Below are 144179 nucleotides of genomic sequence, written 5' to 3'. Positions count from 1 at the left end.
ATTACACAGTAAAATTTTACTGTAATTGATTACAATTATGATTACAAGTAATCGAAATAGCCTTCGATTACTGTCGATTACTTGAGAAAGTGTAATTAATTACAATCGATTACGATTACACGATTACGATTACCCCATGCCTGACTGATGACACGTTTTGTTTAAAGAGAAAATTTCTCAAATGTCATCATGCTGATAATGAGAATTAAAACAAGGCTAATTAGTTAGGGCCACTACGTATTTAAACAAAAAAAATTTTTCAAATAGAAATAAAACAATAACACGATTTTTATGGATTACTTATTGTTTGGATATTACACAAAATAATTACAAGATTCCCTGAGTAATCAATTCTGTATTTGCATATTACAGAGTAGGGGGTATATACTTTTCGGAGAATTGATATTTGCACCCAAAAAAGACGACATCGCTATGGATACAAGTACCTTTCAACAAGGGAGTGAACTCTGTAATATGCAAAGACTGAATATGTCAACAGTGATAGACAATTAATATGCTGTAATTAGGGAAACATAAGACAACCTGCGTTATGAATATTAACATTTAATTTATTTTAATCAAATTGTTCAGAGGTGATAATAAGTGTAGTATTAACTATATTAAGCTAATAAGTTTTATAACCCTACAAAATTATGATATAACGGGGCCCCGGTGGCCGAGTGGTTAAGATGTCCCGACATATTACCACAAGCCCTCCACCTCTGGGATGCGGGTTCGAATCCCATGTGGGGCAGTTGCCAGGTACTGACTGCTGACCGGTGGTTTTTCTCCGGATACTCTGGCTTTCCTCCACCAACAAACCTGGCACGTCCTTACATGACCCTGGCTGTTAATAGGACGTAAAACTAAACAAACAAACAAACAAAAATTATGATATCAATCTCGTTTTACATTCCCATTTTGAAGATAAAAAGTTAAAATGTTTTTCTTCAGGTTTCTACATTAAGGATAAATCATTTCATAGAATAAATTCATAAATCTCTAAAAAAAAAAATTAATATTAAAACCTTGAACTTATTGATATAACAGCTTGTCATTTACATGTAAAATGTATGTTCGCCATTTTATGGAATTCTGAATTTGTATATAACAGAGTTATCTGCCCTCGTTGGTAGGTGTTGATTGTGACACCTTATGTGTTTCCGAGGGTAACATCATACTTTTCAGAGAAAATGACGTGAGTTGGGCTCACAAAATAATGACATCACAATGGATACCTACCCAGAAGGGAGTTGAGTCTTTGGATGATTAGGAATGGGGCAGAGGCAGAAATTTGGTCCCAAATCTTAAAAAATCCAGATTATTGTAACAGTTACAAGAAAGGGGAAAATATAGCGTTCAGATCGTTGTTGGACCCTGGCAGACCTAAGAACGCTAGCCTTATCCTCTGCTGAATAAGTTTCCTGTTCACAAGTGATCAACAGGCGTCCTATTCTGCTACCAATGTATCCTTGTTAGACAAAGTTTCAAGAAAAATTCTTTCGCCAATGTAGTTGTTAAATCGCCAAATGCATTTTTAAATCTGTCATTGGTGCCTATGGTATCCGACAGCGCAAGTAGTATTTGGTCAACTTCTTTTGAAACTTTTTCCTCTCTAATTGACAGAGCCGAGTTTGCCCTGGAGAAAGGCAAGAAGAAGAAGAAGAGGGAGTTAGCAGAGGAACAAAAACAGGAGATAAGGGAAGCTTTCGATCTGTTTGATACGGACAAAGACCGAGCTATTGACTACCATGAACTCAAGGTAAGAGTCAAAGTCGGGTTTGTGTTTAAGCTGTATCCTTTTTAAGCATTAGCAAATAAAAAGGACCCCACTTTGTTTTTCTGGAATTCATGTGAAAAGATATATTGCGTAAACTTCTCTGATTGTTTTATAAACATATTCCATAGAAATCTTAGATTGTAAGATATAATAAGATACGTTAGAGAAATTAGAGAGGAAAAAGTTTCAAAAGTAGTTGACCAAATACCAAAAATAAGGAAGGGTGACATGATGGTCTTGGTTCTTGTAACACATAAAGTAGAATCACCCAATGATGCTAAATGTTGGGCCGGCTAATGATACCCAATTGGACTAATTCACGTACCATATTATACCTGATAACGTTTGTGCGGGACTAGTATCTCCAGTGGTTATGGAATGTAACTCGTTATCTTCCATCTGAAAGGACGTTTATTGTGATATCATCTTATGACGTCATTCCATCACTATGAGAATTCAACAGTTCTGCACAAATGTTATATAGGTATCACTTGGTATATGAACTAGCTCCATAGACATTTTAAATTTCAAAGGTAAAAGATAAAAAGTATTATCTGTGCGATAATTTTGAAAATGTTTCACCTTATTATGTAGTTTTGAATGTCGTTGTTTACTAAAATCATCTAATTAATAATGATGTGATATACTATTAATGCACTTTGATTTTGGTTAGAAAATTATATGTATGTTGTCCTTTCAAGGTACTATCATGTATTTTTCAACATCAGGCGGTACTTGTTTTTTTTTGTAAGTTAAACCTCAGGGTGTGGTACCGCCTGATTTATAGGATAAATTACATTACATAGCACACATAGAGGATCTTACATGAGTGACTAAGTGATATGAAATTTATCAAACAAGTTCAAAAGTTTGATTTGACACGAGCCTTTAGGCATATCATATTATTAAACGAGTTTCATAAATTTCCTATCACATAGTCACAAATGTAAGAATCTATTAATCCCATAACTTTAAATAATATAGATATAAATCAGTAAAACTTCAGCTTTTGTCACTAAATAAAACAGCAGAAATCCGGTTCCGATGAGACAATCATGTGACGCCATATGTATATTATAATATATGTACAGTGGAACCTCCCAAAACCGAACCTTCTCAAAACCGATCACCTCTAAAAACCGAACATGGATGTCATGTACGGAATGAATCCCTCCCAATTCCGAATACCGGACTGATTTTGAGATTGGAATAGTCAAATGTAACTAAAATACACTTCTGAAAACCGGCCTTACCTGAGCGACACCGATAGATTGCATTGAGGTTTGATCAACCGACCGTGAAATACACACGTACCTGTACCATAGTTGTCGCATGCCATGTCCTGGGGCATGTATACAGATGTGAAGGCTATAGGTACATGGTAATTATACCCGAGATGGTGGTGTAATTATTTAATCATGTCTCTTGTTTAGATATCTAACGAAGATCTACGAAAACAAGCAGAGCTAGTAATAAAGGGAAAGTTTCGTATTCAAATCAAACAGGTTTTTTTATTTACATATGTAGTTGTCGGAAAACGAAAATTTTCTGTATGAAGAAGCCGAAGCCATGTATTGTTTTAGAAAATGACTATGTCATATAATGACCGGCATCGACTGATCATCGTGTAATTAGACCATATAATTTGATTCTTGACGTAACCGGAAGCGATCGGTCGTATGTAGGTTGCAGACGAGAACATCCCCAAGAACATTCACGCAACTAACTAGCTAAACTACGTTTATAAGCGGTAACAAAGTCAAGTTTGCTGTAATCCATTCCTATTAAATCCATTCCTATTAAACGTATGATTCTCTCTTTTGTGATAACATTCACATTAACAATCAATATCGGTCGGTTTTAACGAACACTAGGCATACATGCGGTGCACTAGTGTAAAAAACGACTTCCGATCGATTAAATCCGGATCGTGATGATCGGTATTCGATTCACTTCTCCAAACCGAACCCTCTCTAAACCGGCCGAAATTATATGCACCGACCATGATCGGTTTCGGGAGGTTCCACTGTATATTATAATAATGACGTCAAAATTACCTATGACATCATAATAGTGTTATTTACACATGTGTATTACAATATTTAATGACATGGCTCGACAGGGTAGTTATGCGATGAATATATATAGTACAGAAAAGTACTATCTGAAATTACAATTGTACCACCTCTCCTGGAAGAAAATGACACACTCTCATACTTTTTAGATTTAAAAGAAGCCATATAACATGTTTAAAATAAACTCATTGATGCAAAATCATCTTTTATAAGAAGCCATATAACATGTTTAAAATAAACTCATTGATGCAAAATCATCTTTTATAAATTTAATTAGGTCTACAAATTAAAATTACATAACTCTATACAACCACATGGATTTATTAATTGATGATTCATATAGGGATTGAATGTATTTTTCTAATTTTCATAGCAGCTATGAAAAATTAGAAAATATATTCAATCCATATATTTACATTAGAATACTTTATGAAAATAAAAAAATTTGAAAGGTTTCTATATTATTTTTTAAATTATGACACCCATATACTACGAGAAACGAGATTAATGGAACAGCTGGATGACGACGTCATTCCACAACGTTGTGTTTTCAAGCTTCCGCCTTCCGGTCGACCTTTAATTGCAAATGACAAACGATAAACAAGAAATATTGTTAAAATAAGATTTGATTGACATATTACAGTAAAGCTTAGTTGATTCTATATGAAGAAACAACACATTAGATATAACACATTAAAATATTGTGGGGGGTTATTTTTTTTATTGATATGAAATGACGCATTGTTTGAAATCAGCTGATCGATGCACGAGAATCGTTGTATTCATAGTGTATTCATAGTGTTTTCATAGGCAAATGTTTGTTTTCTTCAGTTGGTTGATTCATATAGTGACGAAACACTCAGAATGTATTAGTTGATGATTCCTATAAATATTGATTGTGTTTTACTTGATTTTACAAGGTTGCTATGAGAGCACTGGGATTTGATGTGAAGAAAGCCGACGTCCTGAAAATCCTACGTGATTATGATAGAGAGGGTACAGGCAAGATCTCCTTCGAGGATTTCAACGAAGTCAGTAAGTGTACAATTCATTTAAAACTCACAGAAAGATGAAAATCCTTAATGATTCCAATAGAATATGTCATAACTAATTTTTGTAAAAAAAACAACCCAAAATGTCCTTAAGATTTTTAAATCAATCCGAACCACTGATTGCCATTTTGTAAACTGGAGCATTCCTTCAAATTGATTCTGTCACTGTACCTTTCAGTTAATTACTGTCTATTAAGCCCTTACTAATATTCTATCATAATGACAGACTTGATGTTAGAGTGTTATGATAACTACAAAGAGATGCACCTCATCTTTAATCAATGGTGATTATGGTATACCTTTATTAAGACTATTTTGGTATCTCGATTGATGCCACAGTACTTTTCACTAAACCTTGACTACTGTTACAGTGACAGATATGATGTTGGAGCGAGACCCACAAGAAGAGGTACTGAAAGCCTTTAAACTGTTTGATGACGACTCCTCAGGAAAGATCAGTCTCCGTAACCTGCGAAGGGTGGCCAGGTATTTAAAAAATATCCATATGTACTTTATATATGTATAGGAGAAACACTGAAAACTGTAGATAAGTCAAGACAGTGGACAATTCGAGGCACAATTCGAAGCTATTTACTTGGCAAATTTGCTGTACATTAGTTTACCAAAACATGTAGATTAGTGTTAATAAATCTACAGGCCCAGATCAATCAATGCATAGTGAAAGGTGTATTAATCTACAGACAGAACAAGTATTTGGACAATTGTGAGATGACATCATAGCCATGTTTTAACAGGTGAAGAAACGGAAAAAAATATATGGTTAACCTTCGGTTAATTCGAACTGGCGGATAGTTCGAACACACAAGAGACATTCATTTGAACATATGAGTCACATAACTGACTTAGTAATAAACTTAAAAAAGTTAAGGGTCCCAAGTTCGAATCCCATTTGGGGCAATTTCCAGGTACTGACCGCTGGTCAGTGGTTTTTCTCCGGTTTTCTTCACCTTTCTCTGACTTCTTCGGTTTTCCTCCACCGTCAAACCTGGCACGTCTTAATTACATGACCCTGGCTATTAATAGGGCGTAAAACTAAACATAGCATACAAGTTCACAAAAGAATGACAGATTGACCTTTATAACTGTATTCCATGATTTTACAGGGAACTTGGAGAAAACATGACAGATGAAGAATTACGAGCGATGATCGATGAATTTGATAGAGACGCTGATGGTGAAAGTAAGTAGTTAAATACACTCAGATTAAGGAGTTTGTGGTTGATGTCTATGACGTGGTAAGGTGGTTAAGGTGTCTCGAAACTCTAGCACTATAGCTTTACATCTGTAGGTCATGACCCTTGCATGTTGATTTGAAACAGAATTATGGGTAAACTAATCTTTAGAAATGCAAAATTTAACAAACTACATTTGATAACGAAACTGCATGGAAAAATGCAAATGAATCTGAAACGCGTTTGATTGAATAATGTTAGATGCTTCAGGGTCTGTGCTATGTTGAGCCTAGTAAGAACACAACATAGCTACATGGTTGTGATGAAATGTCTTTTCAGTCATTGTACATTTTATGTAGCCATGTTCAAGTTGCAGGGGTTACAATCACTTACGATCTTTACAACCTTGAATATGTCATAGCAAAAATGAAGGCCCTGTATGAAACATCAGATGAACAGGTAGTATATATAGTCCTTTGGACACATCAAAAGAATCAGATATCGATACATTGCTTTGAAGTTGAGCTTCACTCTCTGTAAATTTTCAAACTTAAAGGAAGTCTCTACAGGCCTGTGATTGGTCAGGTTTTTTTCTCCTTAATTGCCTTCAGTTTTACAGATATATAACATCCTTGCCTTCAGTTTTACAGATATATAACATCCTGTCAACCTGATTAAAATACAGATCCTTACTATCACTACGTTGGATAAGAGGATCTGAGAAAATCCCATAATGGGTCATGTCCATGTGACCTTTGGAAATGGAACAATCAAATTGCTGGTGGCAAAATTTTGACAGTGAATTTCAGGAGACGAAATAGTTTGAAAATCTGTCAGAACTATTTCCTTGTATGTAGTCATCTTGCCCAAAGAGCACAAAAAGGCTAATTATGTATGTATATTGGGGCGAAATGGCGTTTTCAATTGATATAGCAACATGTAAAAAATGCATTTGATCTGAATTACATGTGGTATAAAGGTCATCCGAACATGACCCTTAATGGGATGTTGTCAGATCCTCTATTGAACGGAGTGGTTATAAGGATCTGTATTTCAATCAGATTGAACATCCTGTGTATAGTGTCATATCCTTTATCTTGCTTTGATATAGAGACATCTTCAACTCATATTACACCCCTGAAACTTTACAATGAACTGTTCCAGCAGAAGTAGAGCTTATATGCCTTTTGGGGGTGAATATGTTAATTTAATTATCAAAACTGTAATGAATTTGATTGAAATGAAAATTTATCTATCAATTTTTTTATTTTTCTTATTTTTCAGTTAATGAAGACGAGTTCATTGCCATAATGACTGGGGATACGTGAGCTGTCCACAAGTGTAACCTTGTATCCATATGTATTTTGTTGTGTGATGAATCCGACCAAGATGTATTCAATATATACAAATTAATGAATATATTTTTGAAAAACTTTCTAGATCACTTTAAAACATCTCATCAATTCAGCTGTACACCCATAAACTAGACCACTGAGTTTAATTGGTGTTCTCCATCGTTTCATATTCCGACATTGCATATTACAGAGTTGCCTCCCTTGCAGATAGGTATCCATCGTGACGTCATTATTTTGTGGGTGAAATTCATATTGTTGTCACAATCAATACCTACCCACAAGGGCAGATAACTCTGTAATATGCAAATACAGAATAATGCTTCATTGTGATTTAAATTTGTTCATGTTAATGAATCATCAATATATTGATACAAAAAACTTATAATTTTGAAATAAATGTAACAGATAGAATGCTGACCCAAATCTATCCTATTTTGAAAACTATTGCCAATCAAATAAATTGTTGATTTTCAAGTAATATAGCCTTATGCACTATTGGTTTGATAATGGAGAGGTGACAGGAAGGACCATATACTGTTTACAGGTAGTTCGTTTTTTTCATGGGTCAAAATATTCACACAATTTGATCTAAAAATGATAAATTTAAATTTAAGCAATTTTAAACATTGGCATTGTGGCTTTAAGTTTAAATTGTAATTCAACCAGTTCTCACTATTCTCACGATCATTCATGTAGTAACATCCATGTGGAAAAAAACCAGCTGTTCAGTATAGTAAATGTTCGGACACTAGATGTGTCTGGCCAAATTTAAAATTTTGCCAACATTTTTAATGCCTATTTTCATTGGAATCATTTACATTTGTTACTGAATGTTTGTATGTAAGTTCATATATGTATATGTATATATATTATAATGTAGGAGTGCTAGTGCAATGTATGTGTGATATACAGGTGAGTGACACATTTAAAAAAAATGAAATATTGTAACCTTAAATACAAGTACCATATTCACCGTAATTAGCGCCCAGGAAGTTTGAAAGTGTAGCAAAAGATGTGCTTATTTAGGAACCAAAATGTAAGTTGTAGACAAAATATATACCATATTTGAACTCTTTCCATAGTCATGGCACATTAATCCGTCACAATAAACATGCATGTCTTTTTTTTCCCTTTGAAACAAATTATTACGTCGTGATTCACATGTAAAAGATCTGTAAGCATCACACATTGTAAAACATTGTAAAATCCATGTCATGGGGGTGGGGTGGGGGGAGGGCGTTTATGTAACTTAAACTCCTTCTCCAGAAGAGAGGAAGTGCACGTATGGAGATGGGGTGTTAATTACGGTGAATGTGGTGTTAGGTTTTAGGACTTTTACTGTTACACAGTTTTATAAGTCATTACCTGTTGATTATGAACGAGTATTTGTGTAAGGGAGCAAGTGAAATTATTAAGATGATAGTTAGATTAAACTCATTTTCCCCTGAAAATACATAATGAACTGTTCCAGCCTTTGAATCAGGAGATCTGAATGTGTCTTCAAGGGTAAGTGAGTTGACTGTATTTGAATTGTTTGTATAGTATTAGATGAAAAGAATATCTGTATGTATTTATGTACAGATGGACACTTTTAGTGTGTGAAGTTGATATAGACATATGTGAAAATAGTACAAAATTGTTCTTATTTCACAAATAAATCCTTGACAAAAACATACTTAAGTTTTCTCTTGTTAAGTCGTCCGATCCAAAGGATCAGGATGACCTATTGTCATCATACATCATCCGTCCGGCGTCCGTTGTGCATAAACTTTTCCTTCAAAAAACATCTCAATATATTAGGCCTGCAGCATGCTGGCATGAATGACGAAATCACTGAAGGGTTACCAAGTTTGTTCAAACAAAAGACCTTGACCCTCATTCAGGTCACATGTCAAAATGGTTAACATCTTCTTTTGAGTAACTAACAGGCTTAGAGACCTGCTATTAGATCCATATTGTCCTGGGATGAATGGTTTCAACATATTGTCCTGGGATGAATGGTTTCAACATATTTTCAAACGAATGACATTGGCCTTCATTCAAGTTCACAACTGTCAAATAAAGCAGAAATATACAACTACTGGGTAATTTCTAGTATACAATCCTATAATTGTAAGTTGAAGAAAAGTTGAATATTTTCAGTCTATTTCATTCATCTGTATCGATGCAAAGTTGTTTGCCCTACTATATACTTTGACTGTGTTATATCATTGTGTCAAAGACATAGCCCGTGGGCCTCTTGTTTTTCAACTCTGGCTACGTACCTGCACTTACTGATACATGTAAGTCAAATGTACACTCCGCCATCAATTGGCTTAATATCAACGTATATTTACATTTAATAGTCACTTCTACGATATAAACTAACCAAGGCAAAGTGAAGTATATGACGGTATAACTAACATCCAAAATGTGACCATTATATATATATGACGTCACAAATGTTGGCGTGGTGACGTAAACTGATCACTGTCAAAATGGCTGTCATCTGGATTAAATAGTCGTTGATAATAGGTTTTCCTGGTGTAGCTTAAACAATGTTAATGTAGAAAACCTAAAATGTGTTGATAATGTAAATATAAGCATTAAACTATCTGCCTATATCATCTATGGTCTATATAGAAGTAAGAGCTTTGCAGACAATCTCCATAATGCGCGCTAGCGTCATATTCACGTTCAGAGCGAGGTATTCCTATTGTCATTGCCCATCCACCTGAACGGAGCTTGTTTCGGAAAAAATGACAATGGGATCCGATTGTGCCTGGAAATATACCCCTTGTACTAGAATTTGACTGTTTAAATCAATTAATGTCATATTAAAAGTGATGATGATTTAAGGACTTGCTCCCCTGAATGAGATGTGGTGATTGTTTTCGGAGACTCTGGATTATTCATGATGTAACCTAGAGAGCTCTCACTTTTATAGTGCTATTTCACTGGAAGCAGGAACAAAAACTACCACTTTTCATATTTACCAATTTCGTATTACATAGGAATCTTTTTTTTCTTGTGTTGTTCAGAAGGTTACGCGCTGTTGCGATCTTTTTCTGATTGGTACGGACCGTATCTTCGATGTAGGTCACGTGGTGTGACTCGGGTTTCCGATATTACCTGAACATATTAAACATGACGTTTATCTGTTACTGTTTTCAAAATGTATGATATTTTGTCAAACATTTCCCTCTATATGTGTGTATACATTTTATGGATCTAAAGAATCATATATATACATACATGAATTCATATTCACACATTGTGTGTTTGTTAGAGTGAAATTAACATGAAATTAATTACATGTAACACTTGCAAAATATATACTGTAGTATGGCTTTATTGCAATTTTTCGATGACTTCCATAAATCCCCTGAAATTCGTGTCATGTTTCAAACATTATAAAAAAGACCATTATTTTCTTTTTTTATTTATTCATTTATTTATTCGAAAGTAAAAACCATACCATATACAGACTCTATCTAAATGTGATATATAATATTTCCGAAAGAGAAGTAGTTAAAAAGTATGGCTTCAAAATAAAATTTCAAACTCGTTCAGAAAGATTAAAAAAAGAAACAAAAAGGAAAAAAAAGATCACAAAATGATTTTATTTTCGATAATAATATTTATTTGAAAATATATTGCCACACTTAAGGACCACTTGGACCATGTTCCAGAATATCCACGTATCGCGTATCTTCACCCTCTGAGTTTTTGGCCTTACAAGCGTAATGGCCGTAGTTGTTATCGTTCACGCTGTCGATGTAAATTTCTGATCCATTGTTTCCTACCCGAACATTTGTTGGCTTTATATTACCAAGCGCCTGTGTAAATAATACCAAAATTACCAAACGCCTGTGAAAAGTAATTAGTATTGAATACTGAGACGAGTAAGACACATATGCATTTATTATGAACAAAAACACACACACAAAATCGACACAGATATCAGATCATTAATGCTTTCCATTGCTACATTTTTTTGCGTTATAATGACTTTTTAATTGTTTATTTACTTTTTTTTCGAAATTTTTAAAACTACTGAGATTGAATTTCCCTGTTTTTAGTATATAAAAACAACTCAAAATTACTGGTTGTATTAGGAAGAATTGCCAAAAAGTTTATTGGTTTGCATATATGCTATTCACGGGTACAATTTATACATAGACATCGGAAATGCTTAACTTCACACAGAAGGAAATTATGTTCAAAGCAATTAGCAAAAAACAACAACAACAAGCTAAAAAAAAAGAAAAAACGCAAAACAAACAAAAAAGCAACAACATAAATAACAAAAAAACCCAAACAAACCGAAAACAAAACAATATGAATAACAAAAATAAACCAACAAAAAAAAACCAACAAAAAAAAACCCAATGAAACTAAAAAGTTACAGCCGAAGTGTCGAAATACACATCATTCAATACATGTAATGCGGAGGGAGACAGAAAGTCTCAACCATTGGTGGTTGGGTGAGTAACAGATGACGTCATTTTAAGGACTGACTCCCATGTCTTCAATATGCTGTGTGTGTGGATGTCGGAATGTTTTGGGAGACTTCGGTATTCGTGTTGTCTCTTTGGGTATAACATAATGGATCTTTTGCCCTTGGTTTCAGTTAATGAAATGTAACTTAGAGTGAAACTAGTAACATATGATGTTGTTTAAAGGACTGACTCCCCTGTCAATGTGTGGGGATATTTTTGGAGGCTGCGGTATGTTCGTGTTGTCTCTTTGCTTTAATATGTAATTATGGGTCTTTTGCTCTTTATAGCGTTTTAGTTAATGAAGTGTCAATGTGCATGAAGCTGTGTTTCTCCGACAGTCAGCTCTAGTGCGATAACACTGGAATGTAAGATATACGTCTGTTAAGTTGTTCTACCATATCGAAGCACAAAAATGTGCTTTGCAGTTCTGCTTTTACAGAATACATTCAGGGGAGCTGCGATGACGAGTAGATTAAAAATAGCAAATGACAAGAGATAAAATGACACATGAAAAAATGAAAAAATGACGAAATGACAATGATAAATAAAAACAAAGACAAATGACAAAAGACATTATGAAAAATGACAAAAGATAAAATTACAAATGACAAAATGACAATGATGAGATGACAAAAATCAGAATGAGAAATGACAAATAGGCAAAATGGCAAAAAAGACAAAGTGACATATGATAAAAAGACAAATGACAAAAAATTACAAATAACAGATATTCATCTTACGTAAAAATTCCAGGTAATAGTCGGTTTTGGGTTACCATTAGCCCTACAGATGAGATGTTGGTAACTCCCTTTCTTTACGTCGTGTGGTCTGGTCACAAACGTTATAACTGGCTTTGACACTACGACAAGAAGTAAGAATAAAGGTAGCATTAGAGACAGTCTGTGTCTGAGATAGTCCAGGGATGTAGAGTTCGTAAGTGATTGGAACCCCTGGAGTATCGAGGATTGTGCAACGCATCCTTGTCCTCACAATGTTTCATCTAACAACACCCCATTGTGAGTCACGTACTGATGCCGCTGAAGCTGCATGGTACCGGATAAAAGTACTTGGACATGTCATATTTTAATTATACAATGTGTCTTCCATGTATTTTGACAAATGTTCAATTAATTATCCCAAGTTCGTTCCTTTCTAATGGCTTTGATTAAACTACGCGTGAACGTTGAAAACATTGCTTATTTCGTAAAAAATAATTGTAGAACAGGAGAAATATACACATATTTCATGCAAGTCATACAAGTTACAAACCATAAACTTCTGCCATTAAATGACAATAAATTGAAAAATTGTCAAATTATTAGAAAATGAATACATGTAGCAAAAAATATGAAGTGTCCAAGCACTACAAGTCGGTGTCTGTTCATGTACCTTTTCCGTCCAACGTCATCGGCTAAAAATGGCATATCATCGCAGCATGTATACTGTATTCCGTATTTGCATATTACAGAGTTATCTGCCCTTTGTATCGAGTATTACGTCATTATTTTGTGAACGCAATTCACGTCATTCATTAAGTATGACGTTATGCACGCAAACACATGACGTCTCCTACCAACAAAGGAGCTAACTTTGTAAAATGCAAAGACGAAATATAAGACTGAAATGACCTACAAACGATGGGTGAATTAGAAGAATTTGTATATCAGATCAGACTGCACTTTAAATTACAGTTATTGAATTTTTTCATTTAAAGATGCTCCATCGATAGAACGATATTCATCATTTGAACAATAATTGAAGTTTAATCATGTAAATATGTCTTACTAACACAAAAATATACAAAAATTATTTTATTTTGCTTTTGTTGCATGCACAATCAGTAACTCATTTCATAGAGGACATAGTGCCATGGAACATTTGTGAGATGCTTAAGTAAAATTAGAAGCTCAAACTTTTAATGATGATAATGGCGTAAAGAAAGTAACCGAAGAAATATACTTATTAGTCTGCTCTTGGTTTTGATAAAGAAAAATACCATTTGTCAACGGTGGAGTATCCTTAATACAATACTTTGAATAAGTGTTGTTGAATGATATTCTTATCTTTATGAAAAAAAAATTCCATTGAAATATATAATATTTGTATTAATCAAAGAATGGTTATTCATGACATTAATCAAAATAGAAAAGTGTAAGAGAAATAAATACAATACATGGAGCATGCGTGACAGGGCTGTGCGTGTGATGTGCTGGCGTCTGCGTGACAGGGCTGTGCGTGTGATGTGCTGGCGCATGCGTGACAGGGTTGTGCGTCTGATGTGCTGGCGCATGCGTGACAGGGTTGTGCGTGTGATGTGCTGGCGTCTGCGTGACAGGGCTGTGCGTGTGATGTGCTGGCGCATGCGTGACAGGGTTGTGCGTCTGATGTGCTGGCGCATGCGTGACAGGGTTGTGCGTCTGATGTGCTGGCGCATGCGTGACAGGGTTTTGCGTATGATGTGCTGGGGCATGCGACTGTGGCGATTGTGTTTGAGTCGGTGGATTTGTATGCGACGTGGCGATTGTGTTTGAGTCGGTGGATTTGTAGGAGCCGGCGTTTGTAGGATTGGGCCAATGGTTGGTGCTGCACACTCGGAGTTGCACAGTCGATCGTGGTTACAGCATGATGAACAAAGGTTACCCAACTGTCGCTTTCCTATTGCCGCTGCCAGAGCAGCGTTCGTCATCGCTAAAGATTTACACTCCTAATAAAATAAAATAATAAAATGCTTTCATATTCTTCAACAAATTTTTCAGAGCTTTTTCTCAATTAATTGTTTCAACTCGATCGCATGCAGTATTTAAAATCTGGGTCTAAAATTTCGTTCGCTTTTGACAGTTTGAATTCCAAAATTTTCGTTGACATTTTGAAAACGCGGATTTTTTTTATTTAGCGAAAATACTCCCCCATGAAATTTATCCACTATACTAACTACTGTAAACCAATTTTCTTTCGCGTGAAATTTTTTTCGCAAATTTCGCTATCCAAGTATTTTCGCGAATGTTTATCTCATCCAATTAATATTTACACCATTTTTATTGATGCGGATTTCAATTCAATTTTAAATCCGCGGATGTTAATATAATATTCGCGAACTTGTTCTGGAATAACTTGTTCTGGAATGGAAATCGCGAAATTTAGTAGCCGCGAAAGTAATTTAGTTTACAGTATTCGTAAGAGGTTCACTTACGGTAGAGTTCTCGCCACATCTACTTTCCCAGAGCAGCATACCTGACAGGTCATTCTGCTTCCTTCCAATGTAGCATTGCTGCAATTATAAACGTATCAATATACGTTTGTTTGCATTGTGTTACACTCCAATATCATTTAAGTATGTACTATGTTATGCCGGTAGAAGAAACCCGGAGTATTCGGAGAAAAAAACAACGACTTCGGTCAGTCCACGATAGAAACATAGAGGTGGAGCGCTATTAGTAAGATGTCGGGACATATTTAAAGATGTTCCACCGTTGACAATTGGTATTTTTTCACTATCAAAAACAGGAGCAGACGATTTAATATTTTAATTCAGTTACAAACGTTACTTACTTACATCTTTACCACCATTGAAAAGTTTGAGATTCTAATTTTTTTCGAGTTTAAAATATAAAGAATAATTAATTGCATCCCGAAAAAAATCCTTTATTGAATGAAGTGCTGATTGCGCATGCACCAATGGCAAAATAAATTATTTTATCTTTTTTGTTAATTAGACAAATATATACATGATTAAACAACAATTATTGTTCAAATGATGAATGTCATTTATGCTCTGTTGGCGGTGGATCATCTTTAACACTTTGGCTGTGCGGCCTCTCAAAGCCCCCTAAAAGTGTAGCATTGTTGAAATTGTAAATACATACACTACCGTGTATTCGTCATTACCTTTTATGTCGCTGTTCAAGCAACAGGTTAGTAATCCTATAAGAGGTCGGGGAAAATGTTCAAAACATTCTGAATAAAATTCAATTCGATAATTATTACGTATATTGTGATCATATTGAAATCATTCCTCATTCTTAGTAGTATCCCAATGAAGTGATAGGAATAATTTAACGTCCTATAAATAGCCTTGGTGATTAAAGGGTTGTAGGTGGAAGAAAGCCAGACGTACACGGTCCGTACATTACAACTGCCCAACATGAGATTCTAGCTCGCGATCAAGAGGCTTGTGGTAACAAGGTAAGACATCTTAACCACTCCTCCATCCCCCACTATACAGACAAAATTATTCACATGAACTTCACGCGAAAATTTCACATTAATTTTACGTGAACCGAGGCAAAGAAGTGAATTACACGTGAAAATGTTTACAAGAAAATCACGTGAATTTCAAAAAACTTTTACGTGAAGATAAAAATCACGTGAATTTAACGTGAAAGGGCCTTTACGTGAAATACTAACCATGAATACAGCACATTCCCCAACAGCAGACAAACCAGCCGTCCAATGAAAGACTACCATGATTTACATCTTACTATAAGAGGCAAGGTAATTAAAGAACACACCCGGATAAGAAAACTGGATTGGTCGTATATACACCAACCTACCTACGGCCAGTGCTTAACATTTGTTGTTGTTTTTTTCAAACAATGCGTCAATTTTACATTCATCACAGAATCATAGGATATGAATATATATAAAGTTATCTCCCCTGCACATCCTTTACTCTACCATTCTTTCATTCATCAGTATAATTACATTGTTTGTTTACTCAGTACATTACTTCATCGATCAAGGTGATCGATTTGGATGGTTAGTGGCATTGTTTCCGAATAAGGTGATCTCATGTTACTATATTTAGGTGAGATGTTCTCATGTTACTATATTTAGGTAAGATGTTCTCATGTTACTATATTTAGGTAAGATGTTCTCTTGTTACTATATTTAAGTAACGTGTTCTCTCGTTACTATATTTAGGTAAGATGTTCTCTCGTTACTATATTTAAGTAACGTGTTCTCTTGTTACTATATTTAAGTAACGTGTTCTCTTGTTACTATATTTAGGTAAGATGTTCTCTCGTTACTATATTTAGGTAAGATGTTCTCATGTTACTATATTTAGGTAAGATGTTCTCATGTTACTATATTTAGGTAAGATGTTCTCTCGTTACTATATTTAGGTAAGATGTTCTCTCGTTACTATATTTAGGTAAGATGTTCTCATGTTACTATATTTAGGTAAGATGATCTCATGTTACTATATTTAGGTAAGATGTTCTCTCGTTACTATATTTAGGTAAGATGTTCTCATGTTACTATATTTAAGTAAGATGTTCTCTCGTTACTATATTTAAGTAAGATGTTCTCTCGTTACTATATTTAAGTAACGTGTTCTCTTGTTACTATATTTAGGTAAGATGTTCTCTCGTTACTATATTTAGGTAAGATGTTCTCATGTTACTATATTTAGGTAAGATGTTCTCTCGTTACTATATTTAAGCAACGTGTTCTCTCGTTACTATATTTAAGTAAGATGTTCTCTCGTTACTATATTTAAGTAACGTGTTCTCTTGTTACTATATTTAGGTAAGATGTTCTCATGTTACTATATTTAGGTAAGATGTTCTCTCGTTACTATATTTAGGTAAGATGTTCTCTTGTTACTATATTTAAGTAAGATGTTCTCATGTTACTATATTTAGGTAAGATGTTCTCTCGTTACTATATTTAAGTAACGTGTTCTCTCGTTACTATATTTAAGTAAGATGTTCTCTCGTTACTATATTTAAGTAACGTGTTCTCTCGTTACTATATTTAGGTAAGATGTTCTCATGTTACTATATTTAAGTAAGATGTTCTCTCGTTACTATATTTAAGTAACGTGTTCTCTTGTTACTATATTTAGGTAAGATGTTCTCTCGTTACTATATTTAAGTAAGATGTTCTCTCGTTACTATATTTAAGTAACGTGTTCTCTTGTTACTATATTTAGGTAAGATGTTCTCTCGTTACTATATTTAGGTAAGATGTTCTCATGTTACTATATTTAGGTAAGATGTTCTCTCGTTACTATATTTAAGCAACGTGTTCTCTCGTTACTATATTTAAGTAAGATGTTCTCTCGTTACTATATTTAAGTAACGTGTTCTCTTGTTACTATATTTAGGTAAGATGTTCTCATGTTACTATATTTAGGTAAGATGTTCTCTCGTTACTATATTTAGGTAAGATGTTCTCTTGTTACTATATTTAAGTAAGATGTTCTCATGTTACTATATTTAGGTAAGATGTTCTCATGTTACTATATTTAGGTAAGATGTTCTCTCGTTACTATATTTAAGTAACGTGTTCTCTTGTTACTATATTTAAGTAAGATGTTCTCTCGTTACTATATTTAAGTAAGATGTTCTCTCGTTACTATATTTAAGTAACGTGTTCTCTCGTTACTATATTTAAGTAAGATGTTCTCTCGTTACTATATTTAAGTAAGATGTTCTCTCGTTACTATATTTAAGTAACGTGTTCTCTTGTTACTATATTTAAGTAAGATGTTCTCTCGTTACTATATTTAGGTAAGATGTTCTCTCGTTACTTATATTGAAGTTTCTCTGTACTATATTTAGTAAGATGTTCTCTCGTTACTATATTTAAGTAACGTGTTCTCTTGTTACTATATTTAGGTAAGATGTTCTCTCGTTACTATATTTAGGTAAGATGTTCTCATGTTACTATATTTAGGTAAGATGTTCTCTCGTTACTATATTTAAGTAACGTGTTCTCTTGTTACTATATTTAGGTAAGATGTTCTCTCGTTACTATATTTAGGTAAGATGTTCTCTCGTTACTATATTTAGGTAAGATGTTCTCTTGTTACTATATTTAAGTAAGATGTTCTCATGTTACTATATTGTTTAGGTAAGATGTTCTCTCGTTACTATATTTAAGGTAAGTGTTCTCTCGTTACTATATTTAAGTAAGATGTTCTCTCGTTACTATATTTAAGTAACGTGTTCCCTTGTTACTATATTTAGGTAAGATGTTCTCATGTTACTATATTTAGGTAAGATGTTCTCATGTTACTATATTTAAGTTAGATGTTCTCTCGTTACTATATTTAAGTAACGTGTTCTCTCGTTACTATATTTAGGTAAGATGTTCTCATGTTACTATATTTAGGTAAGATGTTCTCTCGTTACTATATTTAAGTAACGTGTTCTCTTGTTACTATATTTAGGTAAGATGTTCTCTCGTTACTATATTTAGGTAAGATGTTCTCTCGTTACTATATTTAAGTAAGATGTTCTCTCGTTACTATATTTAAGTAAGATGTTCTCTCGTTACTATATTTAAGTAACGTGTTCTCTCGTTACTATATTTAAGTAAGATGTTCTCTCGTTACTATATTTAAGTAAGATGTTCTCTCGTTACTATATTTAAGTAACGTGTTCTCTCGTTACTATATTTAAGTAAGATGTTCTCATGTTACTATATTTAGGTAAGATGTTCTCTCGTTACTATATTTAAGTAACGTGTTCTCTCGTTACTATATTTAAGTAAGATGTTCTCTCGTTACTATATTTAAGTAAGATGTTCTCTCGTTACTATATTTAAGTAACGTGTTCTCTCGTTACTATATTTAAGTAACGTGTTCTCTCGTTACTATATTTAGGTAAGATGTTCTCTCGTTACTATATTTAAGTAACGTGTTCTCTCGTTACTATATTTAAGTAACGTGTTCTCTCGTTACTATATTTAAGTAAGATGTTCTCATGTTACTTTATTTAGGTACTTACGTTATCTACACCACACAGTTTTATCCGGTCACATTTATCTGGTTGTTCCATCTGTTCACAGTTATAACAGATCAAAGCTCCGTAGGTGTTGAGTGCTAACAACCAAAATATAAATGGCATGTATCAATGGAATTACTTTGGAAATTTAGTGAAATAGTGAACCAGAGAGGCGGTTATTTCCAGGAGGAGTTGTTTGTTTATATACAACTACAGTGTACATTGTTTGACCCGCGAAATATACGAAAGGACGTAATTTATATATACAATATCCCGATCACCAAATAAAATGAAATACGCTTTAACTTGCTATAATGGACACCTGTTTTTTGAAAAGATATTTTTCGTTGTCCTTTTTGTGTTTTTTGTGTGTGGATAATTTTGACTATGTTTTTCTTTTTATTAAAATCGGGAAAAGTTGTACCCGCAAAAATAACAAAACCTTTACCCGTAAAATAGTAATCTAAACAGTATTTCTAGTATAAGATTATGACCGCACTTACTGTTTCATCTGATATCGCACAAATTTGCCATGAAATAATTAAGGTGTGGATATAACGAAAGTGAAAGAAACTCCTGGAATATCGAGGGTGGCTGTACGAATGCTCAATGACTATTAATGCAAGAGGCATATACAGTAAAATAACATCTACAAACTATACTGACGACGAACACAAGCCAAAGGCCTGACCGTGTCTATAGAACACGGCAAGTAAGATTGCAAATAACTTCATCAAAGGATGTATAGTTGGAAGTTATATATGCAATATTTTCGCGATTTCTATTAATTCGCAAAATTTCATCAGGGGTTTTAATTAGTTTAACGTCCTAATGACAGCCAGGGTTAGTGAGGTTTGTTGACGGAAGGAAACCGGAGTAAACGGAAAAAAACCAACGGTCAGCGGTCAGCACCTTGAAACTGCCAAACATAGGATTCGAAATCGCGACACAGTGGTTGAGGATTTGTGGTTAGATATCGTGACATCTTAACCACTCCGCTACCTCCGCTTCGAAAAGTTTAATCATAAAAATTAGCAGATGTACACTAAGGAGAAATAAAAATAGTTGATTTGTACTTACTTTTAGAGTTACAGTGACCGTCAATTGTATTGCACATCTTTGTACTATTACAACACGATTTACATAATGTAATCCTGTTGTCCAGACTCTTTGTTTCTTTCGTCAGGTTCAGAGTGGATTCCTGGGATCGTTTACCAATTCCATGGCATCGCTGCAACATCATATATTATTAATATTCAAAGATGCTTAACCGTCGACGAATGGTATTTTTTTCTATCAAAAACAGTTATAGCAGATGAAACAGTTCTTTTCTTCAGGTACAAAAGCTATTTACAACATTATCACTATTGAAAAGTTTGAGCTTTTTATTTTTATTCAAGATGAAAAGTATAAAATAATTAATTGCGTCCCGACACAAATCAACGATATTATGCCATAAAGAAAAATAAGCACTGATTTCGCATACACCACTAGCAAAATATTTCTTTTTTGTTAATTAGACACATGTATACACGATTAAACATCAGATATTGTGGAAATAATGGGTATCGTTAAGCTCTGTCGGTAGCGGATCATCTTTAAAGGGACAATTCGATCTAAGAGTACATTAAAACTTGCACATATTTCGGAAACAAACCAGTTCTAATAGAAATTAGATCTGTTGATTTTACTGTGATATGCCAGAAAAGTCCACTGTAGTCAATTGTATGTGAAATGTTCAATCGCCATTACACATAGCCTTGTATGCCGAACCCTGACCCTTGCCTGTGTAATAAAGAATTTTTTGTCTAGAACTACTCAAAATGCTCTTACAACTGTGTTAACATTATTAGATGCATGTTCTTGTCTAAAAATAATTTCATCAACTCCTCAGTAGTTATGTATTGCATTTGTTAAACGTGCGTGACTTTGACTCGGGTAAGGATACAGCGTACATGTTGTACCTGCTTAATCGATTGATCAACGATTTGGAATTTCAATGTTATTGATCAAAATACTTAGCAATGTTGTGGAATTTGTCACTATTTCTTGTCATATGTTTCATAAGGAATGTAGAACAATACATTTATGTCATATTTTGCTTCGTGGTTATGTAACGAAATAGCCTCACTGAATTGTCCCTTTAATATACTGTAGATCAACGTTTTAGCGTCGACTCCACTTCGCATTCTCAATATTTACTTTTGTTTGCTAGCAACCATTTCGTAGCAACTTTATTTCGGGATTAAGAGTCATTTGCTTCTACTTTACCTCGGATTTGCGGTATATCATAGCTTGCGAAATATGGAAAATTTCATCGCACGCAAAAATGTGTTGCTTTGAAATAATATTGAACGTATGAGCATACTCACAAAAGACGATTCACACCCGATGTCGTACCGCTTGAGGCCAGCTGGAGTTAGGTACTCGTGTATCAGACATTCCTGTAACAAAATGACGAAAATCAAATCATAAGCATCAAATGCTCTCAACGTGCCTTAAAGACCACCTCTGTATAAAGATCGCCTCTTTAATAAGAAAACTTTCTCAGGTCCAAAGCAACCATCTCTACATGAAGACCACCTCTGTATGAAGACCACCTCTGTATAAAGACCACCTTTGTATAAAGATCACCTGTTTGATGAGACCACTTTCTCAGGGTCCTAAGCGATCATCCTTGCATAAAGATCGTTTGCGTAATAAGACAATTTTCTCAGGATCCTAAGCGACCACCTCTGTAATATGATCAAAAGATCACATGTTTGATTAGGTCTCTTTCTTAGGTCACCTCTGTATAAAGATGATCACCTATTTGATGAGACCACTTTCTCAGGATCATTACCGACCACCTTTGTATAAATATCATTATGTGTATAACGACCACGTACTATACAGACATTCTTGTCTTTGTCGTTTGGGTGGTCTTCAGAGATTTCATAATCACATGATTAGGGAAATTTTCGTTTCTCAATTACTGCAATTGTAATTTGTAATTGGATCTTCACTAAACATAGCAAGTAAGCATAGAATGGAGTTCTTAAGATTCTTATAAAAGTTTGTAAAATTTGTATTACTAGAAATTATCTTATCTTGATTTGAAAATTGTCGTTAAACTGTGATTAAGCTAATCAGTCTTTGAACAACCAGACCCAAAATACTGTAATAAAGATCTACGATTATCGAATGTTTTGAACATTACACATTGCCCTGATGGTTTTTTTCATTTCTCTGATTAACAAAATGTTCAATGTGTGTGTATATGTTATAATTATTTTTTTGTTCATATTAGGTAAGAATTTAATAATTTGTTTTAGTAATTGGTCTGTAAAATTAACTAATTTACATAGTTACTGATTGTGTTAACCTAAAGGGTTGCTGAGGTGTAATATGGTCATTTTTCTTATTATCAAAATCAACAAACTATTTGTATGGTATGTTGGTTAAAATCAATTGCCCTATCATATAAGTATACAAAGAACTAACAGTTATGTATGAACAATTACAACTGAATATCTCATCTAACAATTGTTTGTATTAACCATTTTACGCAGTTTTACACATTTGTATACAAATTTATATGACATGTAATGAAAGACATAGGATCCGTCACGACAATGTGAGTGAAAGGAATTAACTGTGTTCTATGGTTGGTCAGGAACATTTAAGGTTGTATGGGTGAGATGCGTGTGTATGTTTGGAAGACTGCAGTATGTTCCTAATGTGCCTCTTTGGAATAGTGGAACGTTTATCCTTTCATGGTTCTATTTCACTAACGCATACTGCAAATGAGACAAATTCAGCCCAACTTGCCTCATGATCGCCACACTCGGTTACTACATTACAATCGCTTGGCTCCACAATTAGACTGCATGACCCACATATTTGTCCGGCATCTGTAAAGATATTTTGTTGTCAAATTAACGACACACATGTTCTCGAATCGTACGTATGGTCGCAGTTGAAATATTTTGCTTAATCACTTTTCTAACTTTTAACTTTCAAACTATTTGTGATATGATAATTTTACTGCTAAACAATTACAATCTTCTCATTTAGAAAAAAAAAATGTGAATATGTTCCCATACAAAATGTATAGATTTCATGAATGCGATAAATGATTAATTTGATTACACCACGAATTTGTCTTTCCACTTCCACTGTGATTTTCTTCTATAATAAATCATCAACATTATGATATCATATTGTTATATTATAAGAGCATAGTTAACTCTAACGGTCAAGCTTTATATATAACCAAACACATAGTGCTGTAAATGTTGAAAGTAAAAGCGAAAGAATAGGTGATAAAACTTACCGGAAAGGCCAACAACAACGGCCAGGCAACACAGGACGAGTCTGAAATACAAAAAAGAACGAGGAAAATAATTTGATTTCGTTTAATATCATTTTTTCGTATAAAAGTTTCACGTATGTCATATAGAAAGCATCTTAAATGAAGTTCGGTCTGTACAAAATGGACTTTCTTTGGTTGTTCAGAACTTTATATAATAATTATGTGGGTTAAAATATTGGTGGTTAGCTTGTGATGAAATGCTTTGAATAAAGTATAAAACAATTGTTGTTTTAATATTTGCTGTTCATAAGCAACCACGTAAAAAAAATCTACACAACGAAAAAATTACGTTTCTACAGTATATGGTGTAAATAAAGAAAGTTTGGTATCGAAATATTTTACAAAGGAATCCTACCTGAGACTAGACGGAGACTCCATTGTCGATAGCAATCTTTAAGCAGTGGCCAAGGCATGATAACGGGACACGGACGATACTATGATCATTTGCACCGTGTTGAACCAGATAGATAAGGAATAGCACTCAGTAGTTTTGGCACTGAATACAGCTATAACCTTTACATAATCATTTTACATATCATTTTCTCTTTAAAAAATGTTGTTTGCTCTCCAACATTCATCACATAATTATTCGTTTACAAAGCTTTTCCATGTGTTCATTTTACAATGTAATAAAATGTTTCTTTGCTTTCCAGTTATGACCCTCACGTTTACGTAATTATTTGTAAAGTTTTATTCATTTTATGAAACATTTCTTATATATGATTCCCTCCGAGTGTTCACTTTATAATGAAACAAAATGTTGTTTGCTCTCCTTCATTCTAAATTTGAAGTCATTTTTTCAATAAATGACAGACTAATACATTGTATAACGTATTTCCAATACAAAGCGTTCACTTTACATTTTGGAAATTAGTTTGGATCTTTTATTCTTGCTCGCGAAGATTCACAAAAAAGTTTCTTGGACTCGTTTCCAAAATTCGGATAGAAAGTTAACAGTTTAAGATACTTTTAACACATAAAATCAAATACTTTTAATTAACAAATTCTAATGTCAAGATGGGGCAAATATTCAACGAAATGAATTTCAACAAGAACAAACTATTGTGACCATATCATTCCACTGATAATATATGCAAATATATGTGAGAAATCATCAGATACTGAGCAAGTTATTAGATATTATAAGATATTTTCACGGTACTACAGCTAATAATATAATGGTGTCATGGAAACATCTTAAGTATTCCGTATTGTAGTACCATATGCCGAAATTCTTCCTTTCTATCCATGATGTACGTAAATGTTAAATTTAGTCTATATAAGAAACAAACGGATTATAGTTGCGCTCAGGGATAGGTTACAATTTTAATTCGTTTTGAGGAAATTAATAAAAAAAAACCGCTGGGATCATCAAATTTAAAGTAGGTCAGTAAACTCTCGGTGCAAATTATGCGTTCTATGTTCAGAGATAACACTTTGTTAACTCAACAGGCAAGTGCAAGTTACGACTTCTGGATAATGACAAGACGTAGTTTTGAAAAGGACATGGGCACTTAAATATACTTACTGTTAGTGATACCACAATACTATAGTACATTACTTAACGTACTAGCATTAGGTCGGCTATTTATTCTCTTTGTACTCCGAATTTATTCAGCAATCAAATCCTTAACATATCCTTAAATATCTTCTCTTGTGAGGTTTTAGTCTCGCTGAAGTCTCGTTTCAACCTTGATCAAAGAGGTTTATTATTTTTAAGCGATAGTTAATTTATTTATAGTAAGTTGTCATATGAAAAGGATGGCAAACTTCTGCTGTAGGTAGAATTTTAAGGATGAGAGTGAAGAAAAAATATCCAGATGAACCCCACTTTTAAAATGCCTATTTCTTTTGCTTTGGATATTGGTAAAAACATCCCCTTTTAAATAAAAATGTTATATCGCAATAACGACAAAATTATTAGCCAAATACCTCCTGCTGGATTTCTTCTGGGGTTCACTGAGATGTTAATATTAAGCATTTAAAAAGGAAATTATAACTGTTTTTAAGTGTTTAAAATTATTGTTCACATGAATCGACGAAATGTATCAAGCATGTTGATTCCAAACTGTTAAGTCTGTATTAGAAACAAAAAACAATTTTTTTCGTTTAAGTTATTATAAAAATTTGGTTATAAGAACTTGCAGTGTTAAATCTGTCCGAAACGGTTACAAACGGGATTTTTGTTTAGTTTAGGGGTTAGGAATTACATATGCCGATATTAGGAACAAATTAATTGACTGCATGTTGCTATTACTTTAAAAAAAAAAAAAAAAAAAAAAAAAAAAAAAACAAAACCACCAGTTTGCTATTATGCAAACAGTCATAATGATCAGAAAACTAATTTGGAAGATAATGCTTTAGTTTGTTGTGTGTACTGTCAAAATATTGTTCCACTTAAATCTCTCATAATGTCAAATGGATATTTTTGATTTGTAGTAGTCCAAAATTAATTGTTTGATATCTGTTATATCTATACGTATTGAGGTCACTATTTTCTAATTTTAATTGGTCATGATTTTTTTTTGTAAACTGTTTGACATCATTCAATTTTTAGATGAAATATAAAATTTACGATTTTCAATTGACTTTTCAAGTATTTCTTTATTGTGACGTCACGATAACGTTTTCTCGGATTTGTTTTTCATAGTGGTATACAAAAAAGGGGTTGACCAATAGAAATGTCGAATGATGAAAGTTGTATGATGAAATTATTACACGTGACGTCTAATTACTAACCATTTCAGTACGGCCGTCCATGTATGCGAGGTGATGACGATATCTATATTTTGTATCAAGTGCTTTGTGAGAACGTGGTATGTTTGCATGACCATTGTAATAGAGTAAATTATATTGAATCTTATGACTTTATTGTTTATTCAATTTCTTTTTCAAAATAAACACATAGATCTGCATACAGTTTAAATAAATGTATAACATAATACACAATATCATCATTATCACATATATATAACCATGTTGTAAAGATGTATAATGTTTATATCAACCGTAACGTTATAAGTATTTATCATATCTTTGTACATAGAAAATGTATATATGGTATTAAAAAGACCAGATGACAATGTTCTTGTTTAAATAGGCACATGTTTGCTAAAGATCCAATTTCTCTTATTGTTTGTTTGTTTTGTAATTGAAATATGTTTACTGAGCACCGATGAAAACGCAACACTTTTTAATTGAATATTTTTCAATCAAATTTTTTGTTCATATAAAACAAATTAATAATATTAAACTCTGAGCACCTTACCTATGTATACAATAATGATTCGCATGAATGAACTTGCTCTCGGGCCGTGATGCGGTCGATTGTTGAAAAAAGTACCTATCTGCACGTGCACTCGGTATCAATGCGCGCTTGGTCTACCCATTACACGTGTACAGTCCTTGTGGATAGGAAGACTGTTTTCCACATTCAGATTTTGAAAATGCCGTTTAGTTTGGAAAACGATGCCACGACTTGAGGATACCCAGCGTCACAAAGTTAGGGGTGTGTTGGCAGGCGGACTTCCGCGGCGTGAAATTGCTTGTAGAATGGGATGTTCGCCTTCTACAATTGTGAAACTTCATCAGGGGTACGTTAAAGCGGGTTCTCTGAATGATAGACCGCGCCCTGGGAGGCAACAAGTGACGGGATATCCTTCGACCGCAGGACACCCTTGTAGTGGAGCGGCTAAGCATGAAAATCGTTCAAAGTTTGAAGAAAGCATGATACTTTGCATATGGCGTCTTTAGGACATGAGGTTTCAGGAAAAAAATGGACCCCAAATAACCACGGCCTCTATTGGCTGCCATTTTGGTTTTCAAAATGGCTGCCAGAAACCACCTCCGGCGACCTATATATCACGTTCTATAACAGCAAGACCCATACTTTAAACGTCTACACCCATATTATTGATAACTTGGAACATTCTGGAAGTGTTAAACGTCAAGTAGAAGGACGCCATTTTGTATTTCAAGATGACCGCCAACTTTGCAAGCTATATCTGTATATAATACATCTTAATGACTAATCTGATTTTAAGCAAATAACCACCTGCAAATAAAATGAGAATATTTATATTTTTGTAGTGTTTGTTACATTAATAGTTTGATTATTGTTTTGATTTCAAAATGACCGCCATTTTGATATCCTAAATGGCAGTTTAAATCAAAGTTGTTTCCGAATTTCACTCTGTACATATTTATTATGTACGTGATCGAGCAAAAAATCAAATTAACATTCTTAAGCGTCTACACCTAAATCATTGATATTGAAAATTTGCATATGGCTTCTTTGGAACATAAGATTACAGGAATAAAATGGACCCCTAAAAATGGCCGCCAAAAACACCTTAACGACGAATAACTCAAGTTCTATACCAGCTAGACCCAAACTTTAAACGTCTAGACCGATACTATTGATATTTAGGAACATTCTGGTTGTGTTAAACTTCATGTAGAAAGACCAACATTTTGCATTCCAAGATGGCTGTTAAATTTACTACATGTACCTATATCTATATATAATAATGATAATAATAAAGTGATTGGCTAAACTGACTTTAAGCAAATAAAATACCTGCAAATACAGTGAGTTTGTCTATTTTTTAGCGTTTAATACAAAATAATAAAATTTTCATTTAAAATATTCAACATGGCTGCCAATCTGAAATTCAAGATGTCCGGCAGGATTAGATTAAAGGTACATAAACTAACCGAAACGGCTGATAGTTTCTGAAACATTATTTAAAAACTTGAGTCCTAAATGGTTTTAACTTCTGTAAATATTACACTTAGCACTATTCTCTGAACCAATCTGAATATATTAATCAAATGCAAACGTTAATTGCATTAAAGCGGGTCGTTTATGATCCCAGACGTCGTTCTTATAAACATGCCGTGGGTGACTTTCACTTCGGCTATTAGTAAACTTAGACGTGAACTCGAAATTCAGCCAGTTAGAATTCAGCGTTTGGGTCGGTCCATGCCACGTAGGTGTCGCGCTCGTGTGGAGGCAAATGGTGGCCACATAAGATATTGAAAGTGTGAAACATTTGTCTCATCCCCATTCACGTCTAATATTTGACTAACTCACTGGTAGGAAACGACTCTCAAAATGTATACCTTTGTAATGAAATGAAGATTTTTTTCTGTAAAATCATCGTTACCATTGAATTTTGCACATTATAACAGTGTTGCTTTTTCATCGGCGCTCAGTATATATATTCCCATATTCTCTATTTTACTATTATGGTCAATATATTTTTCCCCATCAGGAATAGTCGGGATTGTGTTTTTTAATTTAAAATAACAAATGTAAAATCTCATTAGCAAAAATGAAATAAAAACATTACATAATGATGTTTTATATCTGTCACACCATATACAACTTAATTTTAATATATATCTTGTATGTAGAGTACTCGAATAAATCAAATAAAATATTGCGGTAGTATTTAAAGATGCTCCACCGCTGACAAATGGTATTTTTTCACTATCAAAAACAGAAGCAGACGATTTGGTATTTTTCCTCAGTTACAAAAGTTACTTACTTTACACCATTTTCACCATTGAAAAGTTTGAGCTTCTAATTTTACTTAAAGTTTAAAAGATAAAAAATAATTAATTGCATCCCGAAAAAATTCCCTGACACTATATCCTATATGGAATGAAGTACCGATTGCGCATGCACCAAAATCAAAACAAATTATTTTATATGATTTTTTGTGTTAATTAGACATACATATACATGATTAAGCCCCAATTATTGTTCAAATGATGAGTATCATTTATGCTCTGTCGGCGATTGAGCATCTTTAAGCATGTAAAATCATTTATTTTCGTTGAGCTTAATTTTCATGGACTATGAAGTTTTACAATTTCATTGGTAATTTAATTCGTGAAATAGAACTTTCAGTTGAAAAACTTGGAAAATACAAAATGGAATTTATACTAAAATTATACTCGAGTGGAACCTATACCACATAACACAGCTACAATCAAACCTAGATTTATGAATGTGTGCACATGAAACAATACCTAACAACAAAACTTCAATCAAGCTACAATCAAAGCGAGATGTTTGAATGTGTGCACATGAAACAATACCTCACAACACAGCTACAATCAAGCCTAGATTTTTGGAATGTGTGCACATGAAATAATACAACACATCACAGCTACAATCAAACCAAGATGTTTGAATGTGTGCACATGAAACATTACTACACAACACAGCTACAATCAAACCGAGATGTTTGAATGTGTGCACATGAAACATTACTACACAACACAGCTACAATCAAACCGAGATGTTTGAATGTGTGCACATGAAACATTACTACACAACACAGCTACAATCCAATCGAAAATTTTGAATGTGTGTACATGAAACAATACCAAACAACACAGGTACGATCAAACTGATATTTCTGAATGTGTGCACATGAAACAATACTACACAACACAGCTACAATCAAACCGAGATGTTTGAATGTGTGCACATGAAACAATACTACACAACACAGCTACAATCCAATCGAAAATTTTGAATGTGTGCACATGAAACAATACCACACAACACAGGTACGATCAAACTGATATTTCTGAATGTGTGCACATGAAACAATACTACACAACACAGCTACAATCAAACTGATATTTCTGAATGTGTGCACATGAAACAATACCACACAACAGAGCTACAATCAAACTGATATTTCTGAATGTGTGCACATGAAACAATACTACACAACAGAGCTACAATCAAACTGATATTTCTGAATGTGTGCACATGAAACAATACTACACAACACAACTACAATCAAACTGATATTTCTGAATGTGTGCACATGAAACAATACTACACAACACAGCTACAATCAAACTGATATTTCTGAATGTGTGCACATGAAACAATACCACACAACACAGCTACAATCAAACTGATATTTCTGAATGTGTGCACATGAAACAATACTACACAACACAGCTACAATCAAACTGATATTTCTGAATGTGTGCACATGAAACAATACTACACAACACAGCTACAATCAAACTGATATTTCTGAATGTGTGCACATGAAGCAATACTACACAACACAGCTACAATCAAACTGATATTTCTGAATGTGTGCACATGAAACAATACTACACAACACAGCTACAATCAAACTGACATTTCTGAATGTGTGCACATGAAACAATACTACACAACACAGCTACAATAAAACTGAGATTTCTGAATTTGTCACAAGGTCACAAGGTCATCTGTTATCTCTGAAACTATACTTACTCTTACCTTTGATATCAAAATCTGTAAAACCAAACGATATGGAAATGTGTTACACCATATTTACTCAATAACCTTTGACACGAAATCGATGTTACACAACGAGTGGTTGTTTGATATGGTATTTATTCCACACTGGTTATTAAAGTTATTTTTTTCGAAAAGTTCGAAAAGACACGAGCTCTAATAAATTTCTTTTGCAACTGTTGAAATAACCACAATAACTCGATAACCTTTGATATGAAATAAAAAAGACTAAGGTACGAAAACTAGCGTTAGATAACTAACGAAACGTTAATACGAGTTGAGTAATAAGGAAATTTTTAATGATATTTAACAATTAATTAAACCCTAGCATGATCTTTCGACTGAAAGTTTAGAGGACTGGGCAAAAATTCATTTGAGGAGAGAAATTTAGGGTCAAACGGGCGAAAATCGACATATTCATCAATAGTTTCTGTGTAATGCATGATAAGATGTCCCGACATATTTTCACAAACCCTTCACCTCTAAGATGCGGGCTCGAATCCTATGTGGGGCAGTTGCCAGATACTGACCACTGGTAGGTGGAATTTCTACGGGTACTCCGGCTTTCCTTCACCAACAAATCTGGCACATCCTTACATGTCCCTGGCTGTTAATAGGACGTTTAACTATCAAAAACCAAAACGTGTTATTTATCTAGCGAACAAATGCTTATAGTTGACAAACTGAGATTGTACACATTAATAATTGAACTAGATCTGAACAAAACAGAAGTTTTGGTGTTTGAAAACATTATTTAGAACGACCACAAGAAAATTGGTAGTATTTCATAGGTTCTCTGTATTTCCAGGGCAGACGAGATATTTCGGGAACCCGGCCGCCATCCTTCAAATCAATTCTGACCGATTTACCCGACGAAAGATCCATTCACAAATAAGTCTTAATGACTGTTCACTGTTACACATTACGCAGTAAATATTGCATATGATTGGTGTTGGTGTAACCTGATCTTAGACCATCGATACGTATTTTCTGATGTTATTAATTTTTTTCAAGAAATATGTATGTTTTGCTCCGGAAATTTGGTGGGCCTTTAAGTAAGAAGTAATATTCCGTATTTGCATATTACAGAGTTATCTGTCCTTGGTAGGTATTGATTTTTACGTCATGTGTTTGCGAGCGTAACTTTATACTTTTCGAAGAAAACGGCGTAAATTGCGATCACAAAATAATGACATAACAATCGATACCTACCCGCAAGGGAGCTAACTCTGTAATATGCAAAGACGGAATACAAGATACAAGATTTTTTATTTAACGTCGCATATTGAGAAATAAAACAACATTAATTCTGTAGAGCTATTATTGCGACAAACAAAGTAAGAAAACAAATAAATAACAAAATAAATTATATACAATGCAGAAAAGTAAAGCAAGCATCATGTATAACAATAATGTCAATGTTTAAAGACAAACAAGCGGCCCAAGAGGCCTTGACGGTCACCTGAGTGCTTATACAGAAAAGGCATTGCATACTTGGTTCAAATCTGTAAAAAGTATGTACGAATTAGAATAAACTTTTTTTTCTCATTTTGATAGTTAGTGTAGTATGTTACCAAACCATATGCTTAATATTCCAATTTCCTTTGCCAATGTTAAACAACAAAACCAAACTAAAAGTCAGTCAGTGGCAGTGATTTCATAAATTTCAGTTTTGAATTTATGAAAATTATTTGGTTCCATCAAACCTGTGAATTCAGTAGTAGATTTTTGAAAATTTTAGCCATTTTGACCAATTTTGGCCTCGCCCCTCTGGTTCCTGGGGGTCAGCCAGGACCAATATGGATATGGTGTTAAAATGCTATTCCAGGCTAATAATTCTAACCCAGTTTGACTCATTTCCTATGAAAACGTAGCAAATAATGTTCTAAAATGTGTTTTCCTATATGAACTATAGTCAATTTGACTCCTTCCCCAGGAGAAAATCCGAGATCCCAGGGCCATGAAATTCACACCTTTTGTAAAAGGCCTTAAGACCTTTCAATCTATGAAGATTAATGAAGATTATTTGGTTCCATCGAATTTGTGAATTCAGAAGAAATATTTTTAAAAATCTAGCCAATTTGACCCATTTTGGCCCTGGCCCTCTGGCCCCTGGGGATCGGTCAGGTCCAGTATGGATATGACGTTAAAATGCGATCTCAGGCTAATAATTCTAACCGAGATTAGCTAATTTCCTATGAAAACTAAGCAAATAATGTTCGAAAATGTGTTTTTTTTTTCTATATAAAATACAGTAAATTTGACCCCCTCCCCAGGAGAAAATCTGAGATCCCAGGGCCATGAAAATTACAATTTTTGTAAAGGGCCTCTTCATAGCTTCCAATCTATGAAGAGTATTTGATTCTACCAGTTCCAGAATTTCAGAAGAAGATTTTGAAGTTTTAGCCTTTTTGACCCGTTTTGGTACCGCCCCTAAGGCCCCCCGGGTTAGTCATGGAAAATTTGTTAAGACGATTCAATGACCATCTCATATGCTTCTTACAACATTCGACTAATTTCCTATTATAAATGGCCAAATGATGCTCAAAAATGTGTTTTCCCGATATCAACTATAGTAAACTTAACCCCCTCCCCAGGTCATATAATTCACAATTTTTGTAGAGGGCCTTGAGACCTTTCTATGTATGAAGAGTATTTGATTCTACTACATCTGTAAGTGGAGAAGACTTTTGAAATTTTAGTCAATTTTACCCCTTTTGGCACCTCCCACAGCCCCCTGGGGGTCATATATAGAAGGGTTGTACAAAATTGCATTGAAATTGCTTCAGCGGTTTTTGAGAAGTCGAAAATGTAAATTGCTTACGAACTTACGACGGACGACTCACGACAGACGACGACGGACAAAAGGCGATTAGAAAAGGTCACTTGAGACTTCGTCTCAGGTAACCTAAAAATTGAAACGAAAATACAGCCGCAGACTATAAGTATCACAGAAAAGTAAATTTTAGGTTAATAATGAATAAAGTATATCACACATGTAGTGTTCATTAAACAAAAGATATCAAACTCTCAGAGAGTCTATTGTACATATCTGCTAATATAGCAAAGCGTAAAATTTGACAGGATATACACTTATACAGTGTGAGCTAAAAGGGTATGTAGTCAGCTTTATGTAAATATTAAATAAAGTATGCTGCATAATATTAGAACTGTTAGTTTCAAATATATATCATACATTGTTATGATATTATAAAATTACATCTGTGCAAAGGTGGAATCAAGGCTAAACACATTCAACATCATTAATGAAGAACACATTTGGAACATAAAAGGTGGTTTGGCTTTTCCATCTTACTGCGTTTTAGGTGATGTTAGCACAAATGCTCAATCATCCGTTTCTAATTAGGTTTCAGTAGGTACTCGATAAGGATAAATGCTTAACGCATACGTAGAACTGCAATACATAATATATAAAATAGAAATACAAAATGTGTGTGTCATGGACCATTTGAGTAGGTCCTCGACAAGGATAAATGATTGAACTACAGTACATGTACATAATATATAAAATAGAAATACAAAAATGTGTGTGTCATGGACCATTTGAGTAGGTCCTCGACAAGGATAAATGATTGAACTACAGTACATGTACATAATATATAAAATAGAAATTACAAAATGTGTGTGTCATGGACCATTTGAGTAGGTCCTCGACAAGGATAAATGATTGAACTACAGTACATGTACATAATATATAAAATAGAAATACAAAATGTGTGTGTCATGGACCATTTGAGTAGGTCCTCGACAAGGATAAATGATTGAACTACAGTACATGTACATAATATATAAAAATAGAAATACAAAATGTGTGTGTCATGGACCATTTGAGTAGGTCCTCGACAAGGATAAATGATTGAACTACAGTACATGTACATAATATATAAAATAGAAATACAAAATGTACATGTACATAATATATAAAATAGTGTGTGTGTGTCATGGACATGGACCATTTGAGTAGGTCCTCGACAAGGATAAATGATTGAACTACAGTACGTAGAACTGCAATACATAATATATAAAATAGAAATACAAAATGTGTGTGTCATGGACCATTTGAGTAGGTCCTCGACAAGGATAAATGATTGAACTACAGTACATGTACATAATATATAAAATAGAAATACAAAATGTGTGTGTCATGGACCATTTGAGTAGGTCCTCGACAAGGATAAATGATTGAACTACAGTACATGTACATAATATATAAATTAGAAATGCAATCTCCCTTCGGAAGAGGGCTAATATAGACATTGTCTGTTGCCCAATCCCAATTGTGATATTACAATAAAAATACTCTGAAAAAAAAGAAATACAAAATGCATGTGTAATTTCCACCTTCTACCAGATCGAAGACATGGTTTGGATATTACTGTTTTCGCACCTTCTTACTGCATGTAAGTCTAATCATCATATTATGAACATGTAGATGGAATTTCCTTTAATCAATTATATTTGGCTTTGGGTAAGGATAAAGGAAACTTGAGTGCCTTTTTATATCGCGTTCTATGTAATGGGATTCATCAACATTGATGGTACACGTAAACAAACAAGGCTGTTTCGGCTTGTCACAGAAGCGCTTCTTTAAACTAGTTAAACAATTGAAGACCACTTGATTGGAAAGGGGACACATAAAACCACGCCATTTAAATCATTACAGTTATGAAGCATTGGCATTTTAGGGAAAAGGAGTCAAGGTATTCAAGCATTAAATATATGAATAGATGTTCCACAAATTACGATATATGAAATAACAGTTGGGCAGACGAGATGGAAAATTCATAAAATCTAACCTCCCGATAATTGAATCCAAATATGACAAATAGGGATTATTTAAAAAAACGCATTTTACAGGTACTGGAGAATCGAGACAGACGAAGTTTTACGAGGACACTAGAAGAACCGACACTGTATATCGCGATCCCTTATATAGGATGTCCACGTCCAGTTTGTCTGTGTGTACAGCCAGATGTAGTGATATACCCAGGTGTTATGGAGTCAGTCTACATGTCGTTAATAAAGACTGTCAGGGTTACTCGCGGTTTTCTGACCCTACAACTGTCACAGGCACCAGAGTCTGGAAGAAAGGTAAAACCTTCATTATTGGACATTTCAGTAAATCATAATTCATACACTTTGTTATCACTTATAAAATCAAATATTTTTATTGAAATTGTTACACCCCTTTCTTCTACAACGTAGTTAGGGGCTATAATCTGCTGAAAATGTCTGTCTGTCTGTTCGTTAGTCAGTCGGTCTATCTGTAGAAAACAGAGGTCCGGATAAATTCTATTAAACCTCTTTTATTTAACAAAATTCAGTAGTAATTTTTGGGACCATGTGTTATTCTGCATGCATTGTTTGGTTGCTATGGTAACTAGATTACTATACACAATGTTTGGTTTGTAGAAAACTCCTCCAAAACTACTATAATAGACCTACAATAGTATTGTGAAGTGGCCAATAACGCAATGTGATTAAAATCAGATCCTTATAACCACTCCGTTCAATAGAGGATCTAATAACATTCCATAAGTGGTCATGTTCGGATGACCCTGTGAGGAAGGCTCTGGGTTCTGGTCGAGACACACCAAAGTCTATAAAAGTGGAAGTTTCTTTACCTGCTTAGCGCTCAGCATACAGGGAGTGGGACGACTGGTTCGCCCGTTGTCAGTATAATGTGACCGGGTGGGGTTTGTTGCTTGGTGTCTTCGGCGGCATGCTTCAGTGATATAGCACTATAAAAAGGGCAATAGTTCCACTATACCAGAAGACACACCATGAATATACCGCAGTCTCCCAAAACACGCACCTCGTACAACATACACGCAACACACCGCTTACATGGGAGGCCGTCCTTACATGACCATAGCTGTTAATAGGACGTTAATTAATCAAACAAACAAACAAACAAAAGTATACCAAGTGTACTTCAGATCACATGCATTTCTACACATTGCTACATATATTGGAAACGTCATTTCGTTCGTTCCATTATGCATAAACATTTAGCTTTGTTGTGCTATTTTGGCGAGATGACTACATACACGAAAATAATTCTGACAGCGTTTTCAAATATTTGGTCCCCTGAAATTCACATTCAAGATTCTGATGGTAGCAATTTGACGAGCCATTTCCGAAGGTCACCTTGACATAACCTCCTAATGGGATGTTGTCAGATCCTCAATAACGCATTAGCTTTTGAATAATTGATATAATTAAATGTCTATAACGCTGACCAGAAGTAGCTAACTGCGTATTAGACCAGTGCGTACTGACAGGTTGAGGATTGTTGACGAATCATTTTATAAATATTGTATACTACGTTACTTTAAAAGCCAATCTGATTGAAATACAGATCCTTATTACCACTACCTTTGATAAGAGGATCTGACAATATCCCATTAGGGGTCATGTCCAGGTGACCTTTGGAAATGGCCAATCAAATTGCAACTTGCAAAATTTTGACAGTGAATTTCAGGGACGAAATAATTTGAAAAAAACTGTCAGAATTATTTTGGTTTACGTAGTCATGTCGCCCAAAAAGCACAACAAAGCTAATTATTTATGCATACTGGGACGAAATATCGTTTTCAATGGATGTGACAGGTGTAGAAAATGTATCTGATACCACGTGGTATAAAGGTCATCTGGACGTGACCTCCTATGGGATATTGTCAGATCCTTTATATAACAAGGATCTGTATTTTAATCAGATTGTTTAAAAGCCCACTACCTTTGCGAAACAGAAATTAAAAGTTTCCTAAAAACAATTATAATATACGAAAATGTATATCAATGGCATAAGAGGATGTTATAACACTGACAAAATGCATGATTCCCTCCGTAAACTATGTTAAAGATGCTCCACCACTGACAAATGGCATTTTTCTCTATAAAAAAACTAGAGCAAGCGGATTAGCACTTTTTTCGGTTACAAAAGTTACCTACTTATATTAAGCTTATTATTTTACATCAAGATAAATATATTTAAAATAATTAATTGCATCCCGAAAAAAATCCATGACACTATACCTTATATGGAATTGAAGTACTGATTGCGCATACGAAAATCAAAATAGATTATTGTTTATGTAATTTTGTGTTCATTAGACACATATACGCGATTAAACATCGGTTATTGTTCAAATGATGAGTATTGTTTATGTTCTGTCGGTGATGGAGCATTTTTAAAAGTGAAGATTCATTTCGCTGTTTTGCCGTCCGGCGCCGTGATAATCAAACGCCATGCGGTAATTAGGACGTTCAATTGTTGGCATGTTCTTTCCTGTTTGGCCTATTTGACCTTTAAAGTTTAACTGGAATCTAACCTTCAATATTGACGTTAACAATTATTGACCTTGATCCTGAAACGGTAATGAGCATTAACCTTACAAAGCAAATATGTAATATGAACTGTTACCGAATAGTGATATAAACACTATATAATTTGCTCAGAGCTCAGGAATTTATATGAGTTTTCTTTTTTTATTTACATAGACTAAAACGATCAGTTATCCGCACACTGTGACATCAGTACCACCATCCTAGAGTACGTAGCAAAACAATTAACGCTATCTACAATTTCTATATAATGCATATATGGCCCAGGCTGCGGTGTGGCATGAACACTTATTTACTAGATGGTGTTATATTTCCCGAGGGCTTGCCTGGAGCAAATATAACATTTGAGCGATATCACAGTCACTCGGGACATAAATTGTATATTGTACCAAAAATAATAGGCGATTTGTTATATTTTTAGGCCATCTGACCCGTCGTGCGCCGTGCGCCGTGCGCCGTGCGTAAACTTTTCATTCAAACGACTTCTTCTCAATAACCGAAAGGCCCAAGGTTCTGATATTTGGCAGTAGCATGCTGGGATGAAGGGCTACCAAGTTTATTCAAATGAATGACCTTGACTTTCATTCAAGGTCACAGTGGCAAAGACGGCTAAAATCTTCAAACGACTTCTTCTCAAGAACCAGGAAGCCCAGGGTACTGATATTGGGCCTGTAGCATGCTGGGATGAAGGGCTACCAAATTTGTTCAAATGAATGACCTTGACCTTCATTCAAGGTCACAGGGGTCAAATAGGCTAAAATCATTTAAACAACTTCTTGTGAATAACTAAGAAGCTTAGAGACCTGATATTGGTTCCCTGACTTCTTGGGATGAAGGGCTATAACGTTTGTTTAAATGAATGGACTTGACCTTCATTCAAGGTCACAGGGGTCAAAAAAGCTAAATTCTTAAAACGTCTTCTTCTCAAGAACCAGAAGGACAGGATACTGATATTAGGCTTGCTGAGATGAACGGCTACCAGGTTTGTTCAAATGAATGACCTTGATATTCATTCAAGGTCACAGGGGTCAAATAGGTTCAAATCTTTAATTGACTTCTTCTCAAGAACCAAAAGGCCCATGACACTCATATTGGGCCTGTAGCATGCTGAGATGAAGAGCTACCAAGTTATTCAAGGTCACAGGGGTCAAATAGGTTAAACTCTTTAAATGACTTCTTTTCAAGAATCAAAAGGTCCAGGATACTCATATTGGGCCTGCAACATGCTTCGATGAACGGCTACCAAGTTTGTTCAAATTAATGACCTTGACCTTCACTCACAGGGTCAAATAGGCTAAAATCTTGAAATAACTTTTTGTGAATAACTAAGAGGCGTAGAGACCTGATATTGGGCCTATGACATACTGGGATAAAGGGCTACCATATTTGTTTTTTTTAAATACCTTGATCTTTAATTCAAGTACAAAGGGGTCAAAATGGCTGAAATCTTTAAATGACTATATTGTATTGTGCCAATAGTCAGATGACCGTTAAGGCCCATGGGCCTCTTGTTTAAAAATATTTTTTGTGATGAGTAAACGTTCCGATTTACGTTTCGTCCGTAATTGTTGTACAATCGGAGAGGGATATACTTCCCTGTGAAAGATTTGTGGTCACCATTGGGCACACGCCCCCAGGTAAATACGTTATTTATATCCTTCGAGGAAAATACGATGTTTTATTTCCCGGCATTGTGATGTGTTTCAACCACATATACTGTTATAAACACGGAGAAAATCACATTTGTTGAGATTTACATATCATTTAAATTTATTAATAATTTCTATTTTAAGCCAAATAATTAGTACATTGTCCTTATGTTGTATGTTTTTATTGTTCATGTAGAGGGATACGATACTGTCACTATTAAATGTGTATTTTTGCAATTGCCAAAAATGAAATTGAATAGTAATAGCAATATAATGTCAATGTTGCACTTCTTCAGATATACGGTGTCATCCACACTATACCTACATCCAGGCCTCGGACACATGTTTTAAATGGTACGGAGGGAGCTGGGACGATGGTAACACTCGTTGTGAAGAGGAGGATGGTGGACTCATTGTCCTCAATACAGCCACTAAGCTGAACTCTGTTCGACAGAGTCTACTTGATGCTGGTGGTGGGTTTCGCCATGTAATGTATTAAACAAAAGAAAGGCACATGAACCAGTCATCTAAGAGTTGCTCGTTCAGACAAATATTCATGCTGGGGGTGGGGTTCGTCATGTAATGTGAAGTAGCCACCAAAAAAGGCGCACCAAGCAGTCATCTAAGAGTTAATGCTCGTTCAGACAAATATTCATGCTGGGGTTGGGGTTCGCCATGTAATGTGAAGTAACCACCAAAAAAGGTGCACCAAGCAGTCATCTAAGATTAAATGCTCGTTCAGACAAATATTCACGCTGGGGGTGGGGTTCGCTATGTAATGTGAAGTAACCACCAAAAAAGGTGCACCAAGCAGTCATCTAAGATTAAATGCTCGTTCAGACAAATATTCACGCTGGGGGTGGGGTTCGCTATGTAATGTGAAGTAACCATCAAAAAAGGTGCACCAAGCAGTCATCTAAGATTAAATGCTCGTTCAGACAAATATTCACGCTGGGGGTGGGGTTCGCTATGTAATGTGAAGTAACCACCAAAAAAGGTGCACCAAGCAGTCATCTAAGATTAAATGCTCGTTCAGACAAATATTCACGCTGGGGGTGGGGTTCGCTATGTAATGTGAAGTAACCATCAAAAAAGGTGCACCAAGCAGTCATCTAAGATTAAATGCTAGTTCAGACAAATATTCACGCTGGGGGTGGGGTTCGCCATGTAATGTATTGTAAACAAAAGAAAGGCGCATGAACCAGTCATCTAAGAGTTAATGCTCGTTCAGACAAATATTCATGCTGGGGGTGGGGTTCGCCATGTAATGTATTGTAAACAAAAGAAAAGCGCATGAACCAGTCATCTAAGAGTTAATGCTCGTTCAGACAAATATTCATGCTGGGGGTGGGGTTCGCCATGTAATGTATTGTAAACAAAAGAAAGGCGCATGAACCAGTCATCTAAGAGTTAATGCTCGTTCAGACAAATATTCATGCTGGGGGTGGGGTTCGCCATGTAATGTATTGTGAACAAAAGAAAGGCGCATGAACCAGTCATCTAAGAGTTAATGCTCGTTCAGACAAATATTCATGCTGGGGGTGGGGTTCGCCATGTAATGTATTGTGAACAAAAGAAAGGCACATAAACCAGTCATCTAAGAGTTAATGCTCGTTCTGACAAATATTCACGCTGGGGGTGGGGTTCGCCATGTAATGTGAAGTAAACCACCAAAAAGGTGCACCAAGCAGTCATCTAAGATTAAATGCTCGTTCAGACAAATATTCATTATTAGTTATCTTGAAAATTGTTATAGGATCGGTCCATCAACGTGTGCTTCTGTCAACTGATCTTATATTTTAGAAATCATGACAATGCCCAAAACACGCACCTAGACACGCACTTTATACACGCTACACTCCACATACATGGGAGGCCGTCCTTACATGACCTTGTCTGTTAATATGAGGTTAGTTAAAAAACAAACAAAATGCTTTAAAACGGCAATCTGATTAAAATACAGATCCTTATCATCACTACGTTTGATAAGAGGATCTGAGAAAATCCCATTAGGGGTCATGTCCAGGTGACCTTTGGAAATGGCCAATCAAATTGCTACTTGCAAAATTTTGACAGTGAATTTCAGGGACGAAATAGTTTGAAAAACTGTCAGAATTATTTTGGTTTATGTAGTCATCTCGCCCAAAGAGCACAATAAAGGTAATTGTTTATGTATACAGGGACGAAATATCGTTTTCAATGGACGTGACAGGTGTAGAAAATGTATCCTATATGAAGACCACGTGGTATAAAGGTCATCTGGACGTGACCTCCTATGGGATATTGTCAGATCCTTTATATAACGGAGTGGTTATAAGGATCTGTATTTTAATCAGATTGTTTAAAACGGCGTCATAAAACTATACCCCGTTAGGATTTTATTTTATAGATATTCATGTTTGTGTTGCTATTTAACATCTGTTACAAAACGCATAGTAAGGTGTGAAGGTGTTAACAAGCCCTTTGAATCAACGAGTAAATGTTTATTGTTCAAATATTTTTCTCATTATATAGGCTTTCAATTGATCCTATAAAGCAAGTGTTTGTTTTATTTGTTTAACTTTCCAAAAGTTGTTTTCATGTACATGTATTCACTTACACAAAAACTCCTCAGATAATAATTAACAATTACAATTCTAATGGATCTAGATGGGATAAAAGAATATAAGCCAACGTTATCGAGCCCTTTATGTAGTGTTACGTATATTACATATTCATAAGTATTTTCCTTTAGAAATGCATGCTATTTTTTTTTATTTCTTTTGAATTATATCTTCTTATAGATATTGAGTCGATACATTTGACTGTTTTGAGGCGATTACTATTGTGAGATTACATTTTATATTTTATAGATAGTCATTACTGTTGTGAGGTGATACATTTGAATTATATTTTATAGATAGTCATTACTGTTGTGAGGTGATACATTTGAATTATATTTTATAGATAGTCATTACTGTTGTGAGGCGATACATTTGAATTATATTTTATAGATAGTCATTACTGTTGTGAGGTGATACATTTGAATTATATTTTATAGATAGTCATTACTGTTGTGAGGTGTTACATTTGAATTATATTTTATAGATAGTCATTACTGTTGTGAGGCGATACATTTGAATTATATTTTATAGATAGTCATTACTGTTGTGAGATGATACATTTGAATTATATTTTATAGATAGTCATTACTGTTGTGAGGCGATACATTTGAATTGTATTTTATAGATAGTCATTACTTTTGTGAGGTGATACATTTGAATTATATTTTATAGATAGTCATTACTGTTGTGAGGTTTACATTTGAATTATATTTTATAGATAGTCATTACTGTTGTGAGGTGATACATTTGAATTATATTTTATAGATAGTCATTACTGTTGTGAGGTGATACATTTGAATTATATTTTATAGATAGTCATTACTGTTGTGAGGTGATACATTTGAATTATATTTTATAGATAGTCATTACTGTTGTGAGGTGATACATTTGAATTATATTTTATAGATAGTCATTACTGGTTTGGGGGCGATACATTTGAATTATATTTTATAGATAGTCATTACTGGTTAGGGGCGATACATTATAATTATATTTTATAGATAGTTATTACTGATTGGGGGCGATACATTTGAATTATATTTTATAGATAGTCATTATTGTTGTGAGGTGATACATTTGAATTATATTTTATAGATAGTCATTACTGCTGTGAGGCGATACATTTGAATTATATTTTATAGATAGTCATTACTGTTGTGAGGTGATACATTTGAATTATATTTTATAGATAGTCATTACTGCTGTGAGGTGATAATTTGAATTATATTTTATAGATAGTCATTACTGTTGTGAGGTGATACATTTGAATTTTATCTTTTAGATCAAGGCTATTACTTGATAGGAGGACGTTATACGCTCGGGACGTGGGCGTGGCTAGACGAAACACCAGTGGATATGTCACTGTGGGGTCCAGGGGAACCCAGTGGAACCGGGTGGTGCATGGCATGGCAGCTGTCTAAACTTGACGACACCTCGTGTTCGAATCGTCAGAGATACATTTGTGAAAAACCTTAAAGAATGTTCAGTATAGGTCCATGTACTGTATATAATAGTACACTTTAAATATGTCTCAAAATATAGCCCTTAGTCAATAGAGATCATTTATGTCAGATCATCTGGCATCGATTAGTAATATATGTAATGTACATTTATGTAATGAGCATTTTCACTGGCTAACTTAATTATGATATCATGTCATATCGTAAAAATAAAATCCCTGTATATAACCTCGTATCTGATTGACAGGTACGTACAACTGCGTAATGACATCTCATAGAAAAGGGTTTCATCAAGAAATTGGGAAAATCACCACAGGATTAAGATCAATTGGAATGTTGAAATTTTATTGTTTATGTCATAGAGCTATAGCACAAGTAATCTACCCGTAGTTTCGCTTAATAAGCTTTGGCGGTGTTAGGAGATATCGCAATCAATCGTCTACAGACTTTACACTTGTTAGTTATTCGTACGTTGATAAGCAAACGGAGTTTTCTACATCGCAAATAATTCCTACTTTTCATTCACTGAAATGTAATACAAATGTTCGATAACATTTAGGCTGACAATGCAAGTTAAAAAATATTCAACTAAAATATAAAAAAAGAAGTCAACTTTTATTCAAGAATCGTTATGAGACATCCCCTGTCGAGGTCAGCCATTTTTGTTTTTCTCTCTACCTGTATTCCGGCACGCTCACCGACCCCTATATAAAGCGCGTGAATCGACACACGTGCTTTCAGTTTATACGTGTACATATACAACTAGCAGCCTTCCACTGATTATCATTTACTAATACGTAAACGAAGCCCTTACCTTTAAAGAGACAATTCACTCAGGCAAATTCTTTTACATAACCAATAAGCAAAATATAGCATAAATGTATTGTTCTACATTTCTTATGAAACATATAACGTAAAACATTGACAAATTCCACGACATTGTTAAGTATTTTAATTAATATCGTGATATCAAATCGTTGATCAATACGATTAAGCAGGTAGAATATGAACTCTGTACCCATACCCGAGCCAAAGTCACGCACGTTAAACAAATGAACTACATAACCACTGAGAAGGTGATAAAATGATTTTTAGGCAAGGTTGCATTACTTTACGAGCAAGGGACAGGGTTCGGCATACAAGAAGTTCGACCACAGTGTGTAATGGCGGACAGCGAGCAAGTTTGAATATTTCACACACATGTCACCACCATAGGCGTTTCAGGCATATCACAGTAAAACTGACTGATCTAATTTCCATTAGAACTTGTTTTATCTGATATTTATACAAATTTTAATGTTCTCTTAGACGAATTGTCCCTTTAAAGATGTGAATGGCCTATTTTTGTTTACGTTATAATCAAAATAGATCTTGCAAGTAGAATGAAGGTATGTATTAATTCATAACTTTTTGTTCAACTGTATAGATATATGGTCCTTGGAAACTGTATTTGAGAATACCTTGAACGTACTTACAATCTTATTCTGATGGCATAGCCACAGGTTACACGTAAATAAGTCTTGGGTATATTGTACAGTGGATCTAGAACCGGTTAAAGTGAGCGTCCAACTGACTGCACGTGTGTGTGGATCACGCGATTTTTAAAGGGGTCGACAGGAGTGGCGTTTCTAAGCAGAGTTAAATCAAAAGGACAGACACACTTCATTAGAAAACGCAAAGGGCTGATTCAGAAACGAATTTTGAAAAAAAAAACCTTTATTATTTGTTTTTAATTTCAAATGCATACTTTTCAACTTGCATTGTCAGCGTTAAGTAATGATTTCTCTTTTACTCACATTTTGATTAAAACTACTGTATAATTCGCATGTTATATGCTGGTGAGCTATACAAGCTGAGTATAAAACTTATACAATAAGGTCACATCCCTTCACCTTTATATACCTTCATTATACATTAATAATTATAGTCTCCATCAGTCGGCGAGCACATTCAACTGTACATTATGATTTGTACATATTCAATAATGTAGTGTTACCTGATCACGCGCAAATATCTTATCATTTATAAATTCACACTGACAAAATATAAAATCAGATATTTCATATTTCATGAGCTACACTTTGATGTATGATGAATTCTGAAACATATCCATCGAGCTTGAAATGACAGCTACCTCTATACGTAGATGAAGGACATCTAAAGGTAATGTGTAAATAATTAATTTGACCGAGTCATTGTTTGTGACGCTATACTAACAAGGAAAATAGATTGAATATCCAATTACAAGGACGACCAACAAGGAGGAGACCAAACGAGAATGAATAAACTATTACAAGGAAGAACACAAAGGAGGGGTTTCAGATTTAAAAATTCTAAACAATTAACAATCAAATTGTACAGTTACATTTTAGAAAAGCCGTTTTGGTTAAGGCACATCCTGTAATAAATACTATTTGGAAACTATATATTTCGAATAGTGAGTTTTATTAGTTTGACGCCCTACATTTATGTATAATAGTCAGGGCCATGAAAGGACGTGTCAGATTGTTGGTAGAGGAAAGCCGGAGTACCTGAAATAAAACACCGACAGCGATCAGTACCTGGCGACTTGGGATTAGAACTCAGAACCCAGAGGTGAAACGCTTGTGGTAATATGTCGAGACAACTTAATAACCATTCAGCCACCACGGCCCCTATTTTTTTAATTCTTATAGTAAGCTTCATCGATATGAAATATATTACTTTAAATCTATTCATATCAATACTTGATTAAACAAAAGAAAAGTATCAAAAGTATAGTTCAATTTGCTTCTTATATACAAAATTTATAACTATATTCTAAGAATTCAGTTAATTGATTTTCATTTCCTACCACAGATTAGGTGTATCTTGAAAATGAGAGCATTTCAAATCGCTTACTGTTGGTTAGTGGTTTTTCTGTAGGATCTCTCTTCTACATTTGAATTCCAAACACACTTATATTATTATATTTTAATTATTATTAATCCTAGGATTTCATGCTCATGATGAAAGTTCAATTAACATTAAAATACATTTCCAAGGCATGTTTTGTTTTGGTTAATAAATTATGCTGTCATTATCCGCTGTTATCTGATGCATGTATACCATTTCGGGGTTGACAACCGACCTTTGACTTATTATTTTATATTCTTTTTTACATGTTGACATGAAGTCACTAGGATTTGGTCGGTGTTTCTCATCCGGATATTCCGATTTCGTCCAACATTGAAACCAGCCATGTCCTTACATGATTGGCTGTTAATAAAATGTAAAACTCATCAAATCAGGCGAAACTAATTTTTTCTGTTCAATTACACTAGTATGCATTTACAAATCATAACAACATAAAGTCATTGCCTCAGATATCGAATTGTTTTATCCGATTTGGACTTTCAAAGTGTTCATGTTGAAGAAATGAATAAAAAACTATCTGATGACTATAATGAAAACTACAAATTTCTTTTTCCAGACTTTTGTATTTTTCGGCTATTGTTATACGAGTTTTTCATTACAAGGTGCAAATCCGGTGTAAAAAAAGAAACGGCGGTCAGACAGGTATGTAGCACCAACTACAACCATTGGGTCAAATGACGTCACTCGAGTATAAACACTGGGCGTTTGATTGTTACTCAGCTTACTCTTACCGGAGAGCTCCTGCCAAGGGAAACAACCCTCATGATCGTTATCACATCATCACCCAGTTTTTGGGGGATATCAAATATGGAATGATATAGGGATTTGGTCCATGTAAGTGCAAAACATCACAAAATAGATACACAGTATTAATGGCATGACCTGAGGTCGGGTATAGAGGCTATGGTTCAAAGTGAAAGAATAATCCGAGACTTTCTCCGTCCTTTCAGATAGTGTTAGTTCTATAAGGAATCTCGATCTCCTTGGACTACCGTGATATTCTATATTAAAATCGTGTCCATAGAAAGACGGTGATATATCGCTGGTGTTGGGTTCACAACTTCTATCAACTCCGTCCACAAACAGGTAACCATGGGAACATGACGTGGAAAAGTCGAATTCGTTAAAATTCAAAGCTATGAAAGTCAATTTGATTTCCGCTGTTGTTAAGACGTGGTATGAACAATATATATCGCCGTTGTCCATATAAGGATACCTCGGTGAGGATATGTATTTGGTTGTGTTGTCGAATTCTATTATACCACCACAATCTGAAAAGTAAAAAAAAATCCTTTTTTGAAAAATATTTTTTTGTTATTTCACAATGGGACTTCAAAAATGTAATTATCGTACCTCGTTATTGCTGATAGCGTCCGTGTGGGACTATTGTTTCTATGATGGAACCACGTCAAAAGATGATATCCCGCGTTAACGTCATTCCAGAGGGAAGATTATAAAGGGTTACGTTACATTACAACTGGAGGTATTAGTCCCGCGCAGACGATATCAGATATCACGTGGTATATGAATAGGACCTTTAGTTGTTACCGACACACAATAGAAACGAATTTAACGTAAACTGATTTGAGAATGTAATATTTATAAAATTGAATAATGTCATGTTTAAACCTCTTAAAATATTGCTTCAGCAAATAAATAAATGAATTTCGTAATACATGTTTATGTAATTGTTTTATTCATACTTAAGAATCACAAATATTCTCAAATGTTAAAATAATTGCAATAGCTAAGGTTACATACATGAACACTGTATACGTTTTTGTTATAGTAGAAGACCTCCATGGTATTGTACACCGTGAAATCTTTGTGGTCGTTTTTCGGTCAACCCCACTTAGTCTAGCATTTGGCTTTCCGTGTAGGTGGTGTCTTGCGTGTGTGAAATGCGAGGTGTTCGGTTTGGAGTGACAATGTTTCAATATCTTTTCTTGATATGTGCAGAAGGGCATAAACGTTACTTACGTGCACGTGCGGTGATGACCTCTGTTGAAGGACTGTCGACTGCTTCGCCCATGCTTTCCATCCAAACCTCAAACATTACTCCGGGACGGTCACGTGTGTTTATGACGTAAACAAAAGTATCACTATTTGCCGTAATGCTAAACCAGCCTCCTTCTTTTGTTGACAAACTTTCACTTGAATTTACTAACACGATACCTTGAAGAGTACTGTAGTTTTGATACCGGAAGTTAATTCTATATCCGGTAACGTATGCTGAGTTCCGGTTTGGTTCCGACCACTTTACTGTTAGTCCATATAAAGATGAAATGACCCGAAGATTTTCAGGGATTTCCGGAGCAGGGGCTTCAACATAGATATATTCCAGTAGTTAATGTGAGAAAGACATTATTTGAAAGTTTATATATCTATATTCCTATGGTTTGTTCATTGGTGAAGGACTAATACGTTGTAAACCTTGATATTCTTTTCTAATATCATTCTTAAGTGGCCATATGAAGAATGCTGTCATTGAATATTCAATCATAATTTTATTATTTACATGAACGTAAAACATAAAACATAAAAAAAAATCCATTTATTATGTTTTACTTAAATTAGGAATTGAAAAATCTTCGAAATATAACATAGTGCAAACGGATTTTATATAGTTGCATTGCTACCATTCTAGTGATGATATTCCGTATTTGCATATTACAGAGTTATCTGCCCTTGCGGGTAGGTATTGATTGTTGCGTCATGTGTTTTCGAGCGTAACGTCATACTTTTCGGAGAAAATGAATTGCGCTCACAAAATAATGACGTAACAATTGAGCAAGGGAGCTAACTGTGTAACATGCAAAGACGGAATACTAGTACATCTGCAAAGTTTTGGTTTTTGTACTTACCAACAGCTTTTAATGAGAATATGAATCCTGTATCTTGTAAGTCTCCGTTGGTTGTGAACATGATTTCAATGGATGCTTTCTTATATACCAAGGTATTTTCAATCTTTGATCCACAGAAACGAAATCCGTCGATCTCTAATGAGTCAGACTCGCATCCAGGTGAAATTTCTAAATAAAAATGTTGAAATACAATTTTCAGCCAATGGAGCTCTGTAGATACTGACCATTTACATACGACATCTGGTGGGTAAATATTATGTTGATTTCGAGGGGAGATAACAAGCATGGTATCCCCATGCTGTAATGTTCTTTTTCCTCCACAATCTGAAAAGGAACAAATTAGTATGTAAAAAACGCCAAAACATAAATATTTAGTATAATAATATATTCAAATATTTTTGCTTGGATTTTTTTCCTTTAAATTTATTTCTTCTGGCATCCTATCCATTAGAACTTAATCTTTAATGTTTTTATAGATTTAAAAAAAAAATTTTTGTATAAACATATCAGTTACACCCAATCTGATTAAAAAATACATATCCTTATTATCACTACTATTAAACGGTTATAAGGATCTGTATTACAATCAGATTGAGTTACGCCTAGATCGTTTGACTTTGATCATAACACAAGCCGCTTGGAATTACAAGGAGTGGGACGACTGGTTCGCCCGTTGTCAGTATAATGTGACCGGGTGGGGTGTGTTGCTTGGTGTCTTCGGCGGCATGTTTCAGTGATATAGCACTATAAAAAGGGCAAAAGTTCCACTATACAAGAAGACACAACATGAATATACCTCAGTCTCCCAAAAACACTCACCTCGCACAACATACACGCAACACACCGCATACATGGGAGACCGTCCTTTTATGACCATAGCTGTTGATAGGACGTTAATTAAGCAAACAAACAAACAAAACCTTTGGAGCTGGTTTTGGGTTTCTGGGCCAAATGCTATTATTATTGCAAATTTATTATCCATAGGTATTTTTACACTCATGACTCACGTGTACGGATGTAAACCGGTTTGGAAGCAGCACTCCTTCCTCCTCCAGTTACAGACATGACGCTGATTCTGAACAATCGTCCCTGGTAGTCTCGCACATTGATCGAATGCTGATTGGTTGTTCCATTCACTCTGACCTCTTCATCTTCAATATCCGGAACGACGTCATACTGTATGACGTATTCGGTGACATCATAAGCGCGATGTAACGGTGCCTGCCAATTTATTTGCAAGATGGTTCCTATTAAGTTGACATGCACATTTCGTGGTGGTAAAGTTGGAGGCGCTGTAAGTTCAAATAAAAACAAATATATCTATTATAACAACATACTCTCTCAAAACATTTTTACTTTAACTATCTTACCTAATCAATATTTATGCATCTAATGACCTTGAAATTATGAAAATAACAACAAGTTTATTATGGCGGTCAATCTTGTCTCTATTGAAACATGTTTCGAAGAAAGTTTTTATGACATAAAATTACCCACTATAATATAATTATAAACTATTCAAGAAGATATTGTCCTGTATGCGAATGTGTATATACACGTATTCGAATATATATGTTTTCCAATATACTAATTTTGGTCCCAATTTTCATGACTAGACTGTCATATATCCATTGTGCATTGTTCATATTCAAATATGAGTATTTTCAATTCGATACTATAAATATTAATATATGTAAATTGAAGTTATGTGTGCGGTTACTGGGCGAAAACTTTGACATGTTATTTTTACTTTAGTACTCTAATGAAAACCATTGAAAAACGTTTGATGAATTAATCTGTGAAAAACATTGAAATGGACAGATTAACATGTATTAGGCTGTATAAACACGTAATTTACATAATGTATAATTCTTGTTTTTTATGCCTCATTTATGTTTAGATGGGAACATATTGGCAGAAATCACTTCTCAATTGCTAATAATAATGCCAAAATGTGAAATATTGTTGTAGATCACAACTTAGCTAATCTGACTGTAGATGTAAATATAATGAGATTATCACTATTAATTATCACACGGGTGATCGGGTGGTGTAGTGGTGTAAGCCACTCGCCTTTCACCTAGCCGGCCGGGGTTCGATCCCCGGCACGGACATGAAAAGGTTAGGGGTCACCTGCCCGATCACGTGGGTTTTCTTCGGGCACTCCGGTTTTCTCCCACACTAAGATCCCTCGCGCGCTTACATCCGGGCCATCGAGAGTGATTTACATAAATTGTATAACTTGTTTCGTTATCGATGTAAAATAAATAAAGTTTATATTATATTATATTTTCAGCTCTAATTTTTAATTGTAAAAATAAAACATACGCATTGTCATTCTTGATAAATATTCTCAAAATATTGGTTTCCTTAGGAGATGAATAACAGAGTAAAAGATTTCTTTAATTCGTAGTTATGTAAGGATGGAACATATAGACTTTAATAGGGAGACTTCATATTTCGACAGTGTAAAACTATTTTACAATCTGATTCAAATTGTTATCTCTTTATTATCATTTAGGGGATCATATGAAACAAATATCTATGTGCATGTATGTACATGTACAAGAGTGTTTTAATCTCCATTGAAAAGTTTTAAACTTACCGACAGAGTTGACAACCATCCTAAACCCAGTATACCGGAGTTTGTCTGTACGTAGTTGTAACTCTACAGAACTGCTGTTTATGATCAGTGATTTTACATCATCAAGAATATGAATTAAGGTCTCTTTGTCATCAACCACAGATACAATTTTCCACGGAATTGTCAGATTATATGATCCTACTGGATCTAAAAATGATATCCTCAGGAAGAACCGCGGGTTGGCAGTGACACTCCAGGAGCATAGAACGTAGGGTGATACATCCTCGGGAAAATCTGGAGAGCTCAAAATTATGGATTTGCCATCCTCCAGGAAATATGACTCTTTGCAATCTGAAATACCAGAAATGGCTGGTGAACAACTAGAATAAGAACGTTTATTAATTGGTTGTTAATAGGACTACCTTCACTGTATGCAATGTGTTTTAACTTATGAATGTCTGTATATGTCGGAAGGCTGCGGTATATTAGCCTCTTTGCAAAAGTGGCACGTTTTCTCCAAAGATGTCATACCGTTATAGTCACGTGTCTAAAGACATTACCTGCCCGAGTGATCACAGCCTCCGTTCTGTTGCTTTCCCAGTGTGGCATCCTTAGGGCTAGAGAAACATTAAAAAGTTGACCTCTATGACTCGTCACATTGATGGAATACATGGAAGCATTTGAAGCCACGAGATGTTCTGTCTCCGTTAGAGATGGAATTATATTATACGTTACTACGTATTGTAAGTCTGGCACGCTTTGTTTTAAAGGTGTCCATGAAACGTTAATCATGTCATCAATAGCGTCTGTTGTGAAATTTACAGGAAAACTCATCGATGGTATAACTGAAACAAAACAAAATATTGGATAGAGTTTACGATATAATAATTTCATAACCTTAAATGAACTGCAAAATGATCTTGCATAATCAAAATGTTTTAAGCCACTCCCAACAATTACACATACTACATGCAAGGGCAGTGCGTTGGTTACGAAACAGAGCGGGGTCAGATTGATTAAGAAATTGAGAATTAGAACTACATACCAAACACTGTCTTTGAATTGACTTCCCTACATTGTTTCGAATCTCGTCTAAACAACTTACCACCCATGTTTTACATTAGTTTGTTTGTTGGATTGATTAATTACCGTCCTTTTAACAGCCATGGTCATGTAAGGACGGCCTCTCATATATGCAGTATGTTGAATGTATGCAATGTGCGGTGCGGTGATTTTGAAGAATGTGGTATATTCGGGATGTGCCTTCTTTTTGTGCCCTTTGTGTTTTACCTTGGTTTTTATGACGCCGCGCAACCCCAAGTTGCAAATGAAAATAGTATAAATGCTCTGAAATTAGTGAATAGCTAACCATCGTGTCAAGACAAAGGTAACACAAGTAAAAGTAAATAGTTGTTTACCTTTAACAGTGAATTTGAAAACTGCGCCCGCTGATTTGCCGACGAATTTCAACGTGGTCACATTAGTCGTGACGTAGAACACATCTTCAATTTTTGATGACGTATTACACATCACTGAGTGTCCAGAGATGTTGATATACGTTTGACATGAATCGTTTGGTAATACCAGTTCATTCATTGTCATTTTAAACCACGTGCCAGCAGGTTTTTTAAAAGTCCATTTGCATAAAGTCATTGATTTGGAGTTTTCGGGATAAGATGGAGAACTGATAAATACAGTCTCGCCGGTGTTCATTGTCATCGTAGTACCACATGCTGCAATGAAACATGTACAGAAGAAATATTATTTCTGAACTCTTAAATTTAAACAATGGCGGATCCAGTGGGTCATTTATGTGAAACTTTCCCTATCGAAAAAATCTGTTTCTGAAATTTATGTATGCTTTTCATGTCCCTCGATTTTGAAATTCACGGAACCCTGATTTGTAACACGCGCACTTATTATTGATCTGTAACTCTACATTCATTTCATTATCATATTGGTGGTATTGACTATTGGAAACGTATATATATGATAGAGAAAAGCGAGCAAACATCTTAATCTGTGTTTATATCTAAAATGACATTTAGTATTACAGCCACTGATTTTTAAATGTTAGATATTAGATCAATACATCTGTAAATTGAATACTTTGTTGACATTGACAGTCATAGTCCTTTATGTACAGTCTTTGAAGTATCCATTGTTTTGCTGTTTTATAGTTTGGATTAAGTAGAAAATCGATAGACGATAGTTTAAATATTATAACAGTCTGATTAAAACACGCAAAATTTTGACAGTGAATTTCAGGGGACGAAATCGTTTTGAAATCTGTCAGAGAAATATTTCTGCGTAAGTAGTCATCTCGCCCCAAGAGCACAGCAAAGCTTATCATATGTTTATGATGGGGCGAAATGCGTTGTCAATTGATATACATTTAGCAACGTGCAAAATATGACCCCTTAAGGGATGTTTATATATCCTCTATTAAACGGAGTGTTTATAAGGATCTGTATTTCAATCAGATTGAATATAATAATTACCTGAGCGGACAAATCTAGTTGCAAGGCTCAAATGGTCTTTTTTATATAACCGAATGAGGAAGAGCATGCCGGGATAGGATGACGTTGAAATATTTGTTTGAGTTGTTTCCCTTTCTATTTCGATGGTGTAATGTGACTCTGTACCCATGATCTGATAATCCACGAGGTATTCCGCAGTACTTCCGTTTACATCCGCTTCCGCCAAGGGAGACCACTCAAGTTGAATATAATTAGGATGTACTCGAGTTTGCAAATGCGTGACACTGCTCTTAAGATCTAATGCATGTCCTTTAACAAACATTAAAACCTTTATTCATAAAAGTAGTTACTGATACAATGCTATCCATAAAATAGATAAAAGAACATAAAAAATAAAATTGTAAACAGGTACTGAACCCAATCATCACATCTTAACAATATGTTATAATATAAATTATATTGTATAGTTACCGTTGTTTAAAGATGTTCTACCGCTGACAAATGACATTTTTCTCTATAAAAAGGGGAGTAGACGAGTTAGTATGTTTCTTTAGTTACAAAAGATACTCACGTTAAACCATTAATCAAAAATAATCAATTTCATCCCGTAAACATTCCGTGGCACTATATCAAATATAAAATGAAGTACCTATTGCGCATCAGCTTAGAGCAATATAAATTAGCTTATATTATTTTTTGTGTTAATTAGACACATATATACACAATTAAATTTCAAAACTCGCTTATGCTAAGTCGGCGGTGGAGCATCTTTAAATACATCTGTATAGTATTGAATGAAAAAGTATTAAATTTGTTATAAAAAATTAACTTAATAAATATTTACAAAACAATTATGTTATCTTGTAAATATGTGTATAGCTATCCTTGCATTTAAATACATCTTTATGTCATTGTACATACAAAATAGCTTAACACCAAAGTATGAGATTTGATACAAAAATATTTCCACTTCACAAATATTAAAAAAAACCCAAGGTATTCGTCAAACAAACAGATTCAGTCTATTAAAAAGTAACGGAAAATGTAGAACGATAATTGATAATTTAAATGACTATAATTTACCTTTGTAGAATAAAACAGTCATGCAGGTAAGAACCTCAATTAAGATATTGCAGGTGAACACGCTCAGATGGGTCATGGTTAAGGAATTAGCAGCTATAATTATACGGTACGTGGATCGAATGGCAGGTTTTATTTGTCAACACTTATTCAGGTATTAAGCGATAAACCTGTTATCACGGTTTGTATCGATACTGTTGAAGACAAAGAGTCATATAGTGATGCACCTGGCATCTTAACTGGAGGGCGTAAAGATAACGGTATCTTATCCCTACATAGGGTTATGTGTGGCCGCTTAGGTATGGAAAGCTCTGGGTCATGTACAATGTACCTAGTGCGGGGTCAATGCCAATAGCTGGACATACATTATACATATACAGTGAACCCTCAGTAATCCGGACAACTTCGATCTCAGCCGAAACCGCCTGGATTACGAATTTTCCGAACTGTCGAAATTTGTGTTTTAAGTCAGTAACACATTATGTTTTCAAACTAAATTATCATGTCAAAGGAAAATTGCTGAGTAAATTTGCGACCCGAATTATGGTCCTCTTCTTGCTGTTTGTTTTGCTGAATATCTTTCATTATGCATAATGAGAAACTAAAGAGAATATTTCTCTTGTTTCTCGATAAAAAACATTTATATTTCATCGCGTGAGGTGAAAACTTTGATACTTTTCACAAGTGTCCACAAGAGAAATATTACTGGTATTCATTAAGAAACAAGAAATAGTGTATTTGATACATTTGTTTTCTTGCTTCCGCCATTGTATTTTACAAGAGTTATTTGCCCTTGCGATTATCACGTCGTATTTTTATGAGCATAACGTCATATTTCTACACAATTATATCAAGTCATTTCTGTGCACAAACTTATGTCGTAACAATAAAATGATATTTTCACTGTCAATGCTGCATTCTGATAGGTCAAAAGCGAGTGAAAAAATTAAAACTTTACATTACTTATATTTTTACCTTAAAATCTTATATTTTACTGCGAAAAAAATGTAATAAATTCAGTACAATTTGCAGTAAGAATAACTTCACTTTGACAGGATAATTTACATTGAAAAATTAATGTGGTTCAATTTATAACGTTACAATAATCCGTTTAAATCATTTCCGTCCGAAATGAGAGTTTTCCGGATCATCGACGTCTGGATTATCGGCGGCCCATTATGTATTATACGGAAATTTTTCTCTTCAATAAAGTAAAGTATACGTCACACACACACCAGTTTAATACAACAATCTATAAAATCCCGAACATAAAGTGGTACAGTGTACCCTCGATAGTCCGGCAACCTCACACTCCAGACGGAGATATCGGGGAACAAATTTGATTACTAGGTAATTAAATTCCGTCAAGGGACATTCGCAATCCGGACAATTTGGCCTCGGGACGCAAATGTCAGGATTATCGAAGATTCACTATATTTGTATGGATTATCCTTGTTCGAGTATATACCAGTATAATATATGATGAATGCAGTGGTGAAAAACAATCTGATTAAAGTCCAGATCAATATTATCACTGCGTTGGACAAGAGGATCTGACGAAACACAAAAGGGTCATTTCAAGGTGAACTTTGGAAATGGCCAATGGAATTGCTGCTGCTAGAATCTTGAATTTGACTTTTAAGAAATTGTTTTAAAAAGATGTCAGATTTATTTTTATGTGCGAAGTCATCTCGCCAAAACAGCACAACAAAACTTATTTTACTTGTATACTGGGACGAAATGGTGTTGTAAATTTATATTTAATGTGTAGAAAATGCATTGTATCTGAAGTACACGTGGTACAACGGTCATCCAAACATGGCCCCTTACGGGATGTTGTCAGATCCTCTATTGAACGGAGTGGTTATAACGATCTGTATTTTAATCAGATTGATGAAAAAAGGTAATGCCGGACGATCTAAGACTATACTCCATCATATTTCCATTTTAACAAGCTTGCAACAAAATGCTTTTTTATACCTCGAGTCGTAGAATTGGTTTTTTTCGAGTATTTCCGAATCCCTTGAAAAGTATATTACGCATGGTTAAGTCAGTTATCAATATTTATTACAAAGAATTGACATTAAAGGGAGGATTGTTTTTGTGATAGATTTTAAAATCATACGAAAAATGTATTATTTTACTGGTGAAAATAAACCCCCTGTTGGCGGTATTTAGTTTATTCAAATTGACATATAATGGGTTTTTGACATAGATGTAGCCTGCTACAGGGTGTAATATTTTACACTTGGTTATTGGATTTTTTCATCAAATTGTTTATCAATATAGTAAACCATTTCTATTGTTGAAACTCAACGTTGCAAAGTTTCAAAATAAATTTTCAAATTGCTGAACAAATTGTTTTATTTTCATTAGTCTTTGTCACGAAATAAAAAAACCCACACGTAAACAGTCAGTTATCAATATTTATTACAAAGAATTGACATTAAAGGGAGGATTGTTTTTGTGATAGATTTTAAAATCATACGAAAAAGGTATTATTTTACTGGGGAAAAGAAACCCCCTGTTGGCGGTATTTAGTTTATTCAAATTGACATATAATGGGTTTTTGACATAGATGTAGCCTGCTACAGGGTGTAATATTTTACACTTGGTTATTGGATTTTTTCATCAAATTGTTTATCAATATAGTAAACCATTTCTATTGTTGAAACTCAACGTTGCAAAGTTTCAAAATAAATTTTCAAATTGCTGAACAATTTGTTTTATTTTCATTAGTCTTTGTCACGAAATAAAAAACCCACACGTAAACAGTCAGTTATCAATGTTTATTACAAAGAATTGACATTAAAGGGAGGATTGTTTTTGTGATAGATTTTAAAATCATACGAAAAATGTATTATTTTACTGGTGAAAATAAACCCCCTGTTGGCGGTATTTAGTTTATTCAAATTGACATATAATGGGTTTTTTGACATAAATGTAGCCTGCTACAGGGTGTAATATTTTACACTTGGTTATTGGATTTTTTCATCAAATTGTTTATCAATATAGTAAACCATTTCTATTGTTGAAACTCAACGTTGCAAAGTTTCAAAATAAATTTTCAAATTGCTGAACAATTTGTTTTATTTTCATTAGTCTTTGTCACGAAATAAAAAAAAAACCCACACGTAAAAAGTCAGAAGACTTTTATTGATAGCCAACGCTCTATGCTGTTTTTAACATGCACGATTACGGAAATGGTGAAATGGTAAAGAACCTCTCGGTGGTTCCATGTATATTCATAGCCTGGCATCTGTAGGTCCCGTAGTTGATCTGTTTAAACCCAGTGATGATCAGTTCTGTTCCGAATAAACTCAGATTATCCGGCATACCTGACTACAATACAAAAATACACAAGACATAAATCCTAATAGGAATGTACCAGTCTACCACACAAAAATGCACATAAATCCTAATTAAGACAGCGATTGGATGTAACAGTCTACAATAACAGGGATTAATCTAGGTTTTGGGAGAAACTACCCTTTTTCAAAATAGGGGGAAAGTTTGGTGAAATATAGGGGATTTTGAATCTTCCTTTGGTCCAAAATTATGCTCCTTTTGATGAAAAAGTACTGTAAAAAATAATTTTATTTTTAGATTTAGTAAAGCAAGATTTTAAGCTCAATAATGAAATGGGAAATTTTTAATCTTCCAAGGGAATATAAGGCCGGAGGGGAATTCATTCCTTGAGGGGAAATTTAACCATAAACGGTAATAAATAAAAGCTAGATTGATACGAATAATACCCAAATATACTAGACATAAAATCCTATTTAGGACAGCGATTGAATATACCAGTATACAATACAAAAATACACAAGACATAAAAACCTAATTAGGACAGCGATTGAATATACCAGTATACAAAACAAAAATACACAAGACATAAAAACCTAATTAGGACAGCGATTGAATATACCAGTATACAAAACAAAAATACACAAGACATAAAATCCTAATTAGGACAGCGATTGAATATACCAGTATATAAAACAAAAATACACAAGACATAAAAACCTAATTAGGACAGCGATTGAATATACCAGTATACAAAACAAAAATATACTAGACATAAAACATCCTAAGACAACGATTGAACGTACCATCATACAATACAAAAATACACAAGACATAAAAAACCTAATTAGGACAGCGATTGAATATACCAGTATATAAAACATTAATACACAAGACATAAAAACCTAATTAGGACAGCGATTGAATATACCAGTATACAAAACAAAAATATACTAGACATAAAATCCTAATTAGGACAGCGATTGAATATACCAGTATAACAAAACAAAAATACACAAGACATAAAATCCTAATTAGGACAGCGATTGAATATACCAGTATACAAAACAAAAATACACAAGACATAAAATCCTAATTAGGACAGCGATTGAATATACCAGTATATAAAACATAAATACACAAGACATAAAAACCTAATTAGGACAGCGATTGATTATTTAATTGTTTCTTTGTTTGTTTAACAGCACTCACCCTCTGTATTCAATGAGTTGCTTGTTAAATTAATGCAGTTTTGGGAGGCTGTGTGTTCAAGTTGTGCAATTTCGTGATATTAAAACTATTGTCCTTTGTTTAGCGCTATAACAGCCTGTTAGGGTATCAGTCAAGGAAATGGCTTTATCAAAAGGGCAAGATTTCCGACCATTACATAGCGATACAATGTATATACCGCAACCTTAAAAAAGTCATTCAACCAATGCTATATAAAACAGTTCTAAGAAACATCATGTGGGGAGTCATTCTAACTATATTACATAGCATGTCATCGAAACAGTTAAAGTTTGTTGTTGTTCATACACATGCTGAATTTTTTTGAAATTTTAAATCATATTTGTAATCAATTGGTGTTATTAAGAACATGCTCTATATACAGAGGTGCACTGTATTTTTTATATGAAAAAGTGTCCTTACTGATGTTGAGAAGGACCAAGATATAGCGGGAGTCGGCTGTCCCGTTGCCACGCACATCAGGCGTAAATTGGCCCCAATGTGTGCGTGGTGGATGTCTGTTCCATAGATGATGTGAGGTTTTAATGCTGAAAACAAAAGGCGACATTTTAGATAAATGGTTGATATTGGTTGGATATACGAAATCAAATGAGTTTTTTTACATAGTGTGATGAGATGTAGATTTCTGTACTGAAACTGAAGTACAGTAGTACAACGGTCGCTAGAAGGTCACTACTAATGAAGTGTTACCATACTCTGTATGAAATGAAATGATAATGTATAGAATATATTTTCAGACGTGTTTTAATGTGATAAGACTATTCCTATCTCAAAATCGGTCCGGTAAAAACATTGATACAGTGAACCCGTGCTACTCCGGACATTTGCATCCGCCGTCCAAACCGTCCGGATCGCGAGTTTTCTGGACCGACAGAATTTGATTACTTTATTAATAAGCAATCTGTTCCCCTACATATCCATCTAGAGTGTGAGGTGTCCGGACTATCGACGACCGGATTATCACGGGTCCACTGTATACTACAATGATACTGTATACTACAATGATACTGACTTTATTGACTTTTTTAGTTTCTTCAGGCCTTTTTATTGATATTTCACAGTACAAACACAAACTCACAGGACTGGTTGGTTGTGGTAGGAACCGCTGTAGTAGTTGATGTGGTCGGATGAGCTAAAAGTAAATAAAAATATACAAACACATTTACAAAGCAATTCAAACAAAAGGTTTATTACACATAAATAATCTTACACTGGTGGAAATGCAATATAGAATTATTTGGATAAATCGTTTGATATGCCGCGACCGTTTAGGCGAATGAAACATCAAATGATTTTACGAACAATTTAAAACAGCGTAGCCACGACGACATCGACTATATTCAATCCGTTGCGTATAAAAATGTTCTGAAAGGCTGCAATATATTTGGTTTAAGCTCTCCTTGTAATAATGGAATTATTGCCGTTTTATAATACTATAGCACTGAAGGTTCCTGCTAAAGACACCAAGCAACACACCCCACCCGGACACATTATTAAGACAACGGGTAAACCAACATAGCCCTAGTGCTTCATCTTGGATTTGCCTTTGTCTAGTTGGCATTCATATTGGCTATGAATGCCAACTGAAGGACGTTCAATGCTTATATTTTCATTTGGTTACAATTTCATGTTGAAATAACAAGGGATTTTGCATCTATAATGAATTAATAATTCGTTATCGTCAATGATGAAACAGCCATATAAACAGCCGTTTTTCGTGATCGCTGGCACGACAATTGTGACGTCACAATGATAGTGACGTAATAATAAGCGATTGAAGTTAATAGTTAATACGACTGCAAACTGCGCTTGGTTAGGTTACTGAGTGGGACTGCAGTAAAAATATAAATATAAAGTAATGGACATTATAAGATAATTGCTATATAAAATCTTAGTTTTTGTACTGAGAAACATACTATTTTTCTAAATTCAAAACCATTACAATAGAAAAAATCATGAAAGACAAATAATATTAAATAAATAAAAGAAGACAATGGAAAAAGGAAATGCATACAAACCTGTTAGTTGTTGCCAATTGGCCGGTTGAACAGCAATAACCTTACTGTCTGTCCCCTGGCTATTGGTAGCGTAACAAAGATACAACCCCGCATTGGCGGCTGTGAAATGGTGAATATACATAGTTTGTTGATGATCCATAATCTGTGTGTTGTTGGGCTTGGGTGCGTTCGGATCGAAATGCTTCAGAAGGAAAAATAATATAAATTAGCGCAATATCCGATATAAAATATTTAGATGTGAAGAGAAAATACAGGTTATTTAGACATATTAGAATGATGTTGTTTACATGTTTTTTTTACATGTTGGATATTCATTGCACCGGAGTATAGACCAAATATTAGCAATACAAAATTGCGTAAGAAGAATTTTTATCCTTGTCCTAAAGTTATTCTTTCCATCAATATATCTAAGAACACACGTCTTACCGTAACTCCCCACGCGATGGTGGGTGTCGGGTTGCCTGTGACGGTACAGCGGATGGCTAAAGAAGACCCCAGTGTGACCTCGCCGTATGTTGCTAAGCTGTGAACTGTGGGCTTACTGACTAAAACAGACAGACAAAAATACCTGTAATTTTAGCAAATGAAAAGAAAATAATTTATGTTTTAATTAGAAACAATAAAGGTTCCGCCGTTGTTTCAATTCATTTTTTTTTCTTTTTGTACAATGATATTATCGTGAATATCGTAATTGATTTTCGCCGGCGATGCCATCTAGCGTCAATAATAAAAATGACCAAGACGGACAGTAGCTATCGAAAACTCTCGGTAAGCTAGATTAATGACCCCTAGAAACCAACAAAATCACTTCGTGATAAACATAGTTCGCCATGCACACATAGCAGATATCTTTTAAAAAACTTGACGGAGAATGAAAATCACCACGTTATATCCAAGAAACCCGTTTTAATCGTGTTCGTTATAAACAGTTTTACTGTACATATGATAACCTGTTTATTTCAATCCGGAATGATACTATGCCTAAGACAAAAATGTACCTTCGTATATCATAAGTGGTGGGACGAGACGGCACAAGGCGTTAACTAATACTACCCCATTTCATGGCAGGCACAACACACATATACCACGCAACAATGATTAAACTTCTATGCGTACGGTTTGTGTTATGTGTAGATGGCGTTGTAGATTTTGTTGTTGGAGTCGTTGTTGGAAGTGGCGTTGTTGTTGAAGTCGTTGGTGTTGGCGTTGTTGATGGTGTTGTTGATGGTGGAATTGTTGGAAATGTATGTGCTACCATGGAATTATTGCATTCATTGTTACAGAAATTCTTCTCGTTACAACATTTCGCACAAAAAGGGGACTGTCTTTTGCCTACCAAAACACCCGGGTTCGTCATAAGGGATGGAGATTCCATGCATTCCTGAAATAATAGTAGCGTAAAACCTGTCTTAGCGACTACCTCTCTATTAATGATAGTACAGTAAAACATGCCTTAGCAAAAACCTCTATAAATGAAAGTCCAGCAAAACCTGTCTTAGCGACCACCTATCTATAAATGATAAAACAGTAAAACCTGTCTTAGCGACCACCTCTCTATACATGAAAGTCCAATAAAAGCTGTCTTAGCGACCACCTCTCTATAAAAATAGTACAATAAAACCTATCTTAGCGACCACCTCTCTAAAAATGATAGTAACAGTAAAACCTGTCTTAGCGACCACCTCTATACTTGAAAGTCCAGTAAAACTTTTTTTCGCGACCACCTCTATAAATGACAGTACAGTAAGACCTGTCTTAGCGACCAACTCTCTATAAATGAAAGTCGAGTAAAACCTGTCTTAGCGACCACCTCTCTATAAAAATAGTACAATAAAACCTATCTTAGCGACCACCTCTCTAAAAATGATAGTACAGTAAAACCTGTCTTAGCGACCACCTCTATACTTGAAAGTCCAGTAAAACTTATTTTTGCGACCACCTCTATAAATGACAGTACAGTAAAACCTGTCTTAGCGACCAACTCTCTATAAATGAAAGTCGAGTAAAACCTGTCTTAGCGACCACCTCTCTATAAAAGTAGTACAGTAAAACCTGTTTTAGAGACCACCTCTCTATAAATGATAGTTCAGTAAAATCTGCCGAAGCGACCACCTCTCTATACATGATAGTATATTAAAACCTGCCTTAGCGACCACCTCTGTATACATGATAGTACATTAAAACCTGTCTTAGCGACCACCTCTCTATAAATGATAGTCCAGTAAAACTTGCCTTAGCAAACACCTCTGTATAAATGATAGTACAGCAAAACCTGTCTTAGCGACCACATCTCTATAAATGATAGCACAGTAAAACATGCCTTAGCGGTCACACTTCTGTAAAGACCGCGTGTTTATTAAGATCACATGTATATAGAGATCACTTTTCTCTGGTTTCGTGGGTGCTCGTTAAAGACATGTACTCATGAAGGATATGAATAGCCTACCAGTTTGACTACAGGGGAGTAATCCGTAATTCAAATCCAAATAAAAGGTATTACAGTGTTGCCCTGTCACGATTTATATATGTAAATACAACAGGTTTATATTGTAATTTTCTTGCCATTCAGCAAACTGTCAACACCTTGTTTCTTTTTCTTGAATAAATATATGTCTGACATGGAATGGTGCATACCGTCATGGAAATTGTAATGTATGGACGCTGACAACAGGCATATCAAAACAAATCTAGGTGTTTCACAAGGCACCATGTCCACAACCCATATCATTACAGATATAATAAAATGTAGAAATAACTAGAACTTTCGCCACTAATACGTACCCTGGCTACACAAAAGAAATGAACCTTGTATAGTTTACTCAACTCTTTATGACAGGGTTCCGTGTACCAAATATGATCAAAATATGTCAAGTAGGGGAGTTGTGTCTACAGACAGACAGATAGACAGACAGACAGACAGACAGACGGACAATCCGATTCCAGTTTACCCCCTTAACCTCGTTTCGGGAGGTATACATATGATTTTGAATTATATAAGATCTCACCAGGGCACCCCGTCCATATGGACTCTCCAATTTCATTACAGACATAATAAAATGTAGAAATAGATATAATTTGGAATGAAATGAGATCTCACCAGGGCACCCTGTCCACATCGGCTCTCCCATGTCATCGTTCCGCTCAAAGGGTTCACCTTTTGTTCAACGTAGCATTGCTGAAGCGGATCAAACAAGAAGAGATTTCAAGTAATAGAACATCTTGGTTGGTTGGTCAATAAGACTCAATGATCTGTATAACTTTCACACGTGAATTCCATGTGAATTTCCCGTTAATATTTCATTTACATGAAATTCTAAAATTATTCTGATATATCTGCAAATTATTTAATCCCCTTCAAGAAATTTGGAAGTAGCACTTTGATTGGCCAATCCAAGAGGTCACCAGAACGCGACCCTTAATGAAAATTTGTCAAAAGGAGTGAGAGTAAATATATGTATTTAAATCAGATTGGTAGAAAGTATATAATGAATTCTTCAGTTTTTGGTATTATAATTTTTTTTCCATGTCCAATATACTACTTATTAGCTCAATACTGTCATTCTTATTTACATACAATATCACTATCACACTCATTGTCAAACATCTTACTCATATCATCATCAATCATCACCATCATCACAACCAACATCATTCCATGATTTTTAACATCATTTTCATCACCACCATAATCTATATTACCATCATCATCTTCATCATTAACATTATCATCACCACCATCATCTTTATCATTATCAATTTCATAATCAATATCAGCAGCAGCATCACCACCACCAATATCAGTATTATCATCATTTTCATCTTCATTATCATCATTCATCATCACATCATCTTTATTATATCATGATACTATCACTTATTACACTTCATACTCAATATTACACTATTCTGTGTAGACATTCTTCAGTTTAACTTTGCATGATTCTTTTGCAATGATTATGACTCAAATTTCTTCAGTTTAATGTTGCCTAGCAACTTACCCTATGGCTTGGACATCGTGTTATCTTATCACATTGGTTAGGTGAAAGCATTTGGTCACATTTGTAGCATAATACGTATCCGTTAGTATCTAATGCTGGAAAGGGAACATGAAATACATAATATGTATCCGTTGGTATCTACCGCTGTAAAGGGAACATGAAATACATAATATGTATTGGTTGGTATCTAATGCTGGAAAGAAAACAAGAAATACACAATACGTAGATATTGGTATCTAATGCTGGAAAGGGAACCTGAAATACATAATACGTATATATTAGTGTTTAATGCTGGAAAGGGAACCTGAAATACATAATACGTATATATTGGTGTTTAATGCTGGAAAGGGAACCTGAAATACATAATACGTATATATTGGTATCTAATGCTGGAAAGAGAACATGAAATGCATAATACGTATATATTAGTATCTTATACTGGAAAGAGAACATGAAATACAGAAAACGTAAATATTGGTACATAATGCTTGAAAGAGAACATGAAATATATAATACGTATCCATTGATATCTAGGGCTTAAAACAAGTACAAAATACACAAAAGGGATCTATTTGTATCTAGTGCTGGAGCAAGAATATGGCACACAACATACGGCTATCGACATAATATACAAATACATGTTATACGACGATATTGATATCGAGAACTGGCAATAAAATAGATTGTAGTAGTCAGTATTCATTGCCGAATATTACAGATGCCACACAATTCATAAAAATATTACACATTTTCTTATTCAAGAAATCAAATAACTGTATCCCTCTGGCTTCAGAGTACGTGGATTTTTGTATGGTTTGGATTGTTTACAATGTTTTGCGGTATATTAATATCTGTATGTTTCGGGAGGTTGTGGTGTGTTCGTGCTGTGTGTCTACTTGCAATAGTGAAAGTTTTGCTATCTTATATAGTGCTATCTCACTGAAGCGTACCGTTGAAGACACCGAACACACAAACCCCACCCAGTAACATTATACTACCTTACCTTACTTACGCTGTGTGTTAGATACAAATAGTAGAAGTCATGTCCCTTTTTATATAGTGCAATCTTACTGAAGTATACTGCCGAAGACACCAAACACAACCCCACCCGGTACTGACGACGGGTATTTGTCTCACACTACTGTGTGTACTTACGCTGTGTGTTACATAGTCCTTTAACTGTATTACATATACTTGTGTCGTTGCAGCAAACTTGACAAACGAGTACACCGTCCAGCCTCCGGTCACTCAATCTCACTTCATCCTCAATTGCCCGCTTTCCTACAGGATGTGAAGAGCACCGCTTCAAAAAGAAAATATTTAAGCTGAAATATTTAATTATATGGTTTATTAGTTTAATATTCTCTTTTGAGGTTGTGACATGTTTGTTGGTGAAGAGAAGCCGGAAAACCCGGAGAAAAAACCCCAAACCTTTTCACTAAAGGGACTGCGGTGTTTTTTGCACTGTGTTCACTGTTTTAATGCGAAATTTAAACTGTCATCACCATGATGACAAAGGCAGCAAATCAGCACCAAATGAACAATGAATGACGTATACAAGACATTATATACAACCATGTGCAGAATTTAAAGTCATGGAATGTTCGTGAAACGGTGTCCAATGTCTTACAAAGTTTATCATTGAGATACAAAAAGAATATGCAAGCGTACAAAAGTGACTTTATATATAACAAAGACATTACTTTAACTTCACTCATTGTTGCGTAAGTTTTTATTTTAGCGCAATCTGATTAAAATACAGATCCTTATAACCACTCCGTTCAATAGAGGATCTGACAGCATCCCGTAAGAAGTCATGTTTGGATGACCTTTGTACCCTTAATGGGGAGTTGTCAGATCCTCTTATCCAATGCAGTGATAATAAGGATCTGTATTTTAATCAGATTGATTTAAGCGCTATTCGCGCTGTTTTTGAAGCGTTAATATTGTTAATTTCGTAAAAGGGCATTTCCAGTAATGAACCACTTAATAGAGGTAATTCTTATCCGCGCTTATAAACCATAGTTTCCATTTGTTTGTAACATTTCCCTACAATTTGTGACATTTACGGTAAATGTGTGAGAAAGGCAGGTATAACGCCAGAACAAATGGCTATATGTATACTAAAATGACTCACAAATGAAGAAATACATCCCGTGTCGAACATCACGTGACCACCAGACGTCAGGTATTGTGTAACGACACATTCCTGAAAAAGAATAGAAGATATTAAGTCTTCGCATATAACAGATTTGCCTCCCTTGAGGGTAGGTATCAATTGTGGCGCCAATTATTTTGTGAGCTAAATTCACGGTTATTTTTTTCGCAAACACATGGAGTGACAATAAGTACCTCATGAGAAGGGGAGATAATTTCGTAAACAAATGCAAACACAGAATATAATATTATACTCAGTCAAAGTCATTCCAAAGCTGAACATTGAAATAATCTCAAGGACAGTCATAATTTTTCACTCAAATACAAACAATAGGTGTATCTAAAATGTGGGACAAAGAAGAAATTCCAACCGTGTGGAAAAAAAATCTAAAATGTGATATAATACATCAAAAGAAGTATTTGTTTTAATTAACACAGCTATTTCTTATAATTCTTAATTATCACAAGTCAACATAAGAAGCATCTTCAATTTCTTGGATGATTTGAATCTGGTTAATTTACCTCGTGGTCCCCACATCTGGTCACGTGATCACAGTTGCTAGGGTCAGATACGTGGGAACATGAACCACATAATTGGCCCGCCTCTAAAGAAAAATAATAAATAGATTGATGTCAGATAGACCAACGTCCCATAAACGGAGTAAATAAGTTCTTGTGTAGATTTTGGAAGACTACGGCATGTTCTAACTGAGGAAATAATTTTGTGTCAATATCTTACCTGAAAAGTTCAATGTTCCAAGGAAACAAATTGAAAACAGCAGTCTGCAAAATAAAAATAAGTCTTAATACTTATTCAAGTGATAACATTAGTATTCCATTTTTGCATATTACAGAGTTATCTGTCCTTTCGGGTAAGTTTTTATTGTAATGCCTGTTTGTTAGCTTAATGTCATACGTTTCAGAGACAACGACCCGAGTTTCACCAAATAAAACATGACGTAACAATGAGATACCTACCAGGAAGGGAGGTAACTATTATATACAAAGACGGAATAAAGTAAAACATCAAACCATGCGGTTTGTTTTTGATTATCACAATAACGTGCTATCCATAGCCAGGGTTAGTTAAGCACTGCCTCCGTTCGTACAACGTGTTTGTGGATGACTGTATATTTTGGGAGGCTGCGGTATATTCGCGGTGTGTCTCCTTGTAATAGTGATATTCCTGTCCTTTAATCGAAATGAGATTCATAATTGATTTCAGTTTATGCAAAATCCTTTTACAATTCTCTTTCATATATTAACATTTGAAGAGATGGATAATTAAAGATTAACTTGAATACATTTTTATGTTATGGAAATATAACACAAAAATCTTAGTGTACTCTATATAAACCGCGAAGCGGTTTATGATGAGAGTACACTCAGATTTTTGTGTTATATCTCCATAACATAAAATTTGTATTCAAATTAATCCTTATAATTCAATTCACTAAAGATAAGCTCTTCAATATTCAAAATTCATTTTGGGACTCTTTTGTCTATGAAATCATTACGCCGTCATTTCAGCCAATCAGAGGCAACGTTACAAACGGCGACGCCATTTTATTTCCTTTGTGGGCTGATAAAGTCAATGTTGAAGCCAATGAAAATGCTCGTAACAAGCAAAATTGAATTATATAGAAAAAACATTAAACATAGAAATTTGTTAATACAACGTCATGTTACTGGTTTTTTAATTCCTCCCCATTTGAAGATAAATCCAATAGAAATGTAACATAAACAAACAAATTAGATATTAACATAACTGTTCAATAATTATTTACATTTATACATCATAGGAATTAACAGTTAGAAACAATAACATGCTCGTCTAATAACGCATGTCATTATTCCAGATTAATTGGTTATAACGTTAATAGCCGAAAAAAATATAGATACGTATAAAAGCACAATGACAATGTGAAAAAACTAAGAACTATAATTAGACATGGAATATAAGTGATATATTATCAATTAAACAACTGTGTTTTAGTGTAACATTAAGTAAGACAAACAATCACCAGATATAATATGTTTACAAAAGGCTACATACTTGTGGATAGAATACGCATTACTTTACCTTGTTAAGAAACTAGATGCCATGTCGGACAGTAGTTTACGCCTAGGCAGAGCGACATGTAAATGCGGTAGATAACAGACAACGGATCAAGGCAAAACAGCTGATACTTACTAGTCTACACAAAAAGGTATGCATCAATACATTTTTTATATTCATTGATAAATCATATTACTGTTTATTTGTTTATGAACTTTATCATTTGTGATTTTTTATTAATATACCAAGCGTTTAGTGAATTTTTAAAAAATGATTTTAACCAATATCTATGATAATGAAATAGGAAAGGACAAATTATAACAAAGTCTTCGTTATACTTTAAATGGAAGTATTTGACTATGTGCGAATAGCAATAGTGAGAAATTTGTGTAGGTAGAATGAATTCAGAAAGGTCGGCTAGATCACCAACCTATGTTTAACTAAATAGAAATAGCGTAAAGACTCGGTTGACAAAGATAACACCTTGGGAATTAACATGTGTTCTGAAATTTTAATCACCTCAATATTTGTCCAAGGTTGTCAAGGTGAACGAAATTTCAGACGGATATATGTCCTTAGATTTATGGCGGTATTTTTTGGCCGTCAGTTGAATTGTTAAGCCTAGCCTCGAAACAACATGTGACTATGTCGTCTGGGTAATGAAGTCTAGTAATAGTTTTATTGTCCGCGCTCTTCCCTATATATCTTTATGATACAGTACATCACAGTTATAACGAATAACAAATTCATGATTAAAACATTGAGAATTTCATTCCCCGTTAATGTTTCTGTAACATGTCTGTAATACATGTCTGTAATAAGTTTATAACGAGCTATGCTTATAACAAAGTGATTTAGTTGGTCCTGAGAGGTTCGTTAAAACCGTCTTGTACTGTTCTTTGAAATATTCTTGTAAGTATTTAACGTTTAAATATACGCCGATGACCTCAACTAAACAGAGCGATTTGGTAATTTTACTCCACACAAATATAACGGCAATTTTGAAAATTTGAAAATATGTGTCACAACGGACAACTTCATAAGAAGATAATCTTGTTTAATCGAATCATGAAACTAAATAGAATAGCATCGATTGTGGTATTCTTAATGGATAAAGCATTGTTATACGAAAGAATTACATGTACACATGCCATTATGCAGGGACACAATGGGGAGACGGTTTGCCAAAATAATATGGTTTGAAACGCCATACAGGTCATTGAAAATTCCCTATCACAGATAATGTCGAACAGCTGACAGTAGATTTGTGTAACGATGTCACTTGGGACTAGGTACGTATCTACATTACATATATATTTATTGTAATGTTATGAAAATTGTACATTCTACTCTATGACGAAGTTAATGTTATGTGGATTTTAGAAGAAAAACCATACTCCATTTCTCCTCAATTAAGACTTCCGTTATCTTTTACCTTAATTAACTGAATTGTTTTGAATTGACATATCATCTAATTTATCTTCATTTATAATGTTGATTAACATAAATTTATGCTTTTCATTGGGTCATTTAATTTAATACAAAAAAATATTCATTTGAAAGTTTGTATTATATGGTCGATTGAACCACAATTATTTTAATGCTTATATCTTGAACCTACAACCTTATGAAAAACAAAAATTAGGCTTTTCTTAAATAAAGACTTAACCTGCCTATTATGAAATTTCAGGGGTGAGTGAGTTCAAGATCTTGGGACATACCTCATAATTCATGTCCTACATGAAAATCACGAGTTGTCTACCTTAACATGGAATTACAATATCACAATTGTTTTTACGTTGCAGATTCCTTGTCATTGCCCTCACATCCTTGCTTCATATGACAAGTAAGAGGGAATATAATTCTTTCAGGTTTGCCTTGGTTTATTAGGCTCAAGGTCGTATAATGTAAAGTTTTTAAATTTTGTGGGTGTACAATGTCGCGATTTATTGTTTGAAACTTATTCACGAGGGTTTATTTTGGCGAATTATCGTCAATATTATAAGACTATAATAGGATAAATCATGATTTTGATGATTTCATGAGGTATTAAATTTCGCGAATTAGGATGTATCAGAGAATTTAGCGAAACTATTTATAATTAAAACACTGCGAATATAAGCAACTATACAGTATTGCAATTGACAGCTATGGTCACTAATGGGCGGACGTCCCAGTGTACAATGTATATTGCTTGTGTTGAAAGGCTTGAAACACCTTGAAACCCTCCCATTTTGTCACAGTATACTGACCGTAGGCAAAGCAGTCCTTAGACTTGATAGGATTAAAAATAAACCTGCTGAACTGATTCACTTTGTTATCATCAGACTTGACACAGGGGGCACGACTCTTACCTAATGTCAGACCTGCTTCTAACGGTCAGTAGCATATCTAGACGAGACGGAAATATCTAGTTAATTCTAGACCATAAATACATGTAATGTTTAATCCATAAATATATGGCTCATTCATTAAATAATCAGTCGTAACTATTAATTTGCTAGTTATTGTCATCACTGACGATTGAAAAATGTATACGATTATAACAATGGGTATTGTACGCATCCATTACAGATTATTTTCAATCTTTTCTCAGATGGGGGTCAGTTATGTGGAATTTGTTCACAAGTAGCCGACCCTCGTGATTGCGACTCGGTCGGTGAATGTGCTGACGACCAGGTATTGATATACCATATTCAACATGTTTACAACATCACGGACGGGAAAACGAGAATAGAATAGAACACGTATACCGTAAACATATCTATTTAACGCAGTCAATTTTGACGCAAATCCGAAAAAAACTCTAAGTTATGATCCAATAGCGCGGTTATGAATTAGCGTTATTCGGTTGTTCAATATCATAAAAACCATTATACAAAATTTGACGCTGTACAAAAATTAGCGCTTCAAAGACAGTGCGAAAAGCGCCAAAATGAAACTACTGCTAACATATTAAGTATATTTACATTATTCGGTATTTATACCTCCTTCGTCATATCTGAAATATCTTTTAATTCATTTATTATTAATATTTGCCTTTTTAATGGTTTTACATATTGCATTTCATTTCCATTATACACAATGAATACCTCGACAGACTAAACTTTGCTTTGTTTCCTCCAGGTTTGCTACGTCAGGCAATACGCCACTCTGACCGGCCACACATATTACGATATTGGATGTCATTCTGTTCACGTAAGTAATTTTACCTGGCATTTGTATACTGCTGCGAAATATTTTCATCTCAAATATATATATACGAATATACCACAGTCTCCACAAGACACGCATCGCACACTACATGCACTCTACACACAATATATGGGAGGCCTTTCTTACATGTCCCTGTGAATAGGACGTTAATTATTCAAACAAACAATTTTTTTATACACATTTATATGACCCTGTGTGATTAGGTTAAGCTTATGAATGACGTTTTATTAACAATCAGTGTAATTCAAGAAAGGCCTACCATCTGTGAAATATAAAGCGGTGTGTGGATGTCCTTTGGGAAGACCGGTTTGTTCCTACTGTGTCTCCTTGTGATAGTGAACTATTACATTGCATGTCTTAGAACCAATTCTCTCCACTAGGCCGCGTTCATAATTTCTAGCAGTATTTTCGGAAGGACCCCCTGCCATGAAAAGAAAAAAAATTACAGCAGGCAATGAAGACTATGGATTTTGTTTGTTTTAGGGTTGCTATGGTTATACCGGAAAGAGAAGTTCCGACAATGACGTCCCGAGACTAAGGGCTGGAAATGTCCAATTATGTTCTTCCTGCTGTAATGACACTGCGCTGTGTAACGTTGTGAATGGGTTCTGTAATAGCACAGGTGAGATGTCGTCATAATAATTTTAATTTGTCAAATTGAAAAATTTACGTCTTTGGTTGTTACCGAGTTAAACTTCCCTTGCGGGTAGGTATTCATTGTGATATCAGTATTTTTTTAGCGAAATTCACGTCGTTTTTCTCTAAATAGTATGACAATACGCTCGTAAAAGCATGTCGTTACAATCAAAACTTTCCCACAAGGGCAGATAATTCTGTAATATGCCAATACGGAAATATGTTATTATATTATTATCAATGGATATGAAAAGATCCCATTAGGGGACACGCTCTGATTGATTTTCACATTTTAGGATTGACTAATGAAATTGCTTACTTCATACTTTTGACGACGAAGAAAATCAGAATCATTTAGGGCATGGAGACATATCAACCATAGTCACAACTAAATACGAGTTGCTGGGATGAAATGTCGTTTTCAGTTGTCGTATATAGGACGAAGTACCGGGAACTCGAAAGTTTACAGTTATCGGAACATGACCTGCTATGTAATGTTTTCAGATTCTGCATGAAATGGAGTGATAATAAGGATATGTATTCTATTTACAATAACATTTAACAAAACAATAAGCTTTATTAATAAATATTTTTAAAACATAAAAATATGATTAACAAATTACTTCCCTGCGCGGAGTATCATTGCCTTGACGACGATTTGACCTATAACACTTTAATGAGGATACATTTTATATTGAATATTGCCCTCTAGAGTATATATCTGTTTTATATGTAAGAATATATGTTATATCCAAACCTGGAGCATTTCATAGATTTTAAAGAGAGCGACACCCAACAAAGCGAAATTGTCACTCACATTGTACCGTGATGCTAAGTCTGTTGATATATGTACCAAAGGATCAAACTACCTTCTCACCGGCGATCGCCCACAGAGCCTTCAGTTGGCCTATGATCCAGGGGTAGGTATAAGGACAGTGATAGTAACCACTGTACTATCGAAGACAGACAAAACTATAATCCATTGATACATTCAAAGTCAACTTTCAAAGTAATGAAAAATAAATGTCATCGATTAAGAACTTTTTAAGATTTTTTTTTTTTTTTTTTTTAATATTCAAAACAGTTTTAGACATGACGGGACAGGTTCTCTGCTACAGCTGTGACTACATGCATGCACCTGACCAGTGTGACAGAGTGATGGCTTGCCCCAAAAACCAGGTACACTACTGTTTACTGGTATTTATTTGCGAAAAATTAAATTTCGCGATCATGTGTAGTTATACTATAAGTGGAGAATCAATTTATTCAATCAGTTGTAGTTGTAATACTTTTGCGGGGAATCAAATTTCTTGTTCATATTAATTCATTTCTCTGCCAGGTGTAATACTATTGCATTTATTTGCAGAAGAATATATTTCTCGACCAGGTACAGTTGCCTATATTTCTGGGTCATGTAAAGTTTTTATGCTGAAAATAAAACTGCTCGGTCAGGTGTAGTTGCATTTATTTAGTGTTTAAGCTATATTTGTTTTACAACATGACCTTGTGTTCCATAACCGGTTTTTGTTGTTTTAGCATTAAAAATCATAAACATATTTATTGAACCAGCAATGCTACGTTGGACAAAGGCAGAGTGGTTTGTCGGGATCGCTCCTGTGGACAAGTCGATGTGGTCATGGAAATGCGGTAATATACCACAGTATAACGTAATATATTACAGTATAACGTAATATGTTACAGTATAACGTAATACACCACAGTATATAACGTAATATACCACATTATAACGTATATACCACAGTATAACGTAATATACCACAGTATAACGTAATATGTTACAGTATAACGAAATATACCACAGTATAACGTAATATACATTAAGTAAACACAGTATAACGTAATATACATATAACAATATAACGTAATATACCACAGTATAACGTAATATACACAGTATAACGTAATATTTACAGTATAACGTAATATACCACAATATAACGTAATATACCACAGTATAACGTAATATAACACAGTATAACGTAATACAGTATAACGTAATATGTTACAGTATAACGTAATATGTTACAGTGTAACGATAGTACAGTATAACGTAATATGGTACAGTATAACGTAATATGTTACAGTATAACGTAATATACCACAGTATAACGTAATATGTTAGAGTATAACGTAATATTTAGTAATATACCACAGTATAACGTAATATGTTACAGTATAACGTAATATGTTACAGTATAACGTAATATACCACAGTATAACGTAATATGTTACAGTATAACGTAATATACCACAGTATAACGTAATATACCACAGTATAACGTAATATAACACAGTATAAACGTAATATACCACAGTATAACGTAATATGTTACAGTATGACGTAATATACCACAGTATAACGTAATATACCACAGTATAACGTAATATGTTACAGTATAACGTAATATGTTACAGTATAACGTAATATACCACAGTATAACGTAATATACCACAGTATAACGTAATATACCACAGTATAACGTAATATGTTACAGTATAACGTAATATACCACAGTATAACGTAATATACCACAGTATAACGTAATATGTTACAGTATAACGTAATATACCACAGTATAACGTAATATGTTACAGTATAACGTAATATACCACAGTATAACGTAATATGTTACAGTATGACGTAATATACCACAGTATAACGTAATATGTTACAGTATAACGTAATATACCACAGTATAACGTAATATACCACAATATAACGTAATATACCACAGTATAACGTAATTTATACGTATATAACGTAATATACCACAGTATTACGTAATATGCTACAGTATAACCTTACTTGTATTCAAATGCATAACAACTTGATAGCAGCATTGTTCGATCATTTTTGAAGAAAACGTATAACGATTAATGTAAACTTTCCTGATATTATCACTGGTAATATGACTGATGTTTGTTTTGTTTATACGCCGTAATAATACAAATTAACAACAAAAACAGAGCATTAAACTAACTGAGTCACACTAGTGGTTCCAAAGGGACATAAGAGAATTGATTCAAACGAAGAGAAGCAGTGCTATTTAAAAATATTTATAATGTGTTATAATGTAAACAAATTACATAAGGAAAAAAATATTTGAAAAGCGTAAATAGATTTTAGAAATATAGTGTAAACTTATATAAAAAAATATTTGAAAACGTAAATAAATTTGAGAAATATAATTAACTAATCACAAAAAGAAAAAAATATATATATATATTTCAAGAACGTAAATAGATTTGAGAAATGTAATGTAAACAAATTACAAAAAGACCAAAATATATTTGAACGTTAAGACTTGTCATGTTAGGTTAAAGTTAGAACCATGACTAATTTTGAGATTTTATTTGTGTAAGTGAAGCAAATGTAGAAATACAAGGAACATACTTATCAATGACTAATTAACGGCTGGTTAGCCTATTGTTAGTACCATTTGAACCGATGGGGTGTGCGTATGTAATGTCTTCTGTAGAATGCTTCGGTGTGATAGCACTATAAATAGGGCAAGAACTACTATATCACAAGGAGACATAACACGAATGTACCGCAGCCTCCCAAACCATACACACGCAACACATTACATCCTTAAATGGTCCGAGATGTCAATAAAACATTAGGCCTAATAAATTGAATGAAACCAGCTGATATTACCTGAGATGTGATTTGTGGACGTTTCGTAATATGTAAATAGATAGATTTTCATTACCCCCTCTATTTACATCAATCATACTTTTTGTTTACTCCGAATCAAACAACAGAGTATTCACACAATCAAAGACGATTTTATATCTCTATTATCATTGCAGGCACAAGACCAGCAACATCCATCATCATCAAAGCCCACTTTGCGTGGTCCAAGTATATGTCCTTTGAACTTGTAAGAATTAAGTTACATTGCCTTTCGTCTTTTCAATAGGACTGCCAGAGTTTAAGTATTCCTATCAACGGTGTGGTGGGGAAGAAAAGGTCCTCACAGTACTGCTCCAGGTGTTGCTCAGGTAACTTCTGCAATGACCAATGTTCTCTTACTGGAAACGTACAAACTACAGCCATTCCAACAACGACTGGAGCGACCAGTGAGTATATTCCTTAGCTTTGTTTTCTCTAACGGAGCCGGACGACTGTTTTGGTTTGGTTTTTAAAACGGTCTCCCATAGATGTGGCGTCTTGTGTGTGGTGTGAAGTGAGTGTTTTGGGAGACTGTTGTATATTCGTGCTTTGTCTTCTTGTTTAGTGGAACTCTTGTCCTTATTTTAGTGCTTTATCACTGAAGCGTGTCGTCGACGACACCAATCAACTCACACCAACCAGTCACATTGTACTGAAAACAAATGTACACAAAAATCTGCCATTTTCAGCAATGTTTCCATGGTTACAGAAAAAAGTACAAAAAGTGAAAACCTTAAAATAGCAAAAGGCACTACTAGACCAAAAGACTAATGTGCCTATGGAGTTCCGTGCATATATCTCAACCAGTTTTCCAGTTATGCTGCGGAAACGAACCTGGTACAAAAATATGATATTTTCAGCAATGTTTCCATGGTTACGGAAAATGTGCAAAAAATGAAAAAAAAAAAAAATAGCAAAAGGTACTACTAGACCATAAGAACAATGTGTCTATGAAGTTTCATGGAAATATCTCTGCTGGTTTTAGAGTTGTGCTCTGGAAACCATTCTTACACAAAAATCTGCCATTTTCAGCAATGTTTTCATGGTTACAGAAAAAAGTACAAAAAGTGAAAACCTTAAAATAGTAAAAGGCACTACTAGACCATAAGACCAATGTGTCTATGAAGTTTCGTGGAAATATCTCTTCTGGTTTTAGAGTTATGCTCCGGAAACGAACTTGTTACAAAAAAATAATATTTTCAGCAATGTTTCCATGGTTACGGAAAAAATGCAAAAAATGAAAACCTAAAAATACCAAAAGGCACTACTAGACCATAAGAACAATGTGTGTATGAAGTTTCGTGGAAATATCTCTACTGGTTTTTGAGTTATGCTCCGGAAACAATTCGTACGGACGGACAGACGGACGGAACCCATTTGTATACCCCCCGCCCAACGAATACCCCCCGCCAACTTCGTTGGGCGGGGGATAATAATATACTCTAAAGACGACCTCTATTTAAACATTATACACACAAATACGACATTGGCGGTTTCCGACAGTTTAAATCGGTCGTGTATGGGCCATTATCTTCGCCAGTTTTACTACGCTACATACAAATGTAGTTTGTGATCTAAAACGCCATCCTCTTTAGTACGTCATGTTGAATACACACCTGTCTTATATGAATATTTATATAAAAGATCTCATTAAAATACAGATCTTTATAAACACTCCTTTCAATAGAGGATCTGACATCCATAAGGGGTCATGTTCGGATGACCTTTATACCACCTGTACTTCAGATCACATGCATTTTCTTCACAATACTACATTAATTGAAAGTCATTTCGTCCCATTTTACATAAAAAATTAACTTTGTTGTGCTATTTAGGCGAGATGACTACGAAAATAATTCTGACAAATCCGAACATGACCCCTTACGGGAAGTTGTCCGATCTTCTATTGAACGGAGAAGTTAGAGAGATCGGTATTTTAATCAATTTTTTACATGTATTTTGATTTAGTGTAAAAAAATAAATAAATTTCGTAATACAACTCGTAATGCAGGAAATCAAGTCTAACGGATTAAAGGTTTGTTCTTACTTTCAATTTTCGTTCTTCCCATTTATTCTATTTAGTTTCCCTTTGCATACATTATGGCCAAAATTCAATAACCTCTCATTTAAATTGATTTATTTACACATATTTCTCTCAATGTAATTATTTTTTAAACAATTATAAGCTACTTTATAGACATAGTAATTTACTTCAGCTGTGTTAATAACAAAAAATAACGCAAATAAGCCGGAACCTATCTTTATACAAATATTTGTATATTTCAGTCTCAAAGCCGGTGATAACGTTCGTCAGTATACCTCAGGCAGTAACAATTGGATCATACATGCATCTCAAATGTAGGTCAACTGGATACCCGACTCCCACTATAAGCTGGAGATTCCTGGTAAGTATATTGTATTATTTAGACAAAAAATAATTCGACATTAAAGTAGCTCGGCCGCCGACAGAGCATAAACTATATTCATCATTGAATAATAATTGGCATTTAATCGTGTAAATATATGACTTATTAACACAAAAATGCATATATAATTATTTATTTTGCTTTTGACGCATGCACAATCATTACTAAATTCCATGTAGGGCATAATGCTCTAGTATTTTTTTCGGGACGCAATTAATTATTTTTTTTAACTTTTTGTCTGAAATTAAAATAAGAAGATAGTGAAAAAATACCATTCGTCAAGGCGGTGGAGCATCTTTAATAAAACAATTATATATCTAATACAAAATTAAGGAGCTGTTGATTCGGTCTATATGGTTTTATGACGTCCGTTAAATCAGAGTAATAAATCTTATAATTACAAGCTAACTGATAATATATGATTCATTTTTAAATTAAGTGGACAAACCTGCGTGCCCCTGTGCATGGACGGAGGTGACCAATATTACATTGTACGGTCCCGGAATATCTGTTGAGATGGGTTGTTTTTATCGTGTGTATGTGTTCCTTCCACATATTCATAAACATATAACTGCCTCTGTCGAAGACAGATATATCTAGATCAAATAATCGATGAAAAGTTAATTAATATAAGACCACGATCGAGTGCATCGTGGGTAGCGATATAGATCCCGTTGCATGCAGTGTATGGAATTTGCAAATTATTATTTGTCTAGATGAAATAAATGATTTGTTTTAATGACTGGTTTATGTAAATAATGAATATACAAATCCATATTTCCTACGTTAGACATTTTTATTTTGATGTAATCAATATCGATGTCAATCTGATTAAAATACAGATCCTTATAGCCACTCCGTTATATAAAGGATCTGACAATATCCCATAGGAGGTCACGTCCAGATGACCTTTATACCACGTGGTCTTCATATAGGATACATTTTCTACACCTGTCATATCCATTGAAAACGAAATTTCTTCCCAGTATACATAAATAATTAGCTTTATTGTGCTCGTTGGGCGAGATAACTTCGTAAACCAAAATAATTCTGACAGTTTTTTCAAACTATTTCGCCCCTGAAATTCACTGTCAAAATTTAGTAGCAATTTGATTGGCCATTTCCAAAGGTCACCTGGACATGACCCCAAATGGGATTTTCTCAGATCCTCATATCAAACGAAGTGATAATAAGGATCTGTATGTAAATCAGATTGTATCGATGCTAATATAGTTTGTGCGATGAGAGGACATGACGATGTTTTGCCGAGTCATCTCGTCTTTTCGTGTCAACACCAAAAGAAAACTAGTATTTTAAGACACTGAGCGTGTGTCCGATGTAAATCCAAAGATACAGCATAATACATGTAGTTCTCACAAGTTTTGTGAATTAAAAAAAATAAAAAAGAGAAAATATTGACGCCGGCAGTGCGTATCGAACCTCGGCCGCTTGTTTTCTGGTTCTTTTTTTTGTCAAAGGGAAGTTTTGGTTATATAATGTTTCAAGATTAACTCACATGATTATTTTAAAATATGTTCTGTTGCATATGGTATCGAGTTCTATGCCTGACTAATCTCGATATAGTGCTGAAAGTGCCTTGTTTATTAATATTGTTTTGCTACATTTGTTGAGTTTAAATTCGCAAATACTACGGGCGTCAGAACGCTTGTTTCCTACCGAAATAAACACCGTAGTGATATGGCAACAGTGATTATTTGTATTGGGGAAATGGGACACAACAAGTTGATTTTCTCCAAAAGTAACTAAGTTACAATATATTAATTTTGCTGGAACACTAAAAAAACCATTCTGATTTCGGAACACTTGGAACTATGAAAATACCTCTTACAGTATTTTTGTTATTATTAGCATATATTATGTATAGTAATACGTAATACGCTATCGGTCATTACTAGTTCACATAACATCATATTAATCTCACTAAGTCTATATATGATAATGGTATTGATTTTATTTAAATACATGTAGGCTACACCATCCGCAATTTGAAAACAAAACATGAATTTGACAGTGATTTTGCAGTAGGCAAATTCGGTAATCTGGCTATAAACAGACACAGGGAAATCCCCGTCTCTTCTACGTTTTTGACAAATCAAATAGAGCATGTCGATCATCGCGCAATAGTCAAATAAAACATGGCAAAGTAGGAATAAGAAAGCTATTTTACACACGTCCAATATAGGCTCGATGTATATTCGAAGATTATATTGTGAAAAAGTATCCCAGAAGTACTAATCGTACCTACTGAGGAAACGAGAATATATATATTTCTTGACCTTTTTTGTTTAGTCATTGCGCTGTCCTTTCTTCAAAATTATTTGAAATAGCAAAACTTGTATCATTTCATATACAAAACAAATATTGACTTTTTCGTAGGTTAATGCCAGAAATTGTTAAACCATTGAAAGGTGATATTTCCCTCAGCCTTCGGCCCCGGGGAAAATCACCTTTCTCAGGTTTATTAATCCTCGTATTAACCTACCAAAAAGTCAATATGTGTATAATATTGTTATTTGAGCTCAAAGCAAACTCCGATATATTTGGGGTATTTTTCCGTATTTGTTAAAACCATGGTAAAAAAAAAAAAAAAAAAAAATGCCATCAACTTAAAAGTTAAAAATGAAAAAGGGTAATTTCAAAAATTGTCAAACAAAATTATTACACTAAGTATAAATTATTTTATTATACAGTCTCCAACCGGCGATCAGCCTACAAATGTGTTTGTCCGTAATGAAGGTGCTGATCTGTACATTAATGGGGTCACTCAAGCGAACTTCGGACATTACGCATGCAGAGCGTCTAATACCGCAGGTGACGATACTCGCTACGTTGATATTTTGGAGAATGGAAATAGTCAAATAACAGAAGGATAAAGACAAAATATACTTGATAAGATTTGTATAAAAATGAAATAAAATTTGTTATTGGCGGTTCAGTTTTCATTTGTTTATACTTTTGACAAATTTTGTTCACTACTGAATTGTCTCCATCGCGACATCACGTTTAAAGAGGACAGAAATGTGGTGTTATGGCTAATCCAGAAGTAAATAAATGTTCCACTATTACATTAGCTGACATCAGTCGAGAATTTTGACTAAAAGGGCAAGATTTTCGTTACTACAAGGAGAAACAAAACGGATGGTATGCTTCAGTTGCCCGAAAACCAGACATTTACACACCGCAACACTTTGCACACATGGGAGGCCGTTCTTAAATGATCCTGACTGTTAATAAAACGTTAAGATAATAAATCACACCAAATTAGGTCTGTGGGTAAAAATGACATATGACACTGATCTGGTTTGCGTATATTGTACATCTCTGTTAATATGGCATTGAACCTCATAAAAAACCCAAACAATACTACAATTAGAAATCAACTACAAAATGACCAAAATTGCATACAATTTATATTTTGCAACAGTTATTGCAATATTGTCCTGTATCTCCGGACAGCACATCAAAGATAACGTAAACACGTCTAGCAAAATCGTGCGTCCATATTTTATTCCGGGGTTCAGTACAACAGAGCAGATCCAGGAAACGTAACTATAATATAAAACATAAATTACATTAGCTATCACAAATTTTCACACATACCAATGTTTGTTTGTTTGTTCGTTTGATTGATTCCTGTCCTATTACCAGTCAGGGTCATGTAAGGACGGCCTCCCACGTATGTGTGTAGTGTGTATGCAGTGCTAAGCGCGTGCTTTGGTAAAATGTGGTACATGTATATTCGTGTGGTGCCTTCTTGTTTGGTACAGAACTGATTACATAACAAATAAATAATCGGGTAACCAATGCAGTTTATTGTGGTCAATATGCTTGGACGTGATTACGGACTATTTGGTCAATGTTCCCGAATATTCACAGTCTCGATAGCTTCTCCCTGCGAGTTTCTGGCAGTACAACGGTAGTGTCCATAATTCTGCTCTGTCACGCTGTCGATGAATAAATCGGCGCCGTTATTTCCCGAATATATATTCGTCGGCAATGTATTAGAAGTCGTCTGTGTAAAAAGATATGGTATTATTAGACATTTGTACATTGCTATTTCTTTACAACTGGTCCATGATACAATAAATAAAACCAAAATTAATAAAGTATTGAATAATTAATGTTCTCTATACTGTGAAAGTCTTTGCTATTGATATTAGTTAACCAGCAATTTAGAGAATTATTACGGAAGAAAATTAGGTCTAAAAGTATCGGGCAATGTTAATCTGATTAAAATACAGATCCTTATAACCACTCCGTTCAATATAGGTTCTGACAACATCCCATAAGGGGTCACGTTCGGATGAACTTTTACCACGTGTACTTCAGATCAAATACATTTTCTACACATTCCTACGTCAATTGACAACGCCATTTCGTCCCAGTATACATAAACATTTAGCTTTGTTGTGCACTCTCGGCGAGATGAATAAGCGAACGAAAATAATTCGGGCAGCTTTTTTCAAACTAGTTCGTCCCCAGTCAAGATTCTGGCAGTGCCAATTTGATTGGCCATTTTCAAAGGTAATCTTGTCGTGACCCCTAATGGGTTAAACCAAGCCTATTACATGTTTATTTTACACTCTATGTCAAGTTGTCTTCCTATAGCATCTTTACTTTACAGACAATCTTCATGATGGGCGCTAGAAATGATTGCAAAGCTTTGACATCTATAAATATGCCATAGGAAGATAGCTTAATACTTCTATTTACATTTTTGTCTCATTTTGGGGTTTCTGCATTATCATGGTTAAGTTAGACCTGGTAAACCGTTTATTAACAACGAGTTTGTTCACGAGATAGAACATCAATTTTGACGGGGATCAGTCAACATTAGTGACGTCATAATGGTCACGTTTGGGTGTCAGTTTTACCCTCATAAATTCGGTAAGGTTATATAGTAGAAGTGGCAAATATTCGTCACTAACTAACTGTTTAACAAGAGGGCTCTTTGCAGCGCCGTGTATATAAATGAAAAATCAATAAGAAAATTAGCACTAACAAAATGACTAAGATCGTAGGCACTATTTTCCTCATCGAATAATTATAATTTGTTGTTATGCTCCGTTTTTGTTAAACATTCACAACAAAATATAGTTGATTGTCCTTGCTTTTGATTGTGTCATCCGCGTTAAACTTTCTCTGCCGTCTGCCCAAAACATATCTGTGCCGCCATCTTGTTGCTAACGACGTTACGGTGACGTTAGGGGCAACGACCTACACCTCAATTTTCAAACTCAAATATGATATCTACTAACCTTATAGTATATATTGCTATGTCTTTGATATCAAGTGACGTTATTTTAACCAATAGGAATACCAGATGTTATTTATTCATCCCGGATATTTTTCCGGTTTATTTAATTTACAAATCGGTGCAATATAAAAGATACGAAACGATACAACATATCATAGGAAAATAATACTGACCCTTAAATATGTATCAGCTGCATGTAACCATAGCCATTATACAATGTTGGATTTAATATTCTTTTAACAATCAGTGTTATTAAAGGAAAAGAAAGGTCGGAGTAACCGACAAACGCCATCGACCTACGAAATTACATAGTATTTAGGGATTTGTATTTACAACCGGAAGGCAGAGAGCTAACGATAATTGATTATAAAGTTATCAAAAAAAAAATATTACAGATGAATCAGCGATGTACTAACAACGTATTTCCTGAACGCCCAATGATGGATTAGGGGGCAAAAAGGGCCCTGACCATACATACCCCTTTCTACTAAAACATAAATGAACAACACGTGAAAGTCATGAATTCTTACTTGAAAAGTCCAGGCAATCGATGGTGTCGGATTGCCATTGGCTCTGCATGTTATGTGTACATATGATCCCGTTTGTATGCCGTGTACATTAGTGACAAAGACTATGATTGGTTTTGTTACTGTATGGTAGACAAAAAAAAAGATATGAAAAGAAATTTACGGTTAAGTCTCGGAAGAGCGCAGCTAAATGTAAAAACAAGATTGAAATCACAATGCTTTACACATTTACATGATAGCTATGATCATGTACATTGTATATAGTATTTTCAAAATACCTAAAACACGATTGGATTTAAAACTTCGTTCAAATAAAACATGCAAACCAAAAACCACTTCATTAAAAATTCAGGCAGTATATATACATTGGCATGTACAGCATCAGACAAAGGCCTACAACATCATTGGATTTAAAACGTCGTTCAAATAAAATATAAAAAAACCATGTTACGTCTACAGATTCCATACAAATCACTCTATCATAAAAGACTCGCATGTCATGTGTAGTACGCACTTGCAAGTTGACGGCATGTATGTAATTTATTAAAATCCCTTACGAGGAGCAGCAGTTGTTGTAGGTATTGGAGTGGTTGGAGGAGGCGGAATTGGACATTGGTTGTTGCAAAGGTTGTACGAGCAACACTCAGAACAGGTCGCAGAGGAACGTTTTTTCCCGACCGTTGGAAGAGAGATATTCGGAGATTGACAGGTCTGTGGTGACAAAAACTACGTACAATATCAAACAACAATGGCTATTCAAGCTACACATGAGACCGACAAAATAATTCGTCAAAACTACAACCAAAAACTACACAATAAATATCATTGAATCTACTGCAATCACGGGAAATATATTACAGGTATTTATTTTCCAGTACACCGGGTGCGTGTTTGTTAAACACCGGTAGATCTCGATCTCATCTTATCGGTCATTTATCATATTGACATTGTAATCATTGTTTAAACTACTCCTTTTCATAAAAAGGATATAATGTCAAAGGGTACGGTGTGCTATAAGGTGTCTCTGAGATAGCACTTTAACATGTTTCCTCTATTTGAAAGAAACACAACACACCACAGCCTCCCAAAGCACGCACAGAAGCAACGCACTTCATACAGGAGTGGCCATCCTCAAATGGGCCTGTCTAACCAACCATGCAATCATTGTTTGTTTGTTTGATTATTTTAACGTCATATTAACAGCCAGGGTCATGAAAGGACGGCCGCCCGTCTATGCAGTGTGTGAAGTGAGAGGTGCGTGTTTAAGGAGACTGCGGTATGTTCCTGCTGTTTCTTGTATAGTGGAACTGTTGCCCTTTGTATAGTGCTATATCACTGAAGCTTGCCGACGAAGAGACCAAGCAACACACCGCTCACATAATGCTGACAACGGGCGAACCAGTCGTCCCACTCCCTGTTTACTGAGCGTTAAGCAGGAGCAGAAACTACCAAACAACGAAGCTCAGTGTTTTAGGAGTGTGAAGAGGGAAATTACCGAAGGTCCATTTCCACATCGACTTGTCCACAGTAAGGTTCCTGACAAACCGTTTTTTCTTTCCTCGATGTAACATTGCTGTAAAATATTTAAAATATCTAAGAATAAATAAAAGCAAACAAGAAAGCATGTAAATCACACTCTCCCTAAGAATACATACTTTAAAGAGGTTCGTCAGGGATATTTAATGTAAATGTTGGCGAGCATTGAAAATATATTAATCATTGCAATCCAATGTCATCAAAATGAATTGGAAACAACCAAGGTTTTCATAAATTGACAACATAATAATTTTCTTTCTTACTCTTTAACTATATATCAATTCTTTTCAATTTTCGCTTTAACGGAACGCTCTTTTACAATGTACATCATCTGTCTGATACCCAGTGATTCACCCCGTGTTATATAAACATTGACATGGAGTGATTTTCATTGACTGTGCCATGAAGAAAATTCATAGTGACGTAATGCCAGACACAAGGACTTCTTGATTTTATGGACGGCTGGACAAAAATGGCGGTATTCCGCCTGGATTCTGCAGCGCATTTTGGCATTCAAATTAAATATAGGCTGTTGAAGCTCAGTGATAAAGGCAATTTAAATTTGTGTTGATTTCTTATAAGATTTTACGAAACACATCATACTAAAGCTCGCAAAACTAAAATCTTCAAAGACTCCTTAAGATCTTAGATACAAGCTCAATAGAGCATAAATATATCATAATATCTCTTTAATCATGTATATTCTCGTTCACATCGCTTGTTGTTATGAGATCGATCAATATTGATCAATATTTGAACATTATATGCATGGAAATGATGTTAAGCAGTTATACAGTTAGGTTGTGACATAATACTTATGAATATTGAGTCTAAATATAATATGTACCCGCGAGGCGAAGCACAAAGTAATAACATCACAATCGTTACCTCTCCGCAAGGGAAACAACTCTGTAATATGCAGAGATGCAATAGAGCAATATAGACCCTCGTGTATAGATACCTCATCTGAAGAACAGCTCGTGACTTTGTCACACTGGCCAGGACTGGTCATATAATCACAACTGTAGCAGATTATCCTGCCGGTCAAGTCCAACGCTGTGGAAACATCAGAATCAAAAATACGACATTCTTAGTTTAATTAGTCTTCGAGTTACTGTATACCATGAATTTGTGTGTACTTTGTTTCGTGGTTAGGGGCTTGGATATCATTTCGTATATATATTCTTGGTGACAAAACAGTCAACCAGGTCAAATGGATAAAGTAAAACTGTTCCTTATAGACAAGCGTGATTTATTCATACCGTATTAGACACAATAAGCGCCCAGGACGTTTAAAAATTGAAAAAAAGAAAAGGTGCTAAATAAGACGAAATTAATGCAAAGCAAAGTGCAAACCTATAGAGTTTTCATAGTTTTGGTCTTTATTTATGCCCAAGCAATTGAAATTGAGGCTCCAAAAATGGAAGGGGCGTTTATACATGTAGGGACATTGGCGCTTATTGGGTCGAATACGGTAGGTCAATTGTAACGGCGACTGACAAAATGGGCCCAGATGCGTCGATTATGACGTCGGAATAAATGGTGTTATAAAGTTACGCACATTTTTTGCCGACGTCACCACGTGTATTTGCGGAAACTTTCAATAAACAACGGTTCATTAAGCCCGCATTTTATGTATAAATTTAAGTACCTGTATAATATCAATACATAATATGAAGTGTAGAAATACAATCTTGAGATTGTTTTTCTCTTCGTTTGTAGAGATGACAATTAATAAATTCATCAATCTGATTGAAATACAGATCCTTATAACCACTCCGTTCAATAGAGGATCTGAGAAAATCCGATTAAGGCTCATGTTCGGATGACCTTTACACCACGTGTAATTCAGACCAATGCATGTTCTGCACGTTGCTCTGTCAATTGACAACGCCATTTCGACCCAAAATATCAATACAATTAGCTTTAGTGTGCTCTTTGGGCGAGATGACTACGTACACGAAAATAATTCGGACAGATTTCCAAACTTTTTCATCCTCTGAAATTCACAGTCAAAATTTTGCCAGCAGCAATTTGATTGGTCATTTACAAAGGTCACCTGGACATGACCCCTAATGGGATTTTCTCAGATCCTCTTATCTAACGTAGTGATAATAAGGATCTGTATTTTAATCAGATTGTAAATTCATGGAAATCAACCAAAGATCAGAGGGAAAAAATCTTGATTTATCTCAATCAGTTAACGCAGTTATTCGACTCAAATTCCAATATGCCACATGTCATGGGATCCATACAAAAATATAATAAATTTAATACAGTTCAACATTTTTTTTATCTTATATACACTTGTAGCAATATTGTTTCTCCATAGATATTATGGAAATTCCGAAGGCTTTATTCTTTCGTAAGTTAATAATATTTTGCAATATGTCGTAACATAGTTGAAATAAAATATTGAAAATCAAAGCCGTAAAAAGTCACTGAAATTATACTGAATACATTGATATACATGTACATATAACTTAAAATGCAAACAATGGAATGTTGTGAAAAGAAAAATGTGTTAGAATTATTTCTTCAGAAATCTTAGAGGACAAGGATGCAGATACATGTGTATCATCAGCCGATAATTGAATTCTGTAGATGAACCACAGGCGTTTGGCTCTATAAATATTTTTTTCTCTTTACATGTATAGATATGCAATTCTAGTAGAGAGAGAGGGGAGATATGATCTATAGAACACCTGTGGATAATCTTTAATCTTGTACGAGAATAAGTTTTCTTGTCGGACTATGCGACGATGATAATAACAAGGAATACGTCATCCGGTTAACATTTAGAAACGAATCATGTGACTGTAATACGGTTTTTATAGTGGACGTCCGTATAGTTCAGTACTTATGCTTTGGTAACAACCCCTTCCGGTTAGGCTAAGATGTACGTACAATGTATATACTCCCGGCATAAATTTTAGTCATTTTTGCTTGGTCTCCGGCCGGACACTGGTCAGACATGGCCGCCGGTGCCCGAAGAGTTTCAATTCGAAGTTAAAATATCTCCGGTGTCCCGTTGAATTTCATAATCGACCACATATCCTTCACTTATCGTTTAAGCATCTTCCGATACCCGGCTGGGAATCAAGCGGCAATCAAATCGCCCGACATGGTACAATTCCAACTATCCTTCGAAATTCGTTGTCCATTAGATACTCGGGCGATATTCATACGATGTCCGGTGAATAGGCCGGTTATCGCCCGTCATCATATGATAATCGGCCGATTAGGTCGATAGTCACTGCCTCGTCGGCCCCCTCCTCTCACCCCCCAAAAAAACTATGGAAACAGACGTCGTACGATTACCGCATCGTCCTTTTTATGTAAAATATGTCGGACAAAAACTGTCTAAGGAACTCAGGGGTCTGAGAATTATATCAATTTGTATCTTGTCCATATTTTGGTTTAAACTGCGAAACTTGACGTAGACCATTAGACCTCTCTAGTGATCTTTTGGCACTGTGATATAAACTGTAACTTGTTCTCAGAACCCTCTGTTTGAAACATGCTTTGCGTCTTTTTCTTTTCAATCGCGTTGATTGCAATATCTAAAGACCCTGTCTACAGCACATTTCTTTACGTTCTCCAAATATATTTAATAAAGTAGAACTCTAACAATTAGGTTTATTTCTTGAGTTATCTAGCTGATATATTGAAAGGAAACGGTCTGAAATGTAAATGCGATTACTCGTTTCTTAAATTCGATCACTTCATCAACAAGTTTTTGATTTATGTGCCATATTGGGTCAGTATTACTAAATTCAGCAGTATGTATGCATGTACAATAGAGGCGTCTGTCTATCTACATGATATACAAAATGTAAAATTTTAAAAAAATGTGGCTAGGTCACTGGGAGATTGAACTACGAACACTTCCTGATTCATAGTTTAAGATATGTTAATATTCGACTCAAAACACACATTTAACAGGAAAAAACAGTAAAAGACATACATCGTTTTAGTGTATTAAGTGTTGATCTGGTAAAGATACACAACAATAATTGAACTGAATTACCGTTGCTTACCATAACCACCCCTTTCCCACCACCATTTTCTGAGTGCTATAAAAATGTATATATATATATATGTATTATGACAAGTCTTTGCTCGATCCCGATTGCTTGCATGCATGGGCTACTGAAGTAGTTAACAAACCAGCACACTACAATCAGCTTACGAAACACTGATATAAAACCAAGATGGATCTATTGTATATATTATATGCCGTATTGCGGATGAGATAGAACGACATTATTCCGGTTATACGGAAAGAAACATAGGGACTGTTTACCAATGTAATCAGCCTACGCTACGGGTGTTTAGACATGTACACTCTGGTTTCCGAGTGTGATCGCAAAGAGAGCGGAGGGTTCGGGCTCGATTCACTAGTACATGGTCAGCTCTCCTCTATATAATCATACATATGAAGTGTATGCTTTGAAAACCTTATCTGACCTGAATATGATATTCCATGCATATGTCTTTTTTATTTGATCATTTGATCTACATTCAATTTAATTTTTGACGGTTTTGTTTACAATTACTTCGTCAATTCTTAGCACATGAGCGCATACGCATGTGTGTGCAGGTAGCTAAATCTGTTCATGCATAAATGTAATATTATTTGATTTATTTGTTACATAATATATCTCGTCGGTCGCCCCATTAATGCTATTTGTATACCAACATTCTAGTTAAAAGAATCTGAAAGCATATACACATTAATCAAATGCACTGATCTTCGGTTTTCGTGAAATTTTGAATACGGACATACAAATTAATATCATTGCATGAAATTTTCCTCGTGAAGTTGTTCTTTTGGCGGTTGCTGTGGACCATGAATATAAACAAGAGGCCCATGGGCCTTAACGGTCACCTGAGTTAGAATATATAATGAAACAAATAATGAAAAAAATAAAAGACATATAAACACTATATGCTGGGCCTTGAAGTTGGTCAGTGATTTATAAATTTGACTTTTTAGACAATGAAGAGTATTTGCTTCCATCAAACCTGTGAACTTAGAGGTATTTTTTAAAATTTTAATTGCCCCTCTGGTCCCCCAGGGGGTCATCAAGGACGAATATGGATGTTAAAATGCTATATCTTAGGCTAATAATTCTAATCAAGTTTGACTAATTTCCTGCGAAAATTGGGCAAATAATGTTCACAAATATGTTTTTCCTATATAAACTAAAGTAAACTTGACCCCTCCCCAGGGGGTAACGTGAGACCCCAAGGTCATATAATTCACAATTTTTATAAAACCCCTTAATACCTTTCTATCTATAATTATTTGATTGTACTATATCCAGAATTTTAGAAGATTTTTGAAGTTTTAGCCTATTTGACCCTTTTTTAGCCCCGCCCCTCTGCCCCCAGGGGGTCGGCCAGGACCAATGTGGATATGATGTTAAAATGCTGTCTCAGGCTAATAATTCTAACCAAGTTTGACTCATTTCCTATGAAAATTGAGCAACAAATGCTCATAAATGTGTTTTCTCTATATAAACTATAGTAAACTTGACCCCCTCCCCAGGGGGAAACGTGAGACCCCAGGGTCATATAATTCACAATTTTTGTAAGGGACCTTAAGACCTTTCTATTTATGAAAAGTATTTGATTCTACCATTTCCAGAATTTAAGAAGAAGATTTTTGAAGTTTTAGCCTATTTGACCCTGCCCCTAAGGCCCCTGGGGGTCAGTCAATTTGTTAATAGGATTAAATGGCCATCTCATACTGATAATTCTGACAACATTTCACTCATTTCCTATTACAAATGACCAAATAATGCGCAAAAATGTGTTTTCCCAATATAAACTATAGTAAACTTAACCCCCTCCCCAGGGGGAAACTAGAGACCCCAGGGTCATATAATTCACAATTTTTGTAAAGGACCTTAAGACCTTTCTATCTAAGAAGAGTATTTGATTCTACGACATCTGTGAGTGGAGAAGAAGATTTTTTAAATTTTAGTCAATTTAACCCCTTTTGGCCCCTCCCACAGCCCCCTGGGGGGTGGGGGCCATATAATTCACAATTTTGATTGGCCTTATGCCTAAGAAGGTTTGTATAAAATTTTATTGAATTTGCTTCAGCAGTTTTGGAGAAGAAGTCGAAAATGCAAATTGTTTACGGACATACAACGCACGACGCACGACGCACGACGACGGACAAAAGGCGATTAGAATAGGTCACTTGAGACTTCGTCTCAGGTGACCTAAAAAAACCAAATTTGATGTATTGATGGTATCATTGGCGAACTTTATCTACACACGAAAACATTTGAAAGTTTTAAACCACGAAACTAAAGTACACACGAATATTTTGCGTGTCACCCCGTCAAATAGTAGAATTAGATTGATAAATTTACGTGTCACAGATCAATTAATGTAGTTACATGTAACACTGATAGAGCTAAAGCTAAACTTTGTTAATAAATTACAAGAATTAAAGACCAGTCCAAAGCATATGTCCTATGCACATACATTTGTATGTTATTATATAACATCATTGGCAGCCTTGTGGCATGACGTCAATGATCATGGCGTGATGATTTGACGTTGCTAATTTTGTCAATAACGAATGTATATGTTGCCTCATTTAAAGTCGCATATTTCTGAAATGCTTCATCCTACGACTTTAATATTTTGTAAACGTGATCTACACACCTTAAAGAAAATAAAAATGTGAAAAAATGAAAATGTGACTTTTCCTCATCTGGGCCCATTTTGTCAGTCGCCGTCACAATTATGTAGTAAGTCGCATGGTAAGGATACACAGTGACAATGTAAATATATTACCTTGACTGTTACAGTGGCCGTTGATGACGTTGCAGAGTTTTGTGTCATTACAACACGAGGAACAAAGATGGATATCGCTGGATCGTAGTGACGGGGAATGTGCAAGTAAATCTTCCCTTTTTCCTTTCAAGGTCTGACAAGACTGAAAGGTATCATAATGTTTTAAGGCGAGTAATGACTATAATGTATTGTTAGTTTGTTAAGAGGATCTATATATAGTCTACAATATGAAAATGTATATATGCATTATTTGTTTCAAATAAATTCTAAACATTCTAAATTTTCATAACATTTTTAAAAGATACTCCACCGCCGGCAGAGCATAAGCGATACTCATTAATTGAACAATAGTTGGTTTTTAATCATGAATAAATATGTACTATTAACACAAAAATAATATGAAATAATTTATTTTGCTGTTGGTGCATGCGCAATCAATATTTTATTTCATATAGGACAGCGCGCAATGGAATATTTTCGGAATGCAATTAATTATTCATATTTTTGTTTTGGAGTGAAATAGGAAGCTCAAACTTTCCAATGGTGCTAATGGTGTAAAGTAAGTAACTTTTGTAACTGAATAAAAATACTAATTCGTCTGTATCTATTTTGATAGCGAAAAATGTCATTTGTCAGAGGTGGAGCATCTTTAAAGACCAGATAACAAATCTCCTTGACACTCCTTCTGTTTTAAAAACGGATAGGATAACGTCCCATTAGGTATTTACTGTTGACTTGCCTAATTAAAACATTATCAATGACATATTATCATCTGAGTATCTTGGTCATATCGTCCTAATTGCAAAACTAGATAATTTATGAATGAATGATAGGACGAACGAAAGAAGCATATGAACGGAATTAATAATAAAATTACCAGATCATGATTCTTAATGAAATGTTGTCGGAACCATCATTAAATGGAGAGATAACAACAATCTATTTTAATCACTTTTCTGACTATATCCTCTAAATTCTAGGGTTTACTATCACTGCTGTTTTATCTACCACGGGAAGGTATCGTCGTAAAATACTAAATATTCCAGGAGCAAAAAAATGAGAGCGAAACCTTATGCGAAAGTCCGAAGTTATGTTGTGTACCGTTATTCCACTTGATGTGTAGTAACATATCAAATTATCTGTCTTGTCTGATGTTGCATACAGAGCCTATGACATATATAACGACAGTGATAGTAGCCCCTAGTGTATCGAGGATAGTCTCACTACTGACTTACTACAGAGGAGTAACATCCGACGTCATAATATTGGAATCCCGCGGAGCTGAGGTACCTTTGGACAACGCACTCCTACAGATACAATTCAGATTTTCAGAGATTGATGTATTATCAATCGGATTAAAATACACATCCTTATTATCATTACATTTGGTAAGAGGATCTGAGAAAATCCCATCTCGGACGGAAAAGTTTGAAAAATACTGGCATAATTATTTTCATGCACGTAGTCGTCTCGACAAAAGAGCTCAACAAAGCTAATAGAATATGTATACAGGGACGAAATAGCGTTTTCAATTGATGTAGCAAATGTAGAAAATACCATTAGATCTGAATTACACGTGGTATAAAGACCATCTGAATATGACCCCTTAGGGGATGTTGTAAGATCCTCTATATAACGGAGTGGTTTTAATCAGATTTGTTTGGTATTGTTTTAAATACCAAACTAAACATGCATTATCAAAAACTATAAAACATATTTAAGTCCAACATCTAGACTACATCATCAAGTTTGATTACAATTTTCGACAGGGAATGTTAGATATGGAACATGATACAGAAGAATGTTGAAAGCGATCAGTGAAAGTTGAAGAGTGACCTCCTGTATAAGGGCTGACTCTATGGCAGATCTGCCAGCTTTTGGTCTTATTCTGACCTGCTAGGCAATAAGATTTGGTTTGCTCAAAAGCAGTGCTCATGCATCAACTGAAGTTGTTAAGTCTAGTAGGTCAAATCGCAAAAAGCAGGGTGTCGTGTTCACCAAGTGATTATGATGGAATAAGTCACAGTGAAATCTTGATATCAAACCCCAAAATAGTGACTACAGTCGAGAAGATATTTTTATCTTCACAGTCCCAACATTTCAAAAGTGCAAGTAATCATAAATCTAAATATTCACTTGAATCTCACAACGTAATAATGAAAATAGTTATCTGTATGAGGCGACGTTATGGTACAGTGAAAATAGTTATCTGTATGAGGCGACGTTACGGTACAGTGAAAATAGTTATCTGTATGAGGCGACGTTACGGTACAGTGAAAATAGTTATCTGTATGAGGCGACGTTACGGTACAGTGAAAATAGTTATCTGTATGAGGCGACGTTATGGTACAGTGAAAATAGTTATCTGTATGAGGCGACGTTACGGTACAGTGAAAATAGTTATCTGTATGAGGCGACGAGGCGACGTTATGGTACAGTGAAAATAGTTATCTGTATGAGGCGACGTTACGGTACAGTGAAAATAGTTATCTGTATGAGGCGACGTTACGGTACAGTGAAAATAGTTATCTGTATGAGGCGACGTTATGGTACAGTGAAAATAGTTATCTGTATGAGGCGACGTTTATGGTACAGTGAAAATAGTTATCTGTATGAGGCGACGTTACGGTACAGTGAAAATAGTTATCTGTATGAGGCGACGTTACGGTACAGTGAAAATAGTTATCTGTATGAGGCGACGTTACGGTACTGTGAAAATAGTTATCTGTATGATGCGACGTTATGGTACAGTGAAAATAGTTATCTGTATGAGGCGACGTTATAGTACAGTGAAAATAGTTATTTGTATGAGGCGACGTTACGGTACAGTGAATTACCTCGTGATCGCCACATTCGCCGACCTTGTCACAGTTGCTTGGATCAGGGATATGTGAACAGATACCGCATATCTGGCCTCCATCTGTGAATAGGAATCTAAGCATTGACATATTTTTTTAATTTAATTTCGTTTGAGTTTGAACATGAAATATTTGAAATCACATAGTGAATTATTTTAAGAAAACATTGTAAATAACCCAAAATAATTCTTATTATTTTTCGGGAGATGATACGTTGAATCCCATTTGTGCAATCATTTGTATAAGCATGTGTTTAAAAACTATTAAACTAAAAAAAAACCACTAGCTATACAATGCACATATCCGTCTGATTTGGTGTGGTCCTTTAAAATACCAAAAATGAAACGAAACAGCGTAGCAAAATAAACTTGGCTATTCGGTCTTTGCAAACTACGTATATACAGAGTTACCACCCTTTCGGTTAGGTATCTTTTGTGACGTCATTGTTTAGTAAGCAATACGCAGGCCGTCGTTCTGATACATTGTATGAAGTTACGTTTCACAAACGCAATCAATACAGCAAGGGTAGGCAACTCTGTAATCTGTAAATGCAGAATAGTCGTTCGGTAAGCAGCATCTTGTTATCCTGTTTATCTAATTATCTTTTTACTCGTGTTTAACATTAACTTCCCTTTGAAAGTACTGACCTGTCACATGGAATGTGAACGCTGTAACCAACAAAATGTATCTGTAACAGGAAGAAAGGTATAATGTATCAGAAAACATTTAAACTCATATAAGGCCAAAAAATAACATGTAAGTTTAGGGTTACCCGACTGACCTTAATGTTTTACCCCAACCCTAATTATTTCCCTCTTTTCTACGAAATTAAAAAAAAAGTCGGGATTTCGATCTCAGATTCCGGTTCTGACCATTATTTTAGAGTGAAAGACACTAAAAAAATCCTCCCGACCGATTGATCCCCCTTTTTTAGCCAACGTAACCCTAAACAGACATTTTTTGGCCTAAGCATTATTCATATTGGGATTTAACTTTGCACGAAGACATTTTCTTAAGCGATTCGAACAATGGAAACGGTAAAACATGATAATATGTATCTAAATACATGTGATGGTTTTGTTAATAAGATTTACTGTGATATCAGCGTAAATAAGCAAATATTAGCAGAAAACATTCTGTTCAATTTAAGTGTCTTTTGACTTTTTGTTTTAACACTGTTGTGTAATACATTTGAAATACCGCCTTGTTGTGAGTTTCCTCCTCATGAATTCGTCTTATTCATAAACAGTTTAATATTTTATTAAAAAAATAGTCGGAGTACCCGGAGGAAAACACAGATCAGCGGTCAGTACCTGGCAACTACCACCCAAGGAATACGAACTCGCCACCCAGAGGTGGAGGGATTGTGGCAGTATGTTAAGACATCTTTTTTCCAGGATAAAAATAATTTTATTTCCCCGTCAATGGGACCGCGGGGGCATGGCATCTTAACCATTTGGCCACCGCGGTCCTTAATAGTCACGAATGGATTTTCAAAATTACATACATTATTCTTCTTGGGATCAAAACTAAACCTCGCTGAATTTTGCCGAAGAGTTGAATGCGTCTCCACCTATTGTATTTACTTACTTTGTCTTCTTGTAGTGCGAATACTGTAAAATCATGTATTTTCGTTGGTCACAATTTTCGTGGATAACAAAGTTTTACTATTTCGTTGGCACTTAAATTCGTGGAGAAGATCTTACACATTACCGTTAAAATGCTCAGTCGACACTGTCACCTGTACCGCGTGATCGCTCAAGCGGAACTAAGCTCTAGATCTACCACACACCACAGATACAGTCATAAGCTAGAGTCTGTACTCAACCAGTGTTTAACGGGTTTTTTAGGCATGACCAAGGTCCTGTATCATGATCACCGACCGGCAGGTCCTAGTTAACGTGTACAGTAATATTTTGTACACGTTGTCGTATGATTGAATCTTTAAGTCAATGATCAATACATATATTCAATATAAAAGGAAAACATCACTTGAAATGTCTATCTTTAATTCCTTGAATGTCCGTTTTGGGAGCACATGTGTGCATGGCCGGACATATGTTACGATCGTGAATCTTCAGTATGGTATCTCAGCATCTGATTAGGTAAATGAATATAGGCTGGAGCTGAAAACGATGTATAAGAGTGTAATTGATTCGTCACATTAAACAGATTACCTTAGAAATATGTTTCTCCAGCAAGTCAAAACTTTTGAAGTTGCAAATGTTTACGGAAGTGAGTTTAATGGCCACATGCAGGGCCATCAAATTAAATACGAAAGTAAAACCTTTCTGCATTAACACTGACCGATCGGCACTATAAATGATGGTATGACTGTAAAATTTACTCTTATTACAATTTTTTGAAATGGTTCTGTAAGATCTCATCCTAATTTAATGCTAATTGAAATAATTGAGAATACGGAAGTGTGAAGTCGGTACTAAAATCCTACTCGGTCGGCTTTCCCGTTAATATCTTGGCCAATGATTAAATCTAAATGCCTATCAGATACACAATAGACTTGATTGCTACCATTTGAAATTGCACAAGGTACGATTAAATATTTTGATTGTAAAAACATCGTTGTTGAGATCCTCATCATCATAGTGTCACCGGCAATTTACCAGCTAACTAGGCCTACCGCTGTGTAAAGAAAGTGACAATCATCGTGTCAAACTGCTCTCGCCATTTAATGTTAATGAACAGAAGGTAAAAAAAGATTGTAAATGCGTTGATTTTGGTCAAAAAACGAAATACACGAAAATTAAAACCCAACGAAAATTAATGATATCACAGTAATATACATCAGTGACCATGTGTGGTATTATACGTGTTTTGATAAAGGGCCATGCCATCTTGAAGATTACAATAGTTTTAAGTTTTATCTTTTTTGGTTAGAGTTACTGCTTTGCCCCATGATTACTAATTAATACGTTATTCGATACCTACATAGAAACGGCTGTAAGAATTCTTTGCTACACGGAACATTCTACTTTATAACCATTTTGACACATACATGTATATACTTACATGGAGAAGAATGACATGTTGGCACGTTATCTCCAGCACAGCGTGTAACAATCATGATATCGTTTTGACCTGGACCCTTTTATTTCTTTGACATAAAGGCGACATTGCTTTCGATATCATTTTTTGTCCTGGATGTGACTTGTTTTTTATTAGATGAACGTCATGGTAATTTTAAGGACGTGCCAGATTTAAAATAGAAGGCATAACCGGAGTTAACGGAGAAAAGCAACCGACTAGCGGTCAGTACCTGGCTACTGTCCACATGGGATTCAAACTCGCGACCCAAGGGTGAAGGCTTGTGGTAAATTGTCGCGACATTTTAACTACTTGGCCACTTGGAGGTACTCAAATCTTTCCATACTAGAAACCAAGATGCATATATAGATATAACTTTGGTTATGTGAACATTTGAAGCAATGGAATAAAGCATTCAATATATCCATTGGTGATTTTGAAAGAAATGAACAGCTTTGTAACAACTACTCTGACCGCATGTGCTTAGTTTACTGTAATGTAGATGATGTAAGCATAATGATTTCGGCAGTACTACTAAAACTCATTTTTACCCCTTACTTGTAAAATTAAAACCTATGTGGTGTAAGCATTATAATTCAGTCATGGTTGTGAATGAAATATTTAAAGCTCAGCCTGATTCGCCAGTATGCAAATTTTGGCACTTATCACTTCGGTAATGTCGGTAGATTAAAACATTAGCAGTCGCTCTTATATTTGATGAGATACACAGAAAAACGATAAAAGGTCACAAGGATATCGTAAATATTAGAGTTCTGGCAGAATCGTACACAAGACATGTCGCCGTACGTAATGTGAGTATTAATCTTCAGTAGCATGCTTCAATGGGTTAGAATTGTAGTAAATATCATTAAGGTAAATGTCGTTGTATATTACAGGAAGTCACTAGAAATGCATACATATAGTCTACACAAAAATACATTTTGCTAAGGTGCGTTTAAATTTAATATTAACTGATCTTATGATATATATATATACATACAAAAAAAAACAAAAAACAAAACTAAAACAAATCTGCCATCTCTGGCGCTTTCACAGCTACCAGATTTGTTTTAATTTTGTTTTTTAGTATTTTAATTCCATCACAAGGATATTCAACATTCATTTATATGTTGTATTATATGAATGTAATAATGCATTATATAAATGTAATGATATATTATATGAATGTAATAATGCTTTCAATCAAAAGACAATCGACACGTTTATGACAACAACCGTAAACTTATTGTCCGCCAGTTTATTAGATCTTACTTTCTTTGCGTGGACACTCAAAAAAAAAAATAAAAAAAATAAAGGTAAATACCGAAATGCTAACAACATTGATAATTTGGTAGATTCGTAAAGTTCATGCTACACGTGTGATAGATGAAACAAATGTCAATTTCAAGAACGAGCGTCGCTTAAGCACAGAGTCCTTATCGCCGCGCAGTAGCTGTTTATCATTACGCCACACGACAAAACAATGAAATAAACCTTCATTGTTAGTATGGATTTACAAAACATAATCATTTGTTTGATGTTGTTAATTAATCTAACATCATATGTATATATAGATGTTCAGACATTAAAATATGTTATTAATAAATGTTTATTTTTTTCCTTCGGATACGCAATGACTTCAAAATCAATTTAACGTTTGTACAACAAAGCCATTGTAGAATTACCTGTTGATAAAACGGTACCATATGGCAGAATCGAAATGTTTCCCAACACAGGCGTGCGTTTTACTAGGTTACCGAGTTTGGTGATATACTCTAGGCTTAAGAATAAATAGAAATCGTTTTTATTTAAATATTATAAATCATAACAAGCATTTTGTCTTGTTCAACAAATTGATATGGCAATGACTACACAAAATGACCAAATTTTCTTTTGTTAAGCGTCATGGTTGTCAATCTAAGCAATTAAGCGTTTGGCTATCTGCTTCTAATTTTTCACTTATGAAAATTCTGAAGTGTATACAAATAACGTGATAAAAAGGTGAAGAATATATAAGATTTCATATATAAAACCTAAATATTTCACAGCTTGTCCACTTTCATTATCTACTGTATTTCATGTTGTTTGAAAGGTTTCGCTCCAAAATATGAACTCATTGGACGTTAAACATTATCGCTCCCAATTATAAACCTATTTGACATCAAATTTTTTTTCATTTGAAAACCGTTCAGTAACTATTCGAATTGATAGAATAAAATCAGTTTTCTACATATGCGCATATTACCAGTGCACTTCTGGAAATTCTATATACATGTAAATAAAGATTAGCCCGGATGATATGTTAAATGTTAATTTCATACTTTCTGATGTTTACGTCTGTTTATATTACAGTTGTGTAGGGTTGGCTCTCGTTTTGACATTTCATGTTACCGGTGAGTACAATGTTACAATTAAATATTGCATCAAAACCAAAATCACTTGTCCACGCTGTACTGGTGTCAGGCGTTTTTATTGAGACACAAAAGGAAAAACCAATTGATATAATATACTTTGCCATTGGATAATGATTTGCGTAAATCCATAATTTTCATTTCTTTTGTGGTTAAGAAAATAGTCCCGAATTAATTACATTAAAGATGTTTATGGGTGTTTAACAGAAAGAGAAGGGATGTAGCTTTGATATTACGTAAGGGATTGCTTGAATTCAATCTTAGTTTTATTGCACTTTGAAAAACTCACATTACTAACAAAATATTCTGTACATTGCATTCAAAATTGCCCATATTCTTTTGTACAATCCCCAGTGCGACATTCAAAACCATGTTTTTTGAAAAGAAATTACTATCAGATTGAAATACAGATCCTTGATCTTGCTAAGTGCGGATAGGAGTAACACTAAGGATTTGTATCTCAAACACAGATTTTAGAAATTAAACATTAATATAAAAGCTACAATGTATATTTTTTTAGACGGAGGCCAGATATGTGGTACATGTTCACATATACCCGACCCCAGGAATTGTGATAGGGTTAGAGAGTGTGGTGACCACGAGGTAATTATATATTATCAACAAAAAATAATTCCTGGTATTTAATATATTCCTTCTTTGTTTACAACAGAGAGTAATCTCCCTTTCAGATAGGTAACCATTGTGACGTCATTATTATCAACACAAAACACATCTAGGACTCGTTTGCTCAAACGATGATTAGCTTAATTGCTTGATTAAGGTGATTTCATTTATTTACTGCAAAAATAAAATCAGCACGTCGGGAAAAATTGAGTTAAAATTTTATGTATTTTCTAAGTTACTATAACAAGATATTTGAATAATTTGAAAATTGTCGTTAACTGTCATTTGTCTACTAAATAAATAACTTGGTAAATAAGTGATATACGTCTTTCGTTTTAGGTAGGTATCCAATTTCACATTATTTTTTGTGACTCTCTTTTCTTTGAAAAAAATATGACGTTACGTTCGGAGACAAATGACGTCACAACTAATACATACGAGCAAGATAAGATAATTCTGTACTTTACAAATACAGAATGAAAAGCAATTGTAAAATTTGAAAAAAATGATATACAAAATGTTCTATTTGTAAATCTAACTCATAAAGTAACGTAATTATGAAAAGGTTTGAGAAAGATCACAACTTTAACAATGCATAAAAGGAATATCTGATTACAGTATGAAAGAAAGGAGCAGTGTTAAGTTAATATGATAAATCGCTCTGTTTGAATGAAAAATATCAATGGTTGTCAAATATGTCTATTATTTCAAAATTATAGATTGTTATCGGATAAAACGACAACATACAATATTACTTTGTGACACTTATGCAAGATACATAAAACAATACGTTACACTTTTGCTTAAACAAATATTTAATATTGCTTAACCTCAATTCGTGTTTACATGTCAACTCATGACATTTGTAATAGACTAGAAATATCTATTTACAGGAATGCTTAGTTGAGGAGTATCTAAGTTCCGCGGGCTACCGATACTATGACCTCGGATGTCAATCTTCTTTCGTAAGTTTATAGTTTATTTCAAGCGATCGGGTAACTTATATTAAGACACACATTTCATGAAATTGTGTTTGTTTTAACAGGATCAATGTCTTATTAACTGCTAAGCGTAGTCAGGGGGAACAACTCGTAATAGATGGTGCGTTATCACAACCAAGTGGTGGTTCTTTACTTGACGGTGTCCTTATTACTTGTCAATTAGTCTATAAAATGCATTTTAATTTACTTTACTAATTTAACTTATTATTAAAGTTGTTATATGAAACAAAGCGAGACTTTCGACTAATGTTTTATTAAAACCTATTCACCCTCTGTTTGTGTATTAACAACTCTATTCGCATAATTGGAGTACATGTGTCGACACACGGCAGTAATGAATTACCAACCCTCTGTTTGTGTATTAACAACTCTATTCGCATAATTGGAGTACATGTGTCGACACACGGCAGTAATGAATTACCAAGCCTTACTTGGTTTTCACACTTAGCATTAGTGGGTTTAAAATAACACGAAACGGCCCAGAGGACTAAAACATAGTTACGTATTGCGAATTTCTTAAACCGGGTAAGAAATACATATATATTGAATGAAATTTGCGGGAAATTCCAATTCTATTCGCATTACACTGTATTTTGTACTATACGAGTTTGTATTAAGTGGATTGGACTGTATTATTAGGAAATAGGTCAACCAGTCATCTTGTTAAAGATGCCGCCGAAGACACGAAGCATACCCTAAAACTCAAATTATACTGAAATTATTCTGGTCATTCATGGGCGGTCTCCCATGTATGCAATGTGTTGCAGTGTAGGAATGTTGATGTATTGGGAGGCTGTGGTATATTCGTGTAGTGTATCGGAAGGGTATCGAGGTAATCCTGCCGTTTATAAAGGGCACTAATGTATGCTTCCGAAGACATCGAATAAGCACACCCTATTCGATCAGACTATACTGAAAATAGAGGCAAACCAGTCGTCCCATTTCCTTTATACCAAGTCTGAGCAGAAACTACCATATTTATAGACTAAGGTGTGTTTCGGTATATAACGTTGCTAAATATAACAAGAGGCCCATGGGCCTTAACGGTCATCTGACTATTAGTACAATACAACATAGTCGTTTAAAGATTTTAGCCTATTTGACCCGTGACCTTGATTGAAGGTCAAGGTAATTCATTTGAACAAACTTGGTAGCCCTTCATCCCAGCATGCTACATGCTCAATATCAGTACCCTGGGCCTTCTGGTTCTTGAGAAGAAGTCATTTAAAGATTTTAGTCTATTTGCCGCCCGTGACCTTAAATGAAGATCAAGGTCATTCATTTGAATAAACTTGATAGCCCTTCATCCAAGCATGCTACATGCCCAATATCAGTACCCTTGGCCTTCTAGTTCTTGAGAAGAAGTCATTTAAAGATTTTAGCCTATTTGACCCCTGTGACCTTGAATGAAGGTCAAGGTCATTTATTTGAACAAACTTGGTAGCCCTTCATCCCAGCATGCTACATGCCCAATATCAGTACCCTGGGCCTTCTGGTTCTTAAGAAGAATTCATTTAAAGATTTTAGCCTATTTGACCCCTGCGACCTTGAATGAAGATCAAGGTCATTCATTTGAACAAACTTGGTAGCCATTCATCCCAGCATGCCACAGGCCTAATATCAGGTCTCTAGGCCTCTTTATTATTCACAAGAATTTGTTTAAATGATTTTAGCCTATTTGACCCCTGTGACCTTGAATGAAGGTCAAGGTCATTTATTTGAACAAACTTGGTAGCCCTTCATCCCAGCATCCTACAGGCCAAATATCAGTACCCTGGGCCTTCTGGTTCTTAAGAAGAATTCATTTAAAGATTTTAGCCTATTTGACCCCGTGACCTTGAATGAAGATCAAGGTCATTCATTTGAACAAACTTGGTAGCCATTCATCCCAGCATGCCACAGGCCTAATATCAGGTCTCTAGGCCTCTTAGTTATTCACAAGAATTCGTTTAAATGATTTTAGCCTATTTGACCTCTGTGACCTTGAATGAAGGTCAAGGTCATTTATTTGAACAAACTTGGTAGCCCTTCATCCCAGCATCCTACAGGCCAAATATCAGTACCCTGGGCCTTCTGGTTCTTGAGAAGAAGTCGTTTAAAGATTTTAGCCTTTTTGACCCCCGTGACCTTGAATGAAGGTTAAGGTCATTCATTTGAACAAACTTGGTAGCCCTTCATCCAAGCATGTCACAGGCCCAATATCAGTATCCTGGGCCTTCTGGTTCTTGAGAAGAAGTCGTTTAAAGATTTTAGCCTATTTGACCCTCGTGACCTTGAATGAAGATCAAGGTCATTTATTTGAACAAACTTGGTAGCCCTTCATCCCAGCATGGCACAGGCCTAATATCAGGTCTCTAGGCCTCTTAGTTATTCACAAGAAGTTGTTTAAAGGATTTTAGCCTATTTGACCCCTGTGACCTTGAATGAAGGTCAAGGTCATTTATTTGAACAAACTTGGTAGCCCTTCATCCCAGCATCCTACAGGCCAAATATCAGTACCCTGGGCCTTCTGGTTCTTGAGAAGAAGTCGTTTAAAGATTTTAGCCTTTTTGACCCTCGTGACCTTGAATGAAGGTTAAGGTCATTCATTTGAACAAACTTGGTAGCCCTTCATCCAAGCATGTCACAGTCCCAATATCAGTACCCTGGGCCTTCTGGTTCTTGAGAAGAAGTCGTTTAAAGATTTAAGCCTATTTGACCCTCGTGACCTTGAATGAAGATCAAGGTCATCTATTTGAACAAACGTGATAGCCCTTCTTCTCAGCATGCCACAGGCCTAATATTAGGTCTCTAGGCCTCTTAGTTATTCACAAGAAGTTGTTTAAAGGATTTTAGCCTATTTGACCCCTGTGACCTTGAATGAAGGTCAAGGTCATTTATTTGAACAAACTTGGTAGCCCTTCATCCAAGCATCCTACAGGGCAAATATCAGTACCCTGGCCTTCTGGTTCTTGAGAAGAAGTTGTTTAAAGATTTTAGCCTTTTTGACCCTCGTGACCTTGAATGAAGGTCAAGGTCATTTATTTGAACAAACTTGGTAGCCCTTCATCCCAGCAAGCCACACGCCTAATATCAGGTCTCTAGGCCTCTTAGTTATTCACAAGAAGTTGTTTAAAAGATTTTAGCCTATTTGACCCCTGTGACCTTGAATGAAGGTCAAGGTCATTTATTTGAACAAACTTGGTAGCCCTTCATCCCAGCATCCTACAGGGCAAATATCAGTACCCTGGGCCTTCTGGTTCTTGAGAAGAAGTTGTTTAAAGATTTTAGCCTTTTTGACCCCTGTGACCTTGAATGAAGGTCAAGGTCATTCATTTGAACAAACTTGGTAGCCCTCCATCCCAGCAAACTACAGGCCAAATATGAGTACACTGGGCCTTCCGGTTATTGAGAAGAAGTCGTTTGAATAAAAAGTTTACGCACGGCGGACGGCGCACGGCGCACGGCGGGCGGACGGCGCACGGCGCACGACGACGGACGGTGCATGATGACAATAGGTCATCCTGACCCTTCGGGTCAGATGACCTAAAAAGCACATACAAGAAAACATAACAAAAACCAATAAACAACACAAACAAATTAAGACCAAGAAACAAAACTGCTGATGTTAAGATTGGAGAGACCAAATGTATTTTATATTCGTTCCAGTCCTGTCGTGCCATGAATGGAAAAAGAAACAAAGAACATTCTCCATCATTGAGGGCTAACAGTATCCCACTCTGTTCCTCGTGTTGTAATGGTACAAAACTCTGCAACGCCATCAGTGGACACTGTAACAGTCAAGGTGAATCATTCATGGTCATGTTTGTAAAAGATGCAGGTGGTTTGTACATGGTGTTTAATAAGGTCAGTGTCAATCTTATTTGACGGAGCATGCTTCTTTGGCTCAGTCGGAAGAACCAAGTTTTTTTCAGACCGGATACCTGAGTTCGATCCTTGTTCGGGGCACTCGACAGGAATCATATGTGTATTTTCCTTATTCTGTTGCATATGCATGGGTTCGACGATAATTTTGACTGTGCATACGGATGTCATGGTATGAACGTAGAGAGAGAATAAGGATTTTGCTTTTAACCACATTGAATAAAAAATGCATTTTGATATATAGTATTTCTTATCTCATCCGGCCAAAGTTTAATCCGGATCCATGTGTACTCCGGAGTGATTATATGGCATCCGTAGTTCATCAGATGATGGAATAAAACCTGTTTAGTACATCACGTGACATAATACCGGATTCTGATTAGCTACACACATGGATACTATTTACAATAGTGCCCGAGCACTATTGAAGTGACACGAAATTGATCGTGAATGTATTGTGACGTCACCATTACATGACGTCATTATAACGTTGCGCTTCAACCAAGAAATCAAAATGGCGGACAGGCTGTTGTGTGCGGGGATGGAAGCAAATTCTACAGAAGACAGTTCACTCTTGTTCTATATTGATCTTCTTTTCATTAAGCTGTTGTACTTTATAAGGTATTCAACAACGTGGTGTGGAAATGGTGACAGCGTTCCGAGTAGGCCGGGATCTAGGGGGGGGGGGGTCTACGTGCCCCCCCCCCCCCCCCCCCCCCCCCCCCCCCCCCCCCCCCCCCCCCCACAACTTAACGATTCAATGTTTTTCTGAAGCCTTATGACCCACTGATAACGAAATAGAGAGGTAACATTGTATAAACTGTGATGAACTTCCGGTTATGACGTCATCAAGATGGCCGCCATCTCGAATTTCACTAAAGATTGAAAAATAGTCATAACATTGACATTTTTCAACCGAAGAAGACAAATGAGGCATATAAATGACCACAATAGAACAACAAATAATATCAGGACCAACAAAATCCAATATATGTAGTGATTTCTACGCAGGAAATGAAAAAATATGATTTTAATCTCAAAAATTATAATTTTATAGCATTTTTTTTTCATATTTGGCTTTACGCAGCTATAATTGTTTCCCAACAAGAAACTATTATTCGTAATCAGTTATTTGACCTCTTATCAATTAGCAAAAACAACAACAACAAAAATGTATAGAAATGCAAAAAGAGAATTATTGTTATACCATCATTTGGTTTACAAAACATCAGCGGGTGCGTATACAGGGTATATGATTGCTGTTTTTTCCAAACCGCTGACACTACAGTTTCCGGATGTCTTAGAACTTCCCAAAGACAACATTGGCAATTGACGATTCAAATCTTAACACATTTGAATTTTAAGTCGGATTAATATCTAAGTGAGACTTGATAATTTCCTAACTAAATCCATTTTCATGTTCGAAAGTTTGTAGACTAGTAGCGTCTCAAGATGAATTTTTACTGCACAACGCCAACTAATAGGGTATCAAATTAAAAGTGAAGAAAGCATTTGTTTCCGTTAATACCACGACACTTTCCAAAAATTGTAGAAGTAGCGCATCCACGGTTAACTTTATTTTTCTGTGTATAACGTAAGGAAATGTCAGATGGTTACTGCAGTATCACATATTTCTTTCAATAGTTCTTAATAATAATTATTATCTTTGTGCGTGCTTTCTCGCCAGAGTGTCGATGAGCTGATGAGCTGATGTGATATTACATTACCGGTTTACCATCGTAGTTCTAACTTGTCAACCGTCCATGGCCAGAGGTAACATCAAGAACATCGGGTTCGCGGATGTGGGAGCTCATCCTGTTTTCAACCTAGTGATTATCACATATCGTATATGATGTTCCAGACTTCTCCGGTAGGATGGAAAAGACACCAGAGCCACATTCTGCGAAGGGTTGAGTTGCATCTCCTTAATTCGTATGAAGCACAATTCCTCATTCTTGTGAACCCTCATTGACCATAGATGACACAGGTGAATTAAAGACATCGAGGATATCACCTGTGCCATCTATAGTCGCACGAGTGTCCACAAGGTTGATGAATGGTGCTTGAATCATTCCACCATTCGAAGGATCTGGTGTAATTTCCTGAGAAGTCTGAAACAGCATATACGATATGTTAGAATCTGAAGGAGATCCCATATCCCTTAACCTGTTGTTCCTGATATAAACTCTGGCCATGGATGGGTCATGAAAGATGTCAGGCTAGAACACTACTGGTAATGTAGTGTCACATCATCTCATCGACATCGAAGACGACGCTCTGGCTTTCGACGAATTGGATACTGATATCTCAATTACTCTGATTTGGACTGCATGTACCAGCTACCAGGCATGCCGAGTCACGTCAGAGGATAGTGCAGTGAGGTGGGAAAGCACGCACAATGATAATGGTTATAATTGAAAAGCAGCGAAAGAAATATGTGACATTGTGGTAACTATCTGACATTTTGCTAATAATATGCATAGGAAATAAACGAAACTGTGACTTGTCCTACACAAGGCTAGATATTCTGTCAACTTTACATTCATGTTTCCTACTTATAAATCGCCAATAGTCAAACTTATTTAAGGAACTTATAATACACCAGGAAACTGTAGTGTCGGCGGATTGGAGTTAGAAAATTAGCATATACCCAGTATACGCACCCACTGATGTTTTGTAAACTAAATGATGGTATAACAATAATTCTGTTTTGTATCTCTATATATCTTATTATTTTACTGAGTGATTAGAGGTCAAATAACTGTTTACGAATAATAGTTTGCTGTTAGTTAACATTTTTGCTGCGTCAAGCCAAATATGAAAAGTTTGCTAAAAATTATCATTTTTGAGCTTAAAATCCGATTTTTTCATTTCCTACCTAGAAATCACTACATATATTGAATTATGTGATCCCGATATGAATTTGATGTTCTATTATGATCATTTTGATACCTCATTTGTCTACTTCGGTTGCAAAAAGTTAATGTTATGACTATTTTTCAATCTTTAGTGAAATTCGAGATGGCGACCATCTTGATGACGTCATAACCGGAGCTTATACAATGTTAACATTGTTTTTTTTGCTGGTGTTGTTTTAACTGATTGATAAGAGGTCAAATAACTGATTAGAAATAATAGTTTGCTGTTGGCAAACATTTTTGCTGAGTCAAGCCAAATATGAAAAATTTGCTAAAAAATTAACCGGAAGTTCATCACAGTTTATACAATGTTACCTCTCGATTTCGTTATCAGTGGGTCATAAGGCTTCAGAAAAACATTGGTTCGTTAAGTTGTGGGGGGGGGGGGGGGGTGCACGTAGACCCCCTAGATCCCCGGCCTAGAGGTGTCGCTTGACGTGCTTATGTTACGATGACATGAAAACGAGTCACATGTGAGGGTGATGTAATAAACCCAATCTGATTAAAATACAGATCCTTATAACCACTCCGTTATATAAAGGATCTGACAATATCCTATAGGAGGTCACGTCCAGATGACCTTTATACCACGTGGTCTTCATATAGGGTACATTTTCTACACTTGTCGCATCAATTGAAAACGATATTTCGTCCCTGTATGCATAAACAATTAGCTGTATTGTGCTCTTTGGGCGAGATGACTACGTATACCAAAATAATTCTGACAGTTTTTTCAAACTATTTCGTCCCTGAAATTCACTGTCAAAATTTTGCAAGTAGCAATTTGATTGGCCATTTCCAAAGGTCACCTGGACATGACCCCTAATGGGATTTTCTCAGATCCTCTTATCAAACGTAGTGATAATAAGGATCTGTATTTTAATCAGATTGGTAATAAACCCATTATGGCCTGGTTGAGAGGGCACTATTGTCTCATAGTATTGTCTTTTGATGGGATACTGTTCCATCAATCGACAATACTACGAGGCAATAGTGCCCATTCAACCAGACTATGATAGATACATAATCTGAAAACCTTGATATACCGATAAAACATGCCGTTCATAGTGACATCCGGTTTAGACACTTTACACTATACAATTAAACACACAAAAATATATAAAAAAAATCTTTATTTACAAAAAAATATTGATTTTCAATGTTGATTTCTTTCGTAGTTTTTGTATTTATTATATTTTACAGCATTGGATCTGACTGGTAAGATTATCTGTTACAACTGTGATTACATGAACAGTCCTGACCAGTGTGATAGAGTTATAGGCTGTCCAGTGAATGAGGTACGGAAACGGTTCTGAATCTGTCTTAAACACGAGGTACACAAGGATTTTATATAGCGGGCTATTATTGGTTGGTAATTGATGGCATGCTGTATATGAAGGGCTATTGATGGCGGTTTATAGATTGTGAGCTATTAAAATCGCCGTAGTCTGTCCGTCATATTTTGGTAGATGATATCTCTATTGCATAAAGGATAATCACAATTAGTGTATATGATGCAATTTGTTTTAATACATGTATTTATCAATTGTGATATTTTTGTATTCTTTTCATTTATTTGAACTAGTTTAAATTTTTAGCAATGTTATATAGAACAACGACAGAGTGGTCTGACAGGATCCAGGATGTGGACTAGTCGATGTGGACATGGAATTACGGTAAAGTCTATACAAAGCTCTCATATATTCCCTCGAATGTCAATTTGATAAAAATACATATCCTTACTACCTCTCGGTGAAAAAGAATGATAAGCAGTTACATTATTAGGATCTACATATTCGTTAGAGGTTATTAGTAAAGTTATCAACCGTTAACAAAAAGAATCAATACCCTTTTTTTAAAAATGGGTAGCTATTTTAACTCGCTGTGTCTAACATTTGCTGTTCATTTTCTTACCTAAAAATAACTGATTATTTACCGTAATAAATTACACAATTACCAAAACAATATGAACAATTTGACCTTGAGATTGATTTTCAGCTTGAAAACCTTTCTATCGACATTACATTTAACTACCTTTATAATGCCGATCTATCATTAAAAGTGGCTCCTTTCAGGATATGATGCCATTCCTAAAGATAATGCTGCGAAGTTCCATGATGTTGTGTAACTGATAACATCGTGGTGACTCCATTAAGTCGTAATATGATTTCGTTGTTTGATCGGCATTGAATGTTGTTTTCTTTACAGAATTTTCAATCTTCGAGGATCTTTATTCCTTTAAGTCCTTATATGATTTCATTGTTTGATCGGCATTGAATGTTTTTTTCTTCACATAATTTTAAATCTTCGAGAATCTATATTTCTTTAAATTCTAAATTGATTTCGTTGTTTGATTGGTATTGAATATTTTTTTACTTTACAGAATTGCCAATCCTCGATAATCCCTATTCCTGTGGTTGGGAAGAAGCGTTCTCCTGTAGATTGTACTTCATGTTGTTCGGAAAATCTGTGCAACAACAAATGTTCATTCACGAATGGAACAACATCTCCAACCACTACCACTCCTACAACAAACAACTCAAACAACAACGACTCCAACAACAACAGCAGCTCCCTGTAAGTTATTTTATAAAGTATGTTCATATAATGTAAATGGATTGTTGTCCACAATAATATAGTATCTTTGTACAAGTAATACACTATTCATTGAATATATTCTACTTCTTATGGTTTAATTATTGATGAAATTTTGCTTTTTTCCCTCTCTGTAATCGTAATAGTGGCGAAGCCAGTTATAACGTTTGTGACCAGACCTCATAACGTCATAAAGGGTTCGATTATCCATCTTACATGCAGAGCGGATGGCAATCCAAAACCGTCCATAACTTGGAACTTTTACGTAAGATATAACTTTCATCATCTGTTGTTCAATCTTTTTTATCCTACATTTTCAACACGGAATTACAATCTGATTAAAATACAGATACTCATCACGACTCGCTAAATAGCGGATCTGACTTAGATACACTAATTTTGATGTAGGAAGTTAGGACAATCGTATTTTAGCAAAAATTATTTCGCAGAAAGCGTAATAAAATAAGACCTCAGCTAATACATGTGCATTTACAGCATCTTTGCAATTTTAATTTTCGATTCAGTGTCTGGGTAATGTGCGACCGCTCAATGTCAGGGTGGGAAACAATGGAGCCGACATATACATAAACCATCTCACCAAGAACAATTACGGTCAGTATGCTTGTAAGGCTGAAAAATACGATGTTTTATTAATATAGGCGCTTGGTGATACGAAGCCAACAAATGTCCAGGTAGGAAACCATGGAGCAGATATTTACATCGACGGTGTGACTGATCTAAACTACGGTCATTACACTTGTAAGGCCAGAAACTCACAAGGAATGGATACTCGATATGTGGATATTCTAGATCCTACTACAACCACAACTCCAACCACTACAACGCCTACTACAACTCGGACCACTACTCCGATACCAACCACAACACTGCCACGTGAGAATTTCACAGTTGAAACTTGTTAAAGATGCTCCACCGCTGACAAATGGTATTATTTCACTATCAAAACCAGTAGCAGACGATTTAGTATTTTTCTTCAGTTTCAAAAATTATTTACTTTACACCATTACCACCATTGAAAAGTTTGAGCTTCTAATTTTACTTCAAGATAAAAATATGAAAAATAATTAATTGCATCCCGAAAAAATTCCGCAGCACTGTATCCTATATGGAACGAAGTACTGAATGCGCACGCACCAAAGGCGAAACAAACTATTTTATATTATTTTTGTGTTAATTAGGCATATATATATACGATTAAACACCAATTATTGTTCAAATGATGAATATGATTTATGTTCTGTCGGCGGTGGAGCATCTTTAAGATTACTTTTGTCAGATGTCTCACTATATATATGTAACAGCATCACGTTGAGATGCAGTTTATAATATAGATCCTTATTATCACTACGTTTGATCTCACAACATCCCATTAGGGGTCACGTTCTTGTGACCTTTGTAAAATGGCCAATCAAATTTCTACTGCCAGAATCTTGACTGGGGATAAAGTAGTTTGAAAATGCTGTCCAAATTATTTTCCTGTACAAGTCATCTCGCCCAAAGAGCACAACAAAGCTTAAGGCATACTGGGACGAAATGACGTAACAATTTGTAGAAAATGTATTTGATATGAAGAACACGTGGTTGAAAGGTTATCCGAAAATGGCCCCTTATGGGATGTTGTCAGATCCTCTATTGAACGGAGTGGATATACTGATCTGTATTTAGTCAGATTGGTTTGTAACAAGTTTGTAACAATGCTTAGATTACTTGTGGAGAGTGTCTCTGGCGAAACGTTTCAGTTTGATAGAATTCTAAAAAGATTTTCATTATTGCAAAGAAACACAGCACCAACATATCGCGACTTTAAAAGAATACATATATACACATTGCATATAAAGGGTAGCCCATAAATGACCTTTTCTGTTAATAAACCACCAAACAACTAACTAGTTTGGTTTTAACGTGCTACTTATAGTAAAGGTCAATCGATGTTAATACAGTATGTTTGCGCTGCCTCTTATTAATACTTAATAGTACTATTGAATGACAACAACGAAACAACAAGCACCATCCATTAACCTGACATCAGACAAACCAGTCGTCCCTTTTCCCTTGGGAAAAACAGCTGGAAAACAACCTATTTTGTAGACTATATTACTCTAGGCTAGGAATCATGAAATAGATTATTGTCGAATCACACTGTTTTTCGAACATGTCCGAGAACTTTTGAATATTAGTCAACATACAAAGTGTCATTAAGCTCAGTTCATATTTACCCAAGTTATTGTGTTCACAAGGTTCAATAATAATAATTAGTGCAAAGGCCAATAAACTCCGTCATTTACTGTCAAATCACGCTGATTTTCAAAATATTCCGAGATCTTGCGGTTGATATTTATTAAAGCTATCGCATTCACAAGGAAATGTTAACGAACATCGCATGACGGACGACGGACGATGCACGAAGGACGACGCATGACGGCAGACAAAACACTATCGCAGTAGGTCACCATAACCTATTGTCAGGTGACCTAAAAACTCTTTTGAGCTACAATATTACAGCTAAGTAATCATACGCTTATACGATACCCCAGCATCCATCGTCTGTCTTTCCATCAACAATCGACTCCTCTATTTCTGCTGCTCGAATTAAAAGGAAAGATAGGTAGCATTCCTGACTGGTGACTCAAAATTGAACTAATATTGGGCTGCATAAAGCATTGGATAAAAATTATTTTGCATGGGTAGCATCCTTTTCCGGTACTGCCTCAAAACTATACAAATTGTGGTGTTGACCCTAAGGGGCCTAAAGAGACGGGCTATTTCAACACAATCAACTTCTTTATATCATTTGGTGTCCGTATCTCTGTTGGGGGATGCCTAGACTGGCCACCAGACCCTAAGTTGTTGATAAGGCTTTCTCAGCAGAGTTCTTTACTAGATTATCTCCCCCTAGTTTAAAGAATCAGGCATGTAGTAGAGATAAAAATAATCTAGCCAAATGTTAGTGATTTTTTTTAATATTCTAGAGACTGGTGGCCAGTCTAGGGGATGCCACAAATGTAGGTTTTGTTGTTTCTATCGTGATAAATTGCCTACATCAATTGGATTGTAGGAAGTGCTTCTTTTGTGTTATTTTCCAAGGTTTTTTTTACTGTTTTAGTGTCCAAGCCAGTCATTACCGTTGTGACCAGACCTCATGGTGTTAAGAAGGGCTCGTTCATACATCTGACCTGCAAGGCAACCGGAAACCCCAAACCCACCATCACTTGGAATTTTTACGTGAGACACAATTAGAATATTTTACACCTCTTGATGATTGATTGGATAAATGCAGTCTGATTAAAATACAGATCCTTATTATCACTACGTTTGATAAGAGGATCTGAGGAAATACCATTCGGGGTCATGTCCAGGTGACATTTGGCAATGGCCAATCCAATTGCTGCCTGCAGAATACTGTCAGCGAATATCAGAGGACGAAATAGTTTGAAAAACTGTTAGAATTATTTTCGTATACGTAGCCAACTCGCCCAAAAAACCCCCATAAAGGTCATCCGAACATTTCCCCATACGGGAAGCTGTCAGATACTTTATTGAACGGCGTGGTAATAAGCATCTGTATTTCAATCAGATAAAGTGTTTTGGCGATAACTGATACTCCGTAATTTCTGGTAAACTTGGCTTCATCTTGTTGCACTTTCTCCAATATTACACTAGCAAAGTCACCGGATATTTGAGGGATTATACGATGTTTTATTAATATAGGCGCTTGGTGATACGAAGCCAACAAATGTCCGGGTAGGAAACCATGGAGCAGATATTTACATCGACGGTGTGACTGATCTAAACTACGGTCGTTACAATTGTAAGGCCAGAAACTCACAAGGATCGGATACTCGATATGTGGATATTCTAGATCCTACTACAACCACAACACCAACCACTACAACGCCTACTACAACTCAGACCACTACTCCGATACCAACCACAACACTGCCATGTGAGAATTTAACAGTATTGAAACTAGTTAAGATTACTTTTGTCAGATGTCTATATGTGTATGTGAAACAGCGTCACGTTGAGACTTTAAGAGATGCAGCTTATAATATAGATCCTTATTATCACTACGTTTGATCTCACAACATCCCATTAGGGGTCACGTTCTTGTGACCTTTGTAAAATGGCCAATCAAATTTCTACTGCCAGAATCTTGACTGGGGATGAATTAGTATGAAAATGTTGTCCGAATTATTTTCCTGTACAAGTCATCTCGCCCAAAGAGCACAACAAAGCTTAATGCATATGTATACTGGGATGAAATGACGTAACGATTTCTAGAAAATGTATTTGATATGAAGAACACGTGGTTGAAAGGTCATCCGAACATGACCCCTTACGGGATGTTGTCAGATCCTCTATTGAACGGAGTGGATATACGGATCTGTATTTAATCAGCTTGGTTTGTAACAAGTTTGTAACAATGTTTAGATTACCTGTGGAGAGTGTCTCTGGCGAAACGTTTCAGTTTGATAGAATTCTAAAGAGATTTCCATTATTGCAAAGAAACACAGTACCATCATATCGCGACTTTAAAAGAATACAGATATACACATTGCATATAAAGGGTAGCTCATAAATGATCCTTTCTGTTAATAAACCACCAAACAACTAACAAGTTTGGTTTAAACGTGCTACTTATAGTAAAGGTCAATCAATGCAGTATGTTTGTGCTGCCTCTTATTAATACTTAACAGTACTATTGAATGATACCACCACAACAACGAAACAACAAGCACCATCCATTAACCTGACATCAGACAAACCAGTCGTCCCTTTTCCCTTGGGAAAAGCAGATGAAAAACAACCTATTTTGTAGACTATATTAGTCTAGGCTAGGAATCATAAAATAGATTATTGTCGAATCACACTGTTTTCGAACATGTCCGAGAACTTTTGAATATTAGTCAACATACAAAGTTTCATTACGCTCAGTTCATATTTACCCAAGTTATTGTGTTCACAAGGTTCAATAATAATTATTAGTGTAACGGGCAATAACTCCGTAAATTACTGTCGAATCGCACTTATTTTCAAACTCATCCAAGATCTTTCCAATATTAGTCTACATACAAAATTTCATTCAGCTTAGTCTACATTTCTCAAATTTTCGTATTCACAAGTTCCAATAATATTTATTAGTACAAAGGAAATAACTCCGTAAACTACGGTCGAATCACGCAGATTATTGAACTCGTCCGAGATCTTTACAATGTGAGTCTACAAATATTTTGTTTTCAGGTTCGGTTTATATTTACTCCAGTTACGCGTTCACAATGTCCAATAATAAATATTAGTGCAAAGGGCAATAACTCCGTAAATCACTGTCAAATGTCGTGCTGATTTTCGAAATCGTCTGAGATCTTTCTAATATTAGTCTATAAAATTTCATTAAGCTCATTTCATATTTACTCAAGTTATCGTGTTCACAAGGTCCAAAAATAATAATTAATGCAAAGGCCAATAACTCCGTCATTTACTGTCAAATCACGCTGATTTTCAAAATCTTCCGAGATCTTGCGGTTGATATTTATTTAAGCTATCGCATTCACAACGAAATGTTAACGAACATCGCATGACGGACGACGGACGATGCACGAATGACGACGCATGACGGCAGACAAAACACTATCGTAGTAGGTCACCATAACCTATTGTCAGGTGACCTAAAAACTCTTTTGAGCTACAATATTACAGCTAAGTAATTATAAGCTTATACGATACCCCAGCATCCATCGTCTGTCTTTCCATCAACAATCGACCCTCTATTTCTGCTGCTCGAATTAAAAGGAAAGATAGGTAGCATTCCTGTTGGTGACTCAAAATTGAACTAATATTGGGCTGCATAAAGCATTGGATAAAAATTATTTTGCATGGGTAGCATCCTTTTCCGGTACTGCCTCAAAACTATACAAATTGTGGTGTTGACCCTAAGGGGCTAAAGAGACGGGCTATTTCAACACAATCAACTTCTTTATATCATCAATTTAGATGCCCAGACTGTTGTGTTTCCGTTCCCTGTTGGGGGATGTCACAAAATGTAGGTTTTGTTGTTTCTATCGTGATAAAATTGCCTACATCAATTAATTGTAGGAAGTGCTTCTTTTGTGTTATTTTCCAAGGTTTTTTTTTTTTACTGTTTTAGTGTCCAAGCCAGTCATTACCGTTGTGACCAGGACCTCATGGTGTTAAGAAGGGCTCGTTCATACATCTGACCTGCAAGGCAACCGGAAACCCCAAACCCACCATCACTTGGAATTTTTACGTGAGACACAATTAGAATATTTTACACCTCTTGATGATTGATTGGATAAATGCAGTCTGATTAAAATACAGATCCTTATTATCACTACGTTTGATAAGAGGATCTGAGGAAATACCATTCGGGGTCATGTCCATGTGACATTTAGCAATGGCCAATCCAATTGCTGCCTGCAGAATATGACAGCGAATATCAGAGGACGAAATAGTTTGAAAAACTGTTTTTAGAATTATTTTCGTATACGTAGCCACCTCGCCCAAAAAAACCATAAAGGTCATCCGAACATTTCCCCATACGGGAAGCTGTCAGATACTTTATTGAACGGCGTGGTAATAAGAATCTGTATTTCAATCAGATAAAGTGTTTTGGCGATAACTGATACTCCGTAATTTCTGGTAAACTTGGCTTCATCTTGTTGTTGCACTTTCTCCAATATTACACTAGCAAAGTCACCGGATATTTGAGGGATTATACAATGTTTTATTAATATAGGCACGTGGTGATACGAAGCCAACAAATGTCCGGGTAGGAAACCATGGAGCAGATATTTACATCGACGGTGTGACTGATCTAAACTACGGTCATTACGTTTGTAAGGCCAGAAACTCACAGGGTGAAGATACGCGATACGTGGATGTTTTGGAGCATGGTCCCAGTGGGCCATGATTATGTGAACTGTGTTTCAAAATAAATATCAATTGACTAATTTACTCAATGCGTTAACTTTGTAGTTTTCAATGTAGGTGTTTATATACACACATTCTTATACGACTATACCATGCTTTTATATTTACACTCGCTAGGCTTGTTCACTTTACTCAAATGTTAGGTGAGGTTATTTACTATAACTGCATGGTAACATTGAACTTTGAACTTGCGTATGAAAATGTTCTATACAGCGTATAGGGGCTATGTTTTTTAAAGAAACAAATTGCTCTGTTGACATTTTGACGCAAATCAGTGTTGTTACAGTTTTTATTAAAGAAAAAGGTAAAAATATCCCGACCTGCAGTGCTTTCATTTTAGTTCAAATTGATGGATGTCAAATGTTAACATTATCTCTATGTCTGTCTTCGTCCTACGATTGAGTCTTAAGTGTAGGGCACATGGAATTATGCCAACGACGTCGATACCAGCAACAACGACATCTAAAATTCCAACCACAATATTGCCCTGTACGAATTCTTCAGTAGTGCGAGATCATAATTGTTTCGAAATGAATGAAATATTACATTTATCGTAAATATAAGGTTTTACGGTGCAGCATTGACAGTGAAAATATAATTTTCATTGTTACGTCATTAGCTTGTGTAAAAGAAAAGACGTCATATTCTTGTGTAGAAACATGACGTGATGGTCTTCTGGAAATGGAAGCGAGAAATGTTATAAATAGAACATTCCTTGTTTCTTCATGAATACCAGTAATATCTCTTAAAAAATATGAAATACAACTGGTATTCATGAAGAAACAAGAAATAATCTTTACATATAATCTTGATTTCCCCATTTTCTGCAAACACTGTGGTCGGTTGGATTTGATAGTTGATCACATTTCCATCTTATTAACAACCGGGATCATGTCAGGACGACCTCCTATGGAGATAACAAAAAATAAGAATAATGCAATGCAGAAAGATATTAACTGTAAAATAATCATTTTGTTTTGCGAGGGTTCGATTTTTATGGATTTCGTTATTGACCAAAATCAACGAATTTATGTTGGTGAAACATATTTTGTATTTGAGAAGAGCGTTTTAAGTCCAGTCTGTTGAATTTATAAATTACTGGCAGACACGAATTGGTATTCCGTGTTTGCATATTAAAGAGTAATCGGTCTTTGCGGGTAGGCATAGTTTGTGTTTGAAAATGTTATGTCATATTTCTCAAAGAAAATAACGTGAGTTAGTGACAAGTCAATGCCTTTCCAATGGGCAGATAACTCTTTAATATACACAGATACAACATTTAGAATAGGTCGAGTTATCTGCTCCTGATTAATAGTATGATTTTGTCTCGAAATGTAAAAATTATATTTTAACATCCGTATCAGGAGTAGCATGATAAACAGGTTGGACATTAAGGTTTATTTAAAGTTTAGATACAAGGTTACATCAATTGGATAAGCTCAGCAAGTTGTGTAATTTTATCCTTGTGCTATTATTAGAATTATGTGGTTAGGTGGATAGATATTGTCTTCCCGTTTTAGCGATGGTCGCACACCCGTTTTAATGACAATTATGTAAAATTCCTGTAAAAGAGCCCAATCTTCCATACGTTACTGTATGCGTTACTACTCACTTCGCACTTCACACACGCTACACGCTACACGCCCTCACACATGGATGGTCTTTACACGAACCTGGTTTTTAATAAGAACAATAAATCCCAACATATTACCACACCAAACTCTTGGTCGAATCACATGTGGGACAGTTACTAGGTACTGACTGCTGCTCAGTGGTTTTTCTCCGGGTCCTCGTTTTTTACTCCATCCATAAACCTGTAACGTCCGTCCTTCACACTCAAATTAAAAACAAAAAATAAAAAAAAACAATCTTTTCCGAGTTGAACATTTTATTGTACCTTATGTTCGTTGTTATTTTTTCAGAGTCGAAGCCAGTTTATATAACCCTTGTGATTGTCGTTATTGTTTTTACAATGTCGAAGCTAGTTATAGCCTTTGTGACCGTCGTTGATGTTTTTACAGTGTCGAAGCTAGTTATATAAACTGTGTGACCATCATTGATTTATTTTACAGTGTCGAGGCTAGTTTTAGTCTTAACTTTGTGACCATCGTTGATGTTTTTACAGTGTCGAAGCTAGTTATAGCCTTTGTGACCATCGTTGATGTTTTTACAGTGTCGAAGCTAGTTATATAAACTTTGTGACCATCGTTGATTTCTTTACAGTGTCGAAGCTAGTTATAGCCTTTGTGACCATCATTGATGTTTTTAAGTGTCAAGGCTAGTTATAGCCTTTGTGACCATCATTGATGTTTTTACAGTGTCGAAGCTAGTTATAGCCTTTGTGTCCATCATTGATGTTTTTACAGTGTCGAAGCTAGTTATAGCCTTTGTGACCATCATTGATGTTTTTACAGTGTCAAGGCTAGTTATAGCCTTTGTGACCATCATTGATGTTTCAGTGTCGAAGCTAGTTATAGCCTTTTGTAACCATCATTGATGTTTTTTACAGTGTCGAAGTTAGTTATAGCCTTTGTGACCGTCGTTGATGTTTTTTACAGTGTCGAAGCTAGTTATAGCCTTTGTGACCATCATTGATGTTTTTACAGTGTCGAAGCTAGTTATAGCCTTTGTGACCATCATTGATGTTTCACAGTGTCGAAGCTAGTTATAGCCTTTGTAACCATTATTGATGTTTTTACAGTGTCGAAGTTAGTTATAGCCTTTGTGACCGTCGTTGATGTTTTTTACAGTGTCGAAGTTAGTTATAGCCTTTGTGACCGTCATTGATGTTTCACAGTGTCGAAGCTAGTTATATAACCTTTGTGACCATCATTGATGTTTCACAGTGTCGAAGCTAGTTATAGCCTTTGTGACCATCATTGATGTTTTTCAGTGTCGAAGTTAGTTATAGCCTTTGTGACCGTCTTTGATGTTTTTTTACACCAGTGTCGAAGTTAGTTAGTTATAGCCTTTGTGACCGTCATTGATGTTTTTAGTGTCGAAGTTAGTTATAGCCTTTGTGACCGTCATTGATGTTTTTAGTGTCGAAGTTAGTTATAGCCTTTGTGACCGTCATTGATGTTTTTAGTGTCGAAGCTAGTTATAGCCTTTGTGACCGTCGTTGATGTTTTTACAGTGTCGAAGCTAGTTATATAACCTTTGTGACCATCATTGATTGATGTTTTTAGTGTCGAAGCTAGTTATATAACCTTTGTGACCATCATTGATGTTTTTAGTGTCGAAGTTAGTTATAGCCTTTGTGACCGTCATTGATGTTTTTAGTGTCGAAGTTAGTTATAGCCTTTGTGACCGTCGTTGATGTTTTTAGTGTCGAAGTTAGTTATAGCCTTTGTGACCATCATTGATGTTTTTAGTGTCGAAGTTAGTTATAGCCTTTGTGACCGTCATTGATGTTTTTAGTGTCGAAGTTAGTTATAGCCTTTGTGACCGTCATTGATGTTTTTAGTGTCGAAGCTCGTTATATAACCTTTGTGACCATCATTGATGTTTTTAGTGTCGAAGCTAGTTATATAACCTTTGTGACCATCATTGATGTTTTTAGTGTCGAAGCTAGTTATAGCCTTTGTGACCGTCATTGATGTTTTTAGTGTCGAAGCTAGTTATAGCCTTTGTGACCATCGTTGATGTTTTTACAGTGTCGAAGCTCGTTATATAACCTTTGTGACCATCATTGTTGTTTTTAGTGTCGAAGCTAGTTATATAACCTTTGTGACCGTCGTTGATGTTTTTACAGTGTCGAAGCTCGTTATAGTCTTTGTGACCATCGTTGATGTTTTTACAGTGTCGAAGTTAGTTATAGCCTTTGTGACCGTCGTTGATGTTTTCACAGTGTCGAAGCTAGTTATAGCCTTTGTGACCATCATTGATGTTTTTACAGTGTCGAAGTTAGTTTTATTATACCTTTACTTCTTTTTCGCTATATAAAAAGTAGTCAATAGAAATGCTATTAAAATTTTCACTGTCATAAAAAGCTATTCCCCGGTAAATAGTCATTTGGACTATTTACCGAGGGAAAAGGCTATTTACCTGCATTCAAATTTGGCGGACTTTTCCTCTCTAGCGATTTTGATTGGACGTCATCTGACGACGTTTCATGACGTCAGATGACGTTTATGTGACGTCATTGATGTTGCATCGCAAAGCGACAAGGCTGGTGTTTGGGAAAATGGCTGTAAACGCAACACGATTTGACAACTTTGACGAGGAAACACTAACAAGTCGAGGCGACGATTTAAGAGACAATGACAAGGAGGGACGCATGTATGATCAACCAGGTACTGTAACGTTGATTTTATTGATAGTTTTAATTTTTCAAATTTGAAAAAGCGTATTTAAAGGTGTAGCTTATACAAACAATACCAAATTCGTTTACAATTACGTCGTGTTCATTTTTCATTAGCATTGACTTTTGTCATTTGTATGAGTCAAGTAAATAATGCATTTCATTTTCCTTCCTCTTCATATGTTTCAGGGAATCCTAATTGTCCTGTGGCTACTATTGAGAAATACCTAAGAAAATTAAATCCTAACAATGACAACTTCTGGCAAAGGCCGAAGAAAACTGTCGATCAGAGCATGGATGTGTGGTATGATAATTGCGCTGTAGGTAAAAATACTTTGAACAATTTCATGTCACGGCTCAGCAAAGATGCAGGCCTCTCTGTTAAATACACCAACCATTGTATACGGGCAACATGTATCACGACGCTTGACCAAAAGGGAGTCGAAGCAAGGCACATCATGGGCATAAGCGGGCACAAATCGGACAACTCTTTCAGGTCTCATAGTGAGAGACTAAAGCAAGGCACATCATGGGCATAAGCGGGCACAAATCGGAAAACTCTATCAGGTCTTATAGTGAGAGACTAAGTGAAAACAAGAAACGCCAAATTTCGGACATACTAAGTGAAAATGTTGTCCCAGCTAAGTGTCCAAAACTACACAACTCTATCAACGGAAATGAACTAGGCTGACAATGCAAGTTAAAATTATTAACATGATTTTTTTTTTAAATAAGTATACTCGTTTTTTCAAGAATCGTTTATGAGACATTCCCCGGTTGAGGACAGCCATTTTTGTTTTTACATTCCGACGACTCACCGACCCCTATATAAAGCGCGTGAATCGACACACGCGCGCTCATTCATGTACCTATACACCTAGCAGTCCACAGGTTATATCACCTACAAATAGGTAAACAAAACCCTCACCTGTAAAACTATATGGAACTATTTTTAGCAAGAAAACATGTCAACTCCTCTAAGTTGTCATTTAGATGTTTCTCAAAATAAAATTCCAACGCAAGTGAATAGAAATCCAAAAATAATCCGTCCACATATCTCCACGTTTATCATCGTACCCGACGCACTCAACTGACCATATACACGTGACTACGTACCTGACCCGAACGAGCGACAACTATCAAGGACACACACGTGTCGTTGTACATGTACGTGTAAAACTTAGTTTATATTGAAGTGTTTTATTAGTTCGTATTGGACATATGTTGGGATATAGCTGACAACACATTCATCTATTACTTCAATGAAATATTGTCAGGTGAGTGCAGTGTTTATTTTCAATTTGACATTGTTATTTGCAATATCGGGGCATGTGTATCTGAGACAAGATATGTTTAGAATGATACACGTGTGTCAAGTGTCCCGTGCTTTATATAGGGGGTTGGCCAGTGAAGGTTACTAAGCAGAGCAAAAGAAAAATGGCTGCCACTTCCTTAGATACCACACTGTCATAACTAGGGGATGTCTCAGAAACAATTTTTGAAAAAAAAAATTTCGTTAATATTTTTTTTTTAATTTCAACTGCATGTTTTTAACTTGCATTGTCAGCTTTAAATTGCCCTGCCTATTAATCAAACCAAATATCAAATCAAATTTAAAAACAAAAAATAAAAAAAAAAATCTTTTCCGTTGAACATTTATCGTACCTTACGTTCGTTGTTATTTTTTCAGTGTCAGTATATAACCCTTACGACCATCGTTGATGTTTTTACAGTGTCGAAGCTAGTTATAGCCTTTGTGTCCATCATTGATGTTTTTACAGTGTCGAAGCTAGTTATAGCCTTTGTGTCCATCATTGATGTTTTTACAGTGTCAAGCTAGTTATAGCCTTTGTGTCATCATTGATGTTTTTACAGTGTCGAAGCTAGTTATAGCCTTTGTGACCATCATTGATGTTTTTACAGTGTCAAGGCTAGTTATAGCCTTTGTGACCATCATTGATGTTTTTACAGTGTCGAAGCTAGTTATAGCCTTTGTGACCATCATTGATGTTTTTACAGTGTCGAAGCTAGTTAAAGCTGTCAGAATTATTTTCGTGTACGTTGTAATCTCGCCCAAAGAACACAACAAAACCAGATGGATATGTATATTTGGGCGTTTCTCCCGAAAGAAAGGGGTGCACAAATAGCTAGATATCTAGAATTCTGGTCTTATCAACCCTAATATTTAACTTGAAGATGTACTGAACAATATTTGACATTTGTCACAATTACAATACATAGTTATATAAAGGGGTATTGGAGTGATTATATTGCATCCAGAAAATGATGTTTGATCCAACAGGACAACTCAAGCGGATTAGAATAAAAAAAAATATTCAACGGAATGAAAATTAGGATATATAATTAATGAAATTGGCCCTAACCTCTGACCTCTACGTAGCTTAGCGTTCATCGTAGATAGACGGCGTCTAGCTGTCAGTATATTGTAACCAGAGATCCCAGAGTGATCTTGGCGCCCACCAAAGATCGATCTACATCTGTCAATGAAAAGAGGGATCCTTTCTCTACTTTTCAAACTTTGACTACATACTACATATGTAATTTGAGACTAATCCCTTCAGTACATCCTGAGATGAGGGGTAACAAACTTCAGTTACCAAAAGGCTACCTGTCGGCCATGTTGTTCATCGATCAGTCTCAAAATGCAATAAGCACAGCTAGGGTCATCGGAGAACCTAAACATTCAATTTGAGACATATCCCTTCAGTACTTACTGAGAAATAGCAGTAACAAACTTCAATTATCAAACGAAGGCTCAATTGTATATTGTATTTTGAGACCAATCGGTCAGCCATATGTTGTTTGTTACCGCAATATCTCAGAAAGTACTAAAGGGAACTCACTCAAATTTCATATTTTTAGGCTCGACAAAGGCCCTGACAGCCATTTTGGATTTTGCATTATGATGGATGTGAATATCAAATATGGCATAGCATTTAAGTTAGTTATTGTATCGTCGGTTAGCCCAGCTGGACACCATAATCGTACTTTAGTAAAACAGGTACAATCCAGTTATATGGTTTTGTATTAGCTGTCAGATACATATACCTAACGACTTATGACAAGCGCAAGGGAAGCGTCATTATATCTTTTTTTAAAAAACACAACGAAGCCGTCTACTGATAATTGAGATATCAGCCAACAAATGACACGTAGAGTTCGTTGCAAAGGGACTTCCGCCCAACTTCGTATCAGGTATGAACACGGCAAGCAAACAGAGTACACGTTAGAATGCCGTCTTACGCAATGTAAGTATTATTATCTTTTTATATGAGGGGTAACTGTTATTGATATTATGGAAAATAAATCGAACTTCAAAGTGTACAATGTTTTGAAATTTTGATATTTCACTAAAGTTTCGGCAAATCACCTTGTTGTGTGTTTGTTTAATTAATTAACGTCCTATCAACAGACAGGGTCTTATAAAGGACGGCCTCTCATGTGGGTGTGTGTGAAGTGTGTGGAACGGGTTTTCGGAGACTAGTATATTCATGTTGTGTCTTCTAGCTTGGTGAAGTTACTAATTTGAATGATAGTTACATTAAACGATGAACGATCTAATGCTGTTGATGTAATTTCCATTCCACAGTTGCCTGGTGATGTCTATCGCTCTAACAGTAACAGGTAAAATATAAGAAAAAAAAACCATGTGAATAATACATGGAATTCCACGGAAGTGGATGTGTTGCCTGCACAGCAGTGTAAAACATCACGAAAAATAGTTATTTACCGTTGAAAATATTGTTAATAATTAGTTGTATCTCAAAATATGCGTACTTTTTAATTAACGTAGGCCCCTGGATTTTTACATATTTCTCAATAATCTTAAATTGATGCAGTTTCTTTAACTTTTACAGTTTTTTTTAATATCACCAATATTTAATAACAGAAAAAAATTGAAAGTCCTAATTTTCGTCCTATAGCCGTTCATCAGAGACTACAAATTTACAATGATTATCAAACTATTCCATTTTAACCATATTTCAATAGATGGCGGTCAGATGTGTGGCATATGTTCCTTTATTACCGACCCCACGGATTGTGACCGGGTTACCGAGTGTGGCCAACACGAGGTAATATAATAACATACCATACAGCATCTTCGATATTGCAGGGGTTCCGATCACTTAATATCTCTACACCCCTGGACTATCTCATAGTGAAATTGAAGGCAGCTCAGCGGAAAACATTTGACCAATCACAGGCTAGAAAATATTTCATTTGAAGACTACAGAGAGAGCGACGCCTAACATCAAAGCCACAGAGTCAACCACAGTGTACCGTTATATGGCTCTTTAGATGTACATGAAATGACTAAGTTACCTGTTCTTTTATTTTGCCTCCAGTTTTACTATGAGATAGTCCAGAGGTGTAGAGACCGTAACTGATCGGAACCTCTGGAATATCGAGGATGACCATACAGTCACCCGAAGGTAAATCAGTACAATAAAATAATGTATATATTTAACTCAAACACCCCTGAAAAGACATTAGGTTCTTCGAAATCAAAGATTAGAGCTGTCCATGATGAGAGTTCGGGGGTGAAAGAGCCACTCTGTACATCAACGTATAATTGCGGTATTTTGATTAAATGTTGTTATGGCAAACGACTTCTTTAATGTCTATGTGCTTGGACCATTGTCAAGCAATCTTATTAAAATCCAGATTCTTATTATTACTACGTTTGATAAGAGGATCTGAAAACATCACATTGGCCATTTTGAAACAGAACGTGACCCTAATTAGAATCGTGACTGGGGACGAAATAGTTTGAAAAAAACTGTCCTAGTTGTTTTCCTATGCATAGTCATTTCGCCCAAAGAGGACAACAAAGCTCAATGTATATGTATACTGGGACGAAATGACGTTATCAATTGACGTAGCAACGTGTAGAAAATGTATTTGATCTAAAGTACACGTGGTAAAAAGGTCATCCGAATATGACCCCTTATGGGATGTTGTCAGATCTTCTATGGAACAGAGTGATTATATGAATCTGTACTTTAATCAAATTGGTATTCAAGGTGAGTATATTTTATGAATTCTAAAGACCCAAGACAAGATATTGTTTTACATCACGATTTTTGCCGTTGATATACTTCATAACAGTGTTCTATTTATCGAGAGAGATTGAAGTGCTGATGTGTGAATGTTGTGATATGACATTTATACGACATATTGAATCTTAATACCTTTGGTTAATGCTATTAAAACTAATTCATTTACGAACGACATAAAAATGCAAAGAATAGCAAACACAATACGAATATAGTCTCGAAAAAAGAATACTGTAAAAAAATGTTTTTATTACTAATATGTACAACTTTCACGTCAGTATTATCTATGCGATTTTTTCGCGACACCATTCGTGTGTTCACAAAATATTACACGGTGTAAATTCATTTTTTTGAGGTGAATAAGTTTTCAGTAATTTGCGTAAATTTCACCTGTGTTTGTTTGTTTGATTCAATTAACGTCCTATTAACAGCTATGGTCATGTAAGGACGGCCTCCCATTTATGTGTTGTGTATGTTGTGCGAGGTGCGTGTTTTGGGAGACTGTGGTATATTCATGTTGTGTCCTCTTGTATAGTGGAACTTTGGCCCTTTTTATAGTGCTATACCACTGAAGCATGCCGCCGAAGACACCAAGCAACACACCCCACCCTGTGTACGTGTATAGTATCTTTCAATGTTTGAAGTAGTAATAGCGTACAGTTAAAGAATGGGGTTGAGAGATATAGCAAGTTTCTGGTTTCCCGAGATTTGTCTATTTCCCGAGGCGGAATCGAGGGAAATATATATATAGGCAAGTTCGATGTAAGAGATTTAGAGAATTTTACATTATAATAGATCTACATAATCTTAGCTTCAAATATTCAAAGTACTCCGAGATGATAATTGTGATTCCATGTCCGTTTAGGTTTGCTTCTTGTTTGTTTGTTTGATTATTTTAACGTCCTATTAACTATGGTCATGTAAGGACGGCCTCCTATGAGTGCGGTGTATTGCGTGTATGTTATGCGGGGTGCGTGTTTTGGGAGACTGCAATATATTCATGTTGTGTCTTCTTGTATAGTGGAACTGTTGCCCTTTTTATAGTGCTATATCACTGAAGCATGCCGCCGAAGACACCAAGCAATTATTCCAGCCTCAGGTTTTAATTTGATTCAGCAATGATTTCTAAATATTTCAACATTTTATACGACTAGGCTAAATACTTAATATATATGAATATATTGTTGAAATTCCGAGGCGTTAACCATGGCCACTTACAGGTAGCCTTGAAATGTGCATAACAACTGTACGTACATGTACACTTAACAGGTATTGTCCTCTGACTCCATTACATTTTTCACAAACCTCTCACGAGATTGCGTGATCGGACACCCAATTGTTACGTTGCCTAGCAACTGATGGCGTGATAGGAGACAAGTCACTCCCACCTCGAATCTTATTGGTTAAATATAAATAGCTGATTCCGGTGTGTGTGCTAGCTTCCAGGGATGTGTTAGTTCGAAACACTAACACACAGCTGAGTGAGGGTTTTGGAAAAAATGTAGGGTGCTAGTCAATTAAACATAGTAACTTTTATATAAAAATAAAGTTAAGGTATATTAATATTTACTATATATTCAAGGTGTGTTACGTTGAGAAATACGCCAGTTCAGGAGGCCACCTATTATACGATGTCGGATGCAAATCATCTCATGTAAGTTTATTGCTTTTAAATTATTTACAATTAATCATTTGTTTCCCGCGAACGAAGGGATGATACGCCTAAAACTTTTATGTTGGTCTGTCTGAGCGTAGATTTTGTGAAGAAACCTGTTTCCAAATATTTTACCAATTCGTTGAAATTTTGCCGCAACGTTCGAAGTCATAATGTAGATTAGTTGCATGCATGCGTTATGCGTAAATCGTAGTAGCCATGGTAACCAGGACCCTTATAATAGGTTTTGTAAAATAGCATTTGTGTTTATTTTTGTTCCAACTTTGGTCAACTGTTTGATATATCGATATGCATGTAATTTGACTCATCGTATGGTTCAATAACCGTAGAAGTTACGGAGTGAGTTAAGGATTTTAACCATGATATACAATGTATTTGCGTGTTATTATCAACAGTTGTCATGTTCATGACATCAAATGCATTCGATGTGTTTTTTTTGTAAAGTCGAATCTAGGTAAGCAAACGCTCCTTGTACATACTGTGGACACTGGTAAATATGGTGGCATGGCTCTTTGGTGACAGATTTTACATGTACCGACCCTGTGGACTTGCAGAACTGAGATGTATTTTTTGTGTATATTTTGACAAAATAATAAAAAAAACCACAACAATCTACGTGTCAATGGTAATATCTACGTTGAGGACGGATGCATAGATATGTCTTAGCAACAATTTTATGTTCGAGTAAACCCAAGAAGTGATATGTAGGCATACAAAATATTACTAGTTTAAACACAGTGTCTAAAACCTTAAAGATGGACCAATATATAGATATAGCCTACTTCCAAACATTTGATACGAATTTGATATGTTTCAGGAATGCAAATCAATCGTTGAGAAAAGACGCGAAGAAATTGACGATAGTCCGATGTCTGGCGATTTCCAGATGTGTTCCTCCTGTTGTAACGATACGAAGCTGTGTAATGTCATAGGGGGACATTGTGGTAGTCAAGGTAACAAACTCTAATGAACTTTTGAGCCCAGAAAATACCGCTAATGCAGGAAATCATTAATCTCTTTACATTGAAGCAGTTCAACAAAAATTTTGCTGACCTATTTCATTTAAAACAAGAGGCCCAGAGGGCCTGTATCGCTCACCTGGTTTTTTGTTAGTAATTATCACAAGACTCTGACAATTAGAAAAATAAGCAAAATTGATTCCCAAAGTTTAATTTTGAATCACAACCATACAATGATGCTATTGATACCATACAAATATGCTATCCAATACATAGGTTCAGAGACAAAGTAATTTATATGAAAATAGTAGCCTAATTGACTTTTTTGACCTCGCATCTATTGACGTTTTAGGCCCCGGGGGTCAGCCCTATCATTTGTACAATTTCAAATCCCAACCCTATTAGGATGCTACCATTGCATTATAAGTGCTCTTCCATTCTTAGTTGCAGAGAAGAAGTCGTTTATATGGAAATAGCCAAATTGACCCCACCCTTCAGGCCCCCGGGGGGTCAGCCCCATCATTTGCACAATTTTGAATCCAATCCCTATATGGATGTAACCATTGCATTATGAGCGCAATCCCATGTTAAGTTGCAGAGAAAAAGTCATTTATATGGAAATTGACCACTTTTGACCCCGCCCCTCAGGCCCCCGGGGGTCAGCCCTATCATTTGCTCAATTTGGAATCCCCAGCCTACAAGAATGCTACCATTGCATTATGGGTGCTATACCATGCTTAGTTGCAGAGAAGGAGTCATTTATATGGAAATAGCCAAAATGACCCCTTTTGACCTCGCCCCTCAGGCCCCCAGGGGGTCAGCCCTATCATTTGCACAATTTTGAATCCCCACACTATAAGGATGCTACCATTGCATTATGGGTGCTATACCATGCTTAGTTTCAGAGAAGAAGTCGTTTATATGGAAATAGCCAAATTGACCCCTTTTGACCCCGCCCCTCAGGGCCCCTGGGGGGTCAACCCCAGTATTTGCACAATTTGGAATCCCCACCCTATAAGGATGCTACCATTGCATAATGGGTGCTATACCATGCTTAGTTGCAGAGAAGAAGTCATTTATATGAAAATAGCCAAATTAACCCCTTTTGACCCCGCCCCTCAGGCCCCCGGCGGGTCAGCCCTATCATTTGCAAAATTTTGAATCCCACCCTATAAGGATGCTACCATTGCATTATGGGTGCTATACCATGCTTAGTGTCAGAGAAGAAGTCGTTTATATGGAAATAGCCAAATTGGCCCCTTTTGACCCCGCCCCTCAGGCCCCGGGGGGTCAGCCCCATTATTTGTACAATTTTGAATCCCCACCCTATAAGGATGCTACCATTGCATTATGGGTGCTATCCCATGCTTGGTTTCAGAGAAGAAGTCGTTTATATGGATATAGCCAAATTGACCCCTTTTTGACCCCGCCCCTCAGGGCCCCTGGGGGGTCAACCCCAGCATTTGCACAATTTGGAATCCCCACCCTCTAAGGATGCTACCATTGCATAATGGGTGCTATACCATGCTTAGTTGCAGAGAAGAAGTCATTTATATGAAAATAGCCAAATTAACCCCTTTTGACCCCGCCCCTCAGGCCCCCGGCGGGTCAGCCCTATCATTTGCAAAATTTTGAATCCCACCCTATAAGGATGCTACCATTGCATTATGGGTGCTATACCATGCTTAGTGTCAGAGAAGAAGTCGTTTATATGGAAATAGCCAAATTGGCCCCTTTTGAACCCGCCCCGGGGGGTCAGCCCCATTATTTGTACAATTTTGAATCCCCACCCTATAACGATACTACAATTGCATTATGAGTGCTGTCTCATGCTTAGTTTCAGAGAAGAAGTCGTTTATATGGAAATAGCCAAATTGACCCCATTTGAACCCGCCCCTCAGGCCCCCGGGGGGTCAGCCCCATCATTTGTACAATTTTGAATCCCCACCCTATAAGGATGCTACCATTGCATTATGGGTGCTATCCCATACTTGGTTTCTAAGAAGAAGTCGTTTATATGGAAATAGCCAAATTGACCCCTTTTGGCCCCGCCCCTCAGGCCCCCGGGGGGTCAGCCCCATCATTTGTACAATTTTCAGTAAGTAGCCCATAAGGATGCTACCAGTCAAATTTTGTTGAAATCCGACCAGCGGTTATGGAGAAGAAGTCGATTGTTGACGGACGACGGACGACGGACGCCGGACGCTGCGGTATCCCATAAGCTCACCTCGGTCCTTTGGACCAGGTGAGCTAAAATAGGAAATTCGAAGAAATTACAGTTTTGATTTAATTTAACTTTAAAGTGTTTTACTGTTTTTCGCATAAAACAAGCAAACATTAAAAATGCGCGTGGATATACTTTTCATAGATAGATCCTCGCGTAATTGTTGGTAAATTTCCGTTCTCCGCAAACACTTTTCATATAAAGTATTCCTCTTGTGTAATATAAGCCATTTTCTTTCTGACATTATTTGTTTCTACTCCTGCTTAGCGGTCAGTATACAGGGTTATAGCACTATAAAAAGGACAATAATTCCACTTTACAAGAACACACAACACAAATATACCAGTCTGACGCAAACACCATTACGCACTCCATACACGCAACACACCGCATACATGGAGGCCATCTTTACATGGTCCTGTTACAGTGTGCGGTTGTCTGTATGTTTTGTATGGCTGCTGTACACTTGTGTTGTGTCTCCTTGGAAATTTTGCCCTCTTTATATAGCTATCTCACTAAGCCCAATAGCCCGATCAGTCAATATAACCTAGAGAACATACAAAATACGAGTCGAAGTTCCGAGCAATTACTCGGGAACTGATATGTATCTATAAATGCACAGGGACTAGTATAATAAAGGTATATTTTAACAGTCTTTCGTATTTGAAGCTGTGTTTTCTACATAGAAAAATCATGTAATATTATGCTGGTATGTACATATTTACATATATCAATATGGATGACTTTGGTAGAGGCAGGTGAACCTCTTCAAAGCAAATCGTTGGTTCCCTTGTCCTTGAATATAGTATATGTATGTATACACTCCAGACTTTCTCACAACCTACGTTACTCGTCCCTGTGTCTGAATTTATTCCGTACAGCACTGGACATGAGTGATCGAGTTCTCTGCTACCACTGTAACCATTTGCGTAGCCCTGACCAGTGTGAAACAGTGAGAGCTTGCCCTATATACGAGGTACGAATGAATTGTGTTTTGAATTAGTTATTACAAAATATTAAAATCTCTGGTAGTGTCACACAGGAATTTATTCTGTCTTAATCTCTATTTATGTTATAGCAGAGATATATTTGGTGTAAATCTCTGGTTATCATACACAGGGACTTATCCTATCTTAATCTCTGTTTATGTTATAGCAGAGACATATTTGATCTAAATCTCTGGTTATTATACACAGGGACTTATCCTATCTTAATCTCTGTTTATGTTATAGCAGAGACATATTTGATCTAAATCTCTGGTTATTATACACAGGGACTTATCCTATCTTAATCTCTGTTTATGTTATAGCAGAGACATATTTGATCTAAATCTCTGGTTATTATACACAGGGACTTATCCTGTCTTAATCTCTGTTTATGTTATAGCAGAGACATATTTGGTGTAAATCTCTGGTTATTATACACAGGGACTTATCCTATCTTAATCTCTGTTTATGTTATAACAGAGACATATTTGATCTAAATCTCTGGTTATTATACACAGGGACTTATCCTATCTTAATCTCTGTTTATGTTATAGCAGAGACATATTTGATCTAAATCTCTGGTTATTATACACAGGGACTTATCCTGTCTTAATCTCTGTTTATGTTATAGCAGAGACATATTTGATCTAAATCTCTGGTTATCATACACAGGGACTTATCCTATCTTAATCTCTGTTTATGTTATAGCAGAGACATATTTGATCTAAATCTCTGGTTATTATACACAGGGACTTATCCTATCTTAATCTCTGTTTATGTTATAGCAGAGACATATTTGATCTAAATCTCTGGTTATTATACACAGGGACTTATCCTATCTTAATCTCTGTTTATGTTATAGCAGAGACATATTTGATCTAAATCTCTGGTAGTGTTACACAGGGATTATCCTATCTTATTCTCTATATATGTTATAGCAGAGAAACATTTGATCTAAAATATCTGGTAGTGTTACACAGGGATCTATCCTATCTTGATCTCTGTTTATGCTATAACAGAGACATATTTGATCTAAATCTCTGGTAATATTACACAGGGATCTATCCTATCTTGATCTCTGTTTATGCTATAACAGATATATATTTGGTCTAAATCTCTGGTAATTATACACAGGGAATTATCCTTTCATACACTCTTTTCATGTTCGTGCAGAGATATATTTTATCAGAATATTCAGTTATAGGTAAGATGTGTCGTTTTCACTTATTGGACATTTTCGATTAAATGTGTTAATTTCACAGCAATGAATTCGCCGAAATGATGTTGATTTGAAAGTGATGTATCGGTGAAGCATACAACAGCGGGACCGACTTAGTTAGTAACATAACACTAGGCATACCAATTAGTTATGACTTTGAAAATTATGTAAGGTAATAGTCTCGGGTTTGAAAGATACAATATAAGTATAATTTATGAGAAATTATCTGATTTAAATACAGATCCTTAATCTCATTCCTGTAAATAGAACTATCGAGCCTGCGAGCCTAAGGGCCTGTTTTCATTAAGATTTTGAGTAAGACTTGGATAGACAGACTCTTGTCAGGTAATTCATTCATATATTTCCTATTCACAGCAATGTTACATTGAACAAAGTGAAGGTGGTTTGTCCGGATCTCTTCTTTGGACTAGCCGATGTGGACATGAAAGTGGGGTAAGAAAATACTACAAACCAAATTATTTTGCGGCTGCTTATTTTTTGTTAATAACACCTTCATTGCGATTAGATTAGCGGTTAAGACTGTAATGGTGTCATTATTAGTTATTGCAGATTCATTCTCGACATAACCGTCTATATTATAGGCAGGTCGTTCATCCACCGTTTCGTTAGTACCAATATCCGGTGTACGGATATACATAGTGCCTAATAGAAAGAAGAAATAGATAACATTTGTCTCATCAATCGCGTCATAACGGAGAAACACATAACATTTCTAATATGATAAATATATATATCTGCGTATATTACAGCAAGGTATCGATATATATATTTATATAGTATCTGTTTTATAAATTTAGTTTACTTATGACCTGGAACTTCCATTGTTTTAAATAGAATTGTCGAAGTCCCGGCATCCCCGTTGATAGTGTGGTTGGGAAGAAGAGGTCATCGGAGTTCTGTGCTGCGTGTTGCTCGGAGGATCTTTGCAACAATAACTGTACTTTAGCAACAGGAAACGGCTTGACAACACCAACAACAGCAACTGGTCCCTGTAAGTGATTCTGATAGAGCTTGTACTGGTTAATATGTTCTATATTTGCATATTACAGAGTTATCTGCCCTTGCGGGTAGGTACTTGATTGCGACGTAATGTGTTTGAGAGCGTAACGTCGTACGTTTTTTATGAAAACGAAGTGAAATGCGGTCTCAAAATAATGACTAACAATAGAAAGTTCTAACTCTGTAATATGCAAAGACGGAATTAAAGGAAACTCACACCGGTTCAAAAATAAAACATTTAACTGTTAATTAAATGTTTAATATTAGGCAAGATCTATATTGACACCCTACGGGAGTCACTGTGTAAATTTAAGGAGGTATTTTTCACTTCTCTGTCGCGAAGCGTATTGATAGTCACTATCAGGTTTGGATTAAGACTGTACAAAGTTTGCTGCTGGTTCGGTAGTCACCTGTGTTGTCACCGGTGTTTTGTAACTGTGTGCATTAACGAAATGTTTGAGTAGTTTCATGTTTGTTTCTGAACGTGATTGTAGGAAGTTATTCTATCATTGCCCCGTACTGAACACAGGTATCGTACCTACATATATCTGCTGAGATAGGAGGATCCTCCTACATGCCACGTCTATCACAGCGGAGAACATTTAAATATGTAAATATTGTAATATATACAATTGGTTTGATACAACATCATCAAATAACATTCGGTTCTTCTTACAGTATCGATACCAGTTATCACATTTGTCACACGACTCTATGATGTACAGATAGGTTCGTATATACACCTAACATGTAGGGCGCATGGAAACCCAACCCCGAAAGTAAGCTGGTCCTTTTCGGTAAGAAATGTCTGATTGGCTATTTATATCATACTTGTTTGAGCTGTAGGCTTGCTTAGCGTCTTGTTTGACATGTACACCCATTTAAATATGTTTTTGTATTGTACTATCCATCTCGAATTTTATTATTGTTGAAAGGTGTTCCAAAATTATTTATCGATGGCCAACAATGAAATTGTCTTTTGATGTCAATTCATGACGTCACAATTCATTTCCTATTGTCAAAGCAATGAAAACCATGTCAGTTTTATTACACAATGGACTTATGCAAACCATTGCATGAGCGATGTCACAAAATATCAGGCAGATTATATGAAAAAAAGCAATATATATCAACCTCGATGATTGTTTTTTCTGAACACTCGAGATGCTGACTTACAGTAAATTAAAAGTTTACAGTAAAAAAGTTGATGATCAGTGGGACCAAGGTAGTAATCAGTATTTAGAAGGATTATTGCTAAAATGTAGACATCAGAAGCTTCTGATTTTATTATTATAGATATATTATAGATATATTATAGATATATGATTGCAAAATTTATATAATGTGTACACTTATGACAATTTTCTATATTTCTCTAGTCTGTTATATTATTATTTTATTTGGTGATAAAATGATTAATTCTCTGATATGATTTACTATTTTGTAATATTTGTGTATCATTTATATGATTACTGGATGTTTATTGAATACTGTTTATTTTATATGTTCGACCTAATGTGAGAAGAGTCTGTGACTTAATCTTTATCATCAAATGCCATTTGAATAACCGTTGCAAATAAATATAATATATTTTTGCCATAGGCGCCTGTAAAACCGGAAAACATTCGGACGGAAAACAACGGCGCTGATATTTATATCGATGGTGTGACTGAAGAGAATTATGGACATTATGCTTGTAATGCTATGAATTCACAAGGACAGGATAATAGATTTGTCGATATCCTAGAACATGGCCCAAGTGGGTGATCTTTATATCAATTTTATATAAAGATTAACCAAACGTGAGTCTTGGTCTTCCATTTTTATACAGTTCTACTATACAAGAAACAACACGAGTATACCGCAGTCTCCCAAAACACGCACCACACCAACCTGATTAAAATACAGATCCTTATAACCATTCCGTTATATAAAGGATCTGACAATATCCCATAGGGGGTCACGTCCAGATGACCTTCATACCACGTGGTCTTCATATCAGATACATTTTCTACACTTTGTCACATCTATTGAAAACGATGTTTCGTCCCAGTATGCATATACAATTAGCTTTATTGTGCTCTTTGGGCGAGATGACCACATAAACCAAAATAATTATGATAGTTTTTTTCAAACGTTTTTGTCCCTGAAATTCACTGTCAAAATTTTGCAAGTAGCAATTTGATTGGCCATTTCCAAAGGTCACATGGACATGAACCCTAATGGGATTTTCTCAGATCCTCTTATCTAACGTAGTGATAATAAGGATCTGTATTTTAATCATACACGCCCTATACATGGGAGGCCGTCCTCATATAACCCTGGTTCTTAATAGAATTTTATTTTAACTAATAACACAAAAGAAACAATTTGACAAAGTCCTGAAAACCCGGGTCCATTCACCTATTTATGTAGTCTCACAGAACATGCATCTCGTACGTCATACACGCTACACACGCCGCATTCATGGAAGGCCGTCCATGCATGACTCTGGTTGTTAAAATGGTGTTAATATATACAAGAGGCCCATGGGCTTTCACAGTCGACTGATATTTTATACAAATAGTTTTTAGGTCACACCTGAGACGAAGTCTCAAGTGACCTATTCTAATCGCCTTTTGTCCGTCGTCGTCCGTCGTCCGTCGTGGGTCGTCCGTCGTATGTCCGTAAACAATTTACATTTTCAACTTCTTCTCCAAAACTGCTGAAGCAATTTCAATGAAATTTTGCACAAACCTTCTAAGGCATAAGGCCAATCAAAATTGTGAATTATATGATCCTCACCCCCCAGGGAGCTATGGGAGGGGCCAAAAGGGGTAAAATTGACTAAAATTTCAAAAATCTTCTTCTCTACTCACAGATGTGATGGAATTAAATACTCTTCATAGATAGAAAAGTCCTAAGGTCCTTTACAAAAATTGTGAATTATATGACCCTGGGGTCTCAGGTTTCCCCCCTGGGGAGGGGGTTAAGTTTACTATAGTTTATATAGGGAAACACATTTTTGAGTATTATTTGATCATTTGTAATAGGAAATGAGTCAAATATTGTCAGAATTATCAGTATGAGATGGCTATTGAATCCTATTAACCAGTTTTCCATGACTGACCCCCAGGGGCCTTAGGGGCGGGGTCAAAAGGGGTCAAATAGGCTCAAACTTTAAAAATCTTCTTCTTAAATACTGGAAATGGTAGAATCACATACTCTTCATAGATGGACAGGTCTTAAGGTGTTTTATGAAAATTGTGAATTATATGACCCTGGGGTCTCACGTTTCCCCCTGGGGAGGGGGTTAAGTTTACTATAGTTTATATAGGGAAAACACATTTATGAGCATATTTTGCTCAATTTTCATAGAAAATGTGTGAAACTTGTTTAGAATTATTAGCCTGAGATAACATTTTATTATCATATATCTATATTGGTCCTGGTCAACCCCCTCGGGGCAGAGGGGTGGGGCCAAAAGGGGCAAATAGGCTCAAACTTTAAAAATCTTCTTCTTAAATACTGGAAATGGTAGAATCTAATACTCTTCATAGATGGACAGGTCTTAAGGTGTTTTATGAAAATTGTGAATTATATGACCCTTGGGTCTCATGTTTCCCCCTGGGGAGGGGGTTAAGTTTACTTTAGTTCATTATTTAGTCATTAAAATAGGAAATTAGTCAATTGTTGTCAGAATTATCCCTATGTGATGGCCATTGTATCTTATCAACAAATTTTCCATGACTGATCCCCAGGGGCCTTAGGGATGGGGCCAAAACGGGTCAAATAGGCTAAAACTTTAAAAATCTTCTTCTGAAATACTGGAACTGGTTGAATCAAATACTCTGCATAGATGGAAAGGTCTTAAAGTCCTTTACAAAACTTGTGAATTATATGACCCTGGGGTCTCAGATTTTCCCCTGGGGAGGGGGTCAAATTTACTATAGTTTATAAAGGAAAAACACATTTATGAACATTATTTGCCTATTTTTCATAGGAAATTAGTCAATCTGGGTTAGAATTATTAGCCTGAGATAGCATTTTAACATCATATCCATATTGGTCTTGCCCGACCCCCAGGGACCAGAGGGGCGGGGCCAAAAGGGGTCAAAATGGATAACATTTCAAAAATCTTTCTTCTGAATTCACATAATCTTCATAGATTAAAAAGTCAAATTTATAAAATCACTGACTGACTTCAAGGGCCTGATGGGCCAATATATAGTGTTTATATGCATGTCTTTGTTTCATTCTGTATCTGAAATCAGGTGACCGTTAAGGCCCATGGGCCTCTTGTATAATTTAGCCAACTGATGTCTTTTGTTCACAAAATATTAATATCTCACAGGTCTTCATTCAAAGTTTTATTTAGCTTGGTGCATATTAAAGGTAGGTTTCGCCCAATGAAATATAAGATTACGAAATTTATACTGTACATATATATAATATTCAGACATTTTTCAATGCATACAGCGAACAATAATAACAATGGGTGGTCAGTTACCTAGCTTGACCAGGAAAATACTCCTCTAAAATTAGAGCATAGTCAAGCTTTACATAGAACATAACGTATTTTTTTCCAAAACGAGGCCGCATCAACAAACGAAATCGTGCAACAAAATGTCGGATAGCAGTGACAGACTTGGTACGGTACTGAAAAAAATAACATCAACCAATCGAAGTGCGATGGATTGTTTATACATATCATATAATCTAAAACACTTCATGTTACTGATATACGCTTGCTAGCTTAGTAATCAAACATACAAATTGTATGTGTAGTTAGTCTGCCACTACATGTCTGCTGGCATATGTGTTCAAATTTAACTCACCACATGCAACACGAGTCCCAAACAGAATCCGTGCAAATTCCGCTTGAGATGTGGTTTCTATTTCTTCTATTGCTACATGCCATCTCTGAATTTCATTTCCTAGAAATATCCTAGGGTGCTACCGATTCCTTTCTAATTTCCTCCTCTTTGTTCCGATTCAGATACATTTGTTTTCTCTTACGCTTTCGTTCAGCTATTTTGTTTACTTTATGTACACAACAATGCGCATGCGTGAACTTCGACATCACAGTCCATTGCAGCTTCATTTGCATACTATCCTGTCAGGCTGACATCGTAATAAATCAAGGATTCCCGTCAATCTTGTAATCAAGACACATTTGTGTAATCTCATACGAATAAAGAAA

General features: G+C 35.3%; 7 protein-coding genes and 2 pseudogenes across 7 annotated transcripts in view; 5 read left to right on the top strand and 4 right to left on the bottom strand.

Annotated features, from left to right (window-relative positions):
• The window catches only part of LOC138305566 (centrin-3), an 11810-nt gene extending 2680 nt beyond the window's left edge, over positions 1-9130 (top strand). The window contains exons 2-6 of the mRNA XM_069245874.1: positions 1627-1762; positions 4776-4890; positions 5279-5393; positions 6032-6108; positions 7385-9130. Of these exons, the coding sequence (XP_069101975.1) occupies positions 1627-1762; positions 4776-4890; positions 5279-5393; positions 6032-6108; positions 7385-7428 (487 nt within the window). The 3' untranslated portion in view covers positions 7429-9130. The remainder of the gene's footprint in view (positions 1-1626; positions 1763-4775; positions 4891-5278; positions 5394-6031; positions 6109-7384) is intronic.
• A 1924-nt stretch (positions 9131-11054) lies between these two features.
• Positions 11055-24482, bottom strand: LOC138306181 (uncharacterized; annotated as a pseudogene).
• An 11746-nt stretch (positions 24483-36228) lies between these two features.
• Positions 36229-45371, top strand: LOC138306223 (CD209 antigen-like protein A). The gene is made up of 3 exons (XM_069246624.1): positions 36229-36456; positions 40658-40834; positions 44247-45371. The coding sequence occupies exons 1-3, from the start codon at positions 36303-36305 to the stop codon at positions 44438-44440; spliced, it is 525 nt and encodes a 174-aa protein (XP_069102725.1). The 5' UTR covers positions 36229-36302; the 3' UTR covers positions 44441-45371.
• Positions 45372-47934: 2563 nt separating this feature from the next.
• On the bottom strand, positions 47935-55540 carry LOC138306356 (uncharacterized). The gene is made up of 8 exons (XM_069246795.1): positions 55269-55540; positions 54186-54500; positions 53328-53612; positions 52789-53118; positions 51191-51475; positions 50184-50507; positions 49300-49641; positions 47935-48590 (listed from the first exon to the last, which is right to left on the bottom strand). The coding sequence occupies exons 1-8, from the start codon at positions 55414-55416 to the stop codon at positions 48121-48123; spliced, it is 2499 nt and encodes an 832-aa protein (XP_069102896.1). The 5' UTR covers positions 55417-55540; the 3' UTR covers positions 47935-48120.
• A 3922-nt stretch (positions 55541-59462) lies between these two features.
• Positions 59463-71273, bottom strand: LOC138306355 (uncharacterized). Its single transcript, XM_069246794.1, has 13 exons — positions 71138-71273; positions 69794-69837; positions 69577-69659; positions 69035-69106; positions 68053-68200; positions 66898-66992; positions 65997-66074; positions 64016-64280; positions 63326-63444; positions 62900-63080; positions 61960-62013; positions 61284-61408; positions 59463-59669 (listed from the first exon to the last, which is right to left on the bottom strand). Exons 1-13 carry the CDS (start codon positions 71158-71160, stop codon positions 59523-59525), a joined length of 1434 nt encoding a protein of 477 aa, XP_069102895.1. The 5' UTR covers positions 71161-71273; the 3' UTR covers positions 59463-59522.
• Positions 71274-72272: 999 nt separating this feature from the next.
• LOC138306066 (limbic system-associated membrane protein-like) lies at positions 72273-84038 on the top strand. The gene is made up of 10 exons (XM_069246412.1): positions 72273-72405; positions 72919-72959; positions 73710-73792; positions 74240-74311; positions 74813-74951; positions 76050-76144; positions 76535-76612; positions 78910-79069; positions 80949-81067; positions 83800-84038. Exons 1-10 carry the CDS (start codon positions 72389-72391, stop codon positions 83980-83982), a joined length of 987 nt encoding a protein of 328 aa, XP_069102513.1. The 5' UTR covers positions 72273-72388; the 3' UTR covers positions 83983-84038.
• Positions 84039-84898: 860 nt separating this feature from the next.
• LOC138306335 (uncharacterized) lies at positions 84899-101180 on the bottom strand. Its single transcript, XM_069246766.1, has 10 exons — positions 101137-101180; positions 98754-98794; positions 98086-98168; positions 96484-96555; positions 95249-95390; positions 89391-89485; positions 88389-88466; positions 87451-87604; positions 86897-87015; positions 84899-85121 (listed from the first exon to the last, which is right to left on the bottom strand). The coding sequence occupies exons 1-10, from the start codon at positions 101151-101153 to the stop codon at positions 84963-84965; spliced, it is 960 nt and encodes a 319-aa protein (XP_069102867.1). The 5' UTR covers positions 101154-101180; the 3' UTR covers positions 84899-84962.
• A 571-nt stretch (positions 101181-101751) lies between these two features.
• On the top strand, positions 101752-121557 carry LOC138306268 (mucin-2-like; annotated as a pseudogene).
• Positions 121558-128998: 7441 nt separating this feature from the next.
• On the top strand, positions 128999-140798 carry LOC138305443 (uncharacterized). Its single transcript, XM_069245673.1, has 10 exons — positions 128999-129105; positions 129447-129481; positions 129848-129930; positions 132497-132568; positions 133407-133542; positions 136654-136748; positions 138353-138430; positions 138833-138989; positions 139676-139794; positions 140600-140798. The coding sequence occupies exons 1-10, from the start codon at positions 129089-129091 to the stop codon at positions 140762-140764; spliced, it is 957 nt and encodes a 318-aa protein (XP_069101774.1). The 5' UTR covers positions 128999-129088; the 3' UTR covers positions 140765-140798.
• The last annotated feature ends 3381 nt before the right edge of the window (positions 140799-144179 follow it).

This window comes from Argopecten irradians, chromosome 13 (genome assembly GCF_041381155.1).
Source record: "Argopecten irradians isolate NY chromosome 13, Ai_NY, whole genome shotgun sequence".
In the NCBI taxonomy this organism is placed as follows: Eukaryota; Metazoa; Mollusca; class Bivalvia; order Pectinida; family Pectinidae; genus Argopecten; species Argopecten irradians.
The sequence above is the reverse complement of the archived record's forward strand: the minus strand, read 5'-3'. Positions and strand labels throughout refer to the sequence as shown.

What these genes read in the sequence shown, in the direction of transcription:
- LOC138306223 (XM_069246624.1), top strand. Translation starts at nt 36,303, where the DNA reads ATGTCCACGTCCAGTTTGTCTGTGTGTACAGCCAGATGTAGTGATATA. An exon ending in CACCAGAGTCTGGAAGAAAG is followed by an intron (nt 36,457 to 40,657) that starts GTAAAACCTTCA and finishes GCACTTCTTCAG; the next exon opens with ATATACGGTGTCATCCACAC. An exon ending in GAGTCTACTTGATGCTGGTG is followed by an intron (nt 40,835 to 44,246) that starts GTGGGTTTCGCC and finishes TTTATCTTTTAG; the next exon opens with ATCAAGGCTATTACTTGATA.
- LOC138306356 (XM_069246795.1), bottom strand. Translation starts at nt 55,416, where the DNA reads ATGGGTACAGAGTCACATTACACCATCGAAATAGAAAGGGAAACAACT. An exon ending in GATGGTTGTCAACTCTGTCG is followed by an intron (nt 51,476 to 52,788) that starts GTAAGTTTAAAA and finishes TTGAACTTACAG; the next exon opens with CGCCTCCAACTTTACCACCA. An exon ending in GGTCATCACCGCACGTGCAC is followed by an intron (nt 48,591 to 49,299) that starts GTAAGTAACGTT and finishes TTTACTTTTCAG; the next exon opens with ATTGTGGTGGTATAATAGAA.
- LOC138306355 (XM_069246794.1), bottom strand. Translation starts at nt 71,160, where the DNA reads ATGGCATCTAGTTTCTTAACAAG. An exon ending in CCAGATGTGGGGACCACGAG is followed by an intron (nt 69,107 to 69,576) that starts GTAAATTAACCA and finishes ATTCTTTTTCAG; the next exon opens with GAATGTGTCGTTACACAATA. An exon ending in TACCACAACCAACCAGTCCT is followed by an intron (nt 61,409 to 61,959) that starts GTGAGTTTGTGT and finishes TTTTGTTTTCAG; the next exon opens with CATTAAAACCTCACATCATC.
- LOC138306066 (XM_069246412.1), top strand. An exon ending in TTGGATGTCATTCTGTTCAC is followed by an intron (nt 74,312 to 74,812) that starts GTAAGTAATTTT and finishes TGTTTGTTTTAG; the next exon opens with GGTTGCTATGGTTATACCGG. An exon ending in AACAACGACTGGAGCGACCA is followed by an intron (nt 79,070 to 80,948) that starts GTGAGTATATTC and finishes TGTATATTTCAG; the next exon opens with TCTCAAAGCCGGTGATAACG.
- LOC138306335 (XM_069246766.1), bottom strand. An exon ending in CGGCCACTGTAACAGTCAAG is followed by an intron (nt 89,486 to 95,248) that starts GTAATATATTTA and finishes ATGTTTCCACAG; the next exon opens with CGTTGGACTTGACCGGCAGG. An exon ending in TACAACAACTGCTGCTCCTC is followed by an intron (nt 87,016 to 87,450) that starts GTAAGGGATTTT and finishes TCTACCATACAG; the next exon opens with TAACAAAACCAATCATAGTC.
- LOC138305443 (XM_069245673.1), top strand. An exon ending in GAGCTTGCCCTATATACGAG is followed by an intron (nt 136,749 to 138,352) that starts GTACGAATGAAT and finishes TCCTATTCACAG; the next exon opens with CAATGTTACATTGAACAAAG. An exon ending in GATGTGGACATGAAAGTGGG is followed by an intron (nt 138,431 to 138,832) that starts GTAAGAAAATAC and finishes TGTTTTAAATAG; the next exon opens with AATTGTCGAAGTCCCGGCAT.